At 40.6% G+C, this 144179-nt stretch overlaps 2 protein-coding genes and 2 pseudogenes across 2 annotated transcripts in view; all 4 read left to right on the top strand.

Annotated features, from left to right (window-relative positions):
- Positions 1-1360: 1360 nt before the first annotated feature.
- On the top strand, positions 1361-44047 carry LOC120065981 (annotated as a pseudogene).
- Positions 44048-45760: 1713 nt separating this feature from the next.
- LOC120065982 (intestinal mucin-like protein) lies at positions 45761-60125 on the top strand. The gene is made up of 17 exons (XM_039017021.1): positions 45761-46162; positions 48086-48257; positions 48930-49174; positions 49702-49885; positions 50377-50578; positions 50918-51096; positions 51368-51437; positions 52081-52223; positions 52314-52345; positions 52777-52945; positions 57114-57154; positions 57353-57475; positions 57611-57709; positions 58017-58145; positions 58379-58418; positions 59468-59588; positions 59786-60125. The coding sequence occupies exons 1-17, from the start codon at positions 45761-45763 to the stop codon at positions 59964-59966; spliced, it is 2532 nt and encodes an 843-aa protein (XP_038872949.1). The 3' UTR covers positions 59967-60125.
- Positions 60126-97709: 37584 nt separating this feature from the next.
- Positions 97710-138590, top strand: LOC120065983 (annotated as a pseudogene).
- Positions 138591-140130: 1540 nt separating this feature from the next.
- LOC120065984 (intestinal mucin-like protein) overlaps positions 140131-144179 on the top strand; it is a 13072-nt gene continuing 9023 nt past the window's right edge. Inside the window, exons 1-2 of the mRNA XM_039017023.1 lie at positions 140131-140163; positions 140409-140580. Coding sequence (XP_038872951.1) covers positions 140131-140163; positions 140409-140580 — 205 coding nt within the window. The remainder of the gene's footprint in view (positions 140164-140408; positions 140581-144179) is intronic.

Consider the following 144179-nt stretch of genomic DNA (forward strand, 5'->3'; position numbering starts at 1 on the left):
TTTTCCAAGAACAGGCCATGAAACATGACAAGTAGTAAACCACAATTGAAGTTCTAAAACACTGAAGTTCAAACATGTTGATCCCATCAGGTTTTAAAGGTTTATTTGAATATCTTTGTACATATGCAGAACGTACATAAAATGTGATGTCATACAATGTATAATAAACCAGGTAAAACCATATAATCAGTATAAACAGATGGACAGCGCATCATCCATTAGTCATACACAGGCCCACTCCTTCATTTGAAAAAGAACTAAACGACAGCCCCGTCACTTGGTTTGCTATAAAAGCTGAGGGATAGGGCTGGAGAAACGTAACCACTCAAACATGTCTATGGCATAAATGGCTGTAAATATCACAGACTGGCCCTTTAAAGATTAATGAAACAATCTAAGATTCTGTAGAATGTTGATGAGTCTGTCCATTCATCACAGTTTAGATAAGGGTTTACTGTAATCAATATGTGCCCAAATGGCACCCTATACCCTATACCCCATACCCTATACCCTATACCATACACGAGGACTCTGTTCAAAGGTAGTGCACTATACACTGAGTGTACAAAACATTCCTAGTATTGAGTTGCCGTTTGCTTTCAGAACAGCCTCAAGTTGTCAGGGCATGGACTCTACAAGGTGTCGAAAGCGTTCCACAGGGATGCTGGCCCATGTCGATCCCAATGCTTCCCACATTTGTGTCAAGTTGGCTGGATGTCCTTTGGGTGGTGGACCATTCTTGATACACACAGGAAACTGTTGAGTGTTAAAAACCCAGCAGCGTTGCAGTTCTTGACACAAACCGGTGCGCTTGGCACCTACTACCGAACCCTGTTCAAAGGCACTTAAATATTTTGTCTTGCCCATTCATCCTCTGAATGGCACACATACACAATCAATGTCTCAATTGTCTCAAGGCTTAAAAATTCTTCTTTAACCTGTCTCCTCCCCTTCATCTAAAGGGTTTTAACAGGTGACATCAATCAGGGATCATAGCTTTCACCTGGAGTCTTATTGTTCTGTACACTCATTGTACAGAGAATATGGAACACTTTTGGGACGTACCCTACATATCAGGAATATCGATAGTTACCTAGGGATTATTATAATTAATACATTACACAATGTCAATTACAGTAAAGGTAATCCTACCTCTGACAGACAGACAAACAGAACAATGGTAACACCTAAAGTTTGATCAGTCCCCTCCTTGGATACAGAATCAACTATCCCAGCATCATCAAGGTACTTCCTTGGAGTGTAGTAGTTTAAAAGCAGGCACCTGGTGCCTCACGGTATCAGTAGGAACAAGAAGAGTACCTGTTCAGGTGGACCAGGACGACTCGTTAGAAGAACCATCATGGCACTCCAATGGGTGAAGCCGTGGATCGCTCTCGTCTTCGGACTATCTGCTGCACATTCTGAGACTGGTAAGAAAAGACAAGATATGAAATACAATTTAATATCACCTTAGGATAACCCATGTAGCATAGTTTAGGAAGTAAAGAGGAGCTGGGTTAGAAGCAAAATAAGACTTGTTCCCTGTCTATTTCCAGTTATGATTCCAGATATGACTTCTATTGGGAGTCTATATGATTCCAAACTGCAAATCTTATCAGGTAATTTGTGTTGTTGAATATATGTCACCAAATACTCAAATATCTATATTCTACTCTACTGTTATATTATACATCTTATATTCAGACATGAATGGTGCAACTATACTGTACATTTCTCCCCCATGCAGCAGGAGTGAGTCCCACTCATAACGGGCAGGTCTGCAGCACATGGGGTAACTACCACTACAAAACCTACGATGGAGACTTCTTCCAGCTGCCCTACACCTGTAACTACGTGCTGTCGTCGTTGTGTAAGAGCAGCAGCGGCTACGAGGCCTTTAACATTCAGTTGCAGCGCGGGGAGGTAGATGGGCTGCCCACAATCACCAAGGTATTCCTTTTTGATCAGTTCTTTGTTTTTAAATTGCACTATTGATTAATAGTTTTAAATTGCGCTATTGATGAATTGCTTTAAATTTCACTATTGATGAATTGTTTTTATTGCTCTATGATCTTAATTTAAGGTGACCTTGAGGGTCCTGAAAGGTGTCTGTCAAATAAAATGTCCTACTATTATTATTATTATTAAGGTTTCTTTGAAGCTGGATGGAACCTTCGTGGAGCTGGCCAACGGTAACGTCAGCGTCAACGGATTACAGTGAGTTCCCAGTCTAGTCAACAACGGATCTCAGATGTGTAAAACCATTGGCTCTTAGATGTGTAAAATAAATAGTAATACAGGAAGTAAATGATACGGGGTTTGTTATCACTTAATGTTACGTTATCACAACTACATCCAATGGGATTCATTTTATTCAGAGATCCATCTTTTTTGTTTCGTTCAATTGCATTTATCAAATGCAGGGGGAAAAAGAAAGGAAAGTATTTTATTTTTCACCTCACTTGCTACTTTTGTGCAAAGACTTGAGGTAAAATTCACAAGTAAAAAAAAATGGATGCAGTGTTGCATCATCATTTAACTTATCTTGAGATCAACTTTTTTCTGTTTTAACATAATCTACATAATGTCAGTTTCAACGGGCAACAGTGAGTTCATCAGTGATCTAAAAGCATTCAGAGATAAAACTATTTTTCTGAAGTTTAGTTGATGTGCATTTACAGATGAAAGTTACCAAGCTGAAATTCCATTTGATGAAATCCTATACAGACATTATTACCTAGTACATTCTCAACAGGGGAGGAAGAAAAATACAAAGAAAAGCCTTTAAAGGACCATTTTGACCCTTGTTGGAATACCGACTCTCATCTCTGATGAACACTATTGTTTTGTCCCCCTAGGGTCACCATACCGTTTGGTCAGTTTAACGTCTTCATTGAGAGGACCGTTTCCTATGTGAAGATCACAGCCAAGCTGGGGTTAGTCGTCATGTGGAATGAAGATGACTCCTTTTGGGTATGTGTTCAGTATGCTGACTCATTTCCATACGTCTTCTGTTACACTACAGTGATATGTGGTTGTTTCAGCTGCTTTGGTTCAATACACTGATTGTAAATCACTCTGGATGAGAGTATCTGCTAAATGTCAAATGTAAATGTGATGCTTTGCTGCAATATTCTGGTCCTGATGAAAATGGTCTGTAGTTTGCTAGTGACTGTAGGGAACATCAGTGTTAGTGGAACTGTTGGGATAAGAGTGGGAACATCAGTGTTAGAGGAACTGTTGGGATAAGAGTGGGAACATCAGTGTTAGAGGAACTGTTGGGATAAGAGTGGGAACATCAGTGTTAGAGGAACTGTTGTGATAAGAGTGGGAACATCAGTGTTAGAGGAACTGTTGGGATAAGAGTGGGAACATCAGTGTTAGAGGAACTGTTGGGATAAGAGTGGGAACATCAGTGTTAGAGGAACTGTTGGGATAAGAGTGGGAACATCAGTGTTAGAGGAACTGTTGGGATAAGAGTGGGAACATCAGTGTTAGAGGAACTGTTGGGATAAGAGTGGGAACATCAGTGTTAGTGGAACTGTTGGGATAAGAGTGGGAACATCAGTGTTAGAGGAACTGTTGGGATAAGAGTGGGAACATCAGTGTTAGAGGAACTGTTGGGATAAGAGTGGGAACATCAGTGTTAGTGGAACTGTTGGGATAAGAGTGGGAACATCAGTGTTAGAGGAACTGTTGGGATAAGAGTGGGAACATCAGTGTTAGAGGAACTGTTGGGATAAGAGTGGGAACATCAGTGTTAGAGGAACTGTTGGGATAAGAGTGGGAACAGAGTGTTAACCTCTAATGGGACAGGGCAGCCCAATCATCAATCTACCTCCTGGGTTATATTTCTGCACGGTTACATACAACATTCTTACATTAAAAGTAGATTTTATCAGTCTAACGATCATTCCAACAGTTGTGGTCTTTTTAGTATGGCCACAGAATGGCAGGTGAAGTGACATTACAATAGGCTTTGCTCCAATCAAGGATGTGGGCCAATCTACTTCCTCCAACAACCCTTTTCATCATCTAGGCTTCAGTGAAAAAACTCAGAAAAGGGTTGTCCTAAATGGCACCCTATTCCCTTTATAGTGCACTACTTTGTGTGCACTACTTTTCTATAGGCCTATGTAGGAAATAGGGTGCCATTTGGGGGGGACAGTATGGAAGAACTTATTAGTTTAATCAGTTCACAGAGTTTGATTTGATCAGAAGTCACAATATTGTCTCAATATCTATTGACATTGTACTGAGTAAATACTGTATGTATCATCGTTCCCCTTCGTGTTTATAAATAATCCCAGTGTACTCAGACATCATAACCTCAGACTGAAAATAACTTGCAAAGCAGACGGACCAGTTTTTAGACAACTCACATTCAATTTAATGACGAAAACATAATAAATATGATGCTTCATTTTATTAATTTTTTTAAATGCACGCAAGAAAATAGAAAACAACACGATGAGAGTTTAAAAGATTTTAACAACATGATGAGAGTTTAAAAGGTTTTAACAACACGATGAGAGTTTAAAAGGTTTTAACAACACGATGAGAGTTTAAAAGGTTTTAACAACATGACGAGAGTTTTAAAGGTTTTAACAACATGACGAGAGTTTAAAAGGTTTTAACAACATAATTTGATTTGATATAGCTGTGTTTGGCATATGACACTGAGTACAAGGAGTGGGATGTTAGCACAAAACAGGCACTGTACTTCAGGTTAGGTATGTACAGATAGGGTCAATACAGAGCATTAGGCTACCTAAAAAAATACAAAAGTGTGCACAGAACTTTGCTAATATTGTTTAATGTTTAATGTACTGTATACCCAAGTGGTTATTCATTAAAGTGAATTATGCGGATTAGGGATCATGTCTACAATAGGAAACCTGTTTCACTGTAGTTTTATTCTGGTCTGATATGAAATGGATAGGATCTGAACAACAATACCAAATACATTCACTGTATGAATCTTCCCAACTATTTGTTTCTCCGTATTAATAACCTGAGATCCAGTTTTGTGAAGACCGCGGGTCGACACAAACCAACAAAAAATAGAATCCTGATTATTAAAACATACATTTGTTGACACCAAAACGTTGAAAGCGTTGTTGTTCTGAAGAGTTGCTGTTGAACCTGGCTCTGCTGAATTTCAATGATTTCATCGAGGTATTCATCATTGACATCTGTTGTCTCAACACTAAACGTGAACGGCTGTCTCACCCATGCTGGATATGACTCTCTTGTAGGGAAGAATCCGTCGAGAGACTTTGCAAGCTCATCTAAGTGCATGGCAATTGCTTGCTTCAGTTCCGCGGGTACAGAAATGTCTCCAATTCCAGATACATCTTCGATCTTACTTACACAGTCGTCCAGCAGGGGAAAGTTTGCGAAGTTATCGTTCTCTGTTCGACGTTTCAATAACGGTAGCTTTTTTTGAAAAGCCTTCAGGTTTTCCTCCTCTTCGATGATGTTGACTCCACCGCCCTGCATCTTTTGATTGAGATGATTGAGAGCTGCGAAGATATCAGCCATGTACACTAAAATGAGAATGAACTCAGAATTTTTGAAGCAATCTGCATGACAATGTTGGTGCTCTTCCAAAAACAGGGCTAATTCCACACGCACGGCAAAAACACGATTCAGCACCTGTCCCCGGGATAACCACCGAACGTTAGAATGGTACAGAAGTACCTCGAATTCAGAGCCCATTTCTTTACACAGCTCACTGAAGATGCGGTGCCTCAGAGCACTAGTTCGCACATAGTTCACCCATTCCACTACAATTTTTAATACTTCTGCCAGTTTTGGAGGCAAGGTTTTTTGTTGCCAACGCATATGCGTGCATCGGCTTTCACTAGCGCACCAAAACCAGACTTTCTTCCCAGCATGACTGGAGCTCTGTCTCAACAAACTGCAGAAACCATATCCCACGAAAGATTGTTGTCTTTGAAGAAGTCATCCACAAGTTTCTTCACATCGGCTGCCTTAGTTGTTGTTGTAAGAGGCTTACAAAATAAAAAATCTTCCTTTATCACGTCGTCTTTCACATAGCGCACGAATACATCAAGCTGGCTTAGATTGGCAACGTATGTGGTCTCGTCGAGTTGAAGGCTGAATTTTGCCGGGCTTGAAATCAGATCTGCAACTACTTGAGCCAAGATGTCTTTGCTCATGTCCTCTATTCTGTCGCTGATGGTGTCATTTGAAAGAAGAATTTGGGATAACTTAACTTCAGCCTCTTTTCCCAGCATGATATTCGCCATCTTCAACACAGCTGGTTTTATGAGTGTTTCACCAATGGTGTGTAGTTTGCCCTGCTTTGCGATCAGGTAAGCAACTTCGTACGATGCTGTGAGGATCGGTTTGTTGATGGGTACAAAGCCGAGAACAGGCAGAGTAGCCTTTTCATCGAATGTGGCTCTCTTCACCTTGAATTCAGCGAGCGTTGTGTTCTTGTATTTTCCATCTCCATGCAGCTTAAGGAAGTGTTCTCTTAGTTTTGCCGGTGCTAGACTAGAATTGCTCAACTTGGCATTGCAAATCATGCAGTTAGGACGCTGACTCCCATCACGTTCCGTTATACTTGTACATATTCGTCCGACCACTTTCTTTTTTTGCTCGACATAGTAAGTATGAAGGGATTAAAATATTAAGAAAGAAATCACAAGACGTACCATCACAAGTCGACTACTGAGCGCACCAAATTCCCTGCAGCACAGATAGGCCAAGCGATGTAGCGTGATCACCTGCAGCCAATGATGGCCAAGCGGGGCGTGTCATCACGAATCATATGAGTCGGATGTGTGTCTTGACCTCCGCCGAACCCCTGAGACTGACTCACCGAACCCCTGGGGTTCGATCGAACCCAGGTTAAGAACCACTGGCATAAACAGACTGGTACCCAGGCTAGAACAAGGAGTGGAATATTAGCATAAACAGACTGGTACCCAGGCTAGAACAATGAGTGGAATGTTAGCATAAACACACTGGTACCCAGGCAAGAACAAGGAGTGGAATGTTAGCATAAACAGACTGGTACCCAGGCTAGAACAGTTGAAGCCTGTGAAATGTCAGTACATATGAACTGCTGGATGTGCATGGCCAGCTAGCTGTATGTGAAATGTACATATATATGAACTGCTGTAGGTGCATGTACAGCTAGCTGTATGTGAAATGTATGTATATATGAACTGCTGTAGGCACTTCAACAGCTAGCTTGCAATGCATTAACCCTCAGTCATCTTCCATTGGTTTTATAGTTGGAGCTGGACTCAAAGTTCCAGAGTGTCATTAGATCAGAAGACACAATATTGTCTCCGTATCTATTGACATTGTAGTGTGTAAATACTGTATGTATCATCGTTCCCCTTCGTGTGTACATAAATAATCCCAGTGTACTCAAACATCATAACCTCAGACTTGAACTAATTTGCAAAGCAAACGGACCAGCATATATCTCCAGCAGGCCACAAATATGCATGTGTCAGCATATGGTCTCACAAGGGCTCTGAGGATCTCATCTCGGTACCTAATGGCAGTCAGGCTACCTCTGGCGAGCACATGGAGGGCTGTGCGGCCCCACAAAGAAATGCCACCCCACACCATGACTGACCCACCGCCAAACCGGTCATGCTGGAGGATGTTGCAGGCAGCAGAACGTTCTCCACGGCGTCTCCAGCCTCTGTCACGTCTGTCACGTGCTCATGTGCTCAGTGTGAACCTGCTTTCATCTGTGAAGAGCACAGGGCGCCAGTGGCGAATTTGCCAATCTTGGTGTTCTCTGGCAAATGCCAAACGTCCTGCACGGTGTTGGGCTGTAAGCACAACCCCCACCTGTGGACGTCGGGCCCTCATACCACCCTCATGGAGTCTGTTTCTGACCGTTTGAGCAGACACATGCACATTTGTGGCCTGCTGGAGGTCATTTTGCAGGGCTCTGGCAGTGCTCCTCCTGCTCAAAGGCGGAGGTAGCGGTCCTGTTGCTGGGTTGTTGCCCTCCTACGGCCTCCTCCACGTCTCCTGATGTACTGGCCTGTCTCCTGGTAGCGCCTCCATGCTCTGGACACTACGCTGACAGACACAGCAAACCTTCTTGCCACAGCTCGCATTGATGTGCCATCCTGGATGAGCTGCACTACCTGAGCCACTTGTGTGGGTTGTAGACTCCGTCTCATGCTACCACTAGAGTGAGAGCACCGCCAGCATTCAAAAGTGACCAAAACATCAGCCAGGAAGCATAGGAACTGAGAAGTGGTCTGTGGTCACCACCTGCAGAATCACTCCTTTATTGAGGGTGTCTTGCTAATTGCCTTTAATTTCCACCTTTTGTCTATTCCATTTGCACAACAGCATGTGAAATTTATTGTCAATCAGTGTTGCTTCCTAAGTGGACAGTTTGATTTCACAGAAGTGTGATTGACTTGGAGTTACATTGTGTTGTTTAAGTGTTCCCTTAATTTTTTTGAGCAGTGTATATATGAACTGCTGTAGGCACTTCAACAGCTAGCTTGCAATGCATTAACCCTCAGTCATCTTCCATTGGTTTTATAGGTGGAGCTGGACTCAAAGTTCCAGAATCAGACTTGTGGGCTGTGTGGAGACTTCAACGGAGTCCAGAACGAGTTCATTAGGAATGGTAAACAAACCCACCAAATGTCTTAGAGGGGCGGATTACGCTCCTGTTCTGTTTATGAATGTGTGGGTTCAATCTATGGGTTAGGAAGGGGTTATAAAGTATATTTCTAGGTACCATTATATGAAAGGGTTAACAAAAACACAAAACACATGATGACAGAGACTGTTTGTAAGGGGAAATAAACTGGTAAAACGAAACGGTTTATTCATCCACAGGTGATTATCTGAAGACAATCGACTATGGAGATAATTGGAAGATGAATGGCCCAACAGAGACTTGTACAGAAATCCCTGCTCACACTGAGCAGTGTGAAGACCAGGTACTTACAAGTCTAGAGCTGAACATTTAACATTTCTTATTCATTACATTTAAACATGATTGTTAGTTTAAAATCTCAATATCAACATCATCATGGCTGACATTTGATCAACCCCTACCTTACTAAGACTCTATAACCCCCTACCTTACTAAGACTCTATAACCCCCTACCTTACTAAGACTCTATAACCCCCTACCTTACTAAGACTCTATAACCCCCTACCTTACTAAGACTCTATAACCCCCTACCTTACTAAGACTCTATAACCCCCTACCTTACTAAGACTCTATAACCCCCTACCTTACTAAGACTCTATAACCCCCTACCTTACTAAGACTCTATAACCCCCTACCTTACTAAGACTCTATAACCCCCTACCTTACTAAGACTCTATAACCCCCTACCTTACTAAGACTCTATAACCCCCTACCTTACTAAGACTCTATAACCCCCTACCTTACTAAGACTCTATAACCCCCTACCTTACTAAGACTCTATAACCCCCTACCTTACTAAGACTCTATAACCCCCTACCTTACTAAGACTCTATAACCCCCTACCTTACTAAGACTCTATAACCCCCTACCTTACTAAGACTCTATAACCCCCTACCTTACTAAGACTCTATAACCCCCTACCTTACTAAGACTCTATAACCCCCTACCTTACTAAGACTCTATAACCCCCTACCTTACTAAGACTCTATAACCCCCTACCTTACTAAGACTCTATAACCCCCTACCTTACTAAGACTCTATAACCCCCTACCTTACTAAGACTCTATAACCCCCTACCTTACTAAGACTCTATAACCCCCTACCTTACTAAGACTCTATAACCCCCTACCTTACTAAGACTCTATAACCCCCTACCTTACTAAGACTCTATAACCCCCTACCTTACTAAGACTCTATAACCCCCTACCTTACTAAGACTCTATAACCCCCTACCTTACTAAGACTCTATAACCCCCTACCTTACTAAGACTCTATAACCCCCTACCTTACTAAGACTCTATAACCCCCTACCTTACTAAGACTCTATAACCCCCTACCTTACTAAGACTCTATAACCCCCTACCTTACTAAGACTCTATATCCCTCTGATATACCTTACTAAGACTCTATATCCCCCTACCTTACTAAGACTCTATAACCCTCTGATATACCTTACTAAGACTCTATATCCCCCTACCTTACTAAGACTCTATAACCCCCTACCTTACTAAGACTCTATAACCCCCTACCTTACTAAGACTCTATAACCCCCTACCTTACTAAGACTCTATAACCCCCTACCTTACTAAGACTCTATACCAGAATGGTGTCGTCTGCGTAGAGGTGGATCAGAGAATCAATCCCTCTGTTGCCTCTAGTAATTCTTCTTCTTCTTCATCCATTCAGACCAAACTTTGTGAGCAGCTTCTCACCAGTCTTGCCTTCAGTAGCTGTAAGGACCTGATTGCCACAGACTCCTTCATCAAGGCCTGTGCAGAAGACATGTGTCACTGTGGCAACAGCAGCAGCAGTGCCAGCTGCGCCTGCCCCACCATGTCAGAGTACTCCCGCCAGTGTGCTCACGCAGGGGGGAAACCCCAAGAGTGGAAGACCGACCACTTCTGCTGTAAGGGAATCTTTTTTGCATCACTGTTTTGCATATCCTTTATGTTTTTATTTTGGATGGTTTGTTTGTATTGCTCTGTTGGTAGGTTGGATGTAGGTACAAAAACAATCCTCAGCCAGAGTTTTGTTGTAACTCAAAGTAAACACTTTTGACATGCAATAATGCTTTGCCTTAGGTCATCGATAGTGTCTTCTTCTTTGCCATGCTAGTATTTACATGTATGTGACTGAAAACAAATCCACATTTTCACTTAGTCTTGCAATGATGTCAATAGAAGAATACGTGAACATGTGAAGTAATGAAGACTCAGAAACAGATTTGTGACCAGGGTTATTTGTCTGTGTTGAGCAGTGAAGACGTGTCCTCTAAGCATGCAGTACCAGGAGTGTGGTAGTCCCTGCACTGATACCTGCTCCAACCCAGAGAGGAACCAGCATTGTGAGGAACACTGCACCGACGGATGCTTCTGCCCTGCTGGTACATGCACTCATTTACTGAATACAACATCATATGTACCTATGTAACTATTTTAAAGTAGCTGAGTACAACATCATATGTACCTATGTAACTATTTTAAAGTAGCTGAACACAACATTATATGTCAGCTGTGTAACTATTTTAAAGTAGCTGAGTACAACATCATATGTACCTATGTAACTATTTTAAAGTAGCTGAGTACAACATCATATGTCAGCTATGTAACTATTTTAAAGTAGCTGAGTACAACATCATATGTACCTATGTAACTATTTTAAAGTAGCTGAGTACAACATCATATGTCAGCTATGTAGCTATTTTAAAGTAGCTGAATACAACATTATATGTACCTATGTAACTATTTTAAAGTAGCTGAGTACAACATCATATGTCAGCTATGTAACTATTTTAAAGTAGCTGAATACAACATCATATGTCAGCTGTGTAACTATTTTAAAGTAGCTGAATACAACATCATATGTCAGCTATGTAACTATTTTAAAGTAGCTGAGTACAACATCATATGTCAGCTGTGTAACTATTTTAAAGTAGCTGAATACAACATCATATGTCAGCTGTGTAACTATTTTAAAGTAGCTGAATACAACATTATATGTCAGCTGTGTAACTATTTTAAAGTAGCTGAATACAACATCATATGTCAGCTGTGTAACTATTTTAAAGTAGCTGAATACAACATCATATGTCAGCTATGTAACTATTTTAAAGTAGCTGAGTACAACATCATATGTCAGCTGTGTAACTATTTTAAAGTAGCTGAATACAACATCATATGTCAGCTATGTAACTATTTTAAAGTAGCTGAGTACAACATCATATGTCAGCTGTGTAACTATTTTCAGGACCCTATAGGGTCTGACAGTGATTAATTAGTAGTTGTGAAAAGGTATTTATATGGGCAATGATGGGATGGTCCAGGGACCAGATTTACATTTTTAGCAGATGCTCTTATCCAGAGCGACTTACAGGAACAGTTAGGGTAAGAGCCTTGCTCAAAGGCACACTGACAGAATTGTCTCCTAATTAGGTCAGGGATTCAAACCATTGACCTTTCAGCTACTAGCCCAATGCTATTAACCAATAGGCTATCTGCCGCCTAGGTATACAGGTATATATTTTCTAAACAGGTCACATGTTTTTAAATTCTGGAAAAACTCCTGGCCTTGGGGAGAATGAAACCCCTGTCAAACTGAAGCAACCTCGCAATTAATATGAAATATATTTTAAAACAACTTTCCTGTACACAGACACAACCACAGCCATTGGACAACAGACCTCGCAGGACTGAGCACACTACATTACCATGTGGTTTACCCTGGCCAGAGGGCCAGAGGGGACAGGGCACACTACATTACCACGTGGTTTACCCTGGCCAGAGGGGACAGGGCACACTACATTACCATGTGGTTTACCCTGGTCAGAGGGTCAGAGGGACAGGGCACACTACATTACCATGTGGTTTACCCTGGCCAGAGGGTCAGAGGGACAGGGCACACAACATTACCATGTGGTTTACAATGGTCAGAGGGTCAGAGGGACAGGGCACACTACATTACCATGTGGTTTACCCTGGCCAGAGGGCCAGAGGGCCAGAGCACACAACATTACCATGTGGTTTACCCTGGTCAGAGGGTCAGAGGGACAGGGCACACTACATTACCATGTGGTTTACCCTGGCCAGAGGGCCAGAGGGACAGGGCACACTACATTACCACATGGTTTACCCTGGCCAGAGGGCCAGAGGGGACAGGGCACACAACATTACCACATGGTTTACCCTGGCCAGAGGGGACAGGGCACACTACATTACCACATGGTTTACCCTGGCCAGAGGGGACAGGGCACACTACATTACCACATGGTTTACCCTGGCCAGAGGGGACAGGGCACACTACATTACCACATGGTTTACCCTGGCCAGAGGGGACAGGGCACACTACATTACCACATGGTTTACCCTGGCCAGAGGGGACAGGGCACACTACATTACCACATGGTTTACCCTGGCCAGAGGGCCAGAGGAGACAGGGAACACAACATTACCACATGGTTTACCCTGGCCAGAGGGGACAGGGAACACTACATTACCACGTGGTTTACCCTGGCCAGAGGGCCAGAGGGGACAGGGCACACTACATTACCATGTGGTTTACCCTGGCCAGAGGGCCAGAGGGACAGGGAACACTACATTACCATGTGGTTTACCCTGGCCAGAGGGGACAGGGCACACTACATTACCACATGGTTTACCCTGGCCAGAGGGGACAGGGCACACTACATTACCACATGGTTTACCCTGGCCAGAGGGCCAGAGGGACAGGGCACACTACATTACCACATAGTTTACCCTGGCCAGAGGGCCAGAGGGACAGGGAACACAGCATTACCACATGGTTTACCCTGGCCAGATGGACAGGGCACACTACATTACCATGTGGTTTACCCTGGCCAGAGGGCCAGAGGGACAGGGCACACTACATTACCATGTGGTTTACCCTGGCCAGAGGGCCAGAGGGGACAGGGCACACTACATTACCACATGGTTTACCCTGGCCAGAGGGGACAGGGCACACTACATTACCACATGGTTTGCCCTGGCCAGAGGGGACAGGGCACACTACATTACCACATGGTTTACCCTGGCCAGAGGGGACAGGGCACACTACATTACCACATGGTTTACCCTGGCCAGAGGGCCAGAGGGACAGGGCACACTACATTACCACATAGTTTACCCTGGCCAGAGGGACAGGGAACACAGCATTACCACATGGTTTACCCTGGCCAGATGGACAGGGCACACTACATTACCATGTGGTTTACCCTGGCCAGAGGGCCAGAGGGACAGGGCACACTACATTACCATGTGGTTTACCCTGGCCAGAGGGCCAGAGGGGACAGGGCACACTACATTACCATGTGGTTTACCCTGGCCAGAGGGCCAGAGGGACAGGGCACACTACATTACCATGTGGTTTACCCTGGCCAGAGGGGACAGGGCACACTACATTACCATGTGGTTTACCCTGGCCAGAGGGACAGGGCACACTACATTACCATGTGGTTTACCCTGGCCAGAGGGGACAGGGCACACTACATTACCATGTGGTTTACCCTGGCCAGAGGGCCAGAGGGACAGGGCACACTACATTACCACATGGTTTACCCTGGCCAGAGGAGACAGGGAACACAACATTACCACGTGGTTTACCCTGGCCAGAGGGGACAGGGCACACAACATTACCACATGGTTTACCCTGGCCAGAGGGCCAGAGGGCCAGAGCACACAACATTACCACGTGGTTTACCCTGGCCAGAGGGACAGGGCACACAACATTACCACATGGTTTACCCTGGCCAGAGGGCCAGAGGGACAGAGCACACAACATTACCACATGGTTTACCCTGGCCAGAGGGACAGGGCACACAACATTACCACATGGTTTACCCTGGCCAGAGGGCCAGAGGGACAGGGCACACAACATTACCACATGGTTTACCCTGGCCAGAGGGCCAGAGGGACAGGGCACACAACATTACCCTGTGGTTTACCCTGGCCAGAGGGCCAGAGGGACAGGGCACACAACATTACCACATGGTTTACCCTGGCCAGAGGGACAGGGCACACAACATTACCACATGGTTTACCCTGGCCAGAGGGCCAGAGGGGACAGGGCACACTACATTACCATGTGGTTTACCCTGGCCAGAGGGCCAGTGGGGACAGGGCACACTACATTACCATGTGGTTTACCCTGGCCAGAGGGACAGAGGGACAGGGCACACTACATTACCATGTGGTTTACCCTGGCCAGAGGGACAGAGGGACAGGGCACACTACATTACCACATGGTTTATCCTGGCCAGAGGGCCAGAGGGGACAGGGCACACTACATTACCACATGGTTTACCCTGGCCAGAGGGCCAGAGGGACAGGGCACACTACATTACCATGTGGTTTACCCTGGCCAGAGGGCCAGAGGGGACAGAGCACACTACATTACCACATGGTTTACCCTGGCCAGAGGGACAGAGGGACAGAGCACACTACATTACCACATGGTTTACCCTGGCCAGAGGGACAGAGGGACAGGGCACACTACATTACCATGTGGTTTACCCTGGCCAGAGGGCCAGAGGGGACAGGGCACACTACATTACCATGTGGTTTACCCTGGCCAGAGGGCCAGAGGGACAGGGCACACTACATTACCATGTGGTTTACCCTGGCCAGAGGGCCAGAGGGACAGGGCACACTACATTACCATGTGGTTTATCCTGGCCAGAGGGCCAGAGGGGACAGGGCACACTACATTACCATGTGGTTTACCCTGGCCAGAGGGCCAGAGGGACAGGGCACACAACATTACCACGTGGTTTACCCTGGCCAGAGGGCCAGAGGGGACAGGGCACACTACATTACCACGTGGTTTACCCTGGCCAGAGGGCCAGAGGGGACAGGGCACACTACATTACCATGTGGTTTACCCGGGCCAGAGGGCCAGAGGGCCAGAGGGCCATTGGCTGTAGACTATACAGCTCCAGGCTGCGGTTGTTATCAGTAACATAGTCAGACTGAGAAATCCTCTAGTTTTCTTCCCATACAGTTTAAGTGTAGGCTGCTGAAACATTTCCGTGAAGAGTTCTTGCTTGGGTATGTCGGGAGTGATGTGTTATCATGTTTGCTAAATACATCCCGGAGGAAAGTGGAGCAGAGAGCGTTTTGATAGATTATGTGATTTGCGCCCGCCGTGCGCAACCTGTGATTTCCGTGAATCTGATTGGTCAAGACACCGAACAAAACGCACAGAACCTGCTGGACTCTGATTTAAAATACCAGATAGGTTTACATGCGCAAGATGACAAATCGAGTCATACAGCTCAAATACCAGATAGGTTTACATGCACAAGATGACAAATCGAGTCATACAGCTCAAATACCAGATAGGTTTACATGAGCAAGATGACACATCGAGTCATACAGCTCAAATCCAAGTTAAATCACGAGTCATAGATGCTCAAGTCCAAGTTAAATCACGAGTCATAGATGCTCAAGTCGAAGTGTCATGGAAAGTGTTTTACTTTTTGTCAAGTCTCAAGTTGCAACATGACTGGAGTCCACATCCCTGGATTTTAAACCAGGAAGACTGTATAAAACCCTAATATTGGTGATGTGGCTATTTAAACCAGGAAGACTGTATAAAACCCTAATATTGGTGATGTGGCTATTTAAACCAGGAAGACTGTATAAAACCCTAATATTGGTGATGTGGCTATTTAAACCAGGAAAAGGTTAAAGGTTAAATAGATTGGAAGAGTAGCCTTACTGTAGGACGGGAGATTTGGTTATTTGACAAAAGTTCTGCAACAGATGTACCGTAGTGGTTAAGATACTGAACTACATGGATCAATGTATTTTATGAGATAAGGAAGGACTAAATTAATTGAATGTAATTTATGGGATCAGCTGACTAAATGTATTGAAAGTCATTATGGAACCAGGTGACCTAAATGTAATGTATTGAATGTAAGTCATGGGATCAGCTGACTGAATGTAATGTATTGAATGTAATTCATGGGATCAGCTGACTGAATGTAATGTATTGAATGTAAGTCATGGGATCAGCTGACTAAATGTAATGTATTGAATGTAATTCATGGGATCAGCTGACTAAATGTAATGTATTGAATCTAATTCATGGGATCAGCTGACTAAATGTAATGTATTGAATGTAATTCATTGGATCAGCTGACTGAATGTAATGTATTGAATGTAATTCATGGGATCAGCTGACTAAATGTATTGTATTGAATGTAATTCATGGGATCAGCTGACTAAATGTATTGAATGTAATTCATGGGATCAGCTGACTGAATGTGATGTATTGAATGTAATTCATGGGATCAGCTGACTGAATGTAATGTATTGAATGTAATTCATGGGATCAGCTGACTGAATGTAATGTATTGAATGTAATTCATGGGATCAGGTGACTGAATGTATTGAATGTAATTCATGGGATCAGGTGACTGAATGTATTGAATGTAATTCATGGGATCAGGTGACTGAATGTATTGAATGTAATTCATGGGATCAGCTGACTGAATGTAATGTATTGAATGTAATTCATGGGATCAGCTGACTGAATGTAATATATTGAATGTAATTCATGGGATCAGCTGGCTAAATGTATTGAATGCCTTTCTCATAGGAACCGTATTTGATGACATCACTCAGACTGGCTGTGTAGCTGTGAACCAATGCTCTTGTCTCCACAACGGACAATCTTACCAGCCTGGACAATCATTCTCAAGAACATGCCATAAATGGTAAGAGCTGCATTGCGTTTATATACACTGAAATATTGTGTGTGTTGAGCCGGATGTGTTGAGGCTAAACTGACTGTCTCTCTCCGTTAGTACCTGTATCCAAGGCCAGTGGAGTTGTATGGACCTAGATTGCCCAGCTACCTGCTCCATAGTGGGAGGTTCCCACATCACCACCTACGATGGGAAAGCCTACACCTTCCATGGAGACTGCTCATATGTCCTGTCCAAGGTAGGGATCTAACCTACTGTATGGAGACTGCTCATATGTCCTGTCCTAGGTAGGGATCTAACCTACTGTATGGAGACTGCTCATATGTCCTGTCCAAGGTAGGGATCTAACCTACTGTATGGAGACTGCTCATATGTCCTGTCCAAGGTAGGGATCTAAACTACTGTATGGAGACTGCTCATATGTCCTGTCCAAGGTAGGGATCTAACCTACTGTATGGCGACTGCTCATATGTCCTGTCCAAGGTAGGGATCTAACCTACTGTATGGAGACTGCTCCTATGTCCTGTCCAAGGTAGGGATCTAACCTACTGTATGGAGACTGCTCATATGTCCTGTCCTAGGTAGGGATCTAACCTACTGTATGGAGACTGCTCATATGTCCTGTCCAAGGTAGGGATCTAACCTACTGTATGGAGACTGCTCATATGTCCTGTCCAAGGTAGGGATCTAACCTACTGTATGGAGACTGCTCATATGTCCTGTCCTAGGTAGGGATCTAACCTACTGTATGGAGACTGCTCATATGTCCTGTCCAAGGTAGGGATCTAACCTACTGTATGGAGACTGCTCATATGTCCTGTCCTAGGTAGGGATCTAACCTACTGTATGGAGACTGCTCATATGTCCTGTCCAAGGTAGGGATCTAACCTACTGTATGGAGACTGCTCATATGTCCTGTCCAAGGTAGGGATCTAACCTACTGTATGGAGACTGCTCATATGTCCTGTCCAAGGTAGGGATCTAACCTACTGTCTGGAGTGATATTAGTGCCAACAGAAGTATTGAATAAAAATGTGATTTCTTCATACAAATTCAAAGTGATTCAATTCAGATTCCATGTCATTTGGCACTAATATGACTCCATGCTGACGCATACTGTATGTTTAGTAGATTTAACTCCTAACTCGCTAGCGAACATGTACTGGCCCACGAACGTGCCACATCCGGCATAGATTGCGGCCGACAGCTGGCAGCCACTTGCATCGGAGGTGCTTATACATACCATTGCTATCACTATCCATATTAATCTCATAAATACTTTTCAATCAAGTTGAACCATAATATATAGTGCCTTCAGAAGGTATTCACACCCCTTAAATTTTTCACATTTTGTTGTGTAACAGCCGGAATTCAAAGTGTATTAAATTGCGAAAAAAGGTCGGTCTACACACAATATCAGACATTGATGGTAAGAGCAGACATTGAATAACACTTTGGATGGTGTATCAATACACCCAGTCACTACAAAGATACAGGTGTCCTTCCTAACTCAGTTGCCGGAGAGGAAGGAAACCACTTAGGGATTTCACCATGAAGCCAAAGGTTACTTTGAAACAGTTAAATGGCTCCGATAGGAAAAAATTGAGGATGGATCAACAACATTGTAGTTACTCCACAATAACCTAATTGACAAGTGAAAAGAAGGAATCCTGTACAGAATTAAAACATTCCAAAAGATGCATCCTGTTTGCAACAAGGCACTAAAGTAATACTGCAAAAAAATGTGGAAAAGCAATTAACTTTTTGTCCTGAATACAAAGCGTTATGTTTGGGGCAAATACAATACAACACATTACTGAGTACCACTCTTCATATTTTCAAGCATAGTGATGACTGTACCATGTTATGGCTGCATCATGTTATGGGTATGCTTGTAATCATTAAGGACTGGGAAGTTTTTGAGTATAAAAGATAAATGGAATGAAGTTAAGCACAGGAACAATCCTAGAGGAAAACCTGGTTCAGTCTGCTTTCCATCAGACACTGGGAGACAAATTAACCATTCAGCTGGAAGGTAACCTAAAACACAAGGCCAAATATACACTGGAGTTGCTTCCCAAGATGACATTGAATGTTCCTGAGTGTCCAAGTTACAGTTTTGACTTAAATCGGTTTTAAAATCTATGGCAAGACTTGAAAATGGCTGTCTATCAATGATCAACATCCAACTTGACAGAACTTGAAGAAAGTACAAAAATTTAAAATTGCAAATATTGTACAATCCAGGTGTGCAAAGCTCTTAGCAACTTACCCAGAAACACTCACAGCTGTAATCGCTGCCAAAGGTGATTCTAACATGTATTGACTCAGGGGTGTGAATACTAATGTAAATAAGATATTTCTGTATTTCATTTTCAATAAATTATCAAACGTTTCTAAAAACATGTTTTCACTTTGTCATTTTTGGGTGAAAAACAATATTTAATCCATTTAAAATGCAGGCTGTAACACAACAACATGTGCAATAAGTTAAGGGGTGTGAATACTTCCTCAAGGAACTGTAGTTCCCTAGAACCAAAAGTAGGCAAGTAGTAAGTAGTGTGTTACAAAATATGTGTTCCCTTAACTTTACTGTCATACCTTAACCTTACTGTCATACCTTAACTTTACTGTCATACCTTGTACCAATTGTCCCCAGCAAACCAACGAGACTGCTTTCACAGTCCTGGGTGACATAGTGAAATGTGGGAAGACGGACATTGAGACCTGCCTAAGATCTGTAACCCTGGTGACTCCAGAGTCCATGGTAAGTTAGTCTTTCTGCAGTGACACACCCACATGATAGTATCGTATTAAAATATATCAACATCAAACCATGTTGTGTATGTTCAGGGGAAAAAAGCTCAATGTTGAGACTTCTGCTGCTGCCAGTGACTCATATCATCACTTCAGGGTTGGAGTAGATTACATTTAAATTCCAGTCAATTCAGGCAGTCCACTGTAATTCCAATTCCAATGCTCTTCATTGTTTTTCAGTGAGGAACACTTGGAATAATTAGATTAACTTTCTGAATTGACTGGAATTGACTCCAACCCTGTTCCACACTCCTTATCACCAGGGGAGTGTCATTTATTCAAGTTGTAATTTGATCACTTGCAGATGATCGTCATCGAGGCCAGTGGAAGGGTCTTTGTCAACAAGATGTTTTCTCAGTTGCCGCTTTTCATGGGTGAGTGACTGATTGATGGCTGCTTGAGAAGAGGGATACAGAAATGTGAAATCTGTCTAATTGTTTGTAGTCATTAATCAGTATAAACGTATGTTTGAGACCCTTCCCATGCAGTACGTACTATACCAGAAGTTGTCTCTTTTCTTCGTCTTTCTTTCCTTGTCTAGCAGCGTGTAACCCCATAAGAATCCCACAATGGGGAAGTGGGAGCTAAAAGTTCATGGTAAACCAGATTGTGACTAGAACTTGTGTATATTTTCCACAGCGGATGTAAGGATCTTTCAGCCCTCTACGTTCTACATCGTTGTGCATACCTCTTATGGGCTCCGTCTAGAGGTGCAGCTAACACCTATAATGCAGGTCTACATCGTAGCTAGCAGTTCACACAAAGACAAAACCCAGGGTATGTTTCTCTCTGTCCATTTAACGTCTTTGTGGAAAGATGAGCGTCTTTGGGTCTTTGAAAAGCGCTATATAAATCTCATGCATTATTATTATAAAAGATGATTTGTTATCAAACTATTGTTAATGTAACGTGTGTCACTATACCAGTTGTTTGAGGGGTTCGGTCAAACCTCACCTGAAACAATTATTAGTAAACTAATGATACTTGATGCATTGCATCTTTAGTCAATGTTAGTTCAAACCACCTGTTGTAATGTTTTGTACCTCTTATCCAGGTCTTTGTGGAGACTTTAACAGCGTCCAAGCTGACGACTTCAGAACCATCAATGGACTGGTGGAAGGAACCGCTGTGACGTTCGCCAACACGTGGAAGACCAAAGCAAGCTGTCCTGATGTGGCACAGAGCTTTGAGATCCCATGCAGTCTGAGTGTAGAGAACGGTACTCCTTCAACCTCTTTAACAACACTAACATACAGTGGGGCAAAAAAGTATTTAGTCAGCCACCAATTGTGCAAGTTCTCCCACTTAAAAAGATGAGAGAGGCATGTACTTTTCATCATAGGTACACTTCAACTATGACAGACAAAATGAGAAAAAAAAAATCCAGAAAATCACATTGTAGGATTTTTAATGAATTTATTTGCAAATTATGGTGGAAAATAAGTATTTGGTCAATAACAAAAGTTTATCTCAATACTTTGTTATATACCCTTTGTTGGCAATGACAGAGGTCAAACGTTTTCTGTAAGTCTTCACAAGGTTTTCACACACTGTAACTAACTAACTTTAACTAACTTTCTTTCTAACTAACCATTTAAATTGTTTCATTGTGTTTCGGCATAGAGAGCCTTTATCAGAGCCTTGGAATACTTTTTGGGGATTACACTGACGTATGTCTACTGAGATGCACAGTAAAGCCTAGATAAAACCTCTTTGTTTATTTGTGAAATGTTGTTAATATCTCATATGTTTTACAGAGAGATATGCCAAGCACTGGTGCTCGATGCTGTCAGATCGTGAAGGAATATTTTCCCAATGCCACACTGAGATCAACCCAAATTACTACAAGGAAGTAAGTACGAGATTTTAATTTGTCAAATGCTTTTTAATTACAGAGTTATCCCAAAGCTCTAAGAATATATATTTTTTTAAACAATCGTTTAAGAAGTTCTATATCAAAAATATCTCAAATCATCTAATCAGATTTGTATAATAGTATTGTCCTGTGCTTGTGTGTGATTTCAGAAAACAGTAGTTTTCTTCATTAACACATCTCATAACTGAACGTTCTTCTTCCTCTGTTTCTTCTTCTCTCCCTATAGATCTGCCTATATGACAGCTGTAACTGTGAGAGGAGTGAGGAGTGCATGTGTGCTGCGGTCTCCTCCTACGTCCATGCATGTGCTGCTGCAGGCGTCCTGCTCAGTGGATGGAGAAACACCACCTGTGGTAAGATAAACATCAGAGATACTGAATTTATTGATTAATTAATGAAGGGTTTCCCCTCCTATTAACCCACGGTGTCCAGGGTTTCCCCTCCTATTTACCCACAGTGTTCAGGGTTTACCCTCCTGTTAACCCACGGTGCCAAGGGTTTACCCTCCTATTTACCCACGGTGTTCAGGGTTTACCCTCCTATTAACCCACGGTGTCCAGGATTTACCCTCCTATTAACCCACGGTGATCAGGATTTACCCTCTTATTTAAAAACAAAATTCCCCAAAACATGTGATTAACTGTTGAATCACCACCCTGTTTTCCACAGGGAAGTACTCCTCTAGCTGCCCTGACACGATGGTCTATGACTACACCATGACCAGCTGTGACCGCACCTGTCGTTCACTGAGCCAGACAGACTTTACCTGCCAGGTACATTTACATGTATTAATGTTATTTATTTGATATTATTATTATTATTCATTTTATTCATGTCTTGTTGCTGTTTTGTTGTTGTTGTGTATGTTGTTGTTGTCTTTGTTGTTGTCTTGTATCTTCTTGTTGTTGTGTATGTTGTTGTTGTCTTTGTTGTTGTCTTGTATCTTCTTGTTGTTGTGGATGTTGTTGTTGTCTTGTTGTTGTTGTTGTTGTGTATCTTCTTGTTGTTGTTGTCTTTGTTGTTGTCGTTGTTGTTGTTGTTGTTGTGTATCTTCTTGTTGTTGTTGTCTTGTTGTTGTTGTTGTTGTTGTGGATGTTGTTGCTGTTTTGTTGTTGTTGTGTATCTTCTTGTTGTTGTGGATGTTGTTCTTGTTGCAAATATACCCAAAGTAATTTCCCCTCAAGGATAAAACACTTTTAATTGAATTGAACAGTCAGACCATGTGTCTGTGGACGGCTGTGGCTGTGCCGAGGGAACTTACCTGAACGACCAGGGAGAGTGTGTCCCTGCCTCACGCTGCTCCTGCTACTATGAAGGAAAAGTAGTACCCTCTGGAGAGGTCACCAGGATCTATGGGGCTACTTGGTGAGGACTTGGTTGGCGTGTGAAAGAAAATCTCTGAAAATCTGATGGTCTTTTCTGTTGTGGCTCTACTAAAATATTTAGAAATGGACGGTCTTCTTCTGAAGTCTTGGTTTACTTCAAGACGCATGTTAAACCATGCTTAACCCCTCCTCTTGTACCCCTCTGAACCACCCAGCTCATGCAGACAAGGGAAATTAAGCTGTACTGGAGAACCACTACATCTATGTGAGTACTCTGAAATTCAGAACACATCTTTATTTGACAAATACAACAAATCACGTCACAACCAAGACTCTGTACTTTAGTTCCTACTAACCTATAAAACCTACTTTTGTTCCCAACAGCCTGTGAAGAACCAATGGGTTTCTTCAACTGTTCTAGTGCAGGACCCGGAGCCAAGGGCTCAGAGTGCCAGAAGAGCTGTCAAACACTTGACAGTCACTGTGTAAGTCTACAATGGAAATGTCTTACAACACGTTAATAAAAACATGCCTTACAACACGTTAATAAAAACATGCCTTACAACACGTTAATAAAAACATGCCTTACAACACGTTAATAAAAACACGCCTTACAAAACGTTAATAAAAACATGACTTACAACACGTTAATAAAAACATGCCTTACAACACGTTAATAAATACATGCCTTACAACACGTTAATAAAAACATGACTTACAACACGTTAATAAAAACATGCCTTACAGCACGTTAATAAAAACATGCCTTACAACACGTTAATAAATACATGCCTTACAACAAGTTAATAAAAACATGTCTTACAACACGTTACTACAAACATGTCTTACAACACGTTAATAAAAACATGCCTTACAACACGTTACTACAAACATGTCTTACAACACGTTAATAAAAACATGCCTTACAACACGTTACTACAAACATGTCTTAAAACACGTTAATAAAAACATGCCTTACAACACGTTACTACAAACATGTCTTAAAACACGTTAATAAAAACATGTCTTACAACACGTTAATAAAAACATGTCTTACAACACGTTAATAAAAACATGACTTACAACACGTTAATAAAAACATGACTTACAACACGTTAATAAAAACATGACTTACAACACGTTAAGAAAAACATGACTTACAACACGTTAAGAAAAACATGACTTACAACACGTTACTACAAACATGTCTTACAACACGTTAATAAAAACATGCCTTACAACACGTTACTACAAACATGTCTTACAACACGTTAATAAAAACATGCCTTACAACACGTTACTACAAAAATGTCTTACAACACGTTAATAAAAACATGTCTTACAACACGTTAATAAAAACATGTCTTACAACACGTTAATAAAAACATGACTTACAACACGTTAATAAAAACATGCCTTACAACACGTTAATAAAAACATGCCTTACAACACGTTAATAAAAAATTGCCTTACAACACGTTAATAAAAACACGTCTTACAACACGTTAATAAAAACATGCCTTACAACACGTTACTACAAACATGTCTTACAACACGTTAATAAAAACATGCCTTATAACACGTTACTACAAACATGCCTTACAACACGTTACTACAAACATGTCTTACAACACGTTAATAAAAACATGCCTTACAACACGTTACTACAAACATGTCTTACAACACGTTAATAAAAACATGCCTTATAACACGTTACTACAAACATGCCTTACAACACGTTACTACAAACATGTCTTACAACACGTTAATAAAAACATGCCTTACAACACGTTACTACAAACATGTCTTACAACACGTTAATAAAAACATGCCTTACAACACGTTACTACAAACATGTCTTACAACACGTAAATAAAAACATGCCTTACAACACGTAACTACAAACATGTCTTACAACACGTTAATAAAAACATGTCTTACAACACGTTAATAAAAACATGACTTACAACACGATAATAAAAACATGACTTACAACACGATAATAAAAACATGCCTTACAACACGTTAATAAATACACGCCTTACAACACGTTAATAAAAACACGCCTTACAACACGTTAATAAAAACACGTCTTACAACACGTTAATAAAAACACGTCTTACAACACGTTAATAAAAACATGCCTTACAACACGTTAATAAAAACACGTCTTACAACACGTTAATAAAAACATGCCTTACAACACGTTACTACAAACATGTCTTACAACACGTTAATAAAAACATGCCTTATAACACGTTACTACAAACATGCCTTACAACACGTTACTACAAACATGTCTTACAACACGTTAATAAAAACATGCCTTACAACACGTTACTACAAACATGTCTTACAACACGTTAATAAAAACATGCCTTACAACACGTTACTACAAACATGTCTTACAACACGTAAATAAAAACATGCCTTACAACACGTAACTACAAACATGTCTTACAACACGTTAATAAAAACATGTCTTACAACACGTTAATAAAAACATGACTTACAACACGATAATAAAAACATGCCTTACAACACGTTAATAAATACATGCCTTACAACACGTTAATAAAAACACGCCTTACAACACGTTAATAAAAACACGTCTTACAACACGTTAATAAAAACACGTCTTACAACACGTTAATAAAAACATGCCTTACAACACGTTAATAAAAACACGTCTTACAACACGTTAATAAAAACACGTCTTACAACACGTTAATAAAAACATGACTTACAACACGTTAATAAAAACATGACTTACAACACGTTAATAAAAACACGTCTTACAACACGATAATAAAAACATGCCTTACAACACGTTAATAAAAACATGCCTTACAACACGTTAATAAATACATGCCTTACAACACGTTAATAAAAACACGCCTTACAACACGTTAATAAAAACACGTCTTACAACACGTTAATAAAAACACGTCTTACAACACGTTAATAAAAACATGCCTTACAACACGTTAATAAAAACACGCCTTACAACACCTTAATAAAAACACGCCTTACAACACGTTAATAAAAACACATCTTACAACACGTTAAGAAAAACATGCCTTACAACACGTTAATAAAAACATGCCTTACAACACGTTAATAAAAACATGCCTTACAACACGTTAATAAAAACATGCCTTACAACACGTTAATAAAAACACGCCTTACAACACGTTAATAAAAACATGCCTTACAACACGTTAATAAAAACACGTCTTACAACACGTTAATAAAAACACGTCTTACAACACGTTAATAAAAACATGCCTTACAACACGTTAATAAAAACATGACTTACAACACGTTAATAAAAACATGACTTACAACACGTTAATAAAAACATGCCTTACAACACGTTAATAAAAACATATATTGCAACACGTTTTAATAAAAACATACAAGGACAATGTTATGTTAACACAGTGTCAGATTGATCTAATTATTTATTACCTTGGACATAGCTAGGCCCAGGATCCAAACGATATCCTCTGATTGACTTTTTAGAGGGTTTCTGTTTGAGCAGACATCTGTAACGTTTACAGAGAACCTGATCTACATGAATATCAAGGAGATCATCTTTAAAAGTCATCCTTGTGTCTTTTCAAACACTTGATCAATTGATCCATTTGACAAATAATGTCCACATCTTATGCCCTGGAGGGTGGAGGGACATACAGACACATAATGTCCACATCTTATACCCTGGAGGGTGGAGGGACATACAGGAACATAATGTCCAACTTAAATTCATGTCAGTCCTATTTCATTGTGTGTTATAGATCAGTGCAGAGTGTGTGTCAGGCTGTGTATGTCCTGATGGTCTGCTGTCTGATGGAAACGGAGGATGCATCAAGGAAGACCTATGTCCCTGTTCTCACAATGGAGTCTACTACCAACCTGGACATGTGCTCAAAGTAGACTGCAATACCTGGTAAAATCAACTTCTATCCCTCTTCTTCTTCTTCATCTTCTTTGGATTTGTCAAATGTTTCCTTCTAAAATCTCCCCATGTGATTATGTTTGCATCATTGTAGCACTTGCAAAGGCAGAAAATGGCAGTGTACCAATAAGCAGTGTGATGGGATGTGTGCCATATATGGAGATGGGCATTTCATCACTTTTGATGAGGAAAGGTTTACTTTCAATGGAGATTGTGAATACACTCTTACTCAGGTAGGGCAATAATGATTTGTATTTATGATTTGATTTGTATTTTTATTAAAACCCCTACTTTATGTATGATGCACATATTTTCTAATTATGATTAAGTTGACGTAATAATAATAACTAAGAGGCAAAGGTTTTCTGATGGTGTATTTGAATACATCCTGCAGGACTACTGCAGCAACAATCCAAACGGAACCTTCAGAGTGATCTCAGAGAACATTCCCTGTGGAACCACTGGCACCACCTGTTCCAAGGCCATCAAGCTCTTCTTAGGGGTAGGAACTGCTGTTCATAAACGGCTTCATACATGCATTAAAGGTACAATAGACAAGTCTGGACATTTGACTCAATGTCGACACCGGTGGCTGCGAGTGGAATTGCATGCTGACCTCTGGAATGCATTTGTCACGTTCCTGACCTGTTTTCTGTTGTTTTTGTATGTGTTTAGTTGGTCAGGGCGTAAGTTGGGGTGGGCATTCTATGTTATGTGTTTATATGTTGGGTTTAATGTGTTGCCTGATATGGTTCTCAATTAGAGGCAGGTGTTTGATGTTTCCTCTGATTGAGAACCATATTAAGGTTGTTCTCACTGTTTGTTTGTGGGTGATTGTCGCTGTGTCTGTGTTTTGTTGCACCACGGTACTGTCTCGTTCGTGCATTCGTTTTCCCTGTTCGTGCGTTCTTCGTTTCATGTAGTTCTCATGTTCAGGTCTGTTTAGTTCGTTTTGTTATTTTGTATTTCTAAAGTGTGCTTCGTCATCGTTATTCTTTTCTTTATTAAATTCATTATGTATTCATCACCCGCTGCGCCTTGCTCATTCACCACAAGACGACTGTTACAGCATTGATCTCGTCCCCTCCATGCGTTTTGTTAGCATGCTAGATTGACAGGGCTGTCTGACGGAGTGTCTGAAAACCGCGTGTGCGCCATCGTGCATAAATGTATTTTGACCCCCCCACACCAAACGCGATCGCGACACGCAGGTTAAAATATCAAAACAAACTCTGAATCAATGACATTAATTTGGGGACAGGTCGAAAAGCATTAAACATGTATGGTAATTTAGCTAGTTAGCTTGCACCTGCTAACGTTAGCCAACGTTAATTTGTCCTATTTAGCTAGCTTGCTGTTGCTAGCTAATTTGTCCTGGGATATAAACATTGGGTTGTTTATTTTACCTGAAATGCACAAGGACCTCTACTCCGACAATTAATCCACACATAAAACGGCCAACCGAATCGTTTCTAGTCATTTCTCCTCCTTCCAGGCTTTTTCATCGTTTAACTTCTATGGTGAAGTTTCATTGTACTACCACGACTACCGGCAAAACGGTACGTCTTTCATTCACCCACGTGGGTATAACCAATGAGGAGATGGCATGTGGGTACCTGCCGCTATAAACCAATGAGGAGATGGGAGAGGCAGCGCGAACTGTGTCAGAAAAAGGAATGAGTTCTATTTTAGCCCCAGACGCTCATTGGCGCGAGAAAACCCAGCACCACCACAGTGTAAAACCCAGCACCACTACAGTGTAAAACCCAGCACCACCACAGTGTAAAACCCAGCACCACCACAGTGTAAAACCCAACACCACCACAGTGTAAAACCCAGCACCACCACAGTGTAAAACCCAACACCACCACAGTGTAAAACCCAGCACCACCACAGTGTAAAACCCAGCACCACCACAGTGTAAAACCCAGCACCACCACAGTGTAAAACCCAGCACCACCACAGTGTAAAACCCAGCACCACCACAGTGTAAAACCCAGCACCACCACAGTGTAAAACCCAGCACCACCACAGTGTAAAACCCAGCACCACCACAGTGTAACCCTGGATAGTGTAAAACCCAGCACCACCACAGTGTAAAACCCAGCACCACCACAGTGTAAAACCCAGCACCACCACAGTGTAAAACCCAGCACCACCACAGTGTAAAACCCAGCACCACCACAGTGTAAAACCCAACACCACCACAGTGTAAAACCCAGCACCAGCACAGTGTAACCCTGGATAGTGTAAAACCAAGCACCACCACAGTGTAAAGCCTGGATAGTGTAAAGCCCAGCACCACCACAGTGTAAAACCTGGATAGTGTAAAACCCAACACCACCACAGTGTAACCCTGGATAGTGTAAAACCAAGCACCACCACAGTGTAAAGCCTGGATAGTGTAAAGCCCAGCACCACCACAGTGTAAACCCTGGATAGTGTAAAACCCAGCACCACCACAGTGTAAAACCCAGCACCACCACAGTGTAAAACCCAGCACCACCACAGTGTAAAACCCAGCACCACCACAGTGTAAAACCCAGCACCACCACAGTGTAAAACCCAGCACCACCACAGTGTAACCCTGGATAGTGTAAAACCAAGCACCACCACAGTGTAAAGCCTGGATAGTGTAAAGCCCAGCACCACCACAGTGTAAAAACCAACACCACCACAGTGTAAAACCCAGCACCACCACAGTGTAATACCCAGCACCACCACAGTGTAAAACCCAGCACCACCACAGTGTAAAACCCAGCACCACCACAGTGTAAAAGCTGTCTACTAGTATTACATTATCATTGAACACTTTCTGTTTCTTTCTTTCAGAGCAACGAAATCATACTAGCAGATGAATCTGTAAAAGTGATCAAACAAGAGAAGGGGGTTGACGTGCCATACCAGGTCCACTCTATCGGTCTCTATGTTGTTGTTGAGGCTGAAAACGGCCTCATCCTCATGTGGGATAAGAAGAATAGCGTGTTCATCAAACTCAGCTCTACCTTCCAGGTGAGTGACTAGAATAGGACATTTTGAACCAGTGATTGCACTGTATCTTTGTTTTAGCAGTTGCATTGGCATACCATTTTTATAAATGTTTTATTAGCTACTTCAAGTTATTATTTATTTAAATCCTTCCAGGGCCAAGTGTGTGGTCTGTGTGGAAACTACGACGGTAATGGAAAGAACGACTTCACGTCCAGAAACCAGGAAGTGGTTGTTGAAGCTCTGGAGTTTGGGAACAGCTGGAAAGTGTCACCCAGTTGCCCCAACGCTGATGTCATAAAAAACCCATGCACTTTAAGATCCTACAGGCAGTCGTGGTCTCAGAAACGCTGCAGCATCATCACCAGTCACGTTTTCTCAGCCTGCCACTCACAGGTACAGTACACAGCAGATACTAGTCAATATAGATTCAACACTTTATTGCCATACCAACCAAAGTTGTTAGGAAGTTGACGTAGTGCAGCTGATATAAACAAAGACAACAAGACACACGTATAAATACTTTCATTTGCATAACCTATACATTCAATAGAGACTACAGCAGATACATTCAATAGAGACTACAGCAGATACATTCAATAGAGACTACAGCAGGTACATTCAATAGAGACTACAGCAGATACATTCAATAGAGACTACAGCAGGTACATTCAATAGAGACTACAGCAGGTACATTCAATAGAGACTACAGCAGGTACATTCAATAGAGCCTACAGCAGGTACATTCAATAGAGCCTAAAGCAGATACATTCAATAGAGACTACATCAGATACATTCAATAGAGACTACAGCAGGTACATTCAATAGAGACGACAGCAGATACATTCAATAGAGACTACAGCAGGTACATTCAATAGAGACTACAGCAGGTATATTCAATAGAGACTACAGCAGATACATTCAATAGAGACTACAGCAGATACATTCAATAGAGACTACAGCAGGTATATTCAATAGAGACTACAGCAGATACATTCAATAGAGACTACAGCAGATACATTCAATAGAGACTACAGCAGGTACATTCAATAGAGACTACAGCAGATACATTCAATAGAGACTACAGCAGATACATTCAATAGAGACTACAGCAGGTACATTCAATAGAGACTACAGCAGGTACATTCAATAGAGACTACAGCAAGTACATTCAATAGAGACTACAGCAGGTACATTCAATAGAGACTACAGCAGATACATTCAATAGAGACTACAGCAGGTACATTCAATAGAGACTACAGCAGATACATTCAATAGACACTACAGCAGGTATATTCAATAGAGACTACAGCAGATACATTCAATAGAGACTACAGCAGGTACATTCAATAGAGACTACAGCAGGTACATTCAATAGACATTACAGCAGGTACATTCAATAGAGACTACAGCAGGTACATTCAATAGAGACTACAGCAGGTACATTCAATAGAGACTACAGCAGGTACATTCAATAGAGACTACAGCAGGTACATTCAATAGAGACTACAGCAGGTACATTCAATAGAGACTACAGCAGGTACATTCAATAGAGACTACAGCAGGTACATTCAATAGAGACTACAGCAGGTACATTCATTTGAATAGTCTATACATTCAATAGAGACTACAGCAGATACATGCAGTCAGGGTCGGCAGGTTAAAACAAGCTGTCTGTACAGAGGCTATGACTTGTGTATCTTGGCTACATTGGTATTTACATTTGGTGAAATTGTAATTTTCTGTTAAAAGTCTAAGCCGTTGGGGGGGGGGGGGGGGGGGGGGGGGTTACATATGGAATTGTTTTAAGAATGTCATACTATTGATCATTTAGATATTTCATTTGGAATTTTAGGAACCATTTATGTTTCAAAAATATATATATAGAAAGAAAACATTTAAAATATTGAATTTGGCCTTTACTACTACAGGCCATAACATTACATTCATAAATGGCAAAAAAGACAGTCAAAAATAAATCATAAGGAATAAGATTTTGAAATGTCTGTCGTATATCTAGGAGATTTAAGAAAGAGGGCGATGGCGTGCTTCACTGGCAGGCTCTTTGTTATTTTATTTATTATTATTTATTATCATATTCAGGGTTAACAGCAACAGATTCCAAATGTAAATGCCACACTTGCAATCAACTCTAGACATTTTATCTGCTTACTTGTAAAATGAACTAATGAGGGAATAACACACACCTGTCCATGGAACAGCTGAGCAGACAACTGTCCAATTACTTTTGGTCCCTTAAAAAAGAGAGGGGGGGACCACATATAGAAAGTGTTGTAATTCCTACACCATTCACCCGATTTGGAAGTAAGTACCCTCAAATGAAAGCTGAAGTCTGCACTTTCAGCTCATATATATTATTTAATGTCAACTCCAATATGATGTGGTAGACAGCTAAAATAATAACTTGGTCAATGTCCAAATATTTATGGACCTGACTGTAGTTTACCATGTAGCCCATATCAGATTGGCGCATTAACACTGATGTAGGCTCTGAAGTAGCACACAGATGCAATGCTCATTTCCTGTCCTTTACGTTTTGGGGTGGTTGTCACGGTAATGGCAGGTCATTGTGCAAAAAAAACACTTTAAAGCAAAAACATTAGATCTGAGCGTCCAGACAGAGATGGCATGAAGAATTGGGTTTGAATCCGGATTGAGATGCACATATGGAAGTGGTATAAATCAGAGCTCAAAAGATCAGATTCCATTTGTTTTTTGTTGTTGCTGTTTACACATTAAGGACAAGATCAATTGGTATCAGATGTGCAAATAATTGGTGAATGATCTGAATTGGACTGCCTGTGTACACGCAGCCAAAGTGGCACTGCATAAGTACAATAATATGGTTAAGGCTTCAACAAGAGTTAAGGGGCTAGGCTTCCCGGCAGCGGGACACCTGTCGACAACTTCCGGTGAAATTGGAGGGCACGCAATTCAAATAAATAATCATAAATATTATGGATATTAAACATTTAGCTACATACAAGTGTCTTATATCGGTTAAAAGCTTGAAGTCTTGTTCATCTAACTGCACTGTCCGATTTACAATATGCTTTACAGCAAAAGCATGCCATACGATTGTTTGAGGACGGTGCCCCACATCAAAATATTTTTCAACCAGCACAGGCTTCATAAAATCACAAATAGCGATTAAATATTCACTTTTTGAAAACCTTCCTCTGATTTACAATCCAAAGGGTCCCAGCTACAACATGCATGGTTGTTTTGTTAGATAAAATCCTTCTTTATATCTCCAAAAGTCAGTTTAGTTGGCTCCATCGATTTGAGTACATGAAGAGAAAGGAATCCAAAAAGCTACCGCTAAACTTTGTTAAAACAAGTCAAAATACATTTCAATTTAATCCTCAGATACCCTGAAATGTAATTAAACTATAATATTTCATACGGAAAGAAGTATGTTCAATAGAAAAGCCTAATAAGCGTCCTCTTGGTCGCGAGCGCACAGACTGATTTCCAACTCTGACTCCCAGTACTGAAACTCAAAATTCTTCCTCGTTTGGGAAGAAACAAGCCTGAAACCTTGAACAAAGACGGTTGACGTCTAGTGGTAAATCATAAGAATTGCAATCTGGGAGCTGGATTTGGATATGACCCTATTCGTTCCATTGGAAGAGCATGGGCTCTCAAAAAATATAATTCCGATTTGGTTTTTCTTTGGATTTTCTCCTACCATATCAACTGTGTTATAGTCTCATACATTATTTTAACATTTCTACAAACTTCAAAGTGTTTTCTATCCAATGGTACCAATTATATGCATATCCTGGTTTCGGGGCCTGAGTAACAGGCAGTTTACTTTGGGCACGTCAGTCAGACAGGAAGTGGAGAAAAATTGAAAAAATAGACCCTAGCCTGAAGAAGTTTTGATATACAGTACCTCACAACCTCAGGGTCAATAAGGTTAATAATTCAACAAGTGTTAATTTACCTCACAGACTCAGGGTCAAACATATGGTGGAATTTATAACAGCCAATAATTCTGTAGCACAAGTCTTGGGCTAACAGGTTTCCTATAAGGTCACACAATGACAAGCAGAGTTGCATGATGGTACAAGGCAATCTTTCTAATACAATTGGTTTGTCAATACTCATGTGAATGTCCACAAAGTCACCATAAAAGACAACAACAAAAGTAGTAGTAAACAGATATCAAAAACATAAAGTCAACCATCCAACCCAATAATAATCATCGTCAATAGTTCATCTGTAGTCTCTTCAACAAGCTGGGCAATGCATTGAATAAATAAATGATGGATTAATACATCTTCCTATAAGGTGGACCCCACGCCATTCCATGATGCCTGTGTGAGGGACTCGTGTGCCTGTGACACTGGGGGAGACTGCGAGTGTTTCTGTACAGCTGTAGCAGCCTACGCCCAGGCCTGTAACGAGGCAGCGGCTTGTATCAAGTGGAGAACACCAGATATCTGCCGTGAGTCATTTGCTTTGAGTGGGACAATTGATTGATGGATAGGTGGGATTGTTTTTCTATCGGGACAAAATACCAATTCATGATTTGTATGTGTAACTGTTCAATCAATCCTCTTTAAGGACCCTGGTTAAGTTAAAATGTGACATGTTTTTAATTTCACCAGCTCTGTTCTGTGATTTCTACAACCCTATTGGTGAGTGTGAGTGGCATTATAATCCATGTGGATACCCCTGTATGAAGACCTGCAAGAATCCCTCAGGAACATGCTCCAGTCAGATCCCTGCGCTGGAAGGTAACTAATAGCCCTTTTCTTTACCTTAATTTAACTAGGCAGCTAAGAACTAATTCATATTTACAATGATGGCCTAGGAACAACTGTTAACTGCCTTGTTCAGGGGCAGAACGACAGATGTTTACCTTGTCAGCTCGGGGATTTGATCTTGCAACCTTTCGGTTATTAGTCCAACGCTCTAACCACTAGGCTACGTTGCCGCCCCCTCCCTTGTCCATCTATACTTAAAACTAAATACAAATCTAGAAATATCATATCCATTACAGCTTTGGTGTTAGAACTAGATACCATGAGGATGATCTAATCTGTGCAGGTGTCCTGGATTAAATTGACTGTTTATATCTTAAAGGTTGCTATCCAAAATGTCCTCCGGCCACGCCTTATTTGGAAGAAAGTACCATGAAGTGTGTCCCTATCGTGGACTGTGGTTGCTACGATGGAGATGGAACTCATTACAACGAGGGAGAGGTTATACCTTCCAAGGAGAACTGTCAGAGTTGGTATGTTTTCAGATCAACATTTTGATATATACATAGATACTGTATTTACATTACATAGGATTTAATATGGTTGGTATAAGCCTTAAGGTAGCCTGTATTTCTGGTGAGATAAGACAATGTCAATAGTCCACCTACAAAGAGGTTTACCAACCATTTAATTGATTTTGCTTTTCAAAGATTGTGATTTGACCTGTTAATACCTTATTGGGATTTGACCTGTTAATACCTTATTGGGATTTGACCTGTTAATAACTTATTGGGATTTGACCTGTTAATACCTTATTGGGATTTGACCTGTTAATACCTTATTGGGATTTGACCTGTTAATACCTTATTGGGATTTGACCTGTTAATACCTTATTGGGATTTGACCTGTTAATACCTTATTGGGATTTGACCTGTTAATACCTTATTGTGAATATAACATATAACATTGTTTTTAACTTTCAAATCATAACAAATAGCTCTTAAACTGCCCCCCACATTCCACTGAAAAGGCAGCGCGCGAAATTCCAAATTTTTGGGGGGGAAATATTTAACTTTCACACATTAACAAGTCCAATACAGCAAATGTAAGATAAACATCTTGTGAGCCAACATGTCCGATTTTTTTTACAATGTTTTACAGCGAAAACACCACGTATATTCATGTTAGCTCACCACCAAATACGAAAAAGCACAGACATTTCTTTCACAGCACAGGTAGCTTGCACAAAACCCCCAAATAGAGATAGAATTAGTCACTAACCAAGAAACAGCTTCACCAGATGACAGTCTTATAACATGTTATACAATAAATCTATATTTTGTTCGAAAAATGTGCATATTTCAGGTATAAATCATAGTTTTACATTGCAGCTACAATCACAAATAGCACCGAAGCAGCAAGAATAACTACAGAGAGCAACGTGAAATACCTAATACTCATCATAAAACATTTATGAAAAATACATGGTGTACAGCAAATGAAAGATAAACATCTTGTGAATCCAGCCAATATTTCAGATTTTTTAAGTGTTTTCCAGCGAAAACACAATATAGCATTATATTAGCGTACCACAATAGCCAACCACACAACCGCATTCATTCACCGCAAAGGTAGCGATCGCAAAAAAACAGCAAAAGATATAACTTTATTCACTAACCTTGACAAACTTCATCAGATGACAGTCCTATAACATCAGGTTATAAAATACACTTATGTTTTGTTCGAAAATGTGCATATTTTGAGCTGAAAACCGTGGTTATACATTGTGAAAATGTAGCAACTTTTTCCCAGAATGTCCGGATATATTTCTGACACTCACCTAATCTGACCAAATAACTCATCATAAACTTTACTAAAAAATACATGTTGTACAGCAAATGAAAGATACACTAGTTCTTAATGCAATCGCCGTGTTAGATTTTTTAAAATAACTTTACCATAACAAACAGCTTACGTTATAACGAGACAGCGCCCGCAATAAGGGCGGAAAATAGAACTAAACATTTTCCACAGAAATAACATCATAAATGCTTCCTACTTTTGCTGAGCTTCCATCAGAATGTTGTACAAGGAGTCCTTTGTCCAGAATTATCGTTGTTTAGTGTTAGAATGTCCTCTTCTCCTGTCGAATTAGCAACCAAAGCTAGCCAAGTGGCGCGAAGTTGTCCATCTTCACCAAACGCAGAGAACGGAAACCGCCAAAACTCCCGATAAACGTTGAATAATCTGATAAAACTATATTGAAAAAACATACTTTACGATGATATTATCACATGTATCAAATAAAATCAAAGCCGGAGATATTAGCCGTCTATACCGAAAGCTTTTCAGAAGGCAATCCAGGGTTCCTTCCCGCGCCTTGCTGAACAAAGGAAATTTGGGGTCACGTCATTCCAAGAGCTCTTGTTCGACCTCAGATCAAGCTAGACACCCCATTCCACCTCTCACTGCCTATTGACATCTAGTGGAAGGCGTATGAAGTGCATGTATATCCATAGATTTCAAGCAAATGAATAGGAAGGCCCTGGAACAGAGCCTCGATTTCAGATTTTTCACTTCCTGAGAGGAAGTTTGCTGCAAAATGAGTTATGTTTTACTCACAGATGTAATTCAAACGGTTTTAGAAACGTGAGAGTGTTTTCTATCCAAGAGTAATAATAATATGCATATTGTACGATCTAGAATAGAGTACGAGGCCGTTTAAATTGGGCACAATTTTTTCCCAAAGTGAAAATAGCGCCCCCCTATCCCAAAGAAGTTTTAATATTTTATTCGACTTTGAAAAGGTACTGTAACCTCCTTCTTTCTTTGTCAAGTCGTTGCTCATCAACTGAGGCCAGTTGCAGCTATGATGTCCAAGGTAAAGAAAACCACTACAAACTGAAACTTTAGCCTACATGATTACCAAGAAGGTAACATGACAAGATGATTACATGATAATAACTTGTGTTCCCTGTGAACATCCTATTGCAGCTTGCTATTGTTTATACGACGGCAGAACATACCCGTATGGAGCGACCATATATCACACATCTGACGGTGATGAGACCTGTATTACTGCCATCTGCAAAGAGAATGGAACCATTGTCCGGATTATGAACCCCTGTCCCACCACCCCAACTCCAACAACTACACCAAGTGTTACAACAACACAGATATCCACTCAAGCACCGACCACTATTGCTTTCTCAACTCTTACCACTACCCCAACAACGACCCCTATCTTTACCCCAACAACAACCATTACACCCACAACAACCCCTTCCACTACCCCCACAACAACCATTACACCGACAACAACCCCTTCCACTACCCCCACAACAACCCCTTCCACTACCCCCACAACAACCATTACCCCCACAACAACCCCTACTTCACCAACAACCATTATACCGACAACAACCCCTTCCACTACCCCCACAACAACCATTACCCCCACAACAACCCCTACTTCACCAACAACCACTTCACCCACTAATACTCCACACTGCCTGACCAAGACTCTCTGTGTTTGGTCAGACTGGATTGACAATCACTATCCTTCATTTGGACCAGAAGAAGGAGATTATGAAACCATAGAAAATATAAGGAAATCTGGTATTGATATTTGTAGCCAACCGAAGGAAGTAGAATGCAGAGCCAAAGAAAACATCCATGTTCCTTTGTCTGAACTAGGTCAAAATGTTGAATGCAATCCCTCAGTTGGACTGATATGCCGCAACAAGGATCAAGGCATCCCACCAATATGCTACAACTACGAGATCAGAGTTAGATGTTGTGTTGATGTATGTAGCAATGAGACAACTACCACCTCAGAAACGCCCACAACAACCATTACAACATCAACAACTACCCCAACAACAACATCAACAACTACCCCAACAACAACAACAACAACTACCCCAACAACAACAACAACAACAGAAAGTCCAACAACAACTACCCCAACAACAACAACAACAACAGAAAGTCCAACAACAACAACAACAACTACCCCAACAACAACAACAACAACAGAACGTCCAACAACCACAACTATGTCAACAACTCCATCCACGACAACAAAAGTAACAGAGGAAGTTACAACTGGTCCAGAATCAACAGCATCTACTACCACAACAACAACAACAACAACAACAACAACCACAGAAAGCCCATCAACAACAACAACAACATATTCTACAAGTGAAACAACAGAGGAAATTACAACTGGAACAAAACCAACAACATCGACAACAACCATTACACCTTCAACAACCCCTTTTTCACCAATACCCACTTCACCCACTACTACTCCACACTGCCTGACCAAGACTCTCTGTGTTTGGTCAGACTGGATTGACAATCACTATCCTTCATTTGGACCAGAAGAAGGAGATTATGAAACCATAGAAAATATAAGGAAATCTGGTATTGATATTTGTAGCCAACCGAAGGAAGTAGAATGCAGAGCCAAAGACATCCATGTTCCTTTGTCCGAACTAGGTTAAAATGTTGAATGCAATCCCTCAGTTGGACTGATATGCCGCAACAAGGATCAAGGCATCCCACCAATATGCTACAACTACGAGATCAGAGTCAGATGTTGTGTTGATGTTTGTAGCAAATAGACAACTACCACCTCAGAACAACAACAACAGAAAGTCCAACAACCACAACTATGTCAACAACTCCACCCACAACAACAAAGGTATTAGAGGAAGTTACAACTGGTCCAGAATCAACAACACCTACTACCACAACAACAACAACAACAACAGAAAGTCCAACAACCACAACTACAGTGGGGCAAAAAAGTATTTAGTCAGCCACCAATTGTGCAAGTTCTCCCACTTAAAAAGATGAGAGAGGCCTGTAATTTTCATCATAGGTACACTTCAACTATGACAGACAAAATGAGAAGAAAAAAAATCCAGAAAATCACATTGTAGGATTTTTAAAGAATTTATTTGCAAATTATGATGGAAAATAAGTATTTGGTCAATAACAAAAGTTTATCTCAATACTTTGTTATATACCCTTTGTTGGCAATGACAGAGGTCAAACGTTTTCTGTAAGTCTTCACAAGGTTTTCACACACTGCTGCTGGTATTTTGGCCCATTCTTCCATGCAGATCTCCTCTAGAGCAGTGATGTTTTGGGGCTGTTGCTGGGCAACACAGACTTTCAACTCCCTCCAAAAATTTTCTATGGGGTTGAGATCTGGAGACTGACTAGGCCACTCCAGGACCTTGAAATGCTTCTTACGAAGCCACTCCTTCGTTGCCCGGGCGGTGTGTTTGGGATCATTGTCATGCTGAAAGACCCAGCCACGTTTCATCTTCAATGCCCTTGCTGATGGAAGGAGGTTTTCACTCAAAATCTCACGATACATGGCCCCATTCATTCTGTCCTTTACACGGATCAGTCGTCCTGGTCCCTTTGCAGAAAAACAGCCCCAAAGCATGATGTTTCCACCCCCATGCTTCACAGTAGGTATGGTGTTCTTTGGATGCAACTCAGTATTCTTTGTCCTCCAAACACGACGAGTTGAGTTTTTACCAAAAAGTTATATTTTGGTTTCATCTGACCATATGACATTCTCCCAATGTTCTTCTGGATCATCCAAATGCTCTCTAGCAAACTTCAGACGGGCCTGGAGATGTACTGGCTTAAGCAGGGGGACACGTCTGGCACTGCAGGATTTGAGTCCCTGGCGGCGTAGTGTGTTACTGATGGTAGGCTTTGTTACTTTGGTCCCAGCTCTCTGCAGGTCATTCACTAGGTCATTCCCAACCCCCGTGTGGTTCTGGGATTTTTGCTCACCGTTCTTGTGATCATTTTGACCCCAGATCGAGGGAGATTATCAGTGGTCTTGTATGTCTTCCATTTCCTAATAATTGCTCCCACAGTTGATTTCTTCAAACCAAGCTGCTTACCTATTGCAGATTCAGTCTTCCCAGCCGGGTGCAGGTCTACAATTTTGTTTCTGGTGTCCTTTGACAGCTCTTTGGTCTTGGCCATAGTGGAGTTTGGAGTGTGACTGTTTGAGGTTGTGGACAGGTGTCTTTTATACTGATAAGTTCAAACAGGTGCCATTAATACAGGTAACGAGTGGAGGACAGAGGAGCCTCTTAAAGAAGAAGTTACAGGTCTGTGAGAGCCAGAAATCTTGCTTGTTTGTAGGTGACCAAATACTTATTTTCCACCAAAATTTGCAAATAAATTAATTAAAAATCCTACAATGTGATTTTCTTTAATTTTTTTTTCTCATTTTGTCTGTCATAGTTGAAGTGTACCTATGATGAAAATTACAGGCCTCTCTCATCTTTTTAAGTCGGAGAACTTGCACAATTGGTGGCTGACTAAATACTTTTTGCCCCACTGTATGTCAACAACTCCATCCACAACAACAAAAGTAACAGAGGAAGTTACAACTGGTCTAGAATCAACAACACCTAATACACAACCACAACAACAACAACAGAAAGTCCAACAACAACAACTTTCCCAACAACAACAACAACAGAAAGTCCAACAACCACAACTTTCCCAACAACAACATCAACAGAAAGTCCAACAACCACAACTATGTCAACAACTCCATCCACAACAACAAAAGTAACAGAGGAAGTTACAACTGGTCCAGAATCAACAACACCTACTACCACAACAATAACAACCACCACAGAAAGCCCATCAACAACAACAACAACAACAACGACAACAGAAAGCCCATCAACCACAACAACATCTAAGACAACAACCTATTCCACAACAAGTGAAACAACAGAGGAAGTTACGACTGGTCCTGAATCAACAACACCCACAACAACCACTACACCAACAACAACAACAACAACCACCACAGAAAGCCCATCAACCACAACAACAACAACAACAACAAGTGAAACAACAGAGGAAATTACAACTGGTACAAAACCAACAACATCGACAACAACCATTACACCACCAACAACAACCACAACAACCACAGAAAGTCCAAAAACAACAAACACAACATCTATGACAACAACATAATCCACAACAAGTGAAAAAACAGAGGTAATTACAACTGGAACAAAACCAACAACAACTACCCCAACAACAACAACAACAACAACAACAACTACCCCAACAACAACAACAACAACAGAAAGTACCCCAACAACAACAACAACAACTACCGCAACAACAACAACAACATCAACAACTACCCCAACACCAACAACAACAACAGAAAGTACCCCAACAACAACAACAACAACAACAGAAAGTTCAACTACAACAACTACCCCTACAACAACAACAACAACAGAAAGTACAACATCAACAACTACCCCAACAACAACAACAACAACAACAAAGTTCAACAACAACAACTACCCCAACAACAACAACAACAACAACAGAAAGTTCAACAACAACAACTACCCCAACAACAACAACAACAACAGAAAGTACAACATCAACAACTACCCCAACAACAACAACAGAAAGTTCAACAACAACAACTACCCCAACAACAACAACAGAAAGTTCAACAACAACAACTACCCCAACAACAACAACAAAGTTCAACAACTACCCCAACAACAACAACAACATCAACAACTACCCCAACAACAACAACAACAACAAAGTTCAACTACAACAACTACCCCAACAACAACAACAGAAAGTCCAACAAAAACAACCCCAACAACAACAACAACTACCCCAACAACAACAACAACAACAGAAAGTCCAACAACAACAACTACCCCAACAACAACAACAACAACAGAAAGTTCAACAACTACCCCAACAACAACAACAGAAAGTCCAACAAAAACAACCCCAACAAAAACAACAACAACAACTACCCCAACAACAACAACAACAACAACAGAAAGTCCAACAGCCACAACAACAACAACAACGAAGTCAACAACTCCGTCCACAACAACAAAAGTAACAGAGGAAGTTACAACTGGTCCAGAATCAACAGCACCTAATACAACTACCCCAACAACAACAACAACAACAACAACTACCCCAACAACAACAAACCCAACAACAACAACAACAACAACAACAGAACGTCCAACATCAACAACTACCCCAACAACAACAACAACAACAGAACGTCCAACATCAACAACTACCCCAACAACAACAACAACAACAGAACGTCCAACAACTACAACTACCACAACAACAACAACAACAACAACAGAACGTCCAACATCAACAACTACCCCAACAACAAACAACAACAACAACAGAACGTCCAACATCAACAACTACCCCAACAACAAACAACAACAACAACAGAACGTCCAACAACAACAACTACCCCAACAACAACAAAAACAACAACAGAAAGTCCAACAACAACAGCAACAACAACAACATCAACAACTACCCCAACAACAACAACAGAACGTCCAACAACAACAACTACCACAACAACAACAACAAAGTCCAACAACAACAACTAACCCAACAACAACAACAACAGAAAGTCCAACAACAACAACAGAAAGTCCAACAACTCCGTCCACAACAACAAAAGTAACAGAGGAAATTACAACTGGTCCAGAATCAACAACACCTGCTACCAATACCACAACAACAACAACAACGACAACAACCACAACAGAAAGCCCATCAACCACAACAACAACAACAACAACAACAAGTGAAACAACAGAGGAAGTTACGACTGGTCCTGAATCAACAACACCCACAACAACCACTACACCAACAACAACAACAACAACCACCACAGAAAGCCCATCAACCACAACAACAACAACAACAACAAGTGAAACAACAGAGGAAATTACAACTGGTACAAAACCAACAACATCGACAGCAACCATTACACCACCAACAACAACAACAACAACCACAGAAAGCCCATCAACCACAACAACAACAACAACAACAAGTGAAACAACAGAGGAAGTTATGACTGGTCCTGAATCAACAACACCCACAACAACAACTCAGATGAGGACTACCTCTGAGGAAACAGCCACCACCAAACCATCTACCACAACAACAGTCTTCTCTGTAGTCACACATCCACTATACACACAAGCAACTCAAAAGCAAAACTCAAATTTGACAACAACCCCTATCATTACCCCAACAATAACCCCTATCATTACCCCAACAACAACCCCTACCATTACCCCAACAACAACCACTATCATTACCCCAACAACAACCCCTATCATTACCCCAACAACAACCACTATCATTACCCCAACAACAACCACTATCATTACCCCAACAACAAACCCCTACCATTACCCCAACAACAACCCCTACCATTACCCCAACAACAACCCCTACCATTACCCCAACAACAACCACTATCATTACCCCAACAACAACCCCTACCATTACCCCAAAAACAACCCCTACCATTACCCCAACAACAACCCCTATCATCACCCCAACAACAAACCCTACCATTACCCCAACAACAACCCCTATCATTACCCCAACAACAACCACTATCATTACCCCAACAACAACCACTATCACTACCCCAACAACAACCCCTACCATTACCCCAACAACAACCACTACCATTACCCCAACAACAACCCCTATCATTACCCCAACAACAAACCCTACCATTACCCCAACAACAACCCCTACCATTACCCCAACAACAACCCCTACCATTACCCCAACAACAACCACTACCATTACCCCAACAACAACCACTATCATTACCCCAACAACAACCCCTACCATTACCCCAACAACAACCACTATCATTACCCCAACAACAACCCCTATCATTACCCCAACAACAACCCCTATCATTACCCCAACAACAACCCCTACCATTACCCCAACAACAACCCCTACCATTACCCCAACAACAACCACTATCATTACCCCAACAACAACCCCTACCATTACCCCAACAACAACCACTATCATTACCCCAACAACAACCCCTATCATTACCCCAACAACAACCCCTATCATTACCCCAACAACAACCCCTACCACTACCACTACTCCTACCACTACTCCTACCACTACCATTACCCCTACCATTACCCCTACCCCTACCCCTACCACAACCCCTACCCCTACCACAACCCCTATCACTACCACTACCACTACCCCTACCACTACCACAACCCCTACCATTACCCCAACCCCTACCCCTACCATTACCCCTACCCCTACCACTACCACAACCCCTACCACTACCATTACCCCTACCCCTACCCCTACCACTACCACTACCACAACCCCTACCACTACCATTACCGCTACCCCTACCCCTACCCCTACCACTACCACAACCCCTACCACTACCATTACCCCTACCCCTACCATTACCACTACCACAACCCCTACCATTACCCCTACCCCTACCCCTACCCCTACCACTACTCCTACCACATTATGTTTTTGCACATACAAAAATCTACATTTCCCTTCTGGTAAGTTTCCTTCATTAAAATGATCAATTCTGACTACATAATGCATTCATACACTTCATGTAATATCTATTCATTACTAATAATATGTTTTTGTTTAGGTTCCTTGATATATAATGAGACTGACGGGGCAGGCTGGTGTTTCACCTCCTACTGTAACTCAAGTTGTATTGTTGAGAAACAAGCCAGACCATGTCCCTCTACGACCCCAGCTACAGTCAGCACTGTCTCAGCTACAGTCAGCACTGTCTCAGCTACAGTCAGCACTGTCTCAGCTACAGTCAGCACTGTCTCAGCTACAGTCAGCACTGTCTCAGCTACAGTCAGCACTGTCTCAGCTACAGTCAGCACTGTCTCAGCTACAGTAGCACTGTCTCAGCTACAGTCAGCACTGTCTCAGCTACAGTCAGCACTGTCTCAGCTACAGTCAGCACTGTCTCAGCTACAGTCAGCACTGTCTCAGCTACAGTCAGCACTGTCTCAGCTACAGTCAGCACTGTCTCAGCTACAGTCAGCACTGTCCCAGCTACAGTCAGCACTGTCCCAGCTACAGTCAGCACTGTCTCAGCTACAGTCAGCACTGTCTCAGCTACAGTCAGCACTGTCTCAACAACAACAGAAGCTACACATACTAGAACATCTACATCGTCCCCGACTACACCTTACATGGACTGTGAATATGTCAATCCACCAAGAAAGGTAATGAAGTTAACAGAATTATTGTGTTTCTTAGTTATAGTGTTGTGTAGTTATAGTGTTGTGTAGTTATAGTGTTGTGTAGTTATAGTGTTGTGTAGTTCATAGTGTTGTGTAGTTATAGTGTTGTGTAGTTATAGTGTTGTGTAGTTATAGTGTTGTGTAGTTATAGTGTGTAGTCATAGTGTGTAGTTCATAGTGTTGTGTAGTTATAGTGTTGTGTAGTTCATAGTGTTGTGTAGTTATAGTGGTGTGTAGTTATAGTGTTGTGTAGTTATAGTGGTGTGTAGTTATAGTGGTGTGTAGTTATAGTGTTGTGTAGTCATAGTGTTGTGTAGTTATAGTGTTGTGTTGTGTAGTTATAGTGTTGTGTAGTTATAGTGTTGTGTAGTTATAGTGTTGTGTAGTTATAGTGTTGTGTAGTTATAGTGTTGTGTAGTCATAGTGTTGTGTAGTTATAGTGTGTAGTTATAGTGTTGTGTAGTCATAGTGTTGTGTAGTTATAGTGTTGTGTAGTTATAGTGTTGTGTAGTTATAGTGGTGTGTAGTTATAGTGGTGTGTAGTTATAGTGTGTAGTCATAGTGTTGTGTAGTTATAGTATTGTGTAGTTATAGTGGTGTGTAGTTATAGTGGTGTGTAGTTATAGTGTGTAGTTATAGTGTTGTGTAGTTATAGTGTTGTGTATTACGTAGTGTTGTGTAGTCATAGTGTTGTGTAGTTATAGTGTTGTGTAGTTATAGTGGTGTGTAGTTATAGTGTTGTGTAGTTATAGTGGTGTGTAGTTATAGTGGTGTGTAGTTATAGTGGTGTGTAGTTATAGTGTTGTGTAGTCATAGTGTTGTGTAGTTATAGTGTTGTGTTGTGTAGTTATAGTGTTGTGTAGTTATAGTGTTGTGTAGTTATAGTGTTGTGTAGTTATAGTGTTGTGTAGTTATAGTGTTGTGTAGTTATAGTGTTGTGTAGTTATAGTGTGTAGTTATAGTGTTGTGTAGTCATAGTGTTGTGTAGTTATAGTGTTGTGTAGTTATAGTGTTGTGTAGTTATAGTGTTGTGTAGTTATAGTGGTGTGTAGTTATAGTGGTGTGTAGTTATAGTGTGTAGTCATAGTGTTGTGTAGTTATAGTATTGTGTAGTTATAGTGGTGTGTAGTTATAGTGGTGTGTAGTTATAGTGTGTAGTTATAGTGTTGTGTAGTCATAGTGTTGTGTAGTTATAGTGGTGTGTAGTTATAGTGTTGTGTAGTTATAGTGTTGTGTAGTTATAGTGTTGTGTATTACGTAGTGTTGTGTAGTCATAGTGTTGTGTAGTTATAGTGTTGTGTAGTTATAGTGGTGTGTAGTTATAGTGTTGTGTAGTTATAGTGGTGTGTAGTTATAGTGGTGTGTAGTTATAGTGTTGTGTAGTTATAGTGGTGTGTAGTTATAGTGTTGTGTAGTTATAGTGTTGTGTAGTTATAGTGTTGTGTATTACGTAGTGTTGTGTAGTTATAGTGGTGTGTAGTTATAGTGTGTAGTTATAGTGTTGTGTAGTTATAGTGTGTAGTTATAGTGTTGTGTAGTTATAGTGTTGTGTAGTTATAGTGTTGTGTAGTTATAGTGTTGTGTAGTTATAGTGTTGTGTAGTTATAGTGTTGTGTAGTTATAGTGGTGTGGTGTGTAGTTATAGTGGTGTGTAGTTATAGTGGTGTGTAGTTATAGTGGTGTGTAGTTATAGTGGTGTGTAGTTATAGTGGTGTGTAGTCCTCGTGTTGTGTAGTTATAGTGTTGTGTACTACGTAGTGTGTTTACTTTCAGGACTAAAACATACATTTTCAACTTTAGGATGGTGAGACTTGGAAGACAGACAACTGCACTACTCAAACTTGCCACAGGGGTGTAATTACCACGACGTTTGTGGTCTGTGAGTCTGTAGAAAAGCCTGTGTGTGAAAATGGATACCCACCAGTGAAAGTCTATAACGAATCAGGTTGCTGCTATCACTACGAATGTGAATGTAAGTTCAAAACGTAATGTTTTTAATTATCTTCTCTCCTTCTACACATACTTCTATCTCCAAGTTTACTTGGTTTTAAGACGTCCTCCAGTGATTTTAGAACATTTCCTGTTGGAAACTGATATCCCAAGTATAAATACAGTAAAGTCCGCACACTAAAGGGTAAAGAAATACAATATGTTTTGAACAAAATAGTGTTTTTTTTGGACACAACTGCAAACTTCAAGGAGTTGGTCTGATCCAGGGGCACAACTTTGGTTTTAGAATTGGGGGGGGACATAATTATGATTATTTTTATCCAGTCGGATAAACACTCCAAACAGCCTACTCGACCACTCGGAGGCGTCCGCATGGTCCTAAAGCACAGTGTTGCCTTGTTTCGTATCACATTCCAATGATTAAACTGGGGGGGAACAAAAATGCAATTTCAGAATGTGGGGGCGACATGCCCCCGTCCACCCCCCTGTCCCCAGTGAAAGTTGCACCCTCTGATCTGATAGTGACATTGTGATGTTATCAGCTTGTGCCATTTCATCAGGATACCTAGACCCCCTGTTGTGGTCAGTAAATCAGGTGTTAAATGAGGTGAAAAGGAGACTGGAGTAGGACTTTAAGCTCTTGTATTGATGCGTGATCTATCTATTTGCTACCTTTTTCTGTTCTATCTCTCAGGTATATGCTATGGATGGGGAGACCCTCACTACGTCACATTTGATGGCCAATATTACAGTTTCCAGGAAAACTGCACCTACGTTTTGATTAAAGAAATAGTTCCTCGACAGAACTTCAGTGTCATCATCGACAACTACAACTGTGATCCGTCTGGACATGCGACCTGCCCTCAGTCTCTGATTGTCTATTACAAGTCCTATACAATTGTTCTTACGCCGAAGAGATTAAACGTGACAACAAATGTGGTAATTATAACTGTGCTTTTGTACACATTTATACACTTACAAAAGTGCACTTTGATGTAGACATTCTTTGATACAGACCTTTGATACATACATGATTTGAGATAGACATTCTCATACCACTTTAAGACTTAAAATAATCTAGCTTCATATTTTCAAATGTATTATTTACTTTTTGTTAACGTGGGGGTATTGATTAATAGGAATATCTGATCTTGCTGACTACGACAAGTGTAATTTGCAATACTACACTACATTAGTTACAAATAGTTATTTAACAACATGACATATTGGTTAACCACTTTGAGGATGCCATCACGTTAACTCAAAAACCATCATCAAGGTATCTGAAACAGTCCCATGACATTTCAAAGAATTACATTTTATTGACAAAAGATTGACAGACTACCAACTCTTCTTGTGACTTGATTTAGTTCTGGAAACCGTTCATATCTTATCTACGGTATTGTAATGTTATTCTGTTCTCTATTCTCATTCCTTACGTAATGTTTTTACTTATCATTCACAAGGTTTACATCAATGGAAATCAGATCTTCCCGACCTTTTCTAATGAAGACCTCATCATCACCAGCACTGGAGTAGAGTTACTGTTGAAGATCCATGCCATTAAAGCAACAGTGATGTTTAAGTCCCTTATGTTCAGTGTAACCCTGCCAAACTCCCTATTCCACAACAACACAGAGGGGCAGTGTGGTAAGTATGTAGGCTTTACTGCATCCCAAATGGCACACTGTTCCCAATGTAGTGCACTCCTTTTAACCAGGGGGAATAGGGTCCCAATGTAGTGCACTCCTTTTAACCAGGGGGAATAGGGTCCCAATGTAGTGCACTCCTTTTAACCAGGGGGAATAGGGTCCCATTGTAGTGCATTTCTTTTAACCAGGGGGAATAGGGTCCCATTTGGAATGCACCCATTATGTTGACCAAAAACACTTTAAGTATGAATCAGAAGAACAGCTTGTAGTACTCTGTGAGTAAACTGAACATTAGTTGCAATGATTTGATGATATTTTGTTGCACGTTATTGCATTTCAATGGCATTAAAGAGTTCACTGTACAGTTACAATGATAGCATAACCAATGAAAAGATACTGTAGGTAGGCTTAAAGTTATGAGCAGCTGTTTCTGACATCAAAGAAGTTGTGTTTATTTCTCATTCCCATATTTATTTGACCTTTATAAAGGTACCTGTGACAATAACCGGAAAAACGATTGCAAATTACCGAATGGTCAGATTGACCCATCATGTCCTGGGATGGCTCATGAATGGAAGATTCCTGATGATAAAAAACCCTACTGTAAACGGCAACCTCCTACCCCACCTACCCCTACGCCTACAACCTGCCTGCCAGGAAAGACATCAATCTGTGACATCATACTTAGCCCGTAAGACATGTAACCTTGTAATAACACAAAGAGACAGCTATATTACAAAGACAAGGGAATCTGATTGAGGTTGCTATGACACTGTATACCTAAAAGTCTGTAAACTTTCCGCTAAAGGCATGGGTTGTTGTTCCATAACTTAGAACCAAACTTATCTTACAGACTGTTTATGCCATCTAAAATATGCCATATTCATAAGAACATAGATGCTTCACAAATAAAGTAGCGTGTAAGGCATACAGTAATCAATATTTGTAGGAAATCTGTCGTGCCATGTTATATGCCCCATTTGGGTTTGGCCTATATATAATAACATAAATGGGTTCTTTATTTTGGAAGGGTCTTTAAGCAATGCCATGACGTTATCCCACGACAACCCTTCTTCGAGGCCTGTAAGTTTGATGTCTGCCACATGTCAAATATCTCAATCGGCTGCTCCAGCCTGGAAGCCTACGCCGTGAGGTGTGCAGCAGCTGGAGTCTGTATCGACTGGAGGAAGTCAACTAAAGGACAATGTGGTAGGGAAGGACATCCATATAAAATAAGGACCGTGTCCCAAATGGGATCCTATTCCCTACATAGTGCACTGCTGTTGACCAGGCTCCGGCAAAAAGTAGTGATCTATATAGGGAATATGATCCCATTTGGGATGCAAGAAAGATGAAAATAAGATTTTAAATAATTCTAATAACTTAACGATTTATCATAATGAATTGTATTTTGATAACCTGCATTGACAATTTGTATACTTACTGTTTTGTCTTTCATTCCATCTTGACCATATTACAGAACTGACATGCCCTAAGACCAAAGTGTATAAGGCATGTGGCTCTACTATCCAGCCAACTTGCAATTCAAGGTATCCATCTCATTCTCATCTCATTCCCATCTCATCTCATCTCCTTCCCATCTCATTCTCATCTCATTCTCATCTCGTTCTCATCTCGTCTCAACTCATTCCCATCTCATTCCCATCTCATTCTCATCTCATTCCCATCCCATCTCATTCCCATCTCATTCTCATCTTATTCCCATCTCATCTCATTCCCATCTCATCTCGTCTCAACTCATTCCCATCTCATTCCCATCTCATCTTATTCTCATCTCATCTCATCTCCTTCCCATCTCATTCTCATCTCATTCTCATCTCATCTCATTCCCATCTCATCTCATTCCCATCTCATCTCATTCCCATCTCATCTCATTCTCATCTCATCTCATCTCATTCCCATCTCATCTCATTCCCATCTCATCTCATTCTCATCTCATTCCCATCTCATCTCATCTCATCTCATTCCCATCTCATCTCATTCCCATCTCATCTCATTCTCATCTCATCTCATCTCATCTCATCTCATCTCATTCCCATCTCATCTCATTCTCATCTCATCTCATTCCCATCTCATTATTTTACACCACTACCTAAAGTACATGCATTCTTAAAGGTTTCCATTATATTCCAACGTTTCTAGTCTGTAATGAATTGTTTTTTCTTATCATAGATACAATGAAAAATATGTGCATTCATGTCAGGGAGCACAAAGGAGCCGTGACGTTGTATGTGACTCATTCATGGAGGGCTGTTTCTGCCCTGAGGGTACCATCTTGTTCAACACATTCTCTGACACCTGTGTTCGTGACTGTGGTAAGGATGTGACCGTTTGAGGAATACATTGTTTAATTGTGTCTCAAAGTACCACCGTTATATGACTTAAGATCTTATTTTCCCTTCAAGGATGCACAGGACCTGATGGAAAACCCAAACAGGTAAGAATGTAGATGTATACCACAATGAATCTGTCAGAAGAAATGGTTCAACAGCTCACTTCACATTACGGCCAACAAAAGGTTCTGTATAGAAACCCAATTATTTTAAGCTGTTTACTAGTTTCATTGGGGCATGTAAGTTGTCCAGCCCTGAAGAGGCTGGAGCCCTATTGTTATTATCAATCAATCAAATGTATTTGATAAAGCCCTTTTTTCATCAGCAGTGGTCACAAAGTGCTTTACAGATACTCAGCCTAAAACCTCAAAGAGCAGGCAATGCAGAGGCAGAAAGACATTGGCTAGGAAAATATCCCTAGAAGGAAGGAACCTATGAATAAACCAAGAGAGGAACCAGGCTCTGAGGGGTTGCCAGTCCTCGTCTTAATAAGTTTGAAGTCTCTGCTAACAGTGTTTGTTTTGTCCCAACACAGTTTGGTGAGACTTGGTACAGTAACTGCCAGAAGTGCACGTGTAATGCTGACACACTGAGTGTCCAGTGTGAACCAGTGAAATGTCCGCCCCAAGAAATTGTTACCTATAAGAAGTACGGTGAGGTGTTGGTCAACGAGACGGTGGACTGCTGTCAGATAAATACATGTGGTGAGTAGAGACAGGATTTGAGTTTAGACCGGATAGAGGCACTTTAACGTTCCACCAGGTTACCTGGGTACAAGTCTGTTTGTGCTAAATGTTTGGCATATGACAAGGAGTACAAGGTGTGGAATGTTAGCACCAAACAGGTCTTCACTCTAGCTATTTCATAAAGCCTTCATAAGCACTACATAAATGTGTTACAAAGCATCTATAACATGCTTTATAAAGGGTTCATAAATGTGCCTTAACTTCTACTTGGTCACAATCCCGGATCCGGGAGCACCCTCATCAGTAAAAAAGCTGACTAGCATAGCCTAGCATAGCGCCACAAGTAAATACTAGCATCTAAATATCATGAAATCACAAGTCCAAGACACCAGATGAAAGATACACATCTTGTGAATCCAGCCATCATTTCCGATTTTTAAAATGTTTTACAGCGAAAACACAATATGTATTTCTATTAGCTAACCACGATAGCAAAAGACCCAACCGCATATTTTCACAATTTTTTTACCGCATAGGTAGCTATCACAAATTCGACCAAATAAAGATATAAATAGTCACTAACCAAGAAACAACTTCATCAGATGACAGTCTTATAACAGATTTATTGTATAGCATATGTTTTGTTCAAAAAATGTGCATATTTCAGGTATAAATCATAGTTTTACATTGCAGCCACCATCACAACTCTCACCAAAGCAGCTAGAATAACTACAGAGAGCAACGTGAAATACCTAAATACTCATCATAAAACATTTATGAAAAATACATGGTGTACAGCAAATGAAAGACAAACATCTTGTGAATCCAGCCAATATTTCAGATTTTTAAAGTGTTTTACAGCGAAAACACAATATAGCATTATATTAGCTTACTACAATATCCAACCACACAACAGCATTGATTCAAGGCAACGGTAGCGATAGCGACAAAACCAGCAAAAGATATTAATTATTTCACTAACCTTCATAAACTTCATCAGATGACAGTCCTATAACATCATATTACACAATACATATATGGTTTGTTCGAAAATGTGCATATTTAGCGGTACAATTCGTGGTTGAACAATGTGAATACGTAGCCAAACTGCACAAAATTATCCGGATATATTTCTGATACTCACCTAATCCTAATCAAATAACTAATCATAAACTTTACTAAAAAATACAGGTTGGACAGCAAATGAAAGATACACTAGTTCTTAATGCAACCGCTGTGTTAGATTTTTAAAAATAACTTTAGTACGACATACAGCTTACGTTATAGCGAGACAGCGCCCAAAATCAGCGCCCAAATTACGACGACACATTTTCGATAGAAATACGAAATAACATCATAAATGGTTCCTACTGTAACGGCTGATTTCCCCCTCTTCGTCTGAAGAGGAGGTGTAGGGATCGGACCAAAGCGCAGCGAGGTATGAAGACATGAATGATTTATTAAACAAGACGAAACACGAAGCACACTTGAAAAATTACCAAAACAACAAAACGACGTAGACCGACCTGAACATATGAACTTACATAAACACGAAGAACGCACAAACAGGTACAGACTAGAACAAACGATACAGTCCCGTGTGGTATAAACACTAACACGGAAGACAATCACCCACAAACAAACGGTGTGAACAGCCTACCTTAATATGGTTCTCAATCAGAGGAAACGTCAAACACCTGCCCCTAATTGAGAACCATATCAGGCAACACATTGAACCCAACCTAGAAACACATAACATAGACTACCCACCCAGCTCACGCCCTGACCATACTAAACAAATACAAAAACAACGGAAAACAGGTCAGGAACGTGACACCTACTTTTGATGATCTTCCATCAGAATCTTGTACAAGGGGTCCTTTGTCCAGAATAATCGTTGTTTGGTTGTAGAATGCCCTCTTCATCTGTAGACTTAGCAGCCAACGCGCCATGTGGCGCAGCAGTGTCCAACTCACCATAACGCAAGACAAAGAAATTCCACAAAATCGCAATAAACTGATATAAACTGATATAAGTCGGTTTAAAATAACTAGTTCATGATGTTTTTAACACATATATCAAATAAAATCAGAGCCGGATATATCTAACGTCTATAACGAAAGCTTTTCAGAACGCAATCCTGAGGTCCGTCTCGCGCCAAGCTGAACGGTGAAAAGACTAGACCCACCGTTCCAAGAGGTCTTGTTCGGCCTCACATAGAGCTATACACCCCATTCCAACTCTCACTGCCTACTGACATCTAGTGGAAGGCGTATGCAGTACATGTAGACCCATAGATTCCATGCAAATTAATAGGATGACCCTGGAACAGAGCCCCCGATTTCAGATTTCTCACTTCCTGACAGGAAGTTTGCTGCAAAATGAGTTCTGTTTTACTCACAGATATAATTCAAACGGTTTTAGAAACTAGAGAGTGTTTTCTATCCAATAGTAATAATAATATGCATATTGTACGAGCAAGAATTGAGTACGAGGCAGTTTAATTTGGGAACGATTTTTTACAAAGTGAAAACAGCGCCCCCCCCTATTGAGAAAAGGATAACTCTGTGACATAATCAGCGGACTGTGACTAGTGTAGCTTGTTCCTGAGCAGGTGGACCAATGGTTTCTTACCTCTCTTTCTGCAGTAGGTACTGCATGTTGAATCCAACCTTAAAAGTAACAACAAAGAAATTTAGCAGGTGTGTTAGGAAATGCCTTTGTCACACCAATTAAATTAAATTTAAGGTCTTTATTGGCATTGGAAACATATGTTATCATTGCCAAAGCAAGTGATGTAGATAATAGACAAAAGTGAAATTAACAATAAAAATGAACAGTAAACATTACACTCATAGAAGTTCCAAAATAATAAAGACATTTCAAATGTCATATTGTGTCTATATACAGTGTTGTAAGGACGTGCAAATTATTAGAAAAAACAATTGAGATAGATTACATATTGTAGCTAACTCAACACTTAACTACTATAAACTCATTAAAAATTACAATAAATATAGGTTCATTATTGATAAGTTTTTTTTTAAGCAGTGCTTATGCCACCGTTTATAAAGCACAGGTTTGTCTAACTTGACACAGTGGGTTATGTCATACAGTTATGACACATTTATGGACCCTTTATAAAGCATGACTAATGGCTATAGATGATTTGTAACACATTTCTGCAGTGTTTATGACGCCTTTATACTGACCATGTCATTGGACCATGGCATTGGACCATGTCATTGGACCATGTCATTGGACCATGGCATTGGACCATGGCATTGGACCATGGCATTGGACCATGGCATTGGACCATGTCATTGGACCATGTCATTGGACCATTGCATTGGACCATGTCATTGGACCATGTCATTGGACCATGGCATTGGACCATGTCATTGGACCATGTCATTGGACCATGTCATTGGACCATGGCATTGGACCATGGCATTGGACCATGGCATTGGACCATGGCATTGGACCATGTCATTGGACCATGTCATTGGACCATTGCATTGGACCATGTCATTGGACCATGGCATTGGACCATGTCATTGGACCATGTCATTGGACCATGGCATTGGACCATGGCATTGGACCATGTCATTGGACCATGGCATTGGACCATGTCATTGGACCATGGCATTGGACCATGGCATTGGACCATGTCATTGGACCATGTCATTGGACCATGTCATTGGACCATCACGCACCATAATTTAAAAACTGTGTATAGTGATAAAACAGTGACTTAATATTTCTATTCCAAGAACGTGGAAAGGCACAGCGCTCACTCAAACATATCATATACTTTAACTTCGACCTGGAGCTAATTATTAAGCCCAGGATGAATGTAAATATTGTAATGAACATGGAGCAGATGTCGTGATGGTAACATGGGGCAGGTGTCGTGATGGTAACATGGTACAGGTGTCGTGATGGTAACATGGTGCAGGTGTCGTGATGGTAACATGGTGCAGGTGTCGTGATGGTAACATGGTACAGGTGTCGTGATGGTAACATGGTACAGGTGTCGTGATGGTAACATGGTGCAGGTGTCGTGATGGTAACATGGTGCAGGTGTCGTGATGGTAACATGGTGCAGGAATTGTGACTAACTTAACCGTTCAACAACTGTTATGTCTCAACCATTGTCTGACCCTTGTATTGTCTGTTCTCTCAGTGCCCAAACCTGTTTGTGTCCACAATAATACCGAATACACGGTGAGAAGTAACACTTTTTTTTTTATATAACTCTAGAGCACTATTACAGTAAATAATTTGTACATTTTGTATAAAATAAACCTAAATATTGATGTACCAATCCCAGATTGCCCCTTTAAGTAATCCTGAGAGCCACTGTGGCCCCAAGCTTAATTTCTGCTTCAGTACATGATACTAACTCTTGCTTGCACTCTCCAGTTTGGTGAAAATGTTCCCAAAGGCACCTGTGAGGAGTGCAAGTGTGGCCCTAATAAGGATCCAGTCTCCAAGCTGTATGTTGTTGAGTGTGCCCAAATCAACTGTATCACCACCTGCCCAACGGTACTGTACTCGGGATAATGGCAGACTCGGTTAAACATAAGTGAAACATTTTACATGGTTGGCTATACAGTATAATAATCCAGGTATATATGAAGGAAATCCACTAATGATGTCACCATGTTGATTCTCCTCCAGGGTTATGAGTATGAAGTCGGACCTGAGAAATGTTGTGGAGCGTGTGTCCAGAAGGACTGTGTTGTAGTTCTCCCAGATGCCACATCTCACATCATTCAGGTGACATTGATGAGATAATGCAACCAAATTAGATTATTTTTAATATCAGATATCTTTGTGATATCTCAAAGGGATGAATGACATCACTGAGACCATATAAATGCTTACAAATATTCATAAATGCATCATAAATTATCATAAATGTTAAAGGTGTAAATGCTTAAGAATTGTAATTCTTGTTTACATTTTCAAATAACGAAGTACTTATTTCTGAAAAGTTTATAGATGATTTATCAATGCTTATTTATTGAAGTTTTTATAACGTACAGTATTAATTTACCAAGATTCATTTTTTTCTACTTGACAGCTTGGGAAGCTTTGGTCGCCCCCTAGTGACCGCTGTGTGAAGTATGAATGCACAAAGACAAACAACCAGTTCATCGTTGTGGAATCCAAATTGAAATGCCCAGTGTTCCGTCCAGAGGACTGCGTCCCTGTAAGTAGATGAGGAAACTGCTTGAATGTGTTTGTTTGAAGTAAAGTAACTATACCTAAATATACTGGTTGCTTCATTTGATAGTAACTTGTAGGTTATATTGAATTTACCCGCGAGTAACATATTCATAGATGATCATAGTTTTCCATTATAACATCTATACTGTGTTTTCTAGCTCAATAGACTGTAACTAGTCATATCTAAATTGAGCTGTACACTATTCTTTTTGACAGGGAACTGAGAAAACTGATGCAAATGGATGTTGCACAACCTGTAAGTTAAAACAATAGACTGATTCATTTCTAAATATTCATGATTTGTGTGAAGTTGTATTTTTTGTTTATACATCAGATCTACTAGTCAAACATAACATTTTATGAACCTGACCTCTTATGAACCTGACCTCTTATGAACATGACCTCTTATGAACATGACCTCTTATGAACCTGACCTCTTATGAACCTGACCTCTTATGAACCTGACCTCTTATGAACCTGACCTCTTATGAACCTGACCTCTTATGAACCTGACCTCTTATGAACCTGACCTCTTATGAACCTGACCTCTTATGAACATAACCTCTTATGAACCTGACCTCTTATGAACCTGACCTCTTATGAACCTCTTATGAACCTGACCTCTTATGAACCTCTTATGAACCTGACCTCTTATGAACCTCTTATGAACCTAACCTCTTATGAACCTGACCTCTTATGAACCTGACCTCTTATGAACCTGACCTCTTATGAACCTCTTATGAACCTGACCTCTTATGAACCTCTTATGAACCTGACCTCTTATGAACCTGACCTCTTATGAACCTGACCTCTTATGAACCTGACCTCTTATGAACCTGACCTCTTATGAACCTGACCTCTTATGAACCAGACCTTAATGAACCTGACCTCTTATGAACCTGACCTCTTATGAACCTGACCTCTTATGAACCTGACCTCTTATGAACATAACCTCTTATGAACCTGACCTCTTATGAAGCTGACCTCTTATGAACCTGACCTCTTATGAACCTGACCTCTTATGAACCTCTTATGAACCTGACCTCTTATGAACCTCTTATGAACCTGACCTCTTATGAACCTCTTATGAACCTAACCTCTTATGAACCTGACCTCTTATGAACCTGACCTCTTATGAACCTGACCTCTTATGAACCTGACCTCTTATGAACCTGACCTCTTATGAACCTGACCTCTTATGAACCTGACCTCTTATGAACCTGACCTCTTATGAACCTGACCTCTTATGAACATAAGAAACTCAACACTTTAAAATGTCCTCCTTAACTCTGTCTACCTATACAGGTGATTTAATCAATCACTGTGATGTGAAGAACACCACCACCTACCTAGAGGTGAATAACTGCAAGTCTACTGTGCCGGTGGAAATCTCAGCCTGCGGGGGATCCTGTGGAACATCTTCTATGTGAGTACAAACTCTAAATAAGAACACACCACACACGCCAAAAAAGCACACAAACAAACGCAACATGCATTTGGGTCTTGCAGAAATGTGTAAGTGGGGAATTGGATTAAAGGGTGAGAATTTAATGGGAGTTGACCTACGGCAGAATAAATGTGGTACTGTTTCTAACAGTGTTGTTTGTGTGTCCTGTTTGCTAGGTACTCTGCAGAGAAAAACACCTTGATGCACTCCTGCTCCTGCTGTCAGGAGATGTCTACCAGTGAGAGGAAGGTGGAGATGGTCTGCCATGACGGGAAGAAGATAATACAGTCCTACATTTACATTGATAAGTGCGGCTGCCATGACTCTGAGTGTGACAAGAAGAACCACTTAGATTAGGCCTTGAAGAATTAAGTCTTTTGAAATGTTCTTATTTACATTAACTGCATGGAATATTAAATCGTTTTATCTAAAGGGAACCAATAGGGTCTGTCTCATTATCAACTGTATGTCCTTTCTGTCTACACGATCATAGACAATTATGCAAACGTATTAAACTGATGAAGAAGCATGAAGTCATTATCTTTCTTGTTTTATTTCATATTGTCAAGTGCGTCAATGTGTGACTAGGTAAAATGTACACATAGTATTTAATAAAGAACATATTCATTACATAACTGTTACTATAAAAAGGGTCAATCTGCAATTCAAACAATAACAAAGTGGGCACCCTGCCACTGTTTTGGCAAAAAGCTGAAGGATGGGGCTGGAGAAATGTAACCACTCTCAAGTTCATAGACAGGGCCATGGATGCAAGGACTGACCGTCCATGATATCAAAATGATACTTTTAATTATGTTTTGAGGCTATACAGTGTTTATTAACAATTATGTAGTTTACTAACAATGGAATAAAACAATCTTATATTTTGGGTTGTGATGGGCTACGACAGTTGAACTCAGCTCATTAAGCATTTATAAGTTATATTCTTCAAGAATCAATGTGTATCAATTTACAAGTCCAGAAATATATGTAGCGATCACAAATTAGTCACTGAAATCTGCAACATTGATTACCTATACTAATACATTGATTACCTATACTAATACATTGATTACCTATACTAATACATTGATTACCTATACTAATACATTGATTACCTATACTAATACATTGATTACCTATACTAATACATTGATTACCTATACTAACACATTGATGTCAAAATGTCACAAGAACCACACTCACTGGGCACATATGTCAGTTCAACATCTATTCAACATTGGTTCAGGGTACTTTCATTAAAATGACGTGGAAACTATGTTGAATTAACCAGTGTGTGCCCAGCGGGTAGTATATTATTAGAAAAACACTTAGGGTACACAATATTTATGCAGTCACTCACTGACAACATACCATGAGCTGTTTTCTAAACGGATGTTATTGAACGTAACAAACTGGCTACCTATTTGTCATTTCAAGAGATCCTCTCACTGATAGAAATAACATATATCTGTCTTTTGTTTAGCTAATTCTATCTCCATGAATGTGTCTGTCATTTCAAGATGTAGCTAATTCTATCTCCATGAATGTGTCTGTCATTTCAAGATGTAGCTAATTTTCAACTAAATATTTGTTTAACTTCTTATGGCTGCAAGCCCGACGTCGGTACACTTATGACAACAGCCAGCTCAAGTGCAGGGCGTGAAATTCAAAATATATATATTTAAAATATTTAACTTTCACACATTAACAAGTCCAATACAGCATATGAAAGGTACACATCTTGTGAATCCAGCCAACATGTCCGATTTTTAAAATGTTTTACAGGGAAGACACAATATGTAAATCTATTAGCTAATCACGTTAGCAAAAGACACCACTTTTTTTACTCCACCAGTTTTTTACTCCATCAGTAGCTATCACAAATTCGACCAAATAAAGATATAAATAGCCACTAACCAAGAAACAACTATTTCAGATGAGTCTGATAACATATTTATTGTATAGCATATGTTTTGTTAGAAAAATGTGCATATTTCAGGTATAAATCATAGTTTACATTGCAGCTACAATCAGAAATTGCACCGAAAGCAGCCATAAAACTTACAGACACCAACGTCAAATACCTAATTACTCATCATAAAACATTTCTGAAAAATACATAGTGTACAGCAAATGAAAGACAGGCATCTTGTGATTCCAGCCAATATTTCCGATTTATTAAGTGTTTTACAGCGAAAACAAAATGTAGCGTTATATTAGCTTAGCACAATAGCCAGAAACACTTGCGCGCCGACGACTAGTTCACATCTACGACAGATATATGAAATAGCATCATAAAATGTTTCTTACTTTTGCTGATCTTCCATCAGAATGTTGGACAAGGTGTCCTTTGTCCAGAACAGTCGTTGTTTGGATTTAGAACGGCAACTTTCCCTCTTCATTTAGCACGCGCACTAGCCAAGTGGTACGGATCTCTCCATCGTCAACAAAGTCAGAGAACGGAACACGGCAAAACTCCCGAAAAAATTTCAATAATCTGATTAAACTATATTGAAAAAACATACTTTACGATGATATGGTCACATGTATCAAATAAAATCAGAGCCGGAGATAGTAGTCGTCCATAACGGCAGCTAAACAGAAGGCAATCCCACTGTCCACCTCGCGCTCCCAAGAGTACCGGAAATGAAGGACACGTCATACAAAGAGCTTGTATTCCAATTCAGACCAAGATAAACACGAAATTTCTTCTCTCACAGCCTCTTGACATCCAGGGGAAGGTCTATGAAGTGCACGTATACTCTTACGTATCATGCCCATGTATAGGCAGGAAGTAGAACAGAGCATCGATTTCAGACTTTCCACTTCCTGGTCAGGAAGTTTGTGCCAAATGAGTTCTGTTTGACTCACAGATATAATTCAAACGGTTTTAGAAACTAGAGAGTGTTTTCTATCCAATAGTAATAATAATATGCATATTGTACGAGCAAGAATTGAGTACGAGGCTGTTTGAAATGGGCACCTTTAATCAGAGCTACTCAATACTGCCCCTGCAGCCATAAAAAGTTAATTATTGACATTTAGATGGCATTTTTAGCTGGAGAGAAAATTTATAGCAAGTTGAACATTTGATTTAACGGAGGCGAGCTGAGCTGCTGGCCCTGTTACGATTGTCCGACTGAAGTTGTGGAGGTAGTTCGAACTATGAATCCAATTAGGTTGACGCCTGATAAAAAATAATTATTGGGAAGTGGTTGATGCTAAAGTGTTAAGAGATGGGAGCTTGTTGGTGTTCTATAAGGACATGGAGCAGAGAGATGGGAGCTTGGTGGTGTTCTGTAAGGATATGGAGCAGAGAGATGGGAGCTTGCTGGTGTTCTGTAAGGATATGGAGCAGAGAGATAGGAACTTGTTGGTGTTCTGTAAGTGTTATGAATTTGATGAATAATGACTAAATTATGTATACATTTAACGTAGAAATATAACTAACAGAATTCTACCCTGTCATTGGTATGATTGTATGAAATTTATTCGAATCATACATCTATAAATCTTATGTGTGTAGTTTTAGTCAGAATTAGAACAAGGACTTTTTGTTCCTTTTTAGTATATAAGCAGGGTGCAAGTGTGAAACAAATGATAAGAGCTATCGACAGACAAGCTGTACTACTGTGTTCCTTTCAGGACATTCTGTCCCCACTCAGGGAGGGGAGAGACCTTGGGCTTGTAGTAGATTGTATAACAGGTGGCACACAATGTATGAGAAGGAGAAGACTTGTGAACTATATTGTCATTGTCTCGGAGAGGAGGAGGGACATTTATGATGAAATGTGACGTATATAGACCAATGTACAGGAAATGATTAGCAGAGCTCTCGTAAATAAACTTTGCTGACTATTGTAGACTGGCCTCTGTCTGTTTTCATTTCTATCAGTATCCTACAAATCCTGATATAGCAGACTGAGTAGTTTAATTGAATTGGTTAACCTGTTATGGCTGCAAGGGAAAGTATTGAGTAGCCAGATAAAAGATGCCCATTTCAAACGGCCTCGTACTCAATTCTTGCTCGTACAATATGCATATTATTATTACTATTGGATAGAAAACACTCTCTAGTTTCTAAAACCGTTTGAATTATTTCTCTGAGTGAAACAGAACTCATTTGGCAGCACTTTCCCTGACCAGGAAGTGGAATGTCAGAAATATATGCTCTGTTCAACTTCCTGCCTATACATGGTCATGACACGTAAGAGTCTACGTACACTTCATACGCCTTCCTCTGGGTGTCAAGATGATGTGAGAGAAGAAATTTTGTGTTTATCTTGGTCTGAGGTGGAATAAAAGCTATTTCTTTGACGTGACCGTCCACTTCCGGTACTCTGAAGCGCGCGACTTGGAAGTGGGATTGCCTTCTGTTTTGCTGCCGTTATGGACGACAACTATCTCCGGCTCGGATTTTATTTGATACATGTGACCATATCATCGTATTGTATGTTTTTTCAATATAGTTTAATCAGATTATTGAAATTTTTTCGGGAGTTTTGCCGTGTTCCGTTCTCTGACTTTGTTGTCGTTGGAGAGATCCGTGCCACTCGGCTAGTGCCCATGCTAAATGAAGAGGGAAATTTGCCGTTCCAGATCTAAACAAGGACTGTTCTGGACAAAGGACACCTTGTCCAACATTCTGACAGAAGATCACCAAAAGTAAGAAACATTTTATGATGCTATTTCTAATATCTGTCGTGCATGTGAACTGGTCGTGGGCGCCCAAGTGTTTCTGGCTATTGTGGCTACGCTAATATAGCGCTACATTTTGTTTTCGCTGTAAAACACTTAATAAATCGGAAATATTGTCTGGAATCACAAGATGCCTGTCTTTCAATTGCTGCACACTATGTATTTTTCAGAAATGTTTTATGATGAGTAATTAGGTATTTGACGTTGGTGTCTGTAAGTTTTATGGCTGCTTTCGGTTAATTTCTGATTGTAGCTGAAATGTAAACTATGATTTATACCTGAAATATGCAAATTTTTTGAACAAAACATATGCTATACAATAAATATGTTATCAGACTGTCATCTGATGAAGTTTTTTCTTGGTTAGTGGCTATTTATTTCTTTATTTGGTCGAATTTGTGATAGCTAGTGATGGAGTAAGAAACTGATGGAGTTAGAAAAGTGGTGTCTTTTGCTAACGTGGTTAGCTAATAGATTTACATATTTTGTCTTCCCTGTAAAACATTTTAAAAATCGGACATGTTGGCTTGATTCACAAGATGTGTACCTTTCATATGCTGTATTGGACTTGTTAATGTGTGAAAGTTAAATATTTAAAAAAAATATCTTTTGAATTTCTCGCCCTGCACTTGAGCTGGATGTTGTCATAAGTGTACCGGTGTCGGGCTGCACCCCAAACAGGTTAAGGTCGGCAGAGATGGTGACGTGATCCAACCTACATTGCTTTTCCCAGTCTACAAGACAGGTCAGTAAATCTTTATTTACGAATTTGGGGGGATTGCTTTAAGATATCTTTGATTTGATGTTCTAAAAGTTTTAGAATGAATCAATAATGGGTGCTTAATTATTCTAAACAGATTCACTAGGTTTCTACTTTGTAGTTTAACCTTTACTTAACACCCATCCCGGATCCGGGAGCATCCTCATCAGTAAAAGCTGACTAGCATAGCCTAGCATAGTGCCACAAGTAAATAATAGCATATAAATATCATGAAATCACAAGTCCAATACAGCAAATAAAAGATAAACATCTTGTGAATCCAGCCATCATTTCCGATTTTTAAAATGTTTTACAGCAAAAACACAATATGTATTTCTATTAGCTAACCACAATAGCCAAAGACTCAACCGCATATTTTCACCATGTTTCTACCGCATAGGTAGCTATCACAAAACTGACCAAATATAGATATAATTAGTCACTAACCAAGAAACAACTTCATCAGATGACAGTCTTATAACATGTTATACAATAAATTTATGTTTTGTTCAAAAATGTGCATATTTGAGGTATAATTCATAGTTTTACATTGCAGCTACCATCAAAAATATCACCAAAGCAGCCAGAATAATTACAGAGAGCAACGTGAAATACCTAAATACTCATCATAAAACATTTATGAAAAATACATGGTGTACAGCAAATGAAAGATAAACATCTTGTAAATCCAGCCAATATTTCCGATTTTTTAAGTGTTTTACAGCAAAAACACAATATAGCATTATATTAGCTTACCACAATATCCAAACACACAACCGCATTTATTCACCGCATAGATAGCATTCGCAAAAACCAGCAAAAGATATAAAATTAATCACTAACCTTGACCAACTTCATCAGATGACAGTCTTATAACATCAGGTTATACAATACTCTTATGTTTTGTTCGAAAATGTGCATATTTAGAGCTGAAATCAGTGGTTATACATTGTGCTAACGTAGCTACTTTTTCCCACAACGTCCGGATTTTTTTCTGACACTTTTTCTGACACACATATTCTGACCAAATAGCTATTCATAAACATAACTAAAAAATACATATTGTATAGGAAATGATAGATCCATTAGTTCTTAATGCAATCGCCGTGTTAGAATTCTAAAAATAACTTCATTACCACATAAGGCTTACGTTATGGCGACAGAGTGCCCAAAACCTGGGCGCAAAACTAATAGTACACAGTTCGACAGATATATGAAATAACATCATAAAATGGGTCCTACTTTTGCTGATCTTCCATCAGAATGTTGTACAAGGTGTCCTTTGTCAAGAACAATCGTTGTTTGGATTTAGAACGGCCTCTTTCCCTCTTGAATTAGCAAGCGCACTAGCCAAGTGGCGCGAAGCTCTCCTTTCTGAACAAAGGCACACAACGCAACACGCCTAACGTCCCGAATAAATTTCAAAAATCTAATAAAACTATATTGAAAAAACATACTTTACGATGATATTGTCACATGTATCAAATAAAATCAAAGCCGGAGATATTAGTCGCCTATAACGAAAGCTTTTCAGAAGGCAATTCCAGGTCCAACCTCGCGCCTTCCTGAAAACAGGAAATGGGTGACACGTCATTCCAAGACGATTTATTCCAACTCAGACCAAGATAAACACTCCATTTCTTCTCTCACAGCCTCTTGACATCCAGGGGAAGGTGTATGGCGTGCATGTATACTAATACGTATCATGCCCATTTATAGGCAGGACCTAGAAGAGAGCATCGATTTCAGATTTTCCACTTCCTGGTCAGGAAGTTTGTGCCAAATGAGTTCTGTTTTACTCACAGATATAATTCAAACGGTTTTAGAAACTAGAGAGTGTTTTCTATCCAATAGTAATAATAATATGCATATTGTACGAGCAAGAATTGAGTACGAGGCCGTTTGAAATGGGCACCTTTTATCTGGCTACTCAATACTGCCCCTGCAGCCCAAACAGGTTAAACAATACATTTATGTTTTGTTCGAAAATGTGTATATTTAGAGCTGCAAATTCTGGTTATACATTGTGAATACTTAGCAACATTTCCCCAGAATGTCCGGAGATATTTTGGACACTCACCTAATCTGACCAAAGAACTCATCATAAACTTTACATAAAAATACTTGTTGTATGGCAAATGAAAGATACACTGGTTCTTAATGCAACCGCCGTGTTAGATTTTTTAAAATAACTTTACCATAACATACAGCTTGCGTTATTGTGAGACAGCACTCACCAACACGGCGGAGAATAGGAGTCAACATTTTACACAGAAATACGAAATAACATCATAAATATTTTCCTACTTTTGCTGAGCTTCCATCAGAATGCTGTACAAGGAGTCCTTGGTCCAGAATAAATCGTTGTTTGGTTTTAGAATGTCCATTTCTTCTGTCGAATTCGCGCCACAATGCTAGCCAAGGTTGCTAACATTCCCATCCTCTATTGGCGCAAAGAACGGAAAACTCCAAAAGTCCCAATAAACGTTGAATAAACTGATAAACTGACTAAACTGACTTCCTATGAAATTATATTGCAAATGTACAAAACATATGCCTTATGTACAAGTAAAAATGTAAAAAATATTATGATAATAAATTTGACAAAAGTATGTTCATCCAGTTCTTATACATGTGTAATGGACATACAAATCGAAAGAATTTCAAAAAACGGTCCAGAAAGCACTTTTTTAAGGCATATGTTTTGTACATTTGCAATATGATTTCATAGGAAGTCAAAAGTCAAAAATGTAAAAAAAAAATCAAAAATGTATCACCCCCTTAAAACTTCTTTGGGCTGCAGGGGCAGTATTGAGTAACTTGGATGAAAGGAGTAGCCAGATAAGTAGCCAGATAAAAGGTGCCCATTTCAAACGGCCTCGTACTCAATTCTTGCTTGTACAATATGCATATTATTATTACTATTGGATAGAAAACACTCTCAAGTTTCTAAAACCGTTTGAATTATATCTGTGAGTAAAACAGAACTCATTTTGCAGCAAACTTCTTGTCAGAAAGTGAAAAATCTCAAATCAAGGCTCTGTTCCAGGCCCTCCCTATCATTTTGCTTGAGATTTATGACTATACATGCACTTCATACGCCTTCCACTAGATGTCAATAGGCAGTGAGAGAAGAAATGGAATGTATAGCTTGAACTGAGGTCGAATAAGAGCTCTTGGCATGACGTGACACCAATTTCCTGTTTTCAGGATGACGCGAGGAGGAACCTGGGATTGCCTTCTGAAAAGCTGTCGTTATAGACAGCAACTATCTCCGGCTTTGATTTTATTTGATAAATGTGACAATATCATCGTAAAGTATGTTTTTTCAATATAGTTTAATCAGATTATTGACATTTTTTCGGGAGTTTTGCCGTGTTCCGTTCTCTGAGTTGGTTGACGATGGAGAGATTCGCGCCACTTGGCAAGTGTGCTTGCTAAATCGAGAGGGAAAAAGGCCATTCTAAAACCAAACAACGATTGTTCCCGACAAAGGACCCCTTGTACAACATTCTGATGGAAGATCATCAAAAGTAGGACCCATTTATGATGTTATTCCATATATCTGTCAAACATGTGTACTATTAGTTTGCGCCCAGATTTTGGGGGCTCTCTCGCCATTACGTAAGCTCGATGTCGTAATGAAGTTATTTTTAGAATTCTAACACGGCGATTGCATTAACCTGTTATGGCTGCAAGGGAAAGTATTGAGTAGCCAGATAAAAGATGCCCATTTCAAACGGCCTCGTACTCAATTCTTGCTCGTACAATATGCATATTATTATTACTATTGGATAGAAAACACTCTAGTTTCTAAAACCGTTTGAATTATTTCTCTGAGTGAAACAGAACTCCTTCTGCAGCACTTTTCCTGACCAGGAAGTGGAATGTCAGAAATCGATGCTCTGTTCAACTTCTTGCCTATACATGGGCATAAGACGTAAGAGCCTACGTACATTTCATACACCTTCCCCTGGTTGGTCAAGAGGTGGTGAGAGAAAAAAATTTGTGTTTATCTTGGTCTAAGGTGGAATAAAAGCTCTTTCTTTGACGTGACCGTCCACTTCCTGTTTCTGGAGCGCGCAAAGGGGACATGGATTTGGCTTCTTTTTAGCTGTCGTTATGAACGACTAACTTCTCCGTCTGAGATTTTATTTGATACATGTGTCCATATCATCGTAAAGTATGTTTTTTCAATATAGTTTAATCAGATTATTGAAATTTTTTCGGGAGTTTTGCCGTGTTCCGTTCTCTGACTTTGTTTACGTTGGAGAGATATGTAGCACTTGGCAAGTGCCCATGCTAAATGAAGAGGGGAATTTGCCGTTCCAGTTCAAAACAACGACTGTTCTGGACAAAGAACACCTTGTCCAACATTCTGACGGAAGATCACCAAAAGTAAGAAACATTTTATGATGCTATTTCTAATATCTGTCGTGCATGTGAACTGGTCGTGGGCGCCCAAGTGTTTCTGGCTATTGTGGCTACGCTAATATAGCGCTACATTTTGTTTTCGCTGTAAAACATTTTAAAAATCGGACATGTTGGCTTGATTCACAAGATGTGTACCTTTCATATGCTGTATTGGACTTGTTAATGTGTGAAAGTTAAATTTGAACTTTTGAATTTCGCACCCTGCACATGGGCTGGATGTTGTCATAAGTGTACCGGTGTCGGGCTGCAGCTCAAACAGGTTAAGAACTAAGCTATCTTTAATTTGCTGTCCAACATGTATTTTTTAGTAACGTTTATGATTAGTTATTGATTAGACTAGGTGCCTCTCCAAGATTTCTCCGGACATTGTTATTGCATTTTGCCTAGTATTCACATTGTATAACCACGATTTGTGCCGCTAAATATGCACATTTTCGAACAAACAATATATGTATTGTGTAATATGATGTTATAGGACTGTCATCTGATGAATTTTGAGAAGGTTAGTGAAAAAATAATATCTTTTGCTGGTTTATTCGTTATCACTACTGTTGGCTTGAATCAATGCTGTTGTGTTTTTGGCTATTGTGGAAAGCTAATATAATGCTATATTGTGTTTTCGCTGTAAAACACTTAAAGAATCGGAAATATTGGCTGAATTCACAAGATGTTTGTCTTTAATTTGCTGTACACCATGTATTTTTCATAAATGTTTTATGATGAGTATTTAGGTATTTCAATTTGGTCTCTGTAATTGTTCTAGCTGCTTCGGTGCTAATTCCGATTGTAGCTGCAATGTAAAACTATGATTTATACCTCAAATATGCACATTTTTCGAACAAAACATAGATTTATTGTATAACTTGTTATAAGACTGTCATCTGATGAAGTTGTTTCTTGGTTAGTTTGGTTGGTTCTTGGTTAGTTAGGTTGGTTTTGTGCAAGCTACCTGTGCTGTGAAAAATGTCTGTGCTTTTTTGTATTTGGTGGTGAGCTAACATAAATATACGTGGTGTTTTCGCTGTAAAACATTTAAAAAATCGGACATGTTGGCTGGATTCACAAGATGTGTACCTTTCATTTGCTGTATTGGACTTGTTAATGTGTGAAAGTTAAATATTTCTAAAAAATATCTTTTGAATTTCGCGCCCTGCACTTGGACGGGCTGTTGTCATAAGTGTACCGGCACCGCCCTGCAGCCATAAAAGGTTAAAAAAGTGCTTTCTGTACCGTTTTTTGAAATTCTTTCGATTTTTATGTCAATTACACATGTATAAGAACTGTATGAACATACTTTTGTCAAAAGTTATTATCATAATTATTATTATTTTATTTTTTTACTTGTCCATAAGGCATATGTTTTGTACATTTGCAATATGATTTCATAGGAAGTCAAAAGTCGAAAATAACAATTTAAAAAAAAAACTTCAAAAATGACAAAGGGTGCCCCTTATTGGATGGGCACGGGTGGGGGGTGCTCCCTACCCAACCGTTGACCCCTTGCTCCCCACTAAAGGCATTGTAATCACCAGGTGCACGGCTGTGCATTTGCAATATGTTTCAATGGGCATTTACAATCACGAATTTGACATGCTTAAAAATACTGCAGAACTGCAAAAGTGACTGACACGATGAACTCGGGATGGCCAGGCAGTGATAGTGGTTCCTCTCCAACGCTCTTTGTGTTGATTTCATCATGTCCATTTGGTGATGTTTTTCACTGTTGAATCATATTGCAAATGTACAGACATCCATTTTTAAAACCTCCATAAATCACTCAGGCTGGCACCCATTGACTTGAGGCCATAGTATAGTGCTCCCATAGCGGACATGGAAGTCTGGATGCCCCCTAAAAGCATTTTAAACCATTTTGAAAAATCACGCCTGGTAACCCAAAACATGAAACATAGAATATTTTTGAGAAGAAAAAACAGAATATTTTTTGACTTTTTTTGAAAACCTCCATAAATCACTCAGGCCAGACCCCATTGACTTGGGGCCGTAGTATGGTGCTCCCATAGCGGACATGGATGTCTGGATGCCCCCTAAAAGCATTTAAAAGCGTTTTGAAAAATCACACCTGGTAACCCAAAAATAATACAAGGTGCACGAGAAGTTTGGACTTAGAATATTTTTAGATTTTTTTTGAAAACCTCCATAAATCACTCAGGCCAGCCCCCATTGATTTGGGGCCGTAGTATAGTGCTGCCGTAGCGGGCATGGAATTCTGGATGCCCCCTAAAAGCATTGAAAACTGTTTTGAAAATCGTGCCTGGTAACCCAAAACATGAAACATATGACTGGGATTCATTGTACTGTGCATTTGCAATATGTTTCAATGGGCATATAGTGATAGTGGTCCTCTCTATCGCTCGTTGTGTTGATTTCATCTTGTCCATTTGGTGATGTTTTTCACTGTTGAATCATATTGCAAATGTACTGTGCATTTGCAATATGTTTCAATGGGCAAATACCATCACGAATTTGACATACTCAAAAATACTGCAGAAATGCAAAATTGACTGGCCTGATGAACTCGGGATAGCCGGGCAGTGATAGTGGTTCCTCTCCATCGCTCGTTGGTGTTGAATTCAGAATGTCATTTTGGTGATGGTACCTCGCTGTTTAAACATATTGCAAATGTACAAAAGTCAACTAGCAAGTCAGTGTCCATCAGTCAATTAGATATTTTCAGGCAGCAAACTGATACAAACTGACACCACACCCTCGTTTAGAAGCCAACTATCACATATTTCAGAGCAGGCCAAAAATTCACAGTGCCTTCTATTTAAACCATAACATAAACATAAAACATGTAGTTACGTTCTAGCTGTGGGTCCAGTTCTGACATTATGTGTAGGCCTATGTGAGGCAACCTCGAATCCCAAGTTTCAGCTTGATAGGTCATTCAGTGCCCGAGCAAGACCTTAATTGGTGCTGAAAATCCACCTTTTTCCATGCCTTGCTACGGGCTCCTTGAATGAGCTATCAGACAGAAACGTTGGGATCCGTCTCTATGGGCCGAGACGGTTTCAATGCACCTAGTCTTGCGACTCTGGGACTTTTCTAAATGTCGTCATTTTCGTAATGGTCCAAATGAATTGAAGTTATTGCAAATGTACGAGGCTGTTTCTCGGTCCGAGAACCTTCTAGAGCCACATAACTCACCACGCACTATCGACTTGAGCTCTAGAACAGGTTTCTAAAGTTTCAGAACTCTAGGTCTGACGGTTCTTTAAAAGGTCGAACAAAGATAACTAACTATTGCAGGCTCTGTCTGTCTCTACACCCCAAACTGTGTCCCTCCCTCCTATTGTGTGTGTGAGCTGTGTGTGTGTGTGAGTTTTTCTTGGAAATTTTATGGGAGACATGACTGATTTGCAGTTCATGAGGGTTGCCTAATCACACATTTAAAGTTTTGGAAAGATCTGACTTTTTTAACCCTTCGAAACAGCACCTATGACCCAATTTTAAGGCACTTCCGGTTGGCACAGGAAGCTATAAGTAAACACATATCCTGATTGGGGTATGCTTTTACAGAATCCTGAGTTTTAAGTCTGTATGTTAAAAATTGACTGATCTACACTGGTTTGAATGCAGTGATTTTCACAATTGCAGGTTATGTATATCAAAACACTTTTAGGGTGAATTTAATCACTTCCGGTTGCTTCAGGAAGCTTAGAATCCACACAGGTAGACCTCATAGTGGCCTGATGGATTGTCATCGAAGACAGGTTCATAAGACATTCATAACCCATATAGGCTTCAGGTTGAATTTAGAGGAGAAGGCAATGTATTCCTATGGGGAGAGATGTCATTGTAAACTGTTTGATGTAAACACCTTCTTTGAACTGTTAAAGGTTAATGCCACACGGTCATGGTTTGCACAGATTGGGAGGACCTTAGGAACGTTCCTGAGGTCAAATTGTGCTTCTAACCTTAAAGGTTCTCTCTCGGTCTCCCTAAAGCAATTGAAATTTAGAGCCCAAAAGCGATTTAAATTTAGGTCCAGGCTTCATTTTGGGCCTTCTCTTGTCACTGTCGCTGCGCTCAGACCGAGCGAGCTACGGTCAAGCGGGACATCTCGTTGAACTCGGCACGGCCTAGAGATAATGGTAATGCCATTGCAGGCTCTATGCATCTTTAAGCACCGTACTTTTTCACTCCATTCTTGCTGTGTGTGTGTGTGTGTGTGTGTGTGTGTGTGTGTGTGTGTGTGTGTGTGTGTGTGAGAGAGCTTTTCTTTGACATCTGTTTAGAGAAATAACTGATTTACAGTTCATGAGGGTTGCCTAATCACACATATGAAGTTCTGAAAAGATCTGACCTTTTTTAACCCTTCGAAACAGCACCTATGACCCCATTTTAAGGCACTTCCGGTTGGCACAGGAAGCTATAAGTAAACACATATCCTGATTGGGGTATGCTTTTACAGAATCCTGAGTTTTAAGTCTATACGTTAAGAACTGACTGATTTACACAGGGTTGAATGCACTATATATCACAAACTGCTGGTGGATATGGAAAAACACTTTTAGGGTGATTTTAATCACTTCCGGTTGCTCCAGGAAGCTTAGAATCAACACAAGTAGACCTCATAGTGGCCTGATGGATTGTCATCGAAGACAGGTTCATAAGGCATTCATAACCCATATAGGCTTCAGGTTGAATTTAGAGGAGAAGGCAATGTATTCCTATGGGGAGACATGTCATTGTAAACTGTTTGATGTAAACACCTTCTTTTAACTGTTAAGGGTTAATGCCACATGGTCATGGTTTGCACAGATTGGGAGGACCTTATTAACATTCCTGTGGTTGAATTGTCTTTCTAAACCTAACGGTTCCGCACATGTCCCCCAAAAGCCCCTGAAATGTAGGGCCAGGCTTCATTTTGTGCCTGCTTTTTTTCACGGATGCTGCACTCAGAGCGAGCTACGGTCATGCGGGGCGTCTCGTTGAACTCGGCACGGCCTGGAGACTATGGTTATGCCATTTTTAGTGTTGAATTCAGAATGTCATTTTGGTGATGGTACCTCACTGTTTAAACATATTGCAAATGTAAAAAAGTCAACTAGCAAGTCAGTGTCCATCAGTCAATTAGATATTATCTGACACCAAACTGATACCATCTGACACCAAACTCACTTTTTCCAACTCGTTTCAAAGCCAACTATCACATATTTCAGAGCAGGCCCATAATTCACAGCGCATTCAGTTTAAACCATAAAAAAAACATATAACACGTAGTTACGTTCTAGCTGCAGGTCCAGTTCTGACATTATGTGTAGGCCTATGTGAGGCAACCTCGAATCCCAAGTTTCAGCTTGATAGGTCATTCAGTGCCCGAGCAAGACCTTAATTGGTGCTGAAAATCCACCTTTTTCCATGCCTTGCTACGGGCTCCTTGAATGAGCTATCAGACAGAAACGTTGGGATCCGTCTCTATGGGCCGAGACGGTTTCAATGCACCTAGTCTTGCGACTCTGGGACTTTTCTAAATGTCGTCATTTTCGTAATGGTCCAAATGAATTGAAGTTATTGCAAATGTACGAGGCTGTTTCTCGGTCCGAGAACCTTCTAGAGCCACATAACTCACCACGCACTATCGACTTGAGCTCTAGAACAGGTTTCTAAAGTTTCAGAACTCTAGGTCTGACGGTTCTTTAAAAGGTTGAACAAAGATAACTAACTATTGCAGGCTCTGTCTGTCTCTACACCCCAAACTGTGTCCCTCCCTCCTATTGTGTGTGTGAGCTGTGTGTGTGTGTGAGTTTTTCTTGGAAATTTTATGGGAGACATGACTGATTTGCAGTTCATGAGGGTTGCCTAATCACACATTTAAAGTTTTGGAAAGATCTGACTTTTTTAACCCTTCGAAACAGCACCTATGACCCAATTTTAAGGCACTTCCGGTTGGCACAGGAAGCTATAAGTAAACACATATCCTGATTGGGGTATGCTTTTACAGAATCCTGAGTTTTAAGTCTGTATGTTAAAAATTGACTGATCTACACTGGTTTGAATGCAGTGATTTTCACAATTGCAGGTTATGTATATCAAAACACTTTTAGGGTGAATTTAATCACTTCCGGTTGCTTCAGGAAGCTTAGAATCCACACAGGTAGACCTCATAGTGGCCTGATGGATTGTCATCGAAGACAGGTTCATAAGACATTCATAACCCATATAGGCTTCAGGTTGAATTTAGAGGAGAAGGCAATGTATTCCTATGGGGAGAGATGTCATTGTAAACTGTTTGATGTAAACACCTTCTTTGAACTGTTAAGGGTTAATGCCACACGGTCATGGTTTGCACAGATTGGGAGGACCTTAGGAACGTTCCTGAGGTCAAATTGTGCTTCTAACCTTAAAGGTTCTCTCTCGGTCTCCCTAAAGCAATTGAAATTTAGAGCCCAAAAGCGATTTAAATTTAGGTCCAGGCTTCATTTTGGGCCTTCTCTTGTCACTGTCGCTGCGCTCAGACCGAGCGAGCTACGGTCAAGCGGGACATCTCGTTGAACTCGGCACGGCCTAGAGATAATGGTAATGCCATTGCAGGCTCTATGCATCTTTAAGCACCGTACTTTTTCACTCCATTCTTGCTGTGTGTGTGTGTGTGTGTGTGTGTGTGTGTGTGTGTGTGTGTGTGTGTGTGTGTGAGAGAGCTTTTCTTTGACATCTGTTTAGAGAAATAACTGATTTACAGTTCATGAGGGTTGCCTAATCACACATATGAAGTTCTGAAAAGATCTGACCTTTTTTAACCCTTCGAAACAGCACCTATGACCCCATTTTAAGGCACTTCCGGTTGGCACAGGAAGCTATAAGTAAACACATATCCTGATTGGGGTATGCTTTTACAGAATCCTGAGTTTTAAGTCTATACGTTAAGAACTGACTGATTTACACAGGGTTGAATGCACTATATATCACAAACTGCTGGTGGATATGGAAAAACACTTTTAGGGTGATTTTAATCACTTCCGGTTGCTCCAGGAAGCTTAGAATCAACACAAGTAGACCTCATAGTGGCCTGATGGATTGTCATCGAAGACAGGTTCATAAGGCATTCATAACCCATATAGGCTTCAGGTTGAATTTAGAGGAGAAGGCAATGTATTCCTATGGGGAGACATGTCATTGTAAACTGTTTGATGTAAACACCTTCTTTTAACTGTTAAGGGTTAATGCCACACGGTCATGGTTTGCACAGATTGGGAGGACCTTAGGAACATTCCTGTGGTTGAATTGTCTTTCTAAACCTAACGGTTCCGCACATGTCCCCCAAAAGCCCCTGAAATGTAGGGCCAGGCTTCATTTTGTGCCTGCTTTTTTTCACGGATGCTGCACTCAGAGCGAGCTACGGTCATGCGGGGCGTCTCGTTGAACTCGGCACGGCCTGGAGACTATGGTTATGCCATTTTTAGTGTTGAATTCAGAATGTCATTTTGGTGATGGTACCTCACTGTTTAAACATATTGCAAATGTAAAAAAGTCAACTAGCAAGTCAGTGTCCATCAGTCAATTAGATATTATCTGACACCAAACTGATACCATCTGACACCAAACTCACTTTTTCCAACTCGTTTCAAAGCCAACTATCACATATTTCAGAGCAGGCCCATAATTCACAGCGCATTCAGTTTAAACCATAAAAAAACATATAACACGTAGTTACGTTCTAGCTGCAGGTCCAGTTCTGACATTATGTGTAGGCCTATGTGAGGCAACCTCGAATCCCAAGTTTCAGCTTGATAGGTCATTCAGTGCCCGAGCAAGACCTTAATTGGTGCTGAAAATCCACCTTTTTCCATGCCTTGCTACGGGGTAATTGAATGAGCTATCGGACAGAAACGTTGGGATCCGCCTCTATGGGCCGAGCCGGTTTCAATGCACCTAGTCTTGCGACTCTGGAACTTTTCTAAATGTCGTCATTTTTGTAACGGTCCAAATGAATTGAAGTTATTGCAAATGTACGAGTCTGTTTCTCGGTCCGAGAACCTCCTAGAGCCACATAACTCACCACGCACTATCGACTTGAGCTCTAAAACAGGTTTCTAAAGTTTCAGAACTCTAGGTCTGACGGTTCTTTAAGAGGTTGAACAAAGATAACTATTGCAGGCTCTGTCTGTCTCTACACCCCACACTGTGTCCCTCCCTCCTATTGTGTGTGTGAGCTGTGTGTGTGTGTGAGTTTTTCTTGGAAATTTTATGGGAGACATGACTGATTTGCAGTTCATGAGGGTTGCCTAATCACACATTTAAAGTTTTGGAAAGATCTGACTTTTTTAACCCTTCGAAACAGCACCTATGACCCAATTTTAAGGCACTTCCGGTTGGCACAGGAAGCTATAAGTAAACACATATCCTGATTGGGGTATGCTTTTACAGAATCCTGAGTTTTAAGTCTGTATGTTAAAAATTGACTGATCAACACTGGTTTGAATGCAGTGATTTTCACAATTGCAGGTTATGTATATCAAAACACTTTTAGGGTGAATTTAATCACTTCCGGTTGCTTCAGGAAGCTTAGAATCCACACAGGTAGACCTCATAGTGGCCTGATGGATTGTCATCGAAGACAGGTTCATAAGACATTCATAACCCACATAGGCTTCACGTTGAATTTAGGGGTGCAGGCAATGTATTCCTATGGGGAGAGATGTCATTGTAAACTGTTTGATGTAAACACCTTCTTTTAACTGTTAAGGGTTAATGCCACACGGTCATGGTTTGCACAGATTGGGAGGACCTTAGGATCGTTCCTGAGGTCAAATTGTGCTTCTAACCTTAAAGGTTCTCTCTCTGTCTCCCAAAAGCAATTGAAATTTAGAGCCCGAAAGCAATTAGAATTTAGGTCCAGGCTTCATTTTGGGCCTTCTCTTGTCACTGTCGCTGCGCTCAGACCGAGCGAGCTACGGTCAAGCGAGACATCTCGTTGAACTCGGCACGGCCTAGAGATAATCGTTATGCCATTGCAGGCTCTGTGCGTCTTTAAGCACCATACTTTTCTCTCCATCCTTGCTTTGTGTGTGTGTGTGTGTGAGAGCTTTTCTTTGACATCTGTTTAGAGAAATGACTGATTTACAGTTCATGAGGGTTGCCTAATCACACATATGAAGTTTTGAAAAGATTTGACCTTTTTAACCCTTCGAAGCTGCCCCTATAACACCATTTTAAGGTACTTCCGGTTGACACAGGAAGCTGAAAGTAACACATATCATCCTTGGGGTAGGCTCTTATATAATATTGAGTTTTAAATCTTTATGTTTAGAACTGACTTATTTACCGAGGGTTACATGAGTGTGTGTTATTTCATAAAATCACATAAAATCACAGAATTCTCGCAGAGCTTCGAAACCCACTTACATTTTTTTTGTCTGAACACGCTGCAACTGGATCTTTTTTTTTTTACTCCTTTTTGTGAACATCACCAATTGTACAATGTACGATTTCTCTTAAATTACGATAGATAAATGGCTGGTTCTTTTTTTCCTGACACCGTAGGTTTATGTACTTTGACGTGAAGCGGTCAAAATAGCACTCTATTTTCGTTTTTGACCTTTAATCCCAGAAAAATGGCCATAACTCAAAAAGCGTTGAGACCTTGACGCAATCTTGTTCGGGGCCAACTGCCCATTATGCCAAACCTATGCTCACCAAGTTTCGTCTTCAAAGTCTTTTCCATTTAAGAGAAAAGATTGTACATTTGCAATATGATTCATTCGCCCTCTGGTGGAATTACCGGGACAGCAGAAAAATGACCCAAAATGTGAAAATTTTATAAAATGGAAACCGAATGTCCGAGAGACTTCGTTCGATGACTTCCTGAAAGATCTGGCCCCCGTGCACGGCCCGGCGCCGTCGGACGTCTAGTAAGGGACCGTATATTTGCAATATGGTGTTTCTCACTGTAAGCAGGGTGCAAGTGTGAAACAAATGATAAGAAGAGCTATCGACAGGCAAGCTGTACTACATTGCAGCTACCATCAAAAATATCACCAAAGCAGCCAGAATAATTACAGAGAGCAACGTGAAATACCTAAATACTCATCATAAAACATTTATGAAAAATACATGGTGTACAGCAAATGAAAGATAAACATCTTGTGAATCCAGCCAATATTTCCGATTTTTTAAATGTTTTACAGCGAAAACACAATATAGCATTATATTAGCTTACCACAATAGCCAAACACACAACCGCATTTATTCACCGCATAGATAGCTTTCGCAAAAACCAGCTAAATATATAAAATTAATCACTAACCTTGACCAACTTCATCAGATGACAGTCTTTTAAAATCAGGTTATACAATACTCTTATGTTTTGTTCGAAAATGTGCATATTTAGAGCTGCAAACAGTGGTTATACATTGTGAATACGTAGCATCGATTCACCAGAATGTCCGGAGCTATTTTGGACACTCACCTTATCTGACCAAAGAACTCATCATAAACTTTACATAAAAATACTTGTTGTATGGCAAATGAAAGATACACTGGTTCTTAAACAATACATTTATGTTTTGTTCGAAAATGCGCATATTTAGAGCTGCAAATCATGGTTATACATTGTGAATACGTAGCAACATTTCCCCAGAATGTCCGGAGATATTTTGGACACTCACCTAATCTGACCAAAGAACTCATCATAAACTTTACATGAAAATACTTGTTGTATGGTGTCACGTTCCTGACCTGTTTTCTGTTGTTTGGTATGTGTTTAATTGGTCAGGGCGTGAGTTTTGGGTGGGTAGTCTATGTTATGTGTTTTCTATGTTGGATTAATGGGTTGCCTGGTATGGCTCTCAATTAGAGGCAGGTGTTTGGCGTTTCCTCTGATTGAGAGTCATATTAAGGTAGGTTGTTTCACATTGTTTGTTGTGGGTGGTTGTCTTCCGTGTCAGTACATGTTACCACACGGGACTGTTTCGGTTTGTCTGTTCCTGTTCGTGTGTTCTTCGTTTCATGTAAGTTCGTAAGTTTAGGTCTGTTTAGTTCGTTTTGTTATTTTGTTTTCTAAAGTGTTATTTTGTGTTTCGTCGTTTGTCTAATAAATCATTATGAATTCACACCCCGCTGCACTTTGGTCGAATCACTACTCCTCCTCTTCGTATGAGGAGGAGGAATGCCGTTACAGAACCACCCACCAAACCCGGATCAAGCAGCGGGTTAACGGACAGCGCACGAAGCAGGATTTCTGGTCTTGGGAGGAAATCATGGAAGGAAAAGGACCATGGGCTAAAGTTGAAGTGAATCGCCGCCCATGGGAACAGCTGGAGGCAGCTCGGAGAGCGGAGGAAACCGGAGAGAGGAACCGGCGTTATGAGGGGACGCGTCTAGCACAGAAGCCTGAAAAGCCCGCAAGTACAACCCAAAAATTTCTTGGGGGGGGGCTAAGAGGTAGTGGGTCTAGGGCAGGTAGGAGACCTGCGCCCACTTCCCAGGCTAACCGTGGAGAGCGGGAGTACGGGCAGACACCGTGTTACGCAGTAGAGCGCACGGTGTCTCCTGTACGTGTGCATAGCCCGGTGCGGGTTATTCCACCTCCCCGCACTGGTAGGGCTAGATTGAGCATTGAGCCAAGTGCCATGAAGCCGGCTCTACATATCTGGCCACCAGTACGTCTCCTTGGGCCGGCTTACATGGCACCAGCCTTACGCATGGTGTCCCCGGTTCGCCTACATAGCCCGGTGCGGGTTATTCCACCTCCCCGCACTGGTCAGGCGACGGGGAGCATACAACCAGGTAAGGTTGGGCAGGTTCAGTGCTCAAGGGAGCCAGTACGCCTACACGGTCCGGTATATCCGGCGCCACCTTCCCGCCCCAGCTCAGTACCACCAGTGCCTACACCACGCACCAGGCTTCCAGTGCGTCTCCAGAGCCCTGTTCCTCCTCCACGCACTCTCCCTGTGGTGCGTGTCTCAAGCTCAGTGCCTCCAGTTTCGGCACCACGCATCAAGCCTCCTGTGCGTCTCCAGAGCCCTGTACGCACTGTTCCTTCTCCCCGCACTCGCCCTGAGGTGCGTGCCCTCAGCCCGGTACCTCCAGTTCTGGTACCACGCACCAGGCCTATAGTGCGCATCGAGAGTCCAGTGTGCACTGTTCCTGCTCCCCGCACTAGCCTTGAGGTACGTGTCTCCAGTCCGGTACCACCAGTTCCGGCACCACGCACCAGGCCTACTGTGGGCCTCAGCAGGTCAGAGTCGGCTGTCTGCCCAACGCCGCCTGTACTGCTCGTCTGTCCAGCACCGTCTGAGCCATCTGTCTGCCCAGCACCGTCTGAGCCATCTGTCTGCCCAGCGCCGTCTGAGCCATCTGTCTGCCCAGCGCCGTCTGAGCCATCCGTCTGCCCAGCGCCGTCTGAGCCATCCGTCTGTCCAGCGCCGTCTGAGCCATCCGTCTGTCCAGCGCCGTCTGAGCCATCCGTCTGTCCAGCGCCGTCTGAGCCATCCGTCTGCCCAGCGCCTTCTGAGCCATCCGTCTGCCCAGCGCCTTCTGAGCCATCCGTCTGCCCAGCGCCTTCTGAGCCATCCGTCTGCCACGAGCCATTAGAGCCGCCCGTCTGTCCCGAGCCATTAGAGCCGTCCGTCAGTCAGGAGCCGCTAGAGCCGTCCGTCAGTCAGGAGCCGCCAGAGCCGCCAGCCAGTCAGGAGCTGCCAGAGCCGCCAGCCAGTCAGGAGCTGCCAGAGCCGCCAGCCAGTCAGGAGCTGCCAGAACCGCCAGACAGTCATGAGCTGCCCTACAGTCATGAGCTGCCCTACAGTCATGAGCTGCCCTACAGTCATGAGCTGCCCTCCAGTCATGAGCTGCCCTCCAGTCATGAGCTGCCCTCCAGTCATGAGCTGCCCTCCAGTCATGAGCTGCCCTCCAGTTATGAGCTGCCCGCCAGTCATGAGCTGCCCTACAGTCATGAGCTGCCCTACAGTCATGAGCTGCCCTACAGTCATGAGCTGCCCTACAGTCATGAGCTGCCCTACAGTCATGAGCTGCCCTACAGTCATGAGCTGCCACTCAGTCCGGAGCTGCCACTCAGTCCGGAGCTGCCACTCAGTCCGGAGCGGCCACCCAGTCCGGAGCTGCCACCCAGTCCGGAGCTGCCACCCAGTCCGGAGCTGCCACCCAGTCCGGAGCTGCCACCCAGTCCGGAGCGGCCATTAGTACAGAGTTGTCCCTCTGTCCTAAGCTACCTCTCTGTCCGGAGCTACCTCTCTGTCCGGAGCTACCTCTCTGTCCTGAGCTACCTTTCTGTCCTGAGCTACCTCTCTGTCCTGAGCTACCTCTCTGTCCTGAGCTACCTCTCTGTCCTGAGCTGTCTCCTCTATGTAGGAGGGGCCTTAGTGAAGGTTCCTGGACCATGGTCGGGGGCGAGGGTCGCCACTCAAAGGACGCGAAGGAGAGGGACAAAGACAGTGGTGGAGTGGTGTCCTCGTCCACCGCCGGAGCCGCCACCGCGGACAGATGCCCACCCAGACCCTCCCCTTGAGTTGTAGGGGTGCGCCCGGAGTTCGCACCTTGAGGGGGGGGGTTCTGTCACGTTCCTGACCTGTTTTCTGTTGTTTGGTATGTGTTTAATTGGTCAGGGCGTGAGTTTTGGGTGGGTAGTCTATGTTATGTGTTTTCTATGTTGGGTTAATGGGTTGCCTGGTATGGCTCTCAATTAGAGGCAGGTGTTTGGCGTTTCCTCTGATTGAGAGTCATATTAAGGTAGGTTGTTTCACATTGTTTGTTGTGGGTGGTTGTCTTCCGTGTCAGTACATGTTACCACACGGGACTGTTTCGGTTTGTCTGTTCCTGTTCGTGTGTTCTTCGTTTCATGTAAGTTCGTAAGTTTAGGTCTGTTTAGTTCGTTTTGTTATTTTGTTTTCTAAAGTGTTATTTTGTGTTTCGTCGTTTGTCTAATAAATCATTATGAATTCACACCCCGCTGCACTTTGGTCGAATCACTACTCCTCCTCTTCGTATGAGGAGGAGGAATGCCGTTACATATGGCAAATGAAAGATACACTGGTTCTTAATGCAACCGCTGTGTTAGATTTTTTAAAATAACTTTACCATAACATACAGCTTGCGTTATTGTGAGACAGCACTCACCAACACGGCGGAGAATAGGAGTCAACATTTTACACAGAAATATGAAATAACATCATAAATGTTTTCTTACTTTTGCTGAGCTTCCATCAGAATACTGTACAAGGAGTCCTATTTCCAGAATAAATCGTTGTTTGGTTTTAGAATGTCCATTTCTTCTGTCGAATTCGCGCCACAATGCTAGCCAAGGTTGCTAACATTCCCATCCTCTCTTGGCGCAAAGAACGGAAAACTCCAAAAGTCCCAATAAACGTTGAATAAACTGATAAACTGATTAAACTGACTTCCTATGAAATTATATTGCAAATGTACAAAACATATGCCTTTTGTACAAGTAAAAATGTAAAAAAAATTATGATAATAAATTTGACAAAAGTATGTTCATCCAGTTCTTATACATGTGTAAAGGACATACAAATCGAAAGAATTTCAAAAAACGGTCCAGAAAGCACTTTAAGGCATATGTTTTGTACATTTGCAATATGATTTCATAGGAAGTCAAAAGTCAAAAACGTATCACCCCCTTAAAAAAGTGCTTTCTGTACCGTTTTTTGAAATTCTTTAGATTTTTATGTCAATTACACATATATAAGAACTGTATGAACATACTTTTGTCAAAAGTTATTATCATAATTATTTTTATTATTATTTTTTACTTGTCCATAAGGCATATGTTTTGTACATTTGCAATATGATTTCATAGGAAGTCAAAAGTCGAAAATAACAATTAAAAAAAAAAACTTCAAAAATGACAAAGGGTGCCCCTTATTGGATGGGCACGGGTGGGGGGTGCTCCCTACCCAACCGTTGACCCCTTGCTCCCCACTAAAGGCATTGTAATCACCAGGTGCACGGCTGTGCATTTGCAATATGTTTCAATGGGCATTTACAATCACGAATTTGACATGCTTAAAAATACTGCAGAAATGCAAAAGTGACTGACACGATGAACTCGGGATGGCCGGGCAGTGATAGTGGTTCCTCTCCATCACTCGTTGTGTTGATTTCATCATGTCCATTTGGTGATGTTTTTCACTGTTGAATCATATTGCAAATGTACAGACATCCATTTTTTAAAACCTCCATAAATCACTCAGGCTGGCACCCATTGACTTGAGGCCATAGTATATTGCTCCCATAGCGGACATGGAAGTCTGGATGCCCCCTAAAAGCATTTAAAACCGTTTTTGAAAAATCACGCCTGGTAACCCAAAACATGAAACATGAAACATATGACTGGGATTCAATGTACGTGCATTTGCAATATGTTTCAATGGGCATATACCATTACGAATTTGACATGCTCAAAAATACTGCAGAAATGCAAAATTGACTGGCCTGATGAACTCGGGATGGCCGGGCAGTGATAGTGGTCCTCTCTATCGCTCGTTGTGTTGATTTCATCTTGTCCATTTGGTGATGTTTTTCACTGTTGAATCAAATTGCAAATGTACTGTGCATTTGCAATATGTTTCAATGGGCATATACCATCACGAATTTGACATGCTCAAAAATACTGCAGAAATGCAAAATTGACTGGCCTGATGAACTCGGGGTGACCGGGCAGTGATAGTGGTTCCTCTCCATTGCTCGTTGGTGTTGATTTCAGAATGCCATTTTGGTGATGGTACCTCACTGTTTAAACATATTGCAAATGTACAAAAGTCAACTAGCAAGTCAGTGTCCATCAGTCAATTAGATATTTTCAGGCACCAAACTGATACAAACAGACACCACACCCACTTTTTCCAACTCGTTTTGAAGCCAACTATCACATATTTCAGAGCAGGCCCAAAATTCACAGCGCCTTCTATTTAAACCATAACAAAAACAAATAACACGTACTTACGTTCTAGCTGCGGGTCCAGTTCTGACATTATGTGTAGGCCTATGTGAGGCGACCTCGAATCCCAAGTTTCGGCTCGATAGTTAATTCGGTGCCTGAACAAGACCTTAATTGGGGCTGAAAATCCACCTTTTTCCATGCCTTGCTACGGGGTCCTTGAATGAGCTATCGGACAAAAACGTTGAGATCCGTCTCTATGGGCCGAGATGGTTTCAATGCACCTAGTCTTGCGACTCTGGGACTTTTCTAAATGTCGTCATTTTCGTAATGGTCAATATGAATTGAAGTTATTGCAAATGTACGAGGCTGTTTCTCGGTCCGAGAACCTTCTAGAGCCACATAACTCACCACGCACTATCAACTTGAGCTCTAGAACAGGTTTCTAAAGTTTCAGAACTCTAGGTCTGACAGTTCTTTAAAAGGTCGAACAAAGATAACTAACTATTGCAGGCTCTGTCTGTCTCTACACCCCAAACTGTGTCCCTCCCTCCTATTGTGTGTGTGAGCTGTGTGTGTGTGTGAGTTTTTCTTGGAAATTTTATGGGAGACATGACTGATTTACAGTTCATGAGGGTTGCCTAATCACACATTTAAAGTTTTGGAAAGATCTGACTTTTTAACCCTTCGAAACAGCACCTATGACCCAATTTTAAGGCACTTCCGGTTGGCACAGGAAGCTATAAGTAAACACATATCCTGATTGGGGTATGCTTTTACAGAATCCTGAGTTTTAACCTGTTTGGGCTGCAGTGGCAGTATTGAGTAGCCGGATAAAAGGTGCCCATTTCAAACGGCCTCGTACTCAATTCTTGTTCGTACAATATGCATATTATTACTATTGGATAGAAAACACTCTCTAGTTTCTAAAACCGTTTGAATTATATCTGTGAGTAAAACAGAACTCCTTTTGCAGCAAACTTCCTGACAGGAAGGGGAAAATCTGAAATCGATGCTCTCTTCTAGGGGCTGCCTATTAAAGTCCTTGATATTTAAAAGTTTAGATGCACTTCATACGTCTTCCACTAGATGTCGACAATGAGTGAGAGAAGAAATGGAGTGTGTAACTTGATCTGGCCTCGAATTATAGCTCTTGGCATGACGTGTCACCAGTTTCCTGCTTTCTGGAGAGTGCGAGCAGGGACCTGGATTTGCCTTCTGATAAGCTGCCGTTATGGACGACTAATATCTCCGGCTTTGATTTTATTTGATACATGTGACAATATCATCGTAAAGTATGTTTTTTCAATATAGTTTAATCAGATTATTGAAATTTTTTCGGGAGTTTTGCCGTGTTCCGTTCTCTTCCGTTTGTTGACATGGAGAGATTCGTGCCACTTGGCAAGTATGCTTGCTAAATCGAGAGGGAAAAAGGCCGTTCTAAATCCAAACAACGATTGTTCCCGACAAAGGACCCCTTGTACAACATTCTGATGAAAGATCAGCAAAAGTAGGACCCATTTTATGATGCTATTTAATATATATCTGTCGTACATGTGAACTAGTCGTTTGCGCCCAGAGTTTGGGTACTCTCTCGCTATACCTAAGCTGGATGTCGTAATGAAGTTATTTTTAGAATTCTAACACGGCGATTGCATTAACTTCTTGACACTAGGGGGGCGCCATTTCGACTTTGTAAAAATGAGTTCCCAAATTAAACTGCCTCGTACTCAATTCCTGCTCGTACAATATGCATATTATTATTACTATTGGGTAGAAAACACTCTCTAGTTTCTAAAACCGTTTGAATTATTTCTCTGAGTGAAACAGAACTCATTCTGCAGCACATTTCCTGTCAGGGAGTGAGATTTCAGAAATCGAGGTCCCTGTTCTGAGGCCAGTTTATAAGTCCCCATGTAAGCCATCGGGCTACATGCACTGCATACGCCTTCCTCTAGATGTCAGTAAGCGGGGAGAATTTGAATGGAGTCGATTGCGCAATCTGGGCCTTATATAAGACCGTGGAACGGAAGTACCGTCCTTTTCAACGGTGCGCCTGGCGCATCAGGGACATCACTATGGCCTCCTGCAAAGCTTTCGTTTTAGCAGTTCTGTATCTCCGGTCATGTTTTTATTCGTTATAGTTGTTAAAGACATCATAAGGTAGTTAATTTAAACCAATTTATAGCAGTTTATATCAGTTTATTGCGATTTTCCTGGATTTCTTTGTGACGCGCTTTCACGAGTTGGACTCCTCTCCAGTGGGTGGCTAACGTTAGCGGCTAATTTGACAGGACAAGAGGACATCTTTCAGCCAAAAGACGATTGTTCTGGAGAAAGGACACCTTGCCCAAGATTCTGATGGAAGCTCAACAAATAGTAAGCAGTCTTTATGCTGTTAATTCGTACTTATGTTGACAAATGTCAAATAATAATTCCGCCATGAATTATGGTGTGGTCTCGCTTTAGCGCACGCTGTATGCTTGAAGTAACGTTAATTTTAAAAATGTAACCCAGCGATTGCATTAAGAACTAATTTGTCTTTCAATTGCTGTCCAACCTGTATTTTTTTAGTCAAGTTTATGAATAGTTTTCGATTATAATAGGTGCCTCTCCAAGATGGCGCCGGACAGATTGCTTGAGGTTTTGGACACTATTCTCATTGTATAAGCACGATTTGTGCCGCTAAATATGCACATTTTCGAACAAACTCTATATGCATTGTGTAATATGATGTTATAGGACTGTCATCTGAAGAATTCTGAGAAGGTTAGTGAAAAAATTAATATATTTTGGTGGTTTATACGTTATTGCTATTTTTGCCTTGAATCAATGCTGTTGTGATGTTTGCTATTGTGGTAAGCTAATATAACGCTATATTGTGTTTTCGCTGTAAAACACTTAGAAAATCTGAAATATTGTCTGGATTCCCAAGATCTGTGTCTTTCATCTGCTGTACGCTGTGTATTTTTAAGAAATGTTTTATGATGAGTAATTAGCTAATACACGATGGTCTCTGTAGTTATTCTAGTCGCTTTGGTGAGAGTTGTGATGGTGGCTGCAATGGTAAACTCTGATTTATACCTGAAATATGCACATTTTTCTAACAAAACCTATGCTATACAATAAATATGTTATCAGACTGTCATCTGATGAGGTTGTTTCTTGGTTAGTGGCTATTTATATCTTTATTTGGTCGAATTTGTGATAGCTACTGATGGAGTAAAAAAATGGTGGAGTAAAGAAGTGGTGTCTTTTGCTAACGTGGTTAGCTAATAGATTTACATATTGTGTCTTCCCTGTAAAACATTTTAAAAATCAGAAATGATGGCTTGATTCACAAGATGTGTATCTTTCATTTGGTGTCTTGGACTTGTGATTTCATGAACATTTTATTATATGATATCCCTGTGGCTTGAGGCTAGGCTATGCTAGTCAGCTTTTTTTGATGGGGGTGCTCCCGGATCCGGGTTTGTGAGGCGTTAGAGGTTAACCTGTCTAGGACTGGGGTGCCGCTAGCGGCACCCCCCCCCCCCCCACTGAAAAGCCAGGGCGCGAAATTCAAAAAAAATATATTTTTTAAAATATTTAACTTTCACACATTAACAAGTCCAATACAGCTAATGAAAGATACAGATCGTGTGAATCCAGCCAACATGTCCGATTTTTAAAATGTTTTACAGGGAAGACACAATATGTAAATCTATTAGGTAAACACCTTAGCAAAAGAGACCATTTTTTCTTTGTCCACCAACACCACTAGCTATCACCAATTCGGCTAAACTAAGATATTGATAGCCACTAACCAAGAAAAAACCTCCTCAGATGACAGTCTGATAACATATTTATGGTATAGGATAGGTTTTGTTAGAAAAATGTGAATATTTCAGGTAGATATCATAGTTTACAATTGCACCCACCGTCACAAATCGACTAGAATAAATAGATAGAGCAACGTGTCTTACCTAATTACTAATCATAAAACATTTCGTAAAAATACACAGCATACACTAATCGAAAGACACAGATCCTGTGAATACAGACAATATTTCAGATTTTCTAAGTGTCTTACAGCGAAAACACAATAAATCGTTATATTAGCATACCACATATGCAAACGTTACCCCAGCATTGATTCTAGCCAAAGAGCGCGATAACGTCAACATCGCCAAAAGATATTAATTTTTTCACTAACCTTCTCAGAATTCTTCAGATGACACTCCTGTAACATCATATTACAACATACATATACAGTTTGTTCGAAAATGTGGATATTTAGCCACCAAAATCGTGGTTATACAATGAGAAAAGTAGCCGAGCTGGTCAGAAAATGCCGTGCGCCATATTAGACAGTGATCTAGTCGTATACATAAATACTCATAAACGTGACTAAAAAATATAGGGTGGACAGCGATTGATAGACAATTTAATTCTTAATACAATCGCGGAATTACATTTTTTAAATTATCCTTACTTTTCAATACAGTTTGCGCCAAGCGAAGCTACGTCAAAAAAGATGGCGTCCTAAGCCACTAACATTTTTCGACAGAAACACGATTTATCATAATAAATTGTTCCTACTTTGAGCTGTTCTTCCATCAGAATCTTGGGCAAAGAATCCTTTCTTGGGTCTAATCGTCTTTTGGTCGAAAGCTGTCCTCTTGCCATGCAGAAATGCACATTGCGTTCGGCATGAACTGGAACGGTGCCCAGAGATTCACAGTGGCTCAGAAATAAATGTCCCAAAATCGCACTAAACGGATATAAATTGCTATAAAACGCTTTAAATTAACTACCTTATGATGTTTTTAACTCCTATAACGAGTAAAAATATGACCGGAGAAATATAACAGGCTACACTAATGCTTGGAAAAACAGTAGGTCGGTATCCTCCGCGCGCATGACGCACCTAGAAAAGAGGTCCTACCTACAGGATTTTTTCATTTATAGTGGCTGTGATTGGGCAATCGATACCGTTCAAAGCGTCATCACGTAAAGGCATCCAGGGGAAGACGTAAGCAGTGTCCGTATACTCATAGGAATAACAGTGGCCTTAAAACTGACTCCAGAACAGGGGCCAAAATGTGTGAAATCTGACTCCATGTCAGGGAAATTGCTGTAGAATGAGTTCTGTTCCACTTAGAGACAAAATTTCAACGGCTATAGAAACTATAGACTGTTTTCTATCCAATAATAATAATAATATGCATATTGTACGATCAAGAAGTTTGTAGGAAGCCGTTTCAAAAATTACACGATTTCCATAAATAGTGACAACAGCACCCCCTAGCCTTAACAGGTTAAGAACTAGTGTATCTATCATTTCCTATACAACATGTATTTTTTAGTTATGTTTATGAATAGCTATTTGGTCAGAATATGTGTGTCAGAAAAAGTGTCAGAAAAATATCCGGACGTTGTGGGAAAAAGATGCTACCTTAGCAAAATGTATAACCACTGATTTCAGCTCTAAATATGCACATTTTTGAACAAAACATAAGTGTATGTATAACCTGATGTTATAGGACTGTCATCTGATGAAGCTTATCAAGGTTAGTCAAAAATTATATATCTTTTGCTGGTTTGTCACGATCGCTAACTTTTGCTACTGGGAAATGGTTTGTGTTTCTGGCTATTGTGGTAAGCTAATATAATGCTATATTGTGTTTTCGCTGTAAAACACTTAAGAAATCGGAAATATTGGCTGGAATCACAAGATGCCTGTCTTTCATTTGCTGTACACTATGTATTTTCAGAAATGTTTTATGATGAGTATTTAGGTATTTGACGTTGGTGTCTGTAATTATTCTGTCTGCTTTCGGTGCAATTTCTGATTGTAGCTGCAATGTAAACTATGATTTATACCTGAAATATCCACATTTTTCCAACAAAACAGATTTATTGAATAAAATGTTATAAGACTGTCATCTGATGAAGTTGTTTGTTGGTTAGTTTGGTTGGTTCTTGGTTAGTTAGGTTGGTTTTGTGCATGCTACCTGTGCTGTGAAAAATGTCTGTCCTTTTTTGTATTTGGTGGTGAGCTAACATAAATATACGTGCTGTTTTCGCTGTAAAACATTTTACAAATTGGACATGTTGGCTGGATTCACAAGATGTGTACCTTTCATTTGCTGTATTGGACTTGTTAACCTCTAACGAGTCACAAACCCGGATCCGGGACCATATTTCAGGTATAATGTGTATATTTAGAGCTGAAATCAGTGGTTATACATTGTGCTAACGTAGCTACTTTTTCCCACAACGTCCGGATATTTTTCTGACACTTTTTCTGACACACATATTCTGACCAAATAGCTATTCATAAACATAACTAAAAAATACATGTTGTATAGGAAATGATAGATCCATTAGTTCTTAATGAAATCGCCGTGTTAGAATTCTAAAAATAACTTCATTACGACATCTAGCTTCGGTATAGCTAGAGTACCCAAAAGCTGGGCGCCGACGACTAGTTCACATGTACGACAGATATATGAAATAGCATCATAAAATGTTTCCTACTTTTGCTGATCTTTCATCAGAATGTTGGACAAGGGGTCCTTTGTCAAGAACAATCGTTGTTTGGATTTAGAACGGCCTCTTTCCCTCTCGATTTAGCAAGCACACTAGCCAAGTGGCACGAATCTCTCCATCGTCAACAAACTCAGAGAAAGGAACACAGCAAAACTCCCGAAAAAATTTCAATAATCTGATTAAACTATATTGAAAAAACATACTTTACGATGATATGGTCACATGTATCAAATAAAATCAAAGCCGGAGATATTAGTCGTCCATAACGGCAGCTAAACAGTTGGCAAATCCAGGTTCCTTCTCGCGCCTTCCTGAAAACAGGAAATGGGTGACACGTCATACAAAGAGCTTGTATTCCACTTCAGACCAAGATAAACACCCCATTTCTTCTCTCACCGCCTCTTGACATCCAGGGGAAGGTGTATGAGGTGCATGTATACTAATACGTATCATGCCCATTTATAGGCAGGACCCAGAACAGAGCCTCGATTTCAGACTTTCCACTTCCTGGTCAGGAAGTTTGTGCCAAATGAGTTCTGTTTTACTCACAGATATAATTCAAACGGTTTTAGAAACTAGAGAGTGTTTTCCATCCAATAGTAATAATAATATGCATATTGTACGAGCAAGAATTGAGTACGAGGCCGTTTGAAATGGGCACCTTTTATCTGGCTACTCAATACTGCCCTTGCAGCCCAAACAGGTTAATCTTATGGCTGCAATCCCGTTAACGGGATCGATATGACAACAGCCAGTAAAGTGCAGGGCCCAAATTCAAACAATAAAAATCTCATAATTAAAATTCCTCAGACATAGAAGTATTTCACACCATTTTAAAGATACACTTCTTGTTAATCCCACCAGTGTCCGATTTCAAAAAGGCTTTACAGCGAAAGCATCACAAACTATTATGTTATGTCACCGCAAAATCACAGCAAAACACAGCCATTTTTCCAGCCAAAGACAGGAGTCACAAAAAGCAGAAATAGAGATAAAATGAATCACTAACCTTTGATGATCTTCATCAGATGACACTCATAGGACTTCATGTTACACAATACATGTGTGTTTTGTTCGATAAAGTTCATATTTATATCCAAAAACCTCAGTTTACATTGGCGCCATGTTCAGAAATGCCTCCAAAATATCCGAAGAAATTGCAGAGAGGAAATAACAGAAATACTCATCATCAGACAAGGTTCTACAGACTGTTGACATCTAGTGGAAGCCATAGAAAGTGCAAACTGACCCATACCCCACTGTGTTTTTGATAGGCGATGAGTTGAGAACCTACAAACCTCAGATTTCCCACTTCCTGGTTGGATTTTTTTTCTCAGGTTTTTGCCTGCCATATGAGTTCTGTTATACTCACAGACATCATTCAAACAGGTTTAGAAACTTCAGAGTGTTTTCTATCCAATACTAATAATAATATGCATAAATAACCAACTGGGACTGAGGAGCAGGCAGTTTACTCTGGGCACCTCTGGGCACCTTTTAGTCCAAGCTACTCAATACTGCCCTTGCAGCCATAAGAGGTTAAGTACTTTACACCACTGGTATAATGGTGTGTTTCCCTCCAATAGCAGATATTGTTCATGTTATATTGAGATGGATCATGTATAATGATGTGTTTCCCTACAATACCAGGTATCACTACTCTGTTCTATCTGAAGTATCACTACTCTGTTCTATCTGAAGTATCACTACTCTGTTCTATCTGAAGTATCGCTACTCTGTTCTATTTGAAGTATCACTACTCTATCTGAAGTATCACTACTTTATCTGAAGTATCACTACTCTGTTCTGTCTGAAGTATCACTACTCTGTTCTATCTGAAGTATCACTACTCTGTTCTATCTGAAGTATCACTACTCTGTTCTATCTGAAGTATCACTACTCTGCTCTATCTGAAGTATCACTACTCTGCTCTATCTGAAGTATCACTACTCTGTTCTATCTGAAGTATCACTACTCTGTTCTATCTGAAGTATCACTACTCTGTTCTATCTGAAGTATCACTACTCTGTTCTATCTGAAGTATCACTACTCTGTTCTATCTGAAGTATCACTACTCTGTTCTATCTGAAGTATCACTACTCTGTTCTATCTGAAGTATCACTACTCTGTTCTATCTGAAGTATCACTACTCTGTTCTATCTGAAGTATCACTACTCTGTTCTATCTGAAGTATCACTACTCTGTTCTATCTGAAGTATCACTACTGTGTTCTATCTGAAGTATCACTACTGTGTTCTATCTGAAGTATCACTACTCTGTTCTGTCTGAAGTATCACTACTCTGTTCTATATGAAGTATCACTACTCTATCTGAAGTATCACTACTCTGTTCTATCTGAAGTATCACTACTCTGTTCTATCTGAAGTATCACTACTCTGTTCTATCTGAAGTATCACTACTCTGTTCTATCTGAAGTATCACTACTCTGTTCTATCTGAAGTATCACTACTCTGTTCTATCTGAAGTATCACTACTCTGTTCTATCTAAAGTATCACTACTCTGTTCTATCTGAAGTATCACTACTCTGTTCTATATGAAGTATCACTACTCTGTTCTATATGAAGTATCACTACTCTGTTCTATCTGAAGTATCACTACTGTGTTCTATCTGAAGTATCACTACTCTATTTGAAGTATCACTACTCTGTTCTATCTGAAGTATCACTACTCTGTTCTTTCTGAAGTATCACTACTCTATTTGAAGTATCACTACTCTGTTCTATCTGAAGTATCACTACTCTGTTCTTTCTGAAGTATCACTACTCTATTTGAAGTATCACTACTCTGTTCTATCTGAAGTATCACTACTCTGTTCTTTCTGAAGTATCACTACTCTATTTGAAGTATCACTACTCTGTTCTATCTGAAGTATCACTACTCTGTTCTTTCTGAAGTATCACTACTCTATCTGAAGTATCACTGTTCTATCTGAAGTATCACTACTCTGTTCTGTCTGAAGTATCACTACTCTATTTGAAGAATCACTACTCTATTTGAAGAATCACTACTCTGTTCTATCTGAAATACTACTACTATGTTCTATCTGAAGTATCACTACTCGATTTGAAGTATCTCTAATCTATTTGAAGTATCTCTACTCTGTTCTAACACAACATACATCCATATATCAGTGAATTATAATTGAACACTGCGTGACTGTGTAGTATGGTCACCAAAAGCTGATGAGGATTTGTAAATAAGTTATTAAGTTAATATTTGGTCGTATCCTGTATGATTTAATGCTTCATTAGAGATCTGAGTACTTAGCAATGCTTGGGTGGATGGGTTGACGTTCAAGAATGTCCTACAACCTAAAACCACCTTGAATAGCTGTAGGATATCTATGCTTGCATCCCAAATAGAACCCTATATGGTGCACTACTTCTGACCAGAGCCCTATGGGGGCTAGTGAGTAGGGTGCCGTTTGGGATTGATCCTATAACTTTGTGTTCCAGTGGTGAGTCCTGGCTGTGGTCCAGTGGTGAGTCCTGGCTGTGAAGCAGACTGTGTCCATAATAAGACTAACACAAACTTTCATCCCCCTTTTCCAAGAACAGGCCATGAAACATGACAAGTAGTAAACCACAATTGAAGTTGTAAAACACTGAAGTTCAAACAAGTTGATCTCATCAGGTTTGAAAGGTTTATTTGAACATCTTTGCACATATGCAGAACGTACATAAAATGTGATGTCATACAATGTATTAAAAACCAGTTAAAACCATACAATCAGCATAAACAGATGGACAGCGCATCATCCATTAGTCATACACAGGCCCACTCCTTCATTTGAAAAAGAACTAAACGACAGCCCCGTCACTTGGTTTGCTATAAAACCTGAGGGATAGGGCTGGAGAAACGTAACCACTCAAACACGTCTATGGCATAACATTTCTGTTTTTTATTTTTAATAAAATTTAATAAAATAAATGTGGTTTTTGCTTTGTCATTATAGGGTATTGTGTGTAGATTGTTGAGGGAAAACATTTATTTATTACATTTTAGAATAAATAAATAAATAGCAACCTAACAAAATGCGGAAAAAGCTGATTTCCTGGTGTTTTTTTATGTCCAACAATGAAATATGCTATAATCTTTATTTATTTATTGCTCAGATAACTTGGGTGCCAAATAAAAACACCTGTGAGAATGCTATTCGTTGACTACAGCTCAGCGTTCAACACCATAGTGCCCTCAAAGCTCATCACTAAGCTAAGGATCCTGGGACTAAACACCTCCCTCTGCAACTGGATCCTGGACTTCCTGACGGGCCACCCCAAGGTGGTAAGGGTAGGCAACAACACGTCTGCCACGCTGATCCTCAACACCGGGGCCCCTCAGAGTTGTGCACTTCGTCCCCTCCGGTACACTCTGTTCACCCAGGACTGCGTGGCCAAATGACTCCAACACCATCATTAGGCCTGATTACTAATAACGATGAGACAGCCTTTAGGGAAGTCAGAGACCTGGCAGTGTGGTCCAGAACAACAACCTCTCCCTTAATGTGAGCAAGACAAAGGAGCTGATTGTGGACTACAGGAAAAGGAGGGCCAAACAGGCCCCTATTAACATCGACGGGGCTGTAGTGGAGCGGGTTGAGAGTTTCAAGTTCCTTGGTGTCCACATCACCAACGAACTAGAATGGTCCAAATACACCAAGACAGTCGTGAATAGGGCACGACTATTCCCGTCAGGAGACTGAAAAGATTTGGCATGGGTCCCCAGATCCTCAAAAGGTTCTACAGCTGCACCATCGAGAGCATCCTGACCGGTTGCATCACGGCCTGGTATGGCAACTGCTCTGCATCTGATTGTAAGGTGCTACAGAGGGTAGTGCGTATGGCCCAGTACATCACTGGGGCCAACCTTCCTGCCATACAGGACCTATATACTTGGCGGTGTCAGAGGAAAGCCCAAAAAATTGTCAAAGACCTCCGTCACCTCCGTCATAAACTGTTTTCTCTGCTACCGTACGGCAAGCGGTACCGGAGCGCCAAGTCTAGGCCCAAGAGGCTTCTAAACAGCTTCTACCCCCAAGCCATAAGACTCCTGAACATCTAATCAAATGGCTACCCAGACTGTTTGCACCCCCCCACACTTTCACGCTGCTGCTACTCTCTGTTATTATCTATGCATAGTCAGTTTAATAACTCTACCTACATGTACAAATTACCTCAACTCACCGATGCCCCGCACATTGACTCTGTACCAGTACCCCTTGTATATAGCCTCACTATTGTTATTTTACTGCTGCTCTTTAATTATTTGTTACTTTTATTATTTTTTTAAATTGGGTATTTTTCTTAAAACTGTAAACATTTCACTGTAAGGTCTACACCTGTTGTATTCGGCGCATGTGACAACATTTGATTTGAATAATTTCAAGGCTTAAAAATCCTTCTTTAACCCGTCTCCTTCCCTTCATCTACACTGATTGAAGTGTATTTAACAGGTGACATCAACAAGGGATCATAGCTTTCACCTGGAGTCTTAATGTTATGTACACTCATTGTATAGGGAACACATTTGGGACGTACCCTACTTCTCAGGAATATTGATAGTGATCTAAGGATTATTATGATAAATACGTTAAACATTACCAACCTTAGATACTGAATCAAGTATCACAGAATCGTCAAGGTACTTCCTTGAGTGTAGGTACTTCCTTGAGTGTAGCAGTTTAAAAGCAGGCACCAGGTGCCTCACGGTATCAGTAGGAACAGGAAGAGTACCTGTTCAGGTGGACCAGGACGACTCGTTAGAAGAACCATCATGGCACTCCAATGGGTGAAGCCGTGGATCGCTCTCGTCTTCGGACTATCTGCTGCACATTCTGAGACTGGTAAGACAAGACAAGATATGACGAAATACAATTTAATATCACTTTAGGATAACCCATGTAGCATAGTTTAGGAACTAAAGAGGAACTGGGTTAGAAGCAAAATAAGACTTGTTCCCTGTCTATTTCCAGTTATGATTCCAGATATGACTTCCATTGGGAGTCTATATGATTCCAAACTGCAAATCTTATCAGGTAATTTGTGTTGTTGAATATATGTCACCAAATACTCAAATATCTATATTCTACTCTACTGTTATATTATACATCTTATATTCAGACATGAATGGTGCAACTATACTGTACATTTCCCCCCATGCAGCAGGAGTGAGTCCCACTCATAACGGGCAGGTCTGCAGCACATGGGGTAACTACCACTACAAAACCTACGATGGAGACTTCTTCCAGCTGCCCTACACCTGTAACTACGTGCTGTCGTCATTGTGTAAGAGCAGCAGCGGCTACGAGGCCTTTAACATTCAGTTGCAGCGCGGGGAGGTAGATGGGCTGCCCACCATCACCAAGGTATTCCTTTTTGATCAGTTCTTTGTTTTTAAATTGCACTATTGATGAATTGCTTTAAATTGCACTATTGATTAATTGTTTTTATTGCTCTGTGATCTTAATTTAAGGTGACCTTGAGGGTCCTGAAAGTTGTCTGTCAAATAAAATGTCCTACTATTATTTTTATTAAGGTTTCTTTGAAGCTGGATGGAACCTTCGTGGAGCTGGCCAACGGTAACGTCAGCGTCAATGGATTACAGTGAGTTCCCAGTCTAGTCAACAATGGATCTCAGATGTGTAAAACCATTGGCTCTTAGATGTGTAAAATAAATAGTAATACAGGAAGTAAATGATATGGGGTTTGTTATCACTTAATGTTACGTTATCACAACTACATCCAATGGGATTCATTTTATTCAGAGATCCATCTTTTTTTGTTTCGTTCAATTGCATTTATCAAATGTAAGGGGGAAAAAGAAAGGAAAGTATTTTATTTTTCACCTCACTTGCTACTTTTGTGCAAAGACTTGAGGTAAAATTCACAAGTAAAAAAAAATGGATGCAGTGTTGTATCATCATTTAACTTATCTTGAGATCAACTTTTTTCTGTTTTAACATAATCTACATAATGTCAGTTTCAACGGGCAATAGTGAGTTCATCAGTGATCTAAAAGCATTCAGAGGCAAAACTATTTTTCTGAAGTTTAGTTGATGTGCATTTACAGATGAAAGTTACCAAGCTGAAATTCCATTTGATGAACTCCTATACAGACATTATTACCTAGTACAGTCTCAACAGGGGAGGAAGAAAAATACAAAGAAAATACTTTAAAGGACAATTTTGACCCTTGTTGGAATACCGACTCTCCCCTCTGATGAACACTTAGTTTTGTCCCCTTAGGGTCACCATACCATTTGGTCAGTTTAATTTCTTCATTGAGAGAACCGTTTCCTATGTGAAGATCACAGCCAAGCTGGGGTTAGTCATCATGTGGAATGAAGATGACTCCTTCTGGGTATGTGTTCAGTATGCTGACTCATTTCCATACGTCTTCTGTTACACTACAGTGATATGTGGTTGTTTCAGCTGCTTTGGTTCAATACACGGATTGTAAATCACTCTGGATGAGAGTCTCTGCTAAATGTCAAATGTAAATGTGATGCTTTGCTGCAATATTCTGGTTCTGATGAAAATGGTCTGTAGTTTGCTAGTGACTGTAGGGAACATTAGTGTTAGAGGAACTGTTGGGATAAGAGTGGGAACATCAGTGTTAGAGGAACTGTTGGGATCCGGCTGAGGCATAAGAGCCTGACGAGCCGGCTGAGACACGAGAGCCTGACGAGCCGGCGGAGGCACGAGAGCCTGACCAACCGGCGGCGGCACGAGAGCCTGCCGAGCCAGTGGAAGCAGGGGACCCTGACGAGCTGGCTAAGGCACGAGAGCCTGACGAGCCGGCTGAGACACGAGAGCCGGCGGAGGCAGGAGAGCCTGACAAGCTGGCGGAGGCAGGAGAGCCTGGCGAACTGGCAGAGGCATGAGAGCCTGTAGCCCCTCCCGGACCCAACATCACTCCCACTGAAAAAAAAAAAAAAACATCCCTGATGCTTCCCTTAGGTGAGGCGTTATTCTGTAACGATGTGTGCTGAGAGTTGGGAAGCAAGTTCAGGGAGTGAGTGTTTCAGTAAATAAACGCAACATAATACAAACCAAGAACCACGAAAAATACACAGACATGACACAGGAACAGAAACAATAACGAAGGAACCAACGGGAGTGACATATATAGGGAAGGTAATCAGGGAGGTGATGGAGTCCAGGTGAGTCTGATGACGCGCAGGTGCGCTTAACTATGGTGACAGGTGTGTGCCTTAAACGAGCAGCCTGGTGACCTAGAGGCTGGAGAGGGAGCACACGTGACAAAAAGGTATTAACAACATGATGAGAGTTTAAAAGGTTTTAACAACATGATGAGAGTTTAAAAGGTTTTAACAACATGATGAGAGTTTAAAAGGTTTTAACAACACGATGAGAGTTTAAAAGGTTTTAACAACACGATGAGAGTTTAAAAGGTTTTAACAACATGATGAGAGTTTAAAAGGTTTTAACAACACGATGAGAGTTTAAAAGGTTTTAACAACACGATGAGAGTTTAAAAGGTTTTAACAACATGATGAGAGTTTAAAAGGTTTTAACAACATGATGAGAGTTTAAAAGGTTTTAACAACATGATGAGAGTTTAAAAGGTTTTAACAACATGATGAGAGTTTAAAAGGTTTTAACAACATGATGAGAGTTTAAAAGGTTTAACAACATGATGAGAGTTTAAAAGGTTTTAACAACATGATGAGAGTTTAAAAGGTTTTAACAACATGATAAGAGTTTAAAAGGTTTTAACAACATGATGAGAGTTTAAAAGGTTTTAAAGGGAAGAGTACATGTGCAGTAGAGGTAAAGTCAGAGGGGATTGTAAGACACCTCCCCCTGTCAGATGGTTATAGAACACAAACCAACAAAAAATAGAATCCTGATTATTAAAACGGAGAAACAAATAGTTGGGAAGATTCATACAGTGAATGTATTTGGTATTGTTGTTCAGATCCTATCCATTTCATATCAGACCAGAATAAAACTACAGTGAAACAGGTTTCCTATTGTAGATATATTGTAGACATGATCCCTAATCCGCATAATTCACTTTAATGAATAACCACTTGGGTATACAGTACATAAAACATTGAATAATATTAGCAAAGTTCTGTGCACACTTTTGTATTTTGTTAGGTAGCCTAATGCTCTGTATTGACCCTATCTGTACATACCTAACCTGAAATACAGTGCCTGTTTTGTGCTAACATCCCACTCCTTGTACTCAGTGTCATATGCCAAACATAGCTATATCAAATCAAATTCTATTGGTCGCATACACATATTTAGCAGATGTTATTGTGGAAGTAGCGAAATGCTTGTAGCACAGGTACAAGGAGTGGAATGTTAGCATAAACAGACTGGTACCCAGGCTAGAACAGTTGAAACCTGTGAAATGTCAGTACATATGAACTGCTGTAGGTGCATGGCCAGCTAGCTGTATGTGAAATGTACATATTTGCAATGCATTAACCCTCAGTCATCTTCCATTGGTGTTATAGGTGGAGCTGGACTCAAAGTTCCAGAATCAGACTTGTGGGCTGTGTGGAGACTTCAACGGAGTCCAGATTTACGACGAGTTCATTAGGAATGGTAAACAAAACCACCAAATGTCTTAGAGGGGTGGATTACGCTCCTGTTCTGTTTATGAATGTGTGGGTTCAATCTATGGGTTAGGAAGGGGTTATAAAGTATATTTCTAGGTACCATTGTATGAAAGGGTTAACAAAAACACAAAACACATGATGACAGAGACTGTTTGTAAGGGGAAATAAACTGGTAAAACGAAACGGTTTATTCATCCACAGGTGATTATCTGAAGACAATCGACTATGGAGATATTTGGAAGATGAATGGCCCAACTGAGACCTGTACAGAAATCCCTGGTCACACTGAGCAGTGTGAAGACCAGGTACTTACAAGTCTAGAGCTGAGCTGAACATTTAAGATTTCTTATTCATTACATTTAAACATGATTGTTAGTTTAAAATATCAATATCAACATCATCATTGCTGACATTTGATCAGTATATAATCCCTCTGTTGCCTCTAGTAATTCTTCTTCTTCATCCTTTCAGACCAAACTTTGTGAGCAGCTTCTCACCAGTCTTGCCTTCAGTAACTGTAAGGACCTGATTGCCACAGACTCCTTCATCAAGGCCTGTGCAGAAGACATGTGTCACTGTGGCAACAGCAGCAGCAGTGCCAGCTGCGCCTGCCCCACCATGTCAGAGTACTCCCGCCAGTGTGCTCACGCAGGGGGAAACCCCAAGAGTGGAAGACCGACCACTTCTGCTGTAAGGGAATCTTTTTTGCATCACTGTTTTGCATATCCTTTTTGTTTTTATTTTGGATGGTTTGTTTGTATTGCTCTGTTGGTAGGTTGGATGTAGGTACAAAAACAATCCTCAGCCAGAGTTTTGTTGTAACTCAAAGTAAACACTTTTGACATGCAATAATGCCCTTCCTTAGGTCATCGATAGTGTCTTCTTCTTTGACATGCTAGTATTTACATTTATGTGACTGAAAACTGAGGAGCAAATCCCAATTTTCACTTCCAATGATGTCAATAGAAGAATACGTGAACATGTGAAGTAATGAAGACTCAGAAACAGATTTGTGACCAGGGTTATTTGTCTGTGTTGAGCAGTGAAGACGTGTCCTTTAAGCATGCAGTACCAGGAGTGTGGTAGTCCCTGCACTGATACCTGCTCCAACCCAGAGAGGAACCAGCATTGTGAGGAACACTGCACCGACGGATGCTTCTGCCCTGCTGGTACATGCACTCATTTACTGAATACAACATTATATGTCAGCTGTGTAACTATTTTAAAGTAGCTGAACACAACATTATATGTCAGCTGTGTAACTATTTTAAAGTAGCTGAACACAACATTATATGTCAGCTGTGTAACTATTTTAAAGTAGCTGAATACAACATCATATGTCAGCTATGCACACTCACTGATTTTAACAGAGATGGGAAAAAGTCTCAATTTTGCAAGTCCTAAGCAAACACATTTTCTCCTAAAACAAATAAATGCTTATAAATAGGCTGCACAACATTACCACTTGGTTTACCCTGGCCAGAGGGCCAGAGGGGACAGAGCACACTACATTACCACGTGGTTTACCCTGGCCAGAGGGCCAGAGGGCCAGGGCGCATTGACTGTAGACTATACAGCTCCAGGCTGCGGTTGTTATCAGTAGCATAGTCAGACTGAGAAATCCTCTAGTTTTCTTCCCATACAGTTTAAGTGTAGGCTGCTGAAACATTTCCGTGAAGAGTTCTTGCTTGGGTATGTCGGGAGTGATGTGTTATCATGTTTGCTAAATACATCCCGGAGGAAAGTGGAGCAGACAGCGTTTTGATAGATTATGTGATTTGCGCCCGGCGTGCGCAACTTGTGATTTCCGTTAATCTGATTGGTCAAGACACAGAACAAAACGCACAGAACCTGCAGCACTCTGATTAAAATACTAAATAGGTTGTCATGAGCAAGATGACAAATCGAGTCATACAGCTCAAATACCAGATAGGTTTACATGCACAAGATGACTAATCGAGTCATACAGCTCAAATACCAGATAGGTTTACATGCACAAGATGACAAATCGAGTCATACAGCTCAAATCCAAGTTAAATCACGAGTCATAGATGCTCAAGTCGAAGTGTAGTGGGAAGTGTTTTACTTTTTGTCAAGTCTCAAGTTGCAACATGACTGGAGTCCACATCCCTGAATTTTAAACCAGAAGGACTGTATTAAAACTTCTTTGGGATAGGGGGTGCTATTTTCACTTTGGGATAAAATCGTGCCCAATTTAAACGGCCTCGTACTCTATTCTAGATCGTACAATATGCATATTATTATTACTATTGGATAGACAACACTCTCACGTTTCTAAAACCGTTTGAATTATATCTGTGAGTAAAACAGAACTCATTTTGCAGCAAACTTCCTGTCAGGAAGTGAAAAATCTGAAATCGAGGCTCTGTTCCAGGGCCTTCCTATTCATTTGCTTGAAATCTATGGATATACATGCACTTAATACGCCTTCCACTAGATGTCAACAGGCAGTGAGAGGTGAAATGGGGTGTATAGCTTGATCTGAGGTCAAACGAGAGCTCTTGGAATGACATGACCCCAAATGTTCTTTGTTCAGCAAGGAGTGGGAAGGAACCCTGGATTGCGTTCTGAAAAGCTGTCGTTATAGACGGCTAATATCTCCGGCTTTGATTTTATTTGATAAATGTGATAATATCATCGTAAAGTATGTTTTTTCAATATAGTTTTATCAGATTATTGAAGGTTTATCGGGAGTTTTGGCTTTTTCCGTTCTCTGCGTTTGGTGATGATGGACAGCTTCGCGCCACTTGGCTAGCTTTGGTTGCTAATTCGACAGGAGAAAAGGACATTCTAAAACCAAACAATGATTGTTATGGACAAAGGACCCCTTGTACAAGATTCTGATGGAAGCTCAGCAAAAGTAGGAACCATTTATGATGTTATTTCGTATTTCTGTGGAAAATGTTTAGTACTATTTTCCGCCCTCATTGCAGGCGCTGTCTCGCTATAACGTAAGCTGTATGTCGTACTAAAGTTATTTTTAGAATTCTAACACGGCGATTGCATTAAGAACTAGTGTATCTTTCATTTGCTATCCTATATGTATTTTTTAGTAAAGTTTATGATGAGTTATTTGGTCAGATTAGGTGAGTGTCAGAAATATATCCGGAGATTCTGGGAAAAAGTTGCTACGTTTTCACAATGTATAACCACGGATTTCAGCTCTAAATATGCACATTTTCTAACAAAACATAAGTGTATTGTATAACCTGATGTTATAGGACTGTCATCTGATGAAGTTTGTCAAGGTTAGTGAAAAATTATATATCTTTTGCTGTTTTTTTGCGATTGCTAACTTTTGCTGCTGATAAATGGGTTGTGTATTTGGCTATTGTGGTAAGCTAATATAATGGTATATTGTGTTTTCGCTGTAAAACACTTAAGAAATCTGAAATATTGGCTGGATTCACAAGATGTTTATCTTTCATTTGCTGTACACCATGTATTTTTCATAAATGTTTTATGATGAGTATTTAGGTATTTCACGTTGGTTTCTGTAATTGTTCTAGCTGCTTCGGTGCTATTTGTGATTGTAGCTGCAATGTAAAACTATGATTTATACCTGAAATATGCACATTTTTCGAACAAAATATAGATTTATTGTATAACATGTTATAAGACTGTCATCTGATGAAGTTGTTTCTTGGTTAGTGACTAATTCTATCTCTATTTGGGGGTTTTGTGCAAGCTACCTGTGCTGTGAAAGAAATGTCTGTGCTTTTTTGTATTTGGTGGTGAGCTAACATAAATATACGTGGTGTTTTTGCTGTAAAACATTTAAAAAATCGGACATGTTGGCTGGATTCACAAGATGTTTATCTTTCATTTGCTGTATTGGACTTGTTAATGTGTGAAAGTTAAATATTTAAAAAAAATATTTTTTGAATTTCGCGTGCTGCCTTTTCAGTGGAATGTGGGGGGGTTCCGCTCGCGGAACCCAGGGGCTAGACAGGTTAAAACTCATATTGGTTATGTGGCTATTTAAACCAGGAAGACTGTATTAAAACTCATATTGGTTATGTGGCTATTTAAACCAGGTAGACTGTATAAAACCCTAATATCAGTTATGTGGCTATTTAAACCAGGTAGACTGTATAAAACCCTAATATCGGTTATGTGGCTATTTAAACCAGGAAGACTGTATAAAACTCATATTGGTGATGTGGCTATTTAAACCAGGTAGACTGTATAAAACTCATATTGGTGATGTGGCTATTTAAACCAGGAAGACTGTATAAAACCCTAATATTGGTTATGTGGCTATTTAAACCAGGAAAAGGTTAAAGGTTAAATAGATTGGAAGAGTAGCCTTACTGTAGGACTGGAGATTTCATTACTTTAACAAAAGTTCTGCAACAGATGTACCATAGTGATTCACCTCTAACGCCTACCAAACCCGGATCCGGGAGCACCCCCATCACAAAAGCTGACTAGCATAGCCTAGCCTAAAGCCACAGGGATATCATATAATAAAATGTTCATGAAATCACAAGTCCAAGACACCAAATGAAAGATACACATCTTGTGAATCAAGCCATCATTTCTGATTTTTAAAATGTTTTACAGGGAAGACAAAATATGTAAATCTATTAGCTAACCACGTTAGCAAAAGACACCACTTCCATACTCCACCATTTTTTTTACTCCATCAGCAGCTATCACAAATTCGACCAAATAAAGATATAAATAGCCACTAACCAAGAAACAACCTCATCAGATGACAGTCTGATAACATATTTATTGTATAGCATAGGTTTTGTTAGAAAAATGTGCATATTTCAGGTATAAATCATAGTTTACTATTGCAGCCCCCATCACAACTCTCACTAAAACGACTAGAATAACTACAGAGACCATCGTGTATTAGCTAATTACTCATCATAAAACATTTCTTAAAAATACACAGCGTGCAGCAGATGAAAGACACAGATCTTGTGAATCAAGACAATATTTCAGATTTTCTAAGTGTTTTACAGCGAAAACACAATATAGCGTTATATTAGCTTAGCACAATAGCAAACATTACAACAGCATTGATTCAAGCCAAACATAGCAATAACGTATAAACCACCAAAATATATTAATTTTTTCACTAACCTTCTCAGAATTCTTCAGATGACAGTCCTGTAACATCATATTACACAATTCATATAGAGTTTGTTCGAAAATTTGCATATTTAGCGGCACAAATCGTGCTTATACATTGAGAATAGTGTTCAAATCTCAAGCAATCTGTCCGGCGCCATCTTGGAACGGCACCTATTCTTATCGAAAACTATTCATAAACTTGACTAAAAAAATACAGGTTGGACAGCAATTGAAAGACAAATTAGTTCTTAATGCAATCGCTGAATTACATTTTTAAAATTATCGTTACTGCGCAATACAGGCTGCGATAACGCAAGGCTACACTGCAAGAAATGGCGTCTCATGCATTTTACTTTTTTTCAACAGAACAATGAAGTAACAGCATAAAGACTGCTTACTATTAGCTGAGCTTCCATCAGAATCTTGGGCAAGGTGTCCTTTCTTCAAAACAATCGTCTTTTGGCTGAAAGATGTCCTCTTGTCCTGTCGAATTAGCCGCTAAACGTTAGCCACCCACTGGAGAGGTGCCCAACTCGTGGAAGCGCGTCACAAAGAAATCCAGGAAAATCGCAATAAACTGCTATAAACTGCTATAAGTCGGTTTAAATTAACTACCTTATGATGTCTTTAACACCTATAACGAATAAAAACATGACCGGAGATATAGAACTACTAAAACGAAAGCGTTTGCAGGACGTCATTGTGATGTCTTCTTGGGCCAGACGCACCGTTGAAAAGGACGGTACTTCCTGTTCCACGGTCTTATATAAGGTCCCAGATTGCGCAATCGACTCCATTCAAATTCTCACCGCTTACTGACATCTAGAGGAAGGCGTATGCAGTGCATGTAGCCCGATGGCTTACATGGGGACTTATAAACTGACCTTAGAACAGGGACCTCGATTTCTGAAATCTCACTCCCTGACAGGAAATGTGCTGCAGAAAGTTCTGAGTTCTGTTTCACTCAGAGAAATAATTCAAACGGTTTTAGAAACTAGAGAGTGTTTTCTATCCAATAGTAATAATAATATGCATATTGTACGAGCAAGAATTGAGTACGAGGCAGTTTAATTTGGGCACTATTTTTTCCAATGGTGAAACAGCGCCCCCATATTGACAAGAAGTTATTAAGATACTGAACTACATGGATCAATGTATTTTATGAGATAAGGAAGGACTACATTAATTGAATGTCATTTATGGGATCAGCTGACTAAATGTATTGAATGTTATTATGGAACCAGGTGACCTAAATGTATTGTATTGAATGTAATTCATGGGATCAGCTGACTAAATGTAATGTATTGAATGTAATTCATGGGATCAGCTGGCTAAATGTAATGTATTGAATGTAATTCATGGGATCAGCTGACTAAATGTAATGTATTGAATGTAAGTCATGGGATCAGCTGACTAAATGTAATGTATTGAATGTAAGTCATGGGATCAACTGACTAAATGTAATGTATTGAATGTAAGTCATGGGATCAGCTGGCTAAATGTCTTTCTCGTAGGAACCGTGTTTGATGACATCACTCAGACTGGCTGTGTAGCTGTGAACCAATGCTCTTGTCTCCACAACGGACAATCTTACCAGCCTGGGCAATCATTCTCAAGAACATGCCATAAATGGTAAGAGCTGCATTGCGTTTATATACACTGAATTATTGTGTGTGTTGATCCGGATGTGTTGAGGCTAAACTGACTGTCTCTCTCCGTTAGTACCTGTATCCAAGGTCAGTGGAGTTGTATGGATCTAGATTGCCCAGCTACCTGCTCCATAGTGGGAGGTTCCCACATCACCACCTACGATGGGAAAGCATACACCTTCCATGGAGACTGCTCATATGTCCTGTCCAAGGTAGGGATCTAACCTACTGTCTGGAGACTGCTCATATGTCCTGTCCAAGGTAGGGATCTAACCTACTGTCTGGAGACTGCTCATATGTCCTGTCCAAGGTAGGGATCTAACCTACTGTATGAAGTGATATTAGTGCCAACAGAAGTATTGAATAAAAATGTGATTTCTTCATACAAATTCAAAGTGATTCAATTCAGATTCCATGTCATTTGGCACTAATATGACTCCATGCTGACGCATACTGTATGTTTAGTAGATTTAACTCCTAACTCGCTAGCGAACATGTACTGGCCCACGAACGGGCCACATCCGGCATAGATTGCGGCCAACAGCTGGCAGCCACTTGCATTGGAGGTGCTTATACATACCATTGCTATCACTATCCATATTAATCTCATAAATACTTTTCAATCAAGTTGAACCATAATATATAGTGCCTTCAGAAGGTATTCACACCCCTTAAATTTTTCACATTTTGTTGTGAAACAGCCTGATTCAAAGTGTATTAAATAGTGATTTTAGGGGGTGGGGGGGGGGGGGGTTACTGGCCTACACACAATTATCCCATCATGCCATAGTCATATAATTTCTTTTCAATATTAAACAAATTTATTTAAAAGAAAAATCTGAAATGTTGAATCAATAAGTATTGTTTGTTATGGCAAGCCTAAATAAGTTCAGGAGTCAACATTTGCTTAACAAGTCACATAATACGTTGCATTGACTCACTCTATGTCCAATAATAGTGTTTAACTTGAAATATGGAGAGTGGTACTCAGTAATGTGTTGTATTGGATTTGCCCCAAACATAACACTTTGTATTCAGAACAAAAAGTGAATTGCTTTGCCACATTTTTTGCAGTAATACTTTAGTGCCTTGTTGCAAACAGGATGCATGTTTTGGAATATTTTTATTCTGTACAGGATTCCTTCTTTTCACTTGTCAATTAGGTTAGTATTGTGGAGTAACTACAATGTTGTTGATCCATCCTCAGTTTTCTCCTATCACAGCCATTAAACTCTGTAACTGTTTCAAAGTAACCTTTGGCTTCATGGTGAAATCCCTGAGTGGTTTCCTTCCTCTCCAGCAACTGAGTTAGGAAGGACACCTGTATCTTTGTAGTGACTGGGTGTATTGATACACCATCCAAAGTGTAATTAATAACTTCACCATGTTCAAAGAGATATTCAATATCTGCTTTTTAATTTTTACCCATCTACCAATAGGTGCCCTTCTTTGCGAGCTTGAAGAATGTAAGAAAATTGCAAATAATTGCAAATTGCAAATATTTTACATTCCAGCTGTGCAAAGCTCTTAAAAACTTACCCAGAAAGACTCACAGCTGTAATCGCTGCCAAAGGTGATTCTAACATGTATTGACTCAGGGGTGTGAATACTAATGTAAATAAGTTATTTCTGTATTTAATTTTCAATAAATTATTAAACATTTCTAAAAACATGTTTTCACTTTGTCATTATTGGGTATTGTGTGAAAAAAATATTGAATCGATTTAAAATTCAGGCTGTATCACAACAACATGTGGAATAAGTCAAGGGGTGTGAATACTTCCTGAAGGAACTGTAGTTCCCTAGAACCAAAAGTAGGCAAGTAGTAAGTAGTGTGTTACAAAATATGTGTTCCCTTAACCTTACTGTCATACCTTAACTTTACTATCATACCATAACTTTACTATCATACCTTGACTTTACTATCATACCATAACCTAACTGTCATACCTTAACTTTACTGTCATACCTTGTACCAATTGTCCCCAGCAAACCAACGAGACTGCTTTCACAGTCCTGGGTGACATAGTGAAATGTGGGAAGACGGACATTGAGACCTGCCTAAGATCTGTAACCCTGGTGACCCCAGAGTCCATGGTAAGTTAGCCTTTCTGCAGTGACACACCCACCTGATAGTATCGTATTAAAATATATCAACATCAAACCATGTTGTGTATGTTCAGGGGAAAAAAGCTCAATGTTGAGACTTCTGCTGCTGCCAGTGACTCATATCACCACTTCAGGGTTGGAGCAAATTACATTTAAATTCCAGTCAATTCAGGCAGTCCACTGAATTCCAATTCCAATGCTCTTCATTGTTTTTCAGTGAGGAACACTTGGAATAATTAGGTTAACTTTCTGAATTGACTGGAAATGACTCCAACCCTGTTCCACACTCCTTATCACCAGGGGAGTGTCATTTATTCAAGTTGTAATTTGATCACTTGCAGATGATCGTCATCGAGGCCAGTGGAAGGGTCTTTGTCAACAAGATGTTTTCTCAGTTGCCGCTTTTCATGGGTGAGTGACTGATTGATGGCTGCTTGAGAAGAGGGATACAGAAATGTGATATCTGTCTAATTGTTTGTAGTCATTAATCAGTATAAACATATATTTGAAAACCTTCCCATGCAGTGCATACTGTACTAGAAGTTGTCTCTTTTTTCGTCTTTCTTTCCTTGTTTAGCAGCATGTTTATTTATTTATTTATTTTACCGTAGGGGATGAGGTAGTTGTTTGGGCTATTTATAGATGGGCTATGTACAGGTGCAGTGATCTGTGAGCTGCTCTGACAGCTGGTGCTTAACGCTGGTGAGGGAGATAAGTGTTTTCAGTTTCAGAGATTTTTGTAGTTCGTTCCAGTCATTGGCAGCAGAGAACTGGAAGTAGAGGCGGCCAAATGAGGAATTTGCCCTGGGGGTGACCAGTGAAATACATCTGCTGGAGCGCGTGCTACGGGTGGGTGCTGCTATGGTGACCAGCGAGCTGAGATAAGGCGGGACTTTACCTAGCAGGGTATTGTAGATGACCTGGAACCAGTGGGTTTTGCGACAAATATGAAGCGAGGGCCAGCCAACAGGTTGCAGTGGTGGGTAGTATATGGGGCTTTGGTGACAAAACGGATGGCACTGTGATAGACTGCATCCAATTTGTTGAGTAGGGTGTTGTAGGCTATTTTGTAAATGACATCACCAAAGTCGAGGATCGGTAGGATGGTCAGTTTTACGAGGGTATGTTTGGCAGCATGAGTGAAGGATGCTTTGTTGCGAAATAGGAATCCAATTCTAGATTTAACTTTGGATTGGAGATGTTTGATGTGAGTCTGGAAGGAGAGTTTACAGTCTAATCAGACACCTAGGTATTTGTAGTTGTCCACATATTCTAAGTCAGAACCGTCCAAAGTAGTGATGCTGGGCGGGGGGCAGGTGTAGGCAGCGATCGGTTGAAGAGCATGCATTTAGTTTTACTTGTATTTAAGAGCAGTTGAAGGCTACGGAAGGATAGTTGTATGGCATTGAAGCTCGTCTGGAGGGTAGTTAACACAGTGTCCAAAGAAGGGCCAGAAGTATACAGAATGGTGTCATCTGCGTAGAGGTGGATCAAAGACTCACCAGCAGCAAGAGCGACATCATTGATGTATACAGAGAAAAGAGTTGGCCCAAGAATTGAACCCTGTGGCACCCCCATAGAGACTGCCAGAGGCCCGGACAACAGGCCCTCCGATTTGACACACTGAACTCTGTCTGAGAAGTAGTTGGTGAACCATGCGAGGCAATCATTAGAGAAAACAAGGCTGTTGAGTCTGCTGATTAGGATGTGGTGATTGACAGAGTCGAAAGCCTTGGCCAGGTCAATAAATACGGCTGCACAGTATTGTTTCTTATTGATGGCGGTTAAGATATCGTTTAGGACCTTGAGCATGAATGAGGTGCACCCATGACCAGCTCTGAAACCAGATTGCATAGTGGAGAAGGTACGGTGGGATTCGAAATGGTCGGTAATCTGTTTGTTACCTTGGCTTTCGAAGACCTAAGAAAGGCAGGGTAGGATAGATATAGGTCTGTAGCAGTTTGGGTCAAGAGTGTCCCCCCCTTTGAAGAGGGGGATGACCGCAGCTGCTTTTCAATCTTTGGGAATCTCAAACGACACGAAAGAGAGGTTGAACAGGCTAGTAATAGGGTTTGCAACAATTTCGGCAGATCATTTTTTAGAAAGAAAGGGTCCAGATTGTCTAGCCCAGCTGATTTGCAGGGGTCCAGATTTTGCAGCTCTTTCAGAACATCAGCTGACTGGATTTGGGAGAAGGAGAAATAGGGAAGGCTTGGGCGAGTTGCTGTGGGGGGTGCAGTGCTGTTGACCGGGGTAGGGGTAGCCAGGTGGAAAGCATGGCCAGCCATAGAAAAATGCTTATTGAAATTCTCAATTCTAGTGGATTTATCGGTGGTGACAGAGTTTCCTATCCTCAGTGCAGTGGGCAGCTGGGAGGAGGTGCTCTTATTCTCCATGGACTTTACAGTGTCCCAGAACTTTTTTATTTTATTTTATTATTATAATTTTTTTTGAGTGTTGCAGGAAGCAAATTTCTGCTTGAAAAAGCTAGCCTTGGCTTTTCTAATTGCCTGTGTATATTGGTTTCTAACTCCCCTGAAAAGTTGCATATCACGGGGGCTGTTCGATGCTAATGCAGAACGCCACAGAATCTTTTTGTGCTGGTTAAGGGCAGTCAGGTCTGGAGAGAACCAAGGGCTATATCTGTTCCTGGTTCAACATTTCTTGAGTGGGGCATGCTTATTTAAGATGGTGAGGAAGGCATTTTTTAAAGAATAACCAGGCATCCTCTACTGACGGGATGAGGTCAATATCCTTCCAGGATACCCGGGCCAGGTTGATTAGAAAGGCCTGCTCACTGAAGTGTTTCAGGGAGCGTTTGACAGTGATGAGTGGAGGTCGTTTGACCGCTTACCCATTACGGATACAGGCAATGAGGCAGTGATTGCTGAGATCTTGGTTGAAAACGGCAGAGGTGTATTTAGAGGGCAAGTTGGTTAGGATGATATCTATGAGCGTGCCCGTGTTTACGGATTTGGGGTGGTACCTGGTAGGTTCATTGATAATTTGTGTGAGATTGAGGGCATCAAGCTTAGATTGTAGGATGGCTGGGGAGTCCCAGTTTAGGTCGCCTAGCAGCACGAGCTCTGAAGATAGATGGGGGGCAATCAGTTCACATATGGTGTCCAAAGCACAGCTGGGGGCAGATGGTGGTCTATAGCAGGCGGCAACGGTGAGAGACTTGTTTTTAGAGAGGTGGATTTTTAAAAGTAGAAGTTCAAATTGTTTGGGTACAGACCTGGATAGTAGGACAGAACTCTGCAAGCTATCTCTGTAGTAGATTGCAACACCGCCCCCTTTGACTGTTCTATCTTGTCTGAAAATGTTGTAGTTACGGATGGAGATTTCAGAGTTTTTGCTGGTCTTCCTAAGCCAGGATTCAGACACGGCTAGGACATCTGGGTTGGCAGAGTGTGCTAAAGCAGTGAATAAAACAAACTTAGGGAGGAGGCTTCTAATGTTAACATGCATGAAACCAAGGCTATTACAGTTACAGAAGTCAACAAAAGAGAGTGTCTGTGGAATAGGAGTGGAGCTAGGCACTGCAGGGCCTGGATTAACCTCTACATCGCCAGAGGAACAGAGGAGGAGTAGGATAAGGGTACGGGAACCACTGGGCTAAAGGCTATGAGAGTTGGTTGTCTAGGACGTCCGGAACAGAGAGTAAAAGGTACAGTTTTCTGGGGGCGATAAAATAGATTCAAGGTATAATGTACAGACAGAGGTATGGTAGGATGTGAATACAGTGGAGGTAAACCTAGGCATTGAGTGATGATGAGAGAAATATTGTATCTAGAAACATCATTGATACCAGGTGATGTCATCGCATATGTGGGTGGTGGAACTGAAGGGTTGGATCAGGTATATTGAGCAGGGCTAGAGGCTCTACAGTGAAATAAGCCAATAAACACTAACCAGAACAGCAATGGACAAGGCATATTGACATTAAGGAGAGTCACGCTTAGCCGAGTGATCATAAGGGTCCAGTGAGTAGTGAGGTTGGTTGGGGTCACGGCGATTCAGACAGCTACCCGAGCCATGGGTAGCAAGCTAGTAGAAGACGGAGGTCTGTTTTTAGCCACCTCGTGCGTTTCCGTCGGTAGATTAGTGGGGTTCCGTGTGGTAGAGGGGACCAATCCAATTGGCAAAATAGTTATAGTGGCCCAGGAAAACTGTTCGAATAACCTTTTCAGCTAGCAGCCGATATGCTCAAGACAGCTAACGACTAATGGGCCACACACACCGCAGATGGGCGTTCAGGTTACGTTGCGACGGAGGAGCCAGTTGGATAACTCCCTCGGGCAGATAATGTTGGTAGTCCTGTCGTGAGGCTCCGCATCGGCAGTAAAACGGGTCCGGCTAGGTGATTGTAGCCCAGGAGTGGCTGATGGAACTCTTCAGCTGGCTAGCTCCGGGATAATTGGTGTTTGCTCCAGGACCAATGTTAGCCAATATTCACTCGGATAGCAGCTAGCTAGCTGCAAAATCCAGGTGAAAATGTCCAGAGCTTGCGGTAGGAATCAGGGGATATGGAGAGAAAATAGATCCGGTATGTTCTGGTCTGAGTCGCGTTGTACAAAACTGGCGATAGCTTTCCGAGCTAAAGGATAGCTGATGACCGCTAGCCGTGGTTAGCTGAATACTAATGTTAGCTAGTGAACTGGCTAACTTCTGGCTAGCTTCTGTTGTGGATTTCAGATTTGAGGTGACTAATACTTTTAAAAGAAACAAACAGATTCGCACCACATTTGGTGAGGCGGGTTGCAGGAGAGTGTTTTGAAGTTGAGTTTTTATAAGATATGCGAAGAAAAAAATATATATACACGGGACACGACGAGGACAAAGGACGTCTACGCCATCTTGGCGTAGTAAGGAGCATGTAACACCATAAGCATCCCACAATAGGGAAGTGGGAGCTAAAAGTTAATGGTAAACCAGATTGTGACTAGAACTTGTGTTTAGAATTATTTTTGTTGTATTAATGCTATTTAATCTCTCCTCAGACTAATATTATTTTGTTTGTCCTGTGGGTACCTTTGCCACTGTTCCACCCCTTGTGTATTGCGCTGTCATGGTGCATTTTCCACAGCGGATGTAAGGATCTTTCAGCCCTCTACGTTCTACATCGTTGTGCATACCTCTTATGGGCTCCGTCTAGAGGTGCAGCTAACACCTATAATGCAGGTCTACATCGTAGCTAGCAGTTCAAACAAAGAAAAAACCCAGGGTATGTTTCTCTCTGTTCATTTAACGTCTTTGTGGAAAGATGAGCGTGTTTGGGTCTTTGAAAAGCGCTATATAAATCTCATGCATTATTATTATAAAAGATGATTTGTTATCAAACTATTGTTCATGTAACGTGTGTCACTATACCAGTTGTTTGAGGGGTTCGGTCAAACCTCACCTGAAACAATTATTAGTAAACTGATGATACTTGATGCATTGCATCTTTAGTCAATGTTAGTTCAAACCACCTGTTGTAATGTTTTGTACCTCTTATCCAGGTCTTTGTGGAGACTTTAACAGCGTCCAAGCTGACGACTTCAGAACCATCAATGGACTGGTGGAAGGAACCGCTGTAACATTCGCCGACACGTGGAAGAACAAAGCAGGCTGTCCTGATGTGGCACAGAGCTTTGAGATCCCATGCAGTCTGAGTGTAGAGAACGGTACTCCTTCAACCTCTTTAAAAACACTGCTGCATATGTCTAATGCAGCGGTTCTCAAACTAGGGGTCACGACCCCATGTGGGGTCACTTTATATGAAAATGGGGTCACGGGAGAATTTCCAAAATACAAAAAAATATACACACTGATCAAAATATAAACGCAACATGTAAAGTGTTGGTCCCATGTTTCATGAGCTGAAATAATAGACCCCAGACATTTTCAATACGCACAAAAAGCGTATTTCTCTCAAATGTTGTGCACAAATTTATTTACATCCCTGTTAGTGAGCATTTCTCCTTTGCCAAGATAATCCATCCATCTGACAGGTGAGGCAGATCAAGAAGCTGATTGAACAACATGACAATTACACAGGTGCACCATGTGCTAGGGTAAAAAAAAAAGGACACTAAAATGTGAGGTTTTGTCACAAAACACAATGCCACAGATGTCTCAAGTTTTGAGGGAGCGTGCAACTGGCATGCTGACTGCAGGAATGTCCACCAGAGCTGTTGCCAGAGAATTGAATGTTTATTTCTCTACCATAAGCCACCTTCAATGTCATTTTAGAGTTTTTGGCATCCACACAACCGCAGACAACATTTATGGCGTTGTGTGGGTGAGCGTTTTGCTGATGTCAACGTTGTGAACAGAGTGCCGCATGGTGGCGGTGGGGTTATGGTATGGCATAAGCTACAGACAATGAACACTCTTGAATTTTATCGATGGCAATTTGAATGCACAGGGATACTATGACGAGATCCTCTGGCCTCTTTCTAGAGCTCCAACTTCCGACCTGAAGATCGCTGACGTCATGATTTGGAATCGTATTTTCCATTTGTCTTGAAAGCACCTTGGTACCCTTCACCAGCTCATGTCTGTGTGAAGTTGGATTCAGTGCTCTTGTCTGCATTAAAACCAAATATCGATCCAGGTTGGATGTGACAGCAGAGATGAGATGCTCACTGTTGACCACGCCCCCTGACTTTGAGAAGCTCTGATGCGACATGCATCAAGCCACACACATAAGTGGTGGTGAGATAAGATACATTATGTAAGACTAGTTTGAAATTTACTATCATCATAGCCCCACATTAACAGTATGTGATGGTGAGTTGAGAAGACAATCAGAAATACTGTTCATGTTTTTCAATTGACTGCCATCATAGCCTCAAATAAAAAGGTTAACACTGTCTGTTAATCACATATTTTTTTTCACATGGTTGCCTTCGCGAGAATTTTCTAAATGGGGTCGTGGGCCAAAAAGGTTTGGAAACCCCTGGGCTAATGAAACAATACCCAAACACGCTTCAGCCCAGCTTGAACAAAAAGGGAATCAGGGGCTCGACTGAGGGATTTGATAATAACAAAACATTTCCTTACTAGTAGTAGAAAAAGGATCACGCTGTGCATAGATCTGAGTTTATTTTCTAACTAACCATTTAAATTGTTTCATTATGTTTCGGCATAGAGAGCCTTTATCAGAGCTTTGGAATACTTCTTGGGGATTACACTGACGTATGTCTACTGAGATGCACAGTAAAGCCTAGATAAAAACTCTTTGTTTATTTGTGAAATGTTGTTAATATCTCATATGATTTACAGAGAGATATGCCAAGCACTGGTGCTCGATGCTGTCAGATCGTGAAGGAATATTTTCCAAATGCCACACTGAGATCAACCCAAATTACTACAAGGAAGTAAGTATGATGATTTTAACTTCTCAAATGCTTTTTAATTACAGAGTTATCCCAAAGCTCTAAGAATATATATGTTTTTAAACGATCATTTAAGAAGTTCTATATCAAAATTATCTAATTTTAATTTAATTTATCTCAAAACATATAATCAGATTTGTATAATACTATTGTCCTGTGCTTTAACACCTCTCTAGGATAGCGGAACGGTAGCGTCCCACTTGGCCAAAAGCCAGGGAAAATGTAGAGCGCCAAAATAAAAAAAATGATATAAAATCAAACTTTCATTAAATCACACATATAAGATACCAAATTAAAGCTACACTCGTTGTGAATCCAGCCAACATGTCAGATTTCAAAAAGGCTTTTCGGTGAAAGCATAAGATGCTATTATCTGATGATAGCACAACAGTAAACAAAGAGAGAGTAGCATATTTCAACCCTACCGGTGCTACTCAAAACGTAGATATAAAATATAAAACATGCATTACCTTTGACGAGATTATTTTGTTGGCACTCCAATAGGTCCCATGAACATCACAAATGGTCCTTTTGTTCGATTAATTCCGTCCATATATATCCAAATTTTCCATTTATTTGGCGCGGTTGATCCAGAAAAAAACAGCTTCCAATTTGTGCAAAGTCACAACAAAATATCTAAATAAATTACCTCTAAACTTTGCCAAAACATTTCAAAGTACTTTTGTAATACAACTTATGGTATTTGTAAACGTTAATAATCGATCAAATTGAAGACGGGTCTATCTGTTTTCAATAGAGGAGAGCAACAAACTAACGCTACTTTTTTTAGTCTTGGGCAACTCTCAAACAGTACACATGACGTTACTCTGCTTCCCATGGCCTTCTTCTTCATTGCACAAATGAATATCCTCAACCTATTTCCTAAGACTGGTGACATCCAGTGGAAGCAGTAGGAACTGAAAACAGGGTGATCATAAATTTTGTATTCCAATGAAAAATCATTGAACAGACAGTGACATAAGAAAATAAATGGTTAGTCCTCGGGGTTTTGCCTGCTACATAAGTTATGTTTTACTTACAGACATGATTCAAACAGTTTTAGAAACTTCAGAGTGTTTTCTATCCAAATCTACTAATAATATGCATATATTATATTCTGGGGATGAGTAGAAGGAAGTTGAAATTGGGCACACTATTTTTCCCAAAGTGAAAACTCTGCACCCTATCCTAGAGAAGTTAACTCATAACTGAACGTTCTTCTTCTTCTCCTGTTTCTTCTTCTCTCCCTATAGATCTGCCTATATGACAGCTGTAACTGTGAGAGGAGTGAGGAGTGCATGTGTGCTGCGGTCTCCTCCTACGTCCATGCATGTGCTGCTGCAGGCGTCCTGCTCAGTGGATGGAGAAACACCACCTGTGGTAAGATAAACATCAGATACTGAATATATTTATTTATGAAAGGTTTCCCCTCCTATTTACCAACATTTAAAAACAAAATACCGCAAAACATGTAATTAACTGTTGAATCACCACCCTGTTTTCCACAGGGAAGTACTCCTCTAGCTGCCCTGACACGATGGTCTATGAATACACCATGACCAGCTGTGACCGCACCTGTCGTTCACTGAGCCAGACAGACTTTACCTGCCAGGTACATTTACATGGACATCTCATTTCTATTAATGTTATTTATTTAATATTATTATTATTATGCAACTGGGTCCTGGACTTTCTGACGGGCCACCCCTAGGTGGTGAGGGTAGGAAACAACATCTCCACCCTGCTGATCCTCAACACTGGGGCCCCACAAGGCTGCGTTCTCAGCCCTCTCCTGTTTCACCCATTACTGCGTGGCCATGCACGCCTCCAACTCAATCATCAAGTTTTCAGACGACACTACAGTGGTAGGCTTGATTACCAACAACGACTAGATGGCCTACAGGGAGAAGGTGAGGGCCCTTGGTGTGTGGAGTCAGGAAAATAACCTCACACTCAACATAAAAAAACAAAGGAGATGATCATGGACTTCAGGAAACAGCAGAGGGAGCAGCCCCCTATCCATGTCGACGGGACAGTAGTGGAGAAGGTGGAAAGTTTTAAGTTCCTCGGCGTACACATCACGGACAAACTGAAATGATCCACCCACACAGACAGCGTGGTGAAGAAGGCGCAACAGCGCCTCTTCAACCTCAGGAGGCTGAAGAAATTTGGCCTGTCTCCAAAAACACTCATAATCTTTTAACGATGCACAATCGAGAGCATCCTGTCGGGCTGTATCACCGCCTGGTACGGCAACTGCTCCGCCCACAACCGTAAGGCTCTCCAGAGGGTAGTGAGGTCTGCACAACGCATCACCGGGGGCAAACTACCTGCCCTCCAGGACACCTACACCACCCGATGTCACAGGAAGGCCATAAAGATCATCAAGGACAACAACCACCCGAGCCACTGCCTGTTCACCCCGCTATCATCCAGAAGGCGAGGTCAGTACAGGTGCATCAAAGCGGGGACCGAGAGACTGAAAAATAGCTTCTATCTCAAGGCCATCAGACGGTTAAACAGCCACCACTAACATTTAGTGGCTGCTGCCAACATACTGACTCAACTCCAGCCACTTTAATAATGGGAATTGATGGAAATGTATGTAAAAATGTATCATCACCGGGGGGGCACTGCCTGTGTTTTGTGTTGTGTATCTTCTTGTTGTTGTTGTCTTGTTGTTGTGTGTGTTGTTGTTGTTGTCTTGTTGTTGTGTGTGTTGTTGTTGTGTATCTTCTTGTTGTTGTTGTCTTGTTGTTGTTTTGTATGTTTTTGTTGTCTTGTTGTTACAGACATGCCCACAGTAATTTCCCCTCAAGGATAAAACACTTTTAATTGAATTGAACAGTCAGACCATGTGTCTGTGGACGGCTGTGGCTGTGCCGAGGGAACCTACCTGAACGACCAGGGAGAGTGTGTCCCTGCCTCACGCTGCTCCTGCTACCATGGAGGCACAGTAGTACCCTCTGGAGAGGTCACCAGGATCTATGGGGCTACTTGGTAAGGACTTGGTTGGCGTGTGAAAGAAAATCTCTTAAAATCTGATGGTCTTCTTTGTTGTGGCTCTACTAAAATTTTTAGAAATCGACGGTCTTCTTCTGAAGTCTTGGTTTACTTCAAGAGGCATGTTAAACCATGCTTAACCCCCTCCTCTTGTACCCCTCTTAAACACCCAGCTCTTGCAGACAAGGGAAATTAAGCTGTACTGGAGAACCACAACATCTATGTGAGTACTCTGAAATTCAGAACACATCTTTATTTGACAAATACAGCAAATCACTTCACAACCAAGACTCTGTACTTTAGTTCCTACTAACCTATAAAACCTACTTTTGTTCCCTACAGCCTGTGAAGAACCAATGGGTTTCTTCAACTGTTCAAGTGCAGGACCCGGAGCCAAGGGCTCAGAGTGCCAGAAGAGCTGTCAAACACTTGACAGTCACTGTGTAAGTCTACAATGGGACATGCCTTACTACACGTTAATAAAAACATGCCTTACAACACGTTAATAAAAACACGCCTTACAACACGTTAATAAAAACATGTCTTACAACACATTACTAAAAACATTCCTTACATCACGTTAATAAAAACATGCCTTACAACACGTTAATAAAAACATGCCTTACAACACGTTAATGAAAACATGCCTTACAACACGTTAATAAAAACATGTCTTACAACACGTTAATAAAAACATGTCTTACAACACGTTAATGAAAACATGCCTTACAACACGTTAATAAAAACATGCCTTACAACACGTTAATAAAAACATGTCTTACAACACGTTAATGAAAACTAGCCTTACAACACGTTAATAAAAACACGCCTTACAACACGTTAATAAAAACATGACTTACAACACGTTAATAAAAACATATATTGCAACACGTTTTAATAAAAACATACAAGGACAATGTTATGTTAACACAGTGTCAGATTGATCAAATTATTTATTACCTTGGACATAGCTAGGCCCAGGATCCAAACGATATCCTCTGAAGAGATTGACTTTTTAGAGGGTTTCTGTTTGAGCAGACATCTGTAACGTTTACAGAGAACCTGATCTACATGAACATCAAGGAGATCATATTTAAAAGTCATCCTTGTATCTTTTCAAACACTTGATCAATTGATCCATTTGACACATAATGTCCACATCTTATAACCTGGAGGGTGGAGGGACATACAGACACATAATGTCCACATCTTATACCCTGGAGGGTGGAGGGACATACAGGAACATAATGTCCAACTTAAATTCATGTCAGTCCTTCCCTATTTCAATGTGTGTTATAGATCAGTGCAGAGTGTGTGTCAGGCTGTGTATGTCCTGATGGTCTGCTGTCTGATGGAAATGGAGGATGCATCAAGGAAGACCTATGTCCCTGTTCTCACAATGGAGTCTACTACCAACCTGGACATGTGCTCAAAGTAGACTGCAATACCTGGTAAAATCAACTTCTATCCCTCTTCTTCTTCTCCTTCTTTGGATTTGTCAAATGCTTCCTTCTGAAGCCTCCACTGCATCGCAGTGCTAGCTGCGCCACCAGAGTCTCTGGGTTCGCGCCCAGGCTGGGCTGGGTTCGCGCCCAGGCTCTGTCGCAGCCGGCCGCAACCGGGAGGTCCGTGGGGCGACGCACAATTGGCATAGCGTCGTCCGGGTTAGGGAGGGTTTGGCCGGTAGGGATATCCTTGTCTCAGTATGTAAAAATGTAATAAAATGTATGCACTCTACTGTAAGTCGCTCTGGATAAGAGCGTCTGCTAAATGACTAAAATGTAATGTAAATGTAAAATTTTCCCATGTGATTATGTTTGCATCATTGTAGCACTTGCGAAGGCAGAAAATGGCAGTGTACCAATACGCAGTGTGATGGGATGTGTGCCATATATGGAGATGGGCATTTCATCACTTTTGACGAGGAAAGGTTCACTTTCAATGGAGATTGTGAATACACTCTTACTCAGGTAGGGCAATAATAATTTGTATTTATGATTTGATTTGTATTTTAATAAAACCCCTACTTTATGTATGATGCACATATTTTCTAATTATGATTAAGTTGACGTAATAATAATAACTAAGAGGCAAAGGTTTTCTGATGGTGTATTTGAATACATCCTGCAGGACTACTGCAGCAACAATCCAAACGGAACCTTCAGAGTGATCTCAGAGAACATTCCCTGTGGAACCACTGGCACTACCTGTTCCAAGGCCATCAAGCTCTTCTTAGGGGTAGGAACTGCTGTTCATAAACGGCTTCATACATGCATTAAAGGTACAATAGACAAGTCTGGACATTTGACAGTAGAATTTCAAATCGACATGTAGTTTATGTGTACAAACTGGATAGTGTAAAACCCAATACCACCACAGTGTAAAACCCAGCACCACCACATTTTAACCCTGGATAGTGTAAAACCCAGCACCACCACAGTGTAACCCTGGATAGTGTAAAACCCAGCACCACCCCAGTGTAAAACCCAGCACCACCACAGTGTAAAACCCAGCACCACCACAGTGTAAAACCCAGCACCACCACAGTGTAAAACCCAGCACCACCACAGTGTAAAACCCAGCACCACCACAGTGTAAAACCCAGCACCACCACAGTGTAAAACCCAGCACCACCACAGTGTAAAACCCAGCACCACCACAGTGTAAAACCCAACACCACCACAGTGTAAAACCCAGCACCACCACAGTGTAAAACCCAGCACCACCACAGTGTAAAACCCAGCACCACCACAGTGTAAAACCCAGCACCACCACAGTGTAAAAGCTGTCTACTAGTATTACATTATCAATGAACACTTTCTGTTTCTGTCTTTCAGAGCAATGAAATCATACTAGCAGATGAATCTGTAAAAGTGATCAAACAAGAGAAGGGGGTTGACGTGCCATACCAGGTCCACTCTATCGGTATCTATGTTGTTGTTGAGGCTGAAAACGGACTCATCCTCATGTGGGATAAGAAGAATAGCCTGTTCATCAAACTCAGCTCTACCTTCCAGGTGAGTGACTAGAATAGGACATTTTGAACCAGTGATTGCACTGTATCTCTGTTTAGCAGCTGCATTGGCATACCATTTTTATAAATGTTTTTTTTAGCTACTTCAAGTTATCCTTTTATGGCTGCCATCCCGCTACCGGGATGATATGACTACAGCCAGTCGAAGTGCAGAGCGCCAAATTCAAAAAGCAGAAATCTCATAATTAACTTCTTCTGGCTGCAAGCCCGAAGCCGGGCACAATATGACAACAGCCACTTCAAGTGCAGGGCGCGAAATTCAAAATATATTTTTTAGAAATATTTAACTTTCACACATTAACAAGTCCAATACAGCATTTGAAAGATAAACATCTTGTGAATCCAGCCAACATGTCAGATTTTTAAAATGTTTTACAGCGAAAACAGCACGTATATTTATGTTAGCTCACCACCAAATACAAAAAAGGACAGACATTTTTCACAGCACAGGTAGCATGCACAAAACCAACCTAACTAACCAAGAACCAACCAAACTAACCAAGAAACAACTTCATCAGATGACAGTCTTATAACATGTTATTCAATAAATCTATGTTTTGTTCGAAAAATGTTCATATTTGAGCTATAAATCAGTTTTACATTGCAGCTACCATCACAGCTACCGTCAGAAATGGCACCGAAGCAGCCAGAGTAATTACGGACACCAACGTCAAATAACTAAATACTCATCATAAAACATTTCTGAAAAATACATGGTGTACAGCAAATGAAAGACAGGCATCTTGTGATTGCAGACAATATTTCCGATTTCTTAAGTGTTTTACAGCGAAAACACAATATAGCATTATATTAGCTTACCACAAAAACCAGAAACACAAGCCATTCCCCAGCAGCAAAAGTTAGCGATCGTAACAAACCAGCAAAAGATATATAATTTTTGACTAACCTTGATAAGCTTCATCAGATGACAGTCCTATAACATCAGGTTATACATACACTTATGTTTTGTTCGAAAATGTGCATATTTAGAGCTGAAATCAGTGGTTATACATTGTGCTAACGTAGCATCTTTTTCCCACAACGTCCGGATATTTTTCTGGCACTCACATATTCTGACCAAATAACTATTCATAAACATAACAAAAAAATACATGTTGTATAGGAAATGATAGATACACTAGTTCTTAATGCAATCGCCGTGTTAGAAATCTAAAAATAACTTCATTACGATATGCAGTTTACGTTATGGCGAGAGCGTGCCCAAAACCTGGCCGCAAACTACTAGTACAACATGTTCGACAGATATATGAAATAACATCATAAAATGGGTCCTACTTTTGATGATCTTTCATCAGAATGTTGTACAAGGGGTCCTTTGTCGGGAACAATCGTTGTTTGGATTTAGAATGTCCTCTTCTCCAGTCAATTAGCACAGAAAGCTAGCAAAGTGGCGCTAAGCTCTCCTTTGTGAACAAACGCAGACAACGCAACACACCTAACGTCCCGAAAAAATGTCAATAATCTAATAAAACTATATTGAAAAAACATACTTTACGATGATATTGTCACATGTATCAAATAAAATCAAAGCCGGAGATATTAGTCGTCTATAACGACAGCTGTACAGAGGCAAAACCAGGTCCCTTTACGCGCTCTCCAGAAAACAGGAAAATGGTGACACGTCATACAAAGAGCATTTATTCGACCCCAGATCAAGTTATACACTCAATTTCTTCTCTCACTGCTTGTCGACATCTAGTGGAAGACGTATGAAGTGCATGTATACTGATATATATCAAGTACATTTATAGGCAGGCCCTAGAACAGAGCATCGATTTCAGATTTTCCACTTCCTGTCAGGAAGTTTGCTGCAAAATGAGTTCTGGTTGAATTACTCACAGACATAATTCAAACAGAAACTTCAGAGTGTTTTCTATCCAATATGAATAATAATATGCATATATTAGCAACTGGGACTAAGGAGCAGGCCGTTTAATATGGGCACCTCTGTGCACCTTTCATCCAAGCTACTCAATACTGCCCCTGCAGCCATAAGAAGTTATTATATTTAATTGTTAATTTTCTTCCAGGGCCAAGTGTGTGGTCTGTGTGGAAACTACGACGGTAATGGAAAGAACGACTTCACGTCCAGAAACCAGGAAGTGGCTGTTGAAGCTCTGGAGTTTGGGAACAGCTGGAAAGTGTCACCCAGTTGCCCCAACGCTGATGTCATAAAAAACCCATGCACTTTAAGATCCTACAGGGAGTCGTGGTCTCTGAAACGCTGCAGCATCATCACCAGTCACGTTTTCTCAGCCTGCCACTCACAGGTACAGTACACAGCAGATACTAGTCAATATAGATTCAATACTTTATTGCCATACCAACCAAAGTTGTTAGGAAGTTGACGTAGAGCAGATGATATGAACAAAGACAAAAAGACACACATATAAATACTTTAATTTGCATAACCTATACATTCAATAGAGACTACAGCAGGTACATTAAATAGAGACTACAGCAGGTACATTCAATAGAGACTACAGCAGGTACATTCAATAAAGACTACAGCAGGTACATTCAATAGAGACTACAGCAGGTACATTCAATAGAGACTACAGCAGGTACATTCAATAGAGACTACAGCAGGTACATTCAATAGAGACTACAGCAGGTACATTCAATAGAGACTACAGCAGGTACATTCAATAGAGACTACAGCAGGTACATTCAATAGAGACGACAGCAGGTACATTCAATAGAGACTACAGCAGATACATTCAATAGAGACGACAGCAGATACATGCAGTCGGCAGGTTAAAACAAGCTGTATGAACAGAGGCTATCGCTTGTGTATCTTGGCTACATTGGTATTTACATTTGTTGAAAATGGTAATTTTCTGTTAAAAGTCTAAGCCGTTGGGGGGGGGGGGGTACATATGGAATTGTTTTAAGATAGCCATACTATCGATCATTTAGATATTTCATTTAAAATTTTAGGATCCCTTTATGTTTCAAAAATATATATATAGAAAGAAAACATTTAAAATATTGAATTTGGCCTTTACTACTACAGGCCATAACAACACATTCATAAATGGTAAAAAAGGCAGTCAAAAATAAATCATAAGGAATACGATTTTGAAGTGTCTGTCGTATATTTAGGAGATTTAAGAAAGCTCCGGAATACATATATTTAGGTGGACATATTTAACCTTTCACGAGCCTCTACCCCGGGTCCGGGAGCACCCCCCCCCCCCCCCCCCCCCACACACACTGATTAGCATCGCTAGCATAGCGTCACAATTAAATAGTAGCATCTAAATATCATTAAATCACAAGTCCAAGACACCTAATGAAAGATACAGATCCTGTGAATGAAGCCACCATTTCAGATTTTTAAAATGTTTTACAGGGAAGACACAATATGTAAATCTATTAGTAAATCTATTATAAACACGTTAGCAAAATTCACCATTTTTCTTTGTCCAACATTTTCTCTCAACACCAGTAGCTATCACCAATTCGGCTAAACTAAGATATTGATAGCCACTAACCAAGAAAAAACCTCATCAGATGACAGTCTGATAACATATTTATGGTATAGGATAGGTTTTGTTAGAAAAATGTGCATATTTCAGGTAGAAATCATAGTTTACAATTGCACCCACCGTCACAACTAGACTAGAATAAATACATAGAGCAACGTGTATTACCTAATTACTAATCATCAAACATTTCGTAAAAATACACAGCATACACTAATCGAAAGACACAGATCCTGTGAATACAGACAATATTTCAGATTTTCTAAGTGTCTTACAGCGAAAACACAATAAATCGTTATATTAGCATACCACATGTGCAAACATTACCAGAGCATTGATTCTAGCCAAAGAGAGCGATAACGTAATCATCGCCAAAATATATTAATTTTTTCACTAACCTTCTCAGAATTCTTCAGATGACACTCCTGTAACATCATATTACAACATACATAGAGAGTTTGTTCGAAAATGTGCATATTTAGCCACCAAAATCATGGTTAGACAATGACAAAAGTAGCTCAGCTGGTCAGAAAATGTCCTGCACCATATTAGACAGTGATCTAGTCTTATACATAAATACTCATAAACTTGACTAAAAAATACAGGGTGGACAGCGATTGATAGACAATTTAATTGTTAATACAATCGCGGAATTACATTTTTTAAATTATCCTTACTTTTCAATACAGGTTGCGCCAAGTGAAGCTATAGCAAACAAGATGGCGGCATAAACGTTTAACATTTATCGACAGAAACACGATTTATCATCATAAATTGTTCTTACTATGAGCTGTTCTCCCATCAGAATCTTGGACAATGAATCCTTTCTTGGGTCTAATCTTCTTTTGGTCGAAAGATGTCCACTTGTCCGTCGAAATGCCCACTAACGTACGACCGGGACCCCGAAACGTGCCCGTAGCTTCAAAGTCTATTACAAAGCAATGCCTCAAAATCGCACTAAACGGATATAAATTGCTATAAAACGGTTTAAATTAACTACATTATGATGTTTCTAACACCTATAACAAGTAAAAAGATGACCGACGCTATATTACTGGCTAAACCAATGCTTGGAAAAAGGCCAGTCAGATATCCTTCTCGCGTTGAGCGCAGTGTCCAAAGGAAGGCTACTTCCGGTATTTTGTCATTTATAGAGCCAATGATTGCGCAATCGACTCCATTCAAATTGTCACCACTTACTGACATCTAGAGGAAGGCGTGGGCAGTGTTTGTATCTCATAGGATTAACAGAGACTTTTAAAACTGATCTGGAACCAGAGGCCAAGATGTCTAAATCTCACACACTGGGAGGAAAAGTGCTGTAGAATGAGTTCTGTTTCACTCAGAGACATAATTCAAACGGCTATAGAAACTAGAGAGTGTTTTCTATCCAATAATAACAATAATATGCATATTGTACGAGCAAGAATTGAGTACTAGGCAGTTTAATCTGTAGAGACAATTATGCTAATTTGAAACAGCACCCCCTATAGTTGCAAGAAGTTAACCCCTTATTTTTGATACCACAAAACACCCTCCATACTTCCATTAATTTGCTTACCTTCACCATCTTGTTCACAGGAGTCTCCCATAGGTCATAATAGTTTCCATTCGGGCGCTACAGACGTGAAAAAACAGATTTCCGGGACGTCTCGTGGTCTATAACTCAGCCACCGTTTACCGCAGATTACCGCCGGTGGATGTGGTGGATTGAGAAGCAGTCCGTGCAAAAAACCTTCAATTGACAGATTGTGATGGGGATTTTTTGATGATGTTACTTAGATCAACGCACAGGTGCATCAATATACTCTTAAGGATTAATAGCCTAAATCGCTGTGGTTGTTGTAGCTATCTGTTGTATGGGGAACTTGGCCTTCATCAAGGTTTATTTGTGAGTAAATCTGGCTTTGTTAATAACCAGTTCTTACCCAGCCACTGACCTCTCTGCACGTTACTGCAGTACAGGTAGTAGAAAAGTTAATCTGTCATATAAATTTGGAGCTGAGATGTGAGTCAGCAGACTGAGGGCTCAACTCTAAAAGGGCTAGATTCCCTTTCCGGCTATCCACCTTTAAAAATATATATTTCCGTGTTTGTGGAGACCACATTCATGGTAAACGCTGCATTTGTTGGCTCAGTCGCGCTATTACACGGATTGAATCTAGGCCTTAAAGGTTGTATTTACATCTCCTAACAACCTAAATCTGATTTTCTTTTTATATCCAATCTTTTTTTCTGACTGTCCACACGTAGTTTTACATGTGGCCCATATCAGATTGGTTCCTTCACACTGTTGTAGGCTCTGAAGTAGCACACCGATGCAATGCTCATTTCCTGTCCTTTACATTTTGGGGTGGTTGTCATGGTAATGGCAGGTTGTCATGGTAATGGCAGGTCATGTGCAAAAAGAAAACATCAGATCTGAGCATCCAGAAAGAGATCACATGGAGAATAGGATTTGAAACAGGATTGAGATCCACAATGGAAGTGGTAAAGATCAGATTCCATGTGTTTTTAATTTGCTGTTTACACAGGACAAGATCAGATAGGTATTACATATGAAAATAATTGGTAAAAGATCTGAATTGGACTGCCTGTGTAAACGCAGCCAAAGTGGAAGTGCATAAGTACAAGAATATGGTTAAGGCTTCCACAATAGTTAATTTACCTCACAGCTTCAGGGTCATAATAACAGTCATATGGTGGAATTTATAACAACCGATCATTTTGGAGCACAAGTCTGAGGCTAACAGGTTTCCTATAAGGTCACACAATGACAAGCAGAGTTGCATGATGGGACATGGCAATCTTTCTAATACAATTGGTTTGTCAATAATCATGTGAATGTCCACAAAGTCAACATAAAAGACAACAACAAAAGTAATACTAAACAGATAACAAAAACATAAAGTCAACCATCCAACCCAATAATAATCATTGTCAATAGTTCATCTGTAGTCTCTTCAACAAGCTGGGCAATGCATTGAATAAATAAATGATGGATTAATACATCTTCCTATAAGGTGGACCCCACGCCATTCCATGATGCCTGTGTGAGGGACTCGTGTGCCTGTGACACTGGGGGAGACTGCGAGTGTTTCTGTACAGCTGTAGCAGCCTACGCCCAGGCCTGTAACGAGGCGGGGGCTTGTATCAAGTGGAGAACACCAGATATCTGCCGTGAGTCATTTGCTTTGAGTGGGACAATTGATTGATGGATAGGTGGGATTGTTTTGCTATCGGGACAAAATACCAATTGATGATTTGTATGTGTAACTGTTCAATCAATCCTCTTTTAGGATCCTGGTTAAGTTAAAATGTGGCATGTTTTTAATTTCACCAGCTCTGTTCTGTGATTTCTACAACCCTATTGGTGAGTGTGAGTGGCATTATAATCCGTGTGGATACCCCTGTATGAAGACCTGCAAGAATCCCTCAGGAACATGCTCCAGTCAGATCCCTGCGCTGGAAGGTAACTAATATCCCTTCATAACAGCTTTGGTGTTAGAACTAGATACCATGAGGAGGATCTAATCTGTGCAGGTGTCCTGGATTAAATTGACTGTTTATATCTTAAAGGTTGCTATCCAAAATGTCCTTCGGCCAAGCCTTATTTGGAAGAAAGTACCATGAAGTGTGTCCCTATCGTGGACTGTGGTTGCTACGATGGAGATGGAACTCATTACAACGAGGGAGAGGTTATACCTTCCAAGGAGAACTGTCAGAGTTGGTATGTTTTCAGATCAACATTTTGATATATACATACAGTGGGGCAAAAAAGTATTTAGTCAGCCACGAATTGTGCAAGTTCTCCCACTTAAAAAATGAGAGAGGCCTGTAATTTTCCTCATAGTTACACTTCAACTATGACAGACGAAATGAGAAAAAAAATCCAGAAAATCACATTGTAGGATTTTTAATTAATTAATTTGCAAATAATGGTGGAAAATAAGTATTTGGTCACCTACAAACAAGCAAGATCTCTGGCTCTCACAGACCTGTAACGTCTTCTTTAAGAGGCTCCTCTGTCCTCCACTCGTTACCTGTATTAACTTCTTATGGCTGCAGGGGGCGTATTGAGTAGCCAGATAATATGTGCCCATTTCAAACGGCGTCGTACTCAATTCTTGCTCGTACAATATGCATATTATTATTACAATTGGATAGAAAACACTCTCTAGTTTCTAAAAACGTTTGAATTATTTCTCTGAGTGAAACAGAAATCCTTCTGCAGCACTTTTCCTGACCAGGAAGTGAAATGTCAGAAATCTATGCTCTGTTCAACCTCATGCCTATACATGGGCGTGTTACGTAGGAGTCTACAAACACTTCCTACGCCTTCTCCTGGTTGTCAAGATGCGGTGAGAGAAGAAATTTCGTGTCTATCTTGGTCAGAGGTGGAATAAAAGGTCTTTGTTTGACGTGACCGTCCATTTCCTGTTTCTGGAGCGCGAAAGAGGACACGGATATGGCTTCTGTTTAGCTGTCGTTATGAAAGACGAACATCTCCGTCTTAGATTTGATTTGATACATGTCACCATATCATCGCAACGTATGTTTTTTCAATATAGTTTAATCAGATTATTGAAACATTTTCGTGAGTTTTGCCGTGTTCCGTTTTCTAACTTTGTTGACGTTGGAGTAATCTGTGTCACTTGGCAAGTGCCCATGCTATATGAAGAGGGATATTTGCCGTTCCAGATCAAAACAACGACTATTCTGGACAAAGGACACCTTATCCAACATTCTGACGGAAGACCACCAAAAGTAAGAAACATTTTATGATGCTATTTCTAATATCTGTCGTGCATGTTGACTGGTCGTGGGCGCCCAAGTGTTTCTGGCTATTGTGGCTATGCTAATATCACGCTACATTTTGTTTGCGCTGTAAAACATTTAATAAATCGGAAATATTGTTTGGAATCACAAGATGCCTGTCTTTCAATTGTTGTACACTATGTATTTTTCAGAAATGTTTTATGATGAGTAATTAGGTATTTGACGTTGGTGTCTGTAAATATTATGGCTGCTTTCGGTGCAATTTCTGATTGTAGCTGAAATGTAAACTATGACTTATACCTGAAATATACATATTTTTCGAAAAAAACATATGCTATATAATGAATATATTATCAGACTGTCATCTGATGAGGTTGTTTCTTGGTTAGTGGCTATTTTTACCTTTATTTGGCCGAATTTGTGATAGCTACTGATGGAGTCATAAACTGATGGAGTAAGAATATTGGTGTCTTTTGCTAACGTGATTAGCTAATAGATTTACATATTGTGTCTTCCCTGTAAAACATTTTAAAAATCGGACATGTTGGCTTGATTCACAAGATGTGCACCTTTCATCTGGTGTCTTGGACATGTTAATGTGTGAAAGTTAAATATTTAAAAAAAAATATCTTTTGAATTTCGCGCCCTGCACTTGAGCTGGATGTTGTCATAAGTGTACCGGTGTCGGGCTGCAGCCATAAGAAGTTAATGGCACCTGTTTGAACTTATCAGTATAAAAGACACCTGTCCATAACCTCAAACAGTCACACTCCAAACTCCACTATGGCCAAGACCAAAGAGCTGTCAAAGGACACCAGAAACAAAATTGTAGACCTGCACCAGGCTGGGAAGACTGAATCTGCAAAGGTAAGCAGCTTGGTTTGAAGAAATCAACTGTGGGAGCAATTATTAGGAAATGGAAGACATACAAGACCACTGATAATCTCCCTCGATCTGGGGCTCCACGCAAGATCTCATCCGGTGGGGTCAAAATGAACGGTGAGCAAAACTCCCAGAACCACACGGAGAGTAACACACTACGCCGCCAGGGACTCAAATCCTGCAGTGCCAGACGTGTCCCCCTGCTTAACCTCTAACGCCTACCAAACCCGGATCCGGGAGCACCCCCATCACAAAAGCTGACTAGCATAGCCTAGCCTAAAGCCACAGGGATATCATATAATAAAATGTTCATGTAATCACAAGTCCAAGACACCAAATGAAAGATACACATCTTGTGAATCAAGTTATCATTTCTGATTTTTAAAATGTTTTACAGGGAAGACACAATATGTAAATCTATTAGCTAAACACGTTAGCAAAAGACACCACTTTTCTTACCCCACCATTTTTTTACTCCATCAGTAGCTATCACAAATTCGACCAAATAAAGATATAAATAGCCACTAACCAAGAAACAACCTCATCAGATGACAGTCTGATAACATATTTATTGTATAGCATATGTTTTGTTAGAAAAATGTGCATATTTCAGGTATAAATCATAGTTTACCATTGCAGCCACCATCACAACTCTCACCAAAGCGACTAGAATAACTACAGAGACCATCGTGGATTAGCTAATTACTCATCATAAAACATTTCTTAAAAATACACAGCGTGCAGCAGATGAAAGACACAGATCTTGTGAATCCAGCCAATATTTCAGATTTTCTAAGTGTTTTACAGCGAGAACACAATATAGCGTTATATTAGCTTACCACAATAGCAAACATCACAACTGCATTGATTCAAGGCAAAAATAGCAATAACGTATAAACCATCAAAATATATAAATTTTTTCACTAACCTTCTCATAATTCTTCAGATGACAGTCCTATAACATCATATTACACAATGCATATAGAGTTTGTTCGAAAATGTGCATATTTAGCGCCACAAATCGTGTTATACAATGAGAAAAGTAGCAAAGCTGCCCAGAAAATGTCAGGAGAAATCTTTGAAGAGGCACCTATTCTAATCAGTAACTATTCCAAAACTTGACAAAAAAATACAGGTTGGACAGCAATTGAAAGACAAATTAGTTCAATCGCCTGATTACATTTTTAAAATTAACGTTACTTCAAAATACAGCGTGCGATAAAGCAAGGCTACACTGCAAGTAATGGCGTCTTATGCATTTGACTTTTTTCAACAGAACAATGAATTATCAGCATAAATAGTTCTTACTTTTCGATGAACTCTCATCAGAATCTTGGGATAGGTGTCCTTTGTCCAAAAGAATCGTTGCTAGGTTGGAGAACGTCGTCTTCCACGTTGCAATTAGCAGTAAACAATAGCATAAGAGAGTGAGATACCCAACTTCCTACAGTGCCAAGAAAATAAATACCCAAAAATCGCAATATACTGACATAAACTGATATAATTCGGTTCAAAATAACAAGATTATGATGTCTTTAAAGCATATATCGAATAAAAACACAGCCGGAAATGTCTAAGATCTATAACCGATGTTTACAGAAGAACGTGCCAAGGTCCTCAGTGCGTCAGAGCGAAGGGGAAAAGAACGATACACCTCGTTTCCAATCAATTTATAGACTTTCAGCTCTGCCCAGAGACTCCATTTCAAGACCCTCTATTCGCTGACACCCAGAGGAAGGCGTATGCAGTGCATCTCAACCAATAGAAGACAGGCAGAGTTATACACAGGTCTGAGAGCAGGTTGGAAAATTCTGCATTCTCACATCCACATAGGGAAATTGCTCTAAGTCCAGTTCTGTTTCACCCACAGATATAATTCAAACGGTTTTAGAAACTAGAGAGTGTTTTCTATCCAATAGTAATAATAATATGCATATTGTACGAGCAAGAATTGAGCACATGTCCCGTCTGAAGTTTGCTAGAGAGCATTTGGATGATCCAGAAGAAGATTGGGAGAATGTCATATGGTCAGATGAAACCAAAATATAACTTTTTGGTAAAAACTCAACTCGTCGTGTTGGGAGGACAAAGAATGCTGAGTTGCATACCTACTGTAAAAACTCAACTTGTCGTGTTTGGAGGACAAAGAATGCTGAACACCATACCTACTGTGAAGCATGGGGGTGGAAACATCATGCTTTGGGGCTATTTTTCTGCAAAGGGACAAGGACGACTGATCCGTGTAAAGGAAAGAATGAATGGGGCCATGTATCGTGAGATTTTGAGTGAAAACCTCTTTCCATCAGCAAGGGCATTGAAGATGAAACGTGGCTGGGTCTTTCAGCATGAAAATGATCCCAAACACACCGCCCGGGCAACGAAGGAGTGGCTTCGTAAGAAGCATTTCAAGGTCCTGGAGTGGCCTAGCCAGTCTCCAGATCTCAACCCCATAGAAAATCTTTGGAGGGAGTTGAAAGTCCGTGTTGCCCAGCAACAGCCCCAAAACATCACTGCTCTAGAGGAGATCTGCATGGAGAAATGGGCCAAAATACCAGCAACAGTGTGTGAAAACCTTGTGAATACTTACAGAAACCGTTTGACCTCTGTCATTGCCAACAAAGGGTATATAACAAAGTATTGAGATAAACTTTTGTTATTGACCAAATACTTGTTTTCCACCATAATTTTCAAATAAATTCATTAAAAATCCGACAATGTGATTTTCTGGATTTTTTTTTCTCATTTTGTCTGTCATAGTTGAAGTGTACCTATGATGAAAAATACAGGCCTCTCTCATCTTTTTAAGTGGGAGAACTTGCACAATTGGTGGCTGACTAAATACTTTTTTGCCCCACTGTAGATACTGTACTTACATTACATAGGATTTAATATGGTTGGTATAAGCCTTAAGGTAGCCTGTATTTCTGGTGAGATAAGGCAATGTCAATCGTCCACCTACAAAGAGGTTTACCAACCATTCAATTGATTTTGCTTTTCAAAGATTGTGATTTGGCCTGTTAATACCTTATTGGGATTTGACCTGTTAATACCTTATTGTGATTTGACCTGTTAATACCTTATTGTGATTTGACCTGTTAATACCTTATTGTGATTTGACCTGTTAATACCTTATTGGGATTTGACCTGTTAATACCTTATTGGGATTTGACCTGTTAATACCTTATTGGGATTTGACCTGTTAATACCTTATTGTGAAGATAACATATAACATTGTTTTGTACTTCATAACAAACAGCTCTTAATATCTTATTCGACTTTGAAAGGTACTGTAACCTCCTTCTTTCTTTGTCAAGTCGTTGCTCATCAACTGAGGCCAGTTGCAGCTATGATGTCCAAGGTAAAGAAAACCACTACAAACTGAAACATTAGCTTACATGATTACCAAGAAGGTAACATGACAAGATGATTACATGATAATAACTTGTGTTCCCTGTGAAAATCCTATTGCAGCTTGCTATTGTTTATACGACGGCAGAACATACCCGTATGGAGAGACCATATATCACACATCTGACGGTGATGGGACCTGTATTACCGCCATCTGCAAAGAGAATGGAACCATTGTCCGGATTATGAATCCCTGTCCCACCACCACTCCAACAACTACACCAAATGTTACAACAACACAGATATCCACTCAAGCACCGACCACAACAGTATTTGTTTTCTCAACTCCTACCAATACCCCAACAACAAACCCTACCACTACCCCCACAACAACCCCTACCACTACCACAACCCCTACCACTACCCCAACAACAGCTCCTACCATTTCCCCAACAACATCTCATACCACTACCCCCACAACAACCCCTACTTCACCAACAACCACTTCACCCACTACTACTCCACACTGTCCGACTGTCTGTGATTGGTCAGACTGGATTGACAATCACTATCCTTCATTTGGACCAGAAGGAGGAGATTATGAAACCATAGAAAATATAAGGATATCTGGTATTGATATTTGTAGCCATCCTAAGGATGTAGAATGCAGAGCCAAAGACAACATCCATGTTCCTTTGGCCGAACTAGGTCAAAATGTTGAATGCAATCCCTCAGTTGGACTGATATGCCGCAACAAGGATCAAGGCATCCCACCAATATGCTACAACTACGAGATCAGAGTCAGATGTTGTGTTGATGTTGACCTTTGTACAACCACTACCACTACCCCAACAACTACAGCAACTACTTCAACAACTAAACCTACCTCTACCCCAACAACAACTCATACCACTTCCCCAACAACAGCTCCTACCACTACCCCAACAACAACCCCTACCACTACCCCAACAACATCTCCTACCACTACCCCAACAACAACTCCTACCACTACCCCAACAACATCTCCTACCACTACCCCAACAACATCTCCTACCACTACCCCAACAACAACTCCTACCACTACCCCAACAACATCTCCTACCACTACCCCAACAACAACTCATACCACTTCCCCAACAACATCTCCTACCACTACCCCAACAACATCTCCTACCACTACCACAACAACATCTCCTACCACTACCACAACAACATCTCCTACCACTACCCCAACAACATCTCCTACCACTACCCCAACAACATCTCCTACCACTACCCCAACAACATCTCCTACCACTACCCCAACAACAGCTCCTACCACTACCCCAACAACAGCTCCTACCACTTCCCCAACAACAGCTCCTACCACTACCCCAACAACATCTCCTACCACTACCCCAACAACAGCTCCTACCACTACCCCAACAACAACTCCTACCACTACCCCAACAACATCTCCTACCACTACCCCAACAACAACTCCTACCACTTCCCCAACAACAGCTCCTACCACTACCCCAACAACAACTCATACCACTACCCCAACAACAACCCCTACCACTACCCCAACAACATCTCATACCACTACCCCAACAACATCTCCTACCACTACCCCAACAACATCTCCTACCACTACCCCAACAACATCTCCTACCACTACCCCAACAACATCTCCTACAACTACCCCAACAACATCTCCTACCACTACCCCAACAACATCTCCTACCACTACCCCAAAAACATCTCCTACCACTACCCCAACAACAGCTCCTACCACTACCCAAACAACATCTCCTACCACTACCCCAACAACATCTCCTACCACTACCCCAACAACAGCTCCTACCACTACCCCAACAACAGCTCCTACCACTTCCCCAACAACAGCTCCTACCACTACCCCAACAACATCTCATACCACTACCCCAACAACTACTACAGCTACCCCAACAACATCTCATACCACTTCCCCAACAACAGCTCCTACCACTACCCCAACAACAACTCCTACCACTACCCCAACAACATCTCCTACCACTACCCCAACAACATCTCCTACCACTACCCCAACAACATATCCTACCACTCCCCCAACAGCTCCTACCACTCCCCCAACATCTCCTACCACTACCCCAACAACATATCCTACCACTACCCCCACAACAACCCCTACCACGACGCCCACAACAACCCCTACTTCACCAACAACCACTTCACCCACTACTACTCCACACTGTCCGACTGTCTGTGATTGGTCAAACTGGATTGACAATCACTATCCTTCATTTGGACCAGAAGAAGGAGATTATGAAACCATAGAAAATATAAGGAAATCTGGTATTGATATTTGTAGCCAACCGAAGGAAGTAGAATGCAGAGCCAAAGAAAACAGCAATGTTCCTTTGTCCGAACTAGGTCAAAATGTTGAATGCAATCCCTCAGTTGGACTGATATGCCGCAACAAGGATCAAGGCATCCCACCAATGTGCTACAACTACGAGATCAGAGTCAGATGTTGTGTTGATGTTTGTAGTAATGAGACAACTACCACCTCAGAAAGGCCCACAACGACCAGTACAACATCAGTAACTACCCCAACAACAACATCAACATCAACAACTACCCCAACAACAACAACATCAGTAACTACCCCAACAACAACAACAACAACTACAGGAACTACTTCAACAACTAAACCTACCACTACCCCAACAACATCTCCTACTTCTACCCCAACAACATCTCCTACCTCTACCCCAACATCTCCTACCACTACCCCAACAACATATCCTACCACTACCCCAACATATCCTACCACTACCCCAACAACATCTCCTACCACTACCCCAACAACATCTCCTACCACTACCCCAACATCTCCTACCACTACCCCAACAACATATCCTACCACTACCCCAACATATCCTACCACTACCCCAACAACATCTCCTACCACTACCCCAACAACATCTCCTACCACTACCCCAACATCTCCTACCACTACCCCAACAACATATCCTACCACTACCCCAACAACATCTCCTATCACTACCCCAACAACATCTCCTACCTCTACCCCAACAACAACTCCTACCACTACCCCAACAACATCTCCTACCTCTACCCCAACAACAACTCCTACCACTACCCCAACAACATCTCCTACAACTACCCCAACAACATCTCCTACCACTACCCCAACATCTCCTACCACTACCCCAACAACATATCCTACCACTACCCCAACAACATCTCATACCACTACCCCAACAACTCCTACCACTACCCCAACAACAACTCCTACCACTACCCCAACAACATCTCCTACCACTCCCCCAACAACATCTCATACCACTACCCCAACAACATATCCTACCACTCCCACAACAGCTCCTACCACTCCCCCAACAACATCTCCTACCACTACCCCAACAACATCTCCTACCACTACCCCAACAACATCTCCTACCACTACCCCAACAACATCTCCTACCACTCCCCCAACATCTCCTACCACTACCCCAACAACATATCCTACCACTACCCCAACAACATCTCCTACCACTACCCCAACAACATCTCCTACCACTACCCCAACAACATCTCCTACCACTACCCCAACAACATATCCTACCACTACCCCAACAACATCTCCTACCACTACCCCAACAACATCTCCTACCACTACCCCAACAACAAAACCTACCACTACCCCATCTACAGTCAACACTGTCTCAGCAACAACAACTACATCTACTACATCATCTACATCGTCCCCGACTACACCTAACATGGACTGTGAAAATGTCAATCCACCAAGAAAGGTAATGAAGTTAACAGAATTATTGTGTTTCTTAGTTATAGTGTTGTGTAGCTCATAGTGTTGTGTAGTTATAGTGTTGTGTAGTTATAGTGTTGTGTAGTTATAGTGTTGTGTAGTTATAGTGTTGTGTAGTTATAGTGTTGTGTAGTTATAGTGTTGTGTAGTTCATAGTGTTGTGTAGTTATAGTGGTGTGTAGTACGTAGTGTGTTTACTTTCAGGACTAAAACATACATTTTCAACTTTAGGATGGTGAGACTTGGAAGACAGACAACTGCACTACTCAAACTTGCCACACGGGTGTAATTATCACAACGTTTGTGGTCTGTGAGTCTGTAGAAAAGCCTGTGTGTGAAAATGGATACCCACCAGTGAAAGTCTATAACGAATCAGGTTGCTGCTATCACTACGAATGTGAATGTAAGTTCAAAACGTAATGTTTTTAATAATCTTCTCTCCTTCTACACATACTCCTTACTCCAAGTTTAATTGTTTTAGTTCTTACGGCTGAGATCCCAATAATGGGATTGACTTGACAACAGCCAGTGAAACTTCAGGGCGCCAAATTCAAACAACAACAATTATGTCATAATTAAAATTCCTCAAACATACAAGTATTTTACAACATTTTTCAACCGGAGAGTTCCTTTGTCTTCAGAAATGCGATGGAACGCAGGTCGCTCTCAAGGGAGCTTGCGTGGTCAGCTCATGCCAGACACCTGACTCAAAGAGCTCTCCTTCCCTCATTCTTCACAGTAGAAGCATCAAACAAGACTGTTGACATCTAGTGGAAGCCTTAGGAACTGCAATATGACCCCAAAGACACTGTATATTGGATAGGCAAACCTACAAACCTCAGATTTCCAACTTCCTGGTTGGATTTTTTCTCAGGTTTTTGCCAGCCATATGAGTTCTGTTATACTCACAGACATCATTTAAACAGTTTTAGAAACTTTAGAGTGTTTTCTATCGAAATCCACTAATAATATGCATATTGTAGCTTCTTGGACTGAGTAGCAGGCAGTTTACTCTGGGCACCTTATTCATCCTAGCTACTCAAAACTGCCCCCAGCCATAACCTTGCCAACAGCCAGTGAAATTGCAGGGCGCCAAATTCAAACAACAGAAATCTCATAATTAAAATTCCTCAAACATACAAGTATTATACACTATTTTAAAGATGAACTTGTTTATAATACCACATTGTCCGATTTCAAAAAGGCTTTACGGCAAAAGCACACCATGCAATTATGTTAAGACAGCGCCTAGCCACAGAAAACCATACAGACATTTTCCAGCCAAGGAGAGGACTCACAAAAGTCAAAAATAGCTATTAAATTAATCACTTACCTTTGATGATCTTTATCTGGTGGCACTCCCAGGACTCCATGTTACACAATAAATGTTCGTTTTGTTCAATAAAGTCCTTAAACTCTTACGAAGTTTATGTCCAAATGCCTCCGTTTTGTTCGCGTTTAGTTCAGTAATCCAAAGGCACAAAATGCGCTCCCAACATCCAGACGAAAAGTCAAAAAAGTTCCATTAAAGTTTGTAGAAACATGTCAAACAATGTTTTTAATTAATACTTCGGATCTTTTTATCATAAATATTCACTAATATTTCAACCGGACAATACCGTTTTCATTAGAAAGGAAAGAACGAACGGCGCACTTCACGGCCACGCGTGATAAACAACTCATGGCTTTCAGCTGAACAACTTACTCTGAGTGGTGATATTTTCTCTCCTTTCACAATAGAAGCCTGAAACAACGTCTAAACACTGTTGACATCTACTGGAAGCCGTAGGAAGTGCAATCTGACCCCACAGATACTGGATAGGGATTCACTTAAAAAACTACAAACCTCAAAATTCCCACTTCCTGGTTGGATTTTTCTCAAGTTTTCGCCTGCCATATGAGTTCTGTTATACTCACAGACATTATTTGAACCGTTTTGGAAACTTTAGAGTGTTTTATATCCAGATCTATCAATTATATGCATATCCTAGCTTCTGGGCCTGAGTAACAGGCAATTTACTCTGGCCACGCTTTTCATCCAAACTTCCCAATGCTGCCCCCTATCCCAATGAAGTTTTAAAGACGTCCTCCAGTGATTTTTTAACATTTCCTGTTGTAAAGTGATATCCAAAGTATAAATAGAGTAAAGTACCCACACTAAAGGGTAAAGAAATATGTTTTGAACAAAATACTGTTGTTTTGACACACCTGCAAACTTCAAGGAGTTAGTCTGATCCAGGGGCGCAACTTTGGTTTTAGAAGTGGTGGGGACATAATTATTATTTTTATCCAGTCGGATAAACACTCCAAACAGCCTACTCGACCGCTCGGAGGCGTCCGCATGGTCCTAAAGCACAGTGTTGCCCTGTTTTGTATCACATTCCAATGATTAAACTGGGGGGGAACAAAAATGCAATTTCAGAATGTGGGGGCGACATGCCCCCGTCCCCCTGTCCCCCTGTCCCCAGTGAAAGTTGCACCCTCTGATCTGATAGTGACATTGTGATGTCATCAGCTTGTGCCATTTCATCAGGATACCTAGATCACCTGTTATGTTCAGTAAATCAGGTGTTAAATGAGGTGAAAAGGAGACTGGAGTAGGACTTTAAGCTCTTCTGGCTGCAAGCCCGACGTCGGTACACTTATGACAACAGCCAGCTCAAGTGCAGGGCGCAAAATTCAAAATATATATTTTTTAAATATTTAACTTTCACACATTAACAAGTCCAATACAGCAAATGAAAGGCACACATCTTGTGAATCCAGCCAACATGTCCGATTTTTAAAATGTTTTACAGCGAAAACAGCACATATATTTATGTTAGCTCACCACCAAATACAAAAAAAGGACAGACATTTTTCACAGCACAGGTAGCATGCACAAAGGCAACCTAACTAACCAAGAACCAACCAAACTAACCAACAAACAACTTCATCAGATGACAGTCTTATAACATGTTATACAATAAATCTATGTTTTGTTCGAAAAATGTGCATATTTCAGGTATAAATCATAGTTTACATTGCAGCTACAATCAGAAATTGCACCGAAAGCAGCCATAATAATTACAGACACCAACGTCAAATACCTAATTACTCATCATAAAACATTTTTGAAAAATACATAGTGTACAGCAAATGAAAGACAGGCATCTTGTGATTCGAGCCAATATTTCCGATTTATTAAGTGTTTTACAGTGAAAACACAATATAGCGTTATATTAGCTTACCACAATAGCCAGAAACACAAGCCATTTCCCAGCAGTAAAAGTTAGCGATCGTAACAAACCAGTAAAAGATATTTAATTTTTGACTAACCTTGATATTCTTCATCAGATGACAGTCCTATAACATCAGGTTATACATACACTTATGTTTTGTTCGAAAATGTGCATATTTAGAGCTGAAATCAGTGGTTATACATGTTGCTATCATAGCTACTTTTTACACAACGTCCGGATATTTTTCTGACACTTTTTCTGACACACATATTCTGACCAAATAGCTATTCATAAACATAACTAAAAAATACATGTTGTATAGGAAATGATAGATCCATTAGTTCTTAATGAAATCGCAGTGTTAGAATTCAAAAAAATAACTTCATTACGAAATCCAGCTTCGGTATAGCTAGAGTACCCCAAAGTTGGGCGCCGACGACTAGTTCACAAGTACGACAGATATATGAAATAGCGTCATAAAATGTTTCTTACTTTTGCTGATCTTCCATCAGAATGTTGGACAAGGGGTCCTTTGTCAAGAACAATCGTTGTTTGGATTTAGAACGTCCATTTTCCCTCTCGATTTAGCAAGCACACTAGCCAAGTGGCGCGAATCTCTCCATGTCAACAAACGGAAGAGAACGGAACACGGCAAAACTCCCGAAAAATGTTCAATAATCTGATGAAACTATATTGAAAAAACATACTTTACGATGATTTGGTCACATGTATCAAATAAAATCAAAGCCGGAGATATTAGTCGCCTATAACGGCAGCTAAA

This window comes from Salvelinus namaycush, chromosome 21, assembly GCF_016432855.1.
Source record: "Salvelinus namaycush isolate Seneca chromosome 21, SaNama_1.0, whole genome shotgun sequence".
Classification (NCBI taxonomy): Eukaryota; Metazoa; Chordata; class Actinopteri; order Salmoniformes; family Salmonidae; genus Salvelinus; species Salvelinus namaycush.

Coding starts and splice junctions, on each gene's coding strand:
- LOC120065982 (XM_039017021.1), top strand. CDS start 45,761: ATGTCCCTCTACGACCCCAGCTACAGTCAGCACTGTCTCAGCTACAGT. Junction 48,258..48,929: donor CTATCACTACGAATGTGAAT/GTAAGTTCAAAA, acceptor TCTATCTCTCAG/GTATATGCTATGGATGGGGA. Junction 57,710..58,016: donor CCACATCTCACATCATTCAG/GTGACATTGATG, acceptor TCTACTTGACAG/CTTGGGAAGCTTTGGTCGCC.